This window comes from Melanerpes formicivorus, unplaced genomic scaffold (assembly GCF_026170545.1).
Source record: "Melanerpes formicivorus ecotype bairdi unplaced genomic scaffold, bMelFor1.0.p_v2 SCAF_95, whole genome shotgun sequence".
In the NCBI taxonomy this organism is placed as follows: Eukaryota; Metazoa; Chordata; class Aves; order Piciformes; family Picidae; genus Melanerpes; species Melanerpes formicivorus.
In genome coordinates, this window is record NW_027142447.1 from 1852393 (window position 1) to 1995867 (window position 143475).

The 143475-nt window shown below is 47.7% G+C and overlaps 2 protein-coding genes across 4 annotated transcripts; both read right to left on the reverse strand.

The window, feature by feature from the left end:
• Positions 1 to 10826: 10826 nt before the first annotated feature.
• On the reverse strand, positions 10827 to 28813 carry MAB21L3 (mab-21 like 3). Of its 2 annotated transcripts, XM_068166006.1 has the most exons (8): positions 28395 to 28813; positions 28058 to 28229; positions 25281 to 25421; positions 22276 to 22347; positions 19484 to 19775; positions 15650 to 15831; positions 14723 to 14917; positions 10827 to 12001 (listed from the first exon to the last, which is right to left on the reverse strand). In XM_068166006.1, exons 2-8 carry the CDS (start codon positions 28103 to 28105, stop codon positions 11768 to 11770), a joined length of 1164 nt encoding a protein of 387 aa, XP_068022107.1. In that variant the 5' UTR covers positions 28106 to 28229; positions 28395 to 28813; the 3' UTR covers positions 10827 to 11767. The 2 variants fall into 2 exon arrangements, with proteins under 2 accessions (XP_068022107.1, XP_068022108.1); XM_068166007.1 differs by lacking the exon at positions 22276 to 22347 and having other exon boundaries at positions 28058 to 28813.
• Positions 28814 to 53480: 24667 nt separating this feature from the next.
• Positions 53481 to 103756, reverse strand: SLC22A15 (solute carrier family 22 member 15). 2 transcript variants are annotated; one of them, XM_068165996.1, is made up of 12 exons: positions 103587 to 103756; positions 92859 to 93071; positions 84824 to 84956; positions 83324 to 83488; positions 82145 to 82274; positions 80885 to 81100; positions 79764 to 79904; positions 78887 to 78972; positions 74830 to 74950; positions 72582 to 72654; positions 68107 to 68295; positions 53481 to 63761 (listed from the first exon to the last, which is right to left on the reverse strand). In XM_068165996.1, exons 1-12 carry the CDS (start codon positions 103671 to 103673, stop codon positions 63675 to 63677), a joined length of 1641 nt encoding a protein of 546 aa, XP_068022097.1. In that variant the 5' UTR covers positions 103674 to 103756; the 3' UTR covers positions 53481 to 63674. The 2 variants fall into 2 exon arrangements, with proteins under 2 accessions (XP_068022097.1, XP_068022098.1); XM_068165997.1 differs by lacking the exon at positions 53481 to 63761 and having other exon boundaries at positions 68140 to 68291.
• Between the last annotated feature and the right edge of the window lie 39719 nt (positions 103757 to 143475).

Consider the following 143475-nt stretch of genomic DNA (forward strand, 5'->3'; position numbering starts at 1 on the left):
ACATCCAGTCCCCTCTTGAACACCTCCAGAGATGGGAACTCCATCACCTCCCTAGGCAGCACATTCCAATGGCTAACAACTCTCTCTGTGAAGAATTTTCTCCTCACCTCCAACCTAAACTTCCCCTGGCACAGCTTGAGACTGTGTCCTCATGTTCTGGTGCTGGTTGCCTGGGAGGAGAGACCAATCCCCTCCTGGCTACAACCTCCCTTCAGGGAGTTGGAGAGAGCCATAAGGTCTCCCCTGAGTCTCCTCTTCTCCAGGCTAAGCAACCCCAGCTCCCTCAGCCTCTCCTCACAGGGCTGTGCTTCAAACCCCTCTGCTCTGGTCACCTTCTATCATCTCAACATCTTTCTTAAACTGAGGGGCCCAGAACTGGACACAGGACTCAAGGTATGGCCTAACCAGTGCAGTTATGGGCAGAATGACCTCCCTGCTCCTGCTGGCCACACTATTCCTGATGCAGGCCAGGATGCCATTGGCCTTCTTGGCCACCTGGGCACCATGCTGGCTCATGTTCAGCTGCTGTCACCCACTACCTCCAGGTCCCTCTCTGCCTGGCTGCTCTCCAGCCACTCTGACCCCAGCCTGTAGCACTGCATGGGGTTGTTGTGGGTAGTGTGTAGAACCTGGCACTTAGATGTGTTACGTTTCATGCCCTTGGACTCTGCCCACACTGAGGGGCTCCTGCCTACTTTTGGAAGGTGCCTCAGAATCCTGAAGGACTCACAGGACACTGTGCTAAAGGTACTGGCATGGGAAGGAACTGGGGGAAAAAAGTTCATCTCAAGTGTTCTGGCCTCCAGCACAGAGATAATGAGAATTAAGTGGCTAGTGTCAAGGGCATCTCCCTCCCAGAAGCACCATGCTTCAGTGCACACACAGCTTTGGCTTCTGGCAGCATTTGAATCCCAGGAGTTTTCCTTCCACATGAAAGCCCTCAACTCAAGCCCTCATTTGGGAAGCAAAGCAGACCAAACCTGGGCTAGTAGCTGAAGAGCTGCCTCATTTGTCAAAGTGCTTGCTAAATCCCTTCCACTCAAAACTGAGCAAGGAGCCAGCGACAGAAATCTTCCCCAGCTTGAGCCGCCACAATTGCTTTACAGTCCCCTCAGCACCCCAAGTGGAGACAACTCTGCACTGTCAGACAAAATTAAAGTTGCTCTTTATTCTCCAGTCTAATCTCTCCTCCACAATATGATCCTGAGCCTTAATCTGGTTGTGATCCTTCATATCACACAGGAACAAATGGCCCCAGCTGCCAAGCCGAGCAGTTTAATGAGACTCTGTTGGCGACTGAATGAGAGGCAGAGGAGATACTGCAAACACAGGCAGTGCTGGGCCAATCCTCTCTCCTGGGCATGGTGCACAGGCTGCAAGGAAATGGTTCTGCAGGTAATGGTGGGGAGGGGAGGGGTTCAGTGAGGAGAGGAGAGGTTCAGAGAGGAGAGGTTCAGAGGGGAGAGGAGAGGTTCAGAGAGGAGAGGAGAGGAGAGGAGAGGAGAGGTTTGGAGAGGAGAGGTTCGGAGAGGTTCGGAGAGGAGAGGAGAGGTTCAGAGAGGAGAGTTTTAGAGAGGAGAGGTTCAGAGAGGTGAGGAGAGGAGAGGAGAGGTTTGGAGAGGAGAGGTTCGGAGAGGAGAGGTTCAGAGAGGAAAGGAGGAGAGGAAAGGAGGAGAGGTTCAGAGAGGAAAGGAGGAGAGGAAAGGAGGAGAGGTTCAGAGAGGAGAGGTTCAGAGAGGAGAGGAGAGGTTCAGAGAGGAGAGGAGAGGTTCAGAGAGGAGAGGTTCAGAGAGGAGAGGTTCGGAGAGGAGAGGTTCGGAGAGGAGAGGTTCAGAGAGGAAAGGAGGAGAGGTTCAGAGAGGAGAGGTTCAGAGAGGAGAGGAGAGGTTCAGAGAGGTTCAGAGAGGAGAGGTTCGGAGAGGAGAGGTTCGGAGAGGAGAGGTTCAGAGAGGTTCAGAGAGGAAAGGAGGAGAGGAAAGAAGGAGAGGTTCAGAGAGGAGAGGTTCAGAGAGGAGAGGAGAGGTTCAGAGAGGAGAGGAGAGGTTCAGAGAGGAGAGGAGAGGAGAGGTTCAGAGAGGAGAGTTTTAGAGAGGAGAGGTTCAGAGAGGTGAGGAGAGGAGAGGAGAGGTTTGGAGAGGAGAGGTTCGGAGAGGAGAGGTTCAGAGAGGAAAGGAGGAGAGGAAAGGAGGAGAGGTTCAGAGAGGAGAGGTTCAGAGAGGAGAGGAGAGGTTCAGAGAGGAGAGGAGAGGTTCAGAGAGGAGAGGTTCAGAGAGGAGAGGTTCGGAGAGGAGAGGTTCGGAGAGGAGAGGTTCAGAGAGGAAAGGAGGAGAGGTTCAGAGAGGAGAGGTTCAGAGAGGAGAGGAGAGGTTCAGAGAGGTTCAGAGAGGAGAGGTTCAGAGAGGAGAGGTTCGGAGAGGAGAGGTTCGGAGAGGAGAGGTTCAGAGAGGTTCAGAGAGGAAAGGAGGAGAGGAAAGAAGGAGAGGTTCAGAGAGGAGAGGTTCAGAGAGGAGAGGAGAGGTTCAGAGAGGAGAGGAGAGGTTCAGAGAGGAGAGGAGAGGAGAGGTTCAGAGAGGAGAGGTTCAGAGAGGTTTGGAGAGGTTTGGAGAGGAGAGGTTCGGAGAAGTTTGGAGAGGAGAGGAGAGGAAAGGAGGAGAGGGGAGGGGGAGAAGAGAGGGAGAGGGAGAAGAGAAGAAGCCAATCTGTCTGTCTGTAAGAGTTTTGGTGGTGAACTATGCTTTAGCAGGTACGGTGGAGGATGCTGGGTGACTGGCAAGCCTGAGACACAAACACAACATATGGGCTGTGGGGTTCTGCGTGCAAGATAGAGAGAACACAGTTTGCCTTTGGTTAGATATTATTACCTCTGATCTAAACCTAACAGCCTGAGATGTATCACATGGCAAATCAATATCACTGTTTGTTAATCCAAATGCAATCAGACTTTTATTGTATCCCCTTCCTGCCTAGAGAAACCCCCACTCTTCCCCCTCAGACCTGCAGCCATAACGTAATTCCCTCTCGGCAGCTAATGGCATTCATAAATTACTCTCAAGACCTATTGTTCATTTAATCCTTTTTGCTGCTATTAGCTCTGATCACTGATCTGTTGCCTCTCCACACTATGGTGTTTTAATGACACAGCTAGAAAAGAGCCAAACTCTTCAGCTTACTGGTCAAAAGCCAGGTTTCTGTTACAAGGAGGGATGGTGTCTACCACTGACTCGAGGAGAAGAAGTAGAGGAGAAATAAAGCCAAGAGACAGCTGTCAGCTTAGGAGGGGGGGGAAAGGATCAGGCTGAAACAGTCATTGATTCTGGCCTGAGCTTGGGTCTCACTGAGATGATGAATCTGTTGGCTCACAGCCTTGGGAATTCAGTTAACTTCCAAGACAATTGAACCATGGCAAGGCTTTCAACCGGTCTAACCTGGTTTGGCAAAGGAAATCATTGACGACAGTCACCCCTGCTTTGAAGCTGCAGTTGTTTTTCAAGGGAGCTTGACCCTTGGGTGTGCTTTCCTCTTCAGCACAGGGGACGTGCTGCATGGATTAGTGCTATCCATGGGACATGCTGTTACAGGAGGCACTGATCAGAGGACACAGTCTCAAGCTGTGCCAGGGGAAGTTTAGGCTGAAGGTGAGGAGAAAGATCTTCACAGAGAGAGTTGTTAGCCATTGGAATGTGCTGCCCAGGGAGGTGGTGGAGTCACCATCCCTGGAGGTGTTCAGGAGGGGATTGGACGTGGCACTTGGTGCCATGGTCTAGTAGTCATGAGGTGTTGGGTGACAGGTTGGACTTGATGATCTCTGAGGTCGCAGCTTGAGCCTCTGCCCTCTTGTTCTGGTGCTGGTTGCCTGGGAGAAGAGACCAACCCCCTCCTGGCTACAACCTCCCTTCAGGTAGCTGTAGACAGCAAGGTCTGCCCTGAGCCTCCTCCTCTCCAGGCTAAACAACCCCAGCTCCCTCAGTCTCTCCTCACAGGGCTATGCTCAAGGCCACTCCCCAGCTTCATTGCCCTTCTCTGGACACGTTCAAGAGTCTCAATGTCCTTAAACTGAGGGGCCCAGAACTGGACACAGGACTCAAGGTGTGGCCTAACCAGTGCTGAGTACAGGGCAGAATGACTTCCCTGCTCCTGCTGGCCACACTATTCCTGATGCAGGCCAGGATGCCATTGGCCCTCTTGGCCTCCTGGGCATACTGCTGACTCATGTTCAGCTGCTGCCAGTCAGTGCTCCCAGGTCCCTTTCTGCCTGGCTGCTCTCCAGCCACTCTGACCCCAGCCTGTAGCTCTGCATGGGGTTGTTGTGGCCAAAGTGCAGAACCTGGCACTTGGACTTGTTGAATGCCATCCTGTTGGACTGCACTCATCTGTCCAGTTGGTCGAGGTCCCTCTGCAGAGCTCTCCTACCCTCTAACAGATCAACACTTGCTCCCAACTTGGTGTCATCTGCAAACTTACTAATGGTGGACTCAATCCCCTCGTCCAGATCATCAGTAAAGATATTGAACAGGATGGTGCCCAGCACTGATCCCTGGGGGACCCCACTAGTGCCTGGCTGCCAGCTGGGTGTCTCTGGACCACGCTGTGTATCGAGTGGTGCTGAAGGAAGCTTCTGTGTGCTGTTGGCCAGCGTAGCTGCCTGATTCCAAGCCTGGCTTCTCTAAGAAAGGAAACAAGAAGATATTTAGCTCTTTTTTCTAATCCAGAAAACATGAAGTTGCACAGGCCACAGTTGTGCAGCTGGTATAATTACCACCACCCAGGGGAGCCTGAGAAGATGCCATTATTATTTTTCTTTTCCTAATTACTACCAAGCCCTTTCAATCTGATTAATTCTTTCCTTGATGCATTTCCTTGTAATTTCTCGTTGTGAGGATGGTAAGGGTAAATGAGAGAATCTTTCCTGTGCAAACTGCATTCTGTGCTCTCCACAGATTTGGCCCCTGGTAGCATTTGTGCATTCCTCATCACCCATCCAGGAGATGCTTTCGAAGCCAAGCTCTGATCCTGTCCTTTCTTTTAGACAGATGGTCTTGCCTGGAGCAGAACTAGCCAAATACCTCTGTCATGAGAAAAGGCATCTCCTGTGTGCTTGTGCTACAAGAGCTTGGGTCAGGACAGGCTAAAATACATTTGCTACCTGGAGCTGTTTAGTTTTCTTTGAGCCTGCACAACCTCCTTCAGTCAGAGAAGCCAGACCCCAAAGATGTCAAGAGCACCACTGTCTCAGTCCAGAGAGGGAAAGAGACTCAGGTCTTTTGAATATTCCTGTGTTATGAAATTAGAGGCACAAATGAGGCCAAAATATCAACAGCCAGGCTATTTATTACACAAAGTGGATGGATCAGAAGGGGGGAGAGAGAAAATAGGGAGAGAGAGAGAGAAGAGGGAGAGAGAAGGGGAAAGGAATTCTATTACCACACCCCTCACCCCCCAAGACAGTTTGAGGCTGTGGAGGAAAGGTGCTGCAGCTTTGGATGTAGAGGAGATGCTGGGGCTGTAGAAGAAGGGTGCTGCAGCTCTGGCTGTAGAAGAGATGTTGTCCTCTGAGCAGCCTCTTCAGCTCCATGAGTTGCAGCAGGTGGAACTTAGGGCACAGAGAGAGGGCTCCTCTTGGTCTGCTTCTTCCAGGCTCCATGGGGATGTCTCTGTCATTTTTCTCTCCTGGTATTCTCTCTGTTTTTCTTCAGAGCAGCATTGCCCAGGGCTTTTTCTTCTCTCCTGTTTTCCTTCTCAGCTGCATTGCCCTTCTCCTGTGTTTTTCTTCTCCCAGCCAGTACTTGCTCAGGTCTTTTATACAGGTTTTAGTCCTTAGGTATGTATCACAGTATCGCTAAGGTTGGAAGAGACCTCAAAGATCATCAAGTCCAACCTGTCACCACAGACCTCATGACTAGACCATGGCACCAAGTGCCACATCCAATCCCCTCTTGAACACCTCCAGGGATGGTGATTCCACCACCTCCCTGGGCAGCACATTCCAATGGCTAACAACTCTCTCAGTGAAGAACTTCTCCTCACCTCCAGTCTAAACCTCCCCTGGCACAGCTTGAAACTGTGTCTAGGTATTGTTTCCCAGGAATCTTCCTGTGTATTCCTGGATAGGGGTCTGGAGGAAGGGGGGGAAAGGGGGGGCTCTGCCTCCTCCTTCTCCATTTACCTGCCCACACAGCCAATACACATCAGGGGCCAGGTGGGGAATCCATTGTCTCACCATCCTCCCTTCCCAGGGTACCTGATGGGTGGAGATGATCTTGTTTTATGCATATTCCCAAAGGTATCAATGGCAGTGGCCTTGGTCCATTGTTGTCAGGCCAGCTGTAGTCCAGTGAGCAATCTTTTATCCTTGCACCTTCAAGTAGCTGTGCCCAATACCCATCAACTATTGTCTGGGCAAGCAGCAAAGGTGATTTTATCTTTGCTGAGTCACATCAGAAGAGACAAGATTTTAGTCTCTCACAAGCACATACCTCCTATGGTGATAGCACAGGTTGGCCTGGTGGGGTGAGCAGGGTCCCAAACATTGGTGGTGTGTCACTGTCTCATGTGACACTGCCTCAGATGACAGTCCTGAGGGTGTGGAAGTAACAAATATTTATACTGAAAGCCAACAAGCCTAGCATTGGTAGGGTGACCAGTTATTGAGTAGGAAGGCACAACTAGCACGTTATGTCACTGTCCATGTCCAATTTCATGTCCATGTCCCAGTGGAGGCCAGTGACAAGCAGAGTCCCTCAGGGATCAGTCCTGGGACCAGGCTTGTTCAACGCCTTTGTGGGTGCCATGGACAGTGGCATTGAGTGCACCCACAGCAAGTTTGCTGAGGCAGAAAGCTCTCCCATAGTCTCTGTACTCTCATTTTTGGCAATAGAATTTAACTTTAAATTGATCGAGTTCATTTGCCTCAGCTCAGTGATGACTAACGAGATGCTGATCTGAGGAGCAAGGGGGATCCTGGATCTACGAGAGACATTGCCCTCTAGTGACTTCAATGAAGACAGTGCCCGTGACTGAAACACTCTGAGGTTTTCAGATGGCAACAGAGCAACACACTTCAAGTTAAAATTTCTGATAAATGGAATGGAATGGAATGGAATGGAATGGAATGGAATGGAATGGAATGTAATAGAATAGAATAGAATAGAATAGAATAGAATAGAATAGAATAGAATAGAATAGAATAGAATAGAATAGAATAGAATAGAATAGAATAGAATAGAATGGAAATGGAATGGAATGGAAAGGAATTAACCAGGTTGGAAAAGACCTTAGAGATCATCGAGTCCAACCTATCACCCAACACCATCTAATCAACTAAACCATGGCACCAAGCACCCCATCCAGTCTCTTCCTAAACCTCTCCAGTGATGGTGACTCCACCACCTCCCTGGGCAGCACATTCCCATGGCCAATCTCTCTTTCTATGAAGAACTTCTTCCTAACATCCAGCCTAAACCTCTCCTGGCACAGCTTGAGACTGTGTCCTCTTGTTCTGGTGCTGGTTGTCTGGGAGAAGAGACCAACCCTCACCTGGCTACAACCTCCTTTCAGGTACTTGTAGACAGCAAGAAGGTCTCCCCTGAGCCTCCTCTTCTCCAGGCTAAGCAACCCCAGCTCCCTCAGCCTTTCCTCACAGGGCTGTGCTCCATTTCCTTCCCCAGCTTTGTTGCACTTCTCTGTGCACATTCCAGTGACTTTCTTTCCTAAACTTTCCTACCTCTTTCCTAAACTAAGGAGCCCAGAACTGGACACAGTAAAAGGGGCAGCAGTGTCTGTGGTGAGGACTGAGAATGCCTCATAGTTGTAAGGAGGTCCTTAGCACCCACATTAAGTCATCTCTTTGATACCACTGTGTTCTCTTTAGTAGCTTTATCAATGATCTGGATGAGGGGATTGAGGCACCCTCAGTAAGCTTGCAGATCACATAAAGCTGTGTGGAAGACACTAAGCTGGAGGCTAGAAAGCCTCTACCAAGGGACCTGGACAGGCTGGATCAATGGGCAGAGGCCAGCTGTATGAGATTCAACAAAGCAAGTGATGTGTCCTGCACCTTGGGTCATAACAACCCCATGAATGCAGGGTGGATGGAAAGCTGCTGACTAGAGAAAGACCTGGAAGTGTTGATCAACAGCTGGCTTAACATGAGCCAACACTGTGCTCAGGTAGCCAAAATGACCACCAGCATCCTGGCCTGTGTCAGGAACAGTGTGACGAGCAGGACAAGGGAAGGGATTGCTCCCCTGTACTCAGCACTGCTAAGGCCACAGCTTGAATACTGGGCTCAGTTTGGGGGCCTTGACTCCAAGAAAGACACTAAGGTGCTGGAGGGGGTCCAGAGAAAGACAATGAAGTTGGTGAAGAGTCTGGAGAACAGGTCTTGGGAGGAGCAGTTGAAGGATCTGGGATTGTTTTAGTCTGGAGAAAAGAAGGCTGAAGGGTGACCTTCCTCACTCTTTCCAACTCCCTGCAAGGAGGTTGTATGTGAGGTGGGTGTTGGTCCCTTTCACCTAGTAACATGTGATAGGATGAGAGGAAATGGCCTCAAGTTGCATCAAGGAAGGTTTAGATTGGATATTAGACGAAAATTCTTCACTGAAAGAGTTCTCAGACCCTGGAATGGGCTTCCTAGGGAGGTGGTTGAATCCCCATCCCTGGAGGTGTTTCAAAGACACAGAGATGTGGTGCTGAGGGGCATGGATTAGCACTTAGCAGAGGTAGATAATGGTTGGACTTGATGATCTTAAAGGTCTTTTCCAATAGAAATGATTCTGTGATTCTCTCTTCTCAGCACCCGTTGTCCCATTTAAGGCATGAAAGTTTAAGGCATACACACCTCTCCTTCCCAGCCAGGAGCTAGCAATAAGCCACCCTGAACTCTTTCAAATGCCTTGAAAAACACCCTCAGTTAGCACTGTTCAAGCCCCATCACCTTGTGCAAAGGCCACAAGAGCTCAGCCATGAGTAAGCCCAAGTTCTCTCAGAGCTTCAGTTTCACATGTCCTGAACAAAGGATGTGTAGATGCTCACTGCACCCCATGTCACAAACAGACATTTCAATGTCTCCCTCTTTTGCTCATGTGAATGCTTTGGGAATGTCTGATGTCCTTGAGTGCTCTGCATCACATCACAGCATCACAGAGTCAAAGAATCACAGAAGCACAGCATCTCAGAAGCACAGAAGCACAGGATCACAGAATGTTAGGGGCTGGAAAGGACCTTGAAAGATCATCCAGTCCAACCCCCCCTGCCAGAGCAGGATCAACTATACCAGGTCACACAGGAACACATCCAGGCAGGGCTTGAGTATCTCCACAGAGGGAGACTCCACAGCCCCCCTGGGCAGCCTGTTCCAGTCTTCTGTCAGCCTTGCAGGAAAAACATTTTTCCTCATGTTTCCATGGAACTTCCTATGCCCCAATTTCCACCCATGGCTCCTTGTCCTGTCATTGGGCATTGCTCCATCCTCTTGGCAATCACCCTTCACATACTAATAAACATTAATGAGGTCACCCCTCAGTCTCCTCTTCTCCAAGCTAAAGAGCCCCAGCTGCCTCAGTCTGTCCTTGTAAGGAAGATGTTCCATTCCCTTAATCATTTTTGTGGCTCTGCACTGGATTCTTTCAACAGTTCCCTGAGGTCCTTCTTGAACTGAGGGGCCCAGAACTGGACACAATATTCCAGATGCAGCCTCACCAGGGCAGAGTAAAGAGGGAGGAGAACCTCTCCTGGCCCGCTGAGCACACCCTTTCTAATCCACCCCAGAATGACATTGGCCTTCTTGGCCACAAGAGCACATTGCACATCTGTGCAGGAACACTTACCTTTTCACCAGTGTTTGCACCTTCTTGTTTTAAAGACAGTAATTCAGTGAAGGAGAGTAAGCAAAACAGAGAAGTAAGGAAAAAGTCCTAGAGAACCATAAAGGGATTATGAAAGCCAGGAATTCTTTCTTTCCCTGGTAGTGCCTTTGGGAGTCAGCAAATACTCACGAAAGCAATCAAAAAAGAGAGGGAATGAAGAGTCAACACATTCCTTTGAGATACTCTGAACCAAGGCAGAGCTTTGGATTAAATTCAATGTCCAGAGAAGGGCAACAAAGCTGGGGAGGGGTTTGGAGCACAAGCCCTATGAGGAGAGGCTGAGGGAGCTGGGGTTGCTTAGCCTGGAGAAGAGGAGGCTCAGGGCAGACCTTATTGCTGCCTACAACTCCCTGAAGGGAGGTTGTAGCCAGGTGGGGGTTGGTCTCTTTTCCCAGACAACCATCACCTGAACAAGAGGACACAGTCTTAAGCTGTGCCAGGGGAGGTTTAGGCTGGATGTTAGGAAGAAGTTCTTCATAGAAAGAGAGATTGGCCATGGGAATGTGCTGCCCAGGGAGGTGGTGGAGTCACCATCACTGGAGGTGTTTAGGAAGAGACTGGATGGGGTGCTTGGTGCCATGGGTTAGTTGATTAGATGGTGTTGGATGATAGGTTGGACTTGATGATCTCAAAGGTCCATTCCATTCCATTCCATTCCATTCCATTCCATTCCATTCCAGCTTCCATTCTGTAGTCTGTGTGCAGAACGAAGCCAGAAAGCAGAGGCTGTGCTAATGATGCATCATTAGACCACAACCTGACACAAGGGGGAGATCCTCTGCCACGGATGGTCATCTTGCAGGCCATCCACTCCAGCAGCTCCCTCGGGGATGGGCTGCAAATCCTCTTTGCCACCTCCCTTGGCAAAGGAGATACTTACTTTCCTGTGTAGGTATAAGGAATAAACCAACCCAACCCACTTTGGTTTGCTTTCAGTGATTTAATAACATTAAACTTGACATTCTCTATACTCACTGCAGAACTTTGTTCCTTTGAAACATCAGAACTGATTTTCACTTTGAGCATCTATCACATTAAAAGCAGTGGGGGTTCTGGAGCTAACAGGCTTTGAACAAAATATTCTCCTTCTGCACACCACTTGCTAACAACTAGGGAAAGACCTGCTCCACCTCCTGCCTGATGGATCAAGCTCAGGGTGGGAGTGAAATTCTGCTCTGGCAAAGCCCCAGGTTGTATGGCACTAACACAACTGGCAAAGGAAACATGAAGAAAACATATTTGAAGCAACTGGAAGAAAACTGGAAGTGGAGGAGAGAAAAATGAGGAGGAGGCACAAACCACTCTTCCCCCTCTTGTTTCCCTTGAGCTATTCAAGACTAGTAGCACGGTTATTGTCATACCGGAACAGCATTTGGAGATGGAGGCATCCAAGTGCCTCTGAGCAAGCTTCTAGTTACAGTGCACTTGTTCCTTTGCTTTTCCACAGAGCTGGCCTGTGAGGTAAGCAGGGAGTTAAACCCGCTGTCCTGGTGAGGAAGGGGGAGGCAACAACAATCCATGTGCTAGGTTACACAGCCAGGAGGCATCACAAAGAGACTTCTTCGCGCCGTCCTTCTGCTTAGGTGCCGCCAGACTAGAGACGGAGAGCAAGGCAGTTGCCTGCTCTGACTGACACAGGAGTTGGGTTTCACTGGCTGTGGCTTCCAGGCAGGCTGTCACTGTTGAAAGCAAATTACATCAGCTGGGCATCAAGCGATACCTCCCCACCAGTTTTCACCGCCCACTGCTGCCAGCTTGACGCTTCTCTTTCGCGCCGCATGTGCCAACCGCCTCACGACGCCAGCTGCAACCGCTACTGGAAGGACAGGAAGAACCACCGCGGGTCGGGGGGAGAGGAGGTAGGGGTTTGGCTCGGGGGCGGGGGGAGGAGACCTTTCCCTGCCTCAGTCCAGGCAGAAGACGGGGTTCTCCAAGAAGATGGCGAGCCTGCTGGCCACCAGGTCGAGGTCACTGGTGTTGGCGTATTTGAGCAGATTGGTGCTCTTGACAAAGTAGTGCTTGAGGAAGTGCTGGCTCACGCACTTGTGCAGCTTCTGCACCAGCCGCAGGAAGGCTTCGGGGAAGCAGCGCCAATCCTTGCTGCGTGGGTATTTTTCACACGTCCAGAATAGCACTGTCTGCAAGAAGCAGATGGGAGAGAAGAGGTGTTAGAGGGTCTGTTGAGGGCTCACACGGCTTACCAAGGCAGCTCGGCTGCTGGTAAATGGTTGACAGCCTTAGAAACCAGAGAGAATCGCGTCGCTGTCTCCTGGCCTTGACAGTTAGGTTGCAGGGAGGGAACACAACTAAGAATAGAATAGAATAGAATAGAATAGAATAGAATAGAATAGAATAGAATAGAGTAGAGTAGAGTAGAGTAGAGTAGAGTAGAGTAGAGTAGAGTAGAGTAGAGTAGAGTAGAGTAGAATAGAATAGAATAGAATAGAATAGACCAGACCAGACCAGACCAGACCAGGCTGGAAAAGACCTTCAAGATCATCAAGTCCAACCTATCACCCAACACCATCTAATCAACTAAACCATGGCACCAAGTGCCTCATCCTCCTCCTAAACACCTCCAGTGATGGTGACTCCACCACCTCCCTGGGCAGCACATTCCAATGGCCAATCTCTCTTTCTATGAAGAACTTCTTCCTAACATCCAGCCTAAACCTCCCCTGGCACAGCTTGAGTCTGTGTCCTCTTGTTCCGGTGCTGGTTGCCTGGGAGAAGAGACCAACCCCCCCCTGGCTACAGCCTCCCTTCAGGTAGTTGTAGACAGCAATAAGGTCTCCCCTGAGCCTCCTCTTCTCCAGGCTAAGCAACCCCAGCTCCCTCAGTCTCTCTTCACAGGGCTGTGCTCAAGGCCTCTCCCCGGCCTTGTTGCCCTTCTCTGGACACCTTCCAGCAACTCAACATCTTTCCTAAACTGAGGGGCCTGGAACTGGACTCAAGGTGTGGCCTAACCAGTGCTGAGTACAGGGGCACAATGACTTCCCTGCTCCTGCTGGCCACACTATTCCTGATGCAGGCCAGGATGCCATTGGCCTTCTTGGCCGCCGGGGCACACTGCTGGCTCATGTTCAGCCTAATATCAACCAGTACTCCCAGGACCCTTTCTGCCTGCCTGCTCCTACTTGGCCCTCTAAGGCTTTCAGAACTTCTGGGGTCAGGATTTCCTCTGTCCTAAAGAGCCTTTTTTTCATGTGGAGTCTTTTTAAATCACAATGGTTAGATACCTCTAACAGGGCAAACCTCGTAACGTGAAGAAACCCAACAGTGAGCCTCTGCTCAGCTGCTGGTTTATCCACTGACTGTTTCTCTCTCTTGTTTTCCTTTGCTTTTCCTTTATGCAAGCAATGTTGAAGCATTCCTTCTGCCTGGTAAACCAATCCTCTCTCGCAATAAAAGCCTGAAATACATTTCAAGATCTGAAGAGCTTTTTATCTTTATCAAGGGTCCACGCAACAGCACTTTCAGCTCCTCTTCTCTGTGAGCCAGGGAAAGAGATTGTTACTAATGGTTAAATGGTCTTCCACTTTCTCCTACCCATGACAGATTTGCCCACCAGGTGGTTCTAACAGGCAGCAGGAAGTTTTGCATTCTGCTAAGCTATAACCAGCCTTGTCAACTCCTTTTTCCCTCTATCATGACTTAGATTAGTCCCATAACTGTAACAGTATTTGATGGCCACAACCTTTTATGCAATCCTGGCATTGCATCTGTTTTGGCTACCAAAAATTTAGTAGCTTGAGGCTTCAAGGTGGGAGAAGAACAACCTTTCCCTGGAAGCTCCAAGAGGATGGAGGCCCAGAAGACAGAATTGTTCTGCTGTCTCATAAATGATGCTGCCTGTCAGATGTGGGGACAGTCATAGCAGAGCCTTCTGTCTCTTCTTCATGAATGTTATTTGAAGCCATCTTGAACTGTAAAGTATGTACAGGGAGGATCCTACCACCCCTTTACCTTTTTCTTCCCTTCCCATCTCAGGTGAAAAAATGCCAGAACTGCAGTCTGCACCTCATTCATAAATAGAATAGAATAGAATAGAATAGAATAGAATAGAATAGAATAGACCAGGTTGGAAAAGACCTTTGAGATCATCAAGTCCAACCTATCACTCAACACCATCTAATCAACTAAGCCAAGTGCCCCATCCAGTCTCTTCCTAAACATCTCCAGTTATGGTGACTCCACCACCTCCCCAGTCAGCACATTCCAATGGCCAATCAGAGGAGACCTTCTTGCTGTCTACAACTACCTGAAGGGAGGTTGTAGCCAGGTGGGGGTTGGTCTCTTCTCCCAGCCAACCAGCACCAGAACAAGAGGACACAGTCTCAAGCTGCACCAGGGGAGGGTTTTAGGCTGGAGGTTAGGAAGAAGTTCTTCCCAGAAAGAGAGACTGGCCATTGGAATGTGCTGCCCAGGGAGGTAGTGGAGTCACCATCACTGGAGGTGTTTAGGAGGAGACTGGATGGGGTGCTTTGTGCCATGGTTTAGTTGATTAGATGGTGTTGGGTGATAGGTTGGACTTGATGATCCCAAAGTGTCTTTTCCAACTTGGTTAATTCTATTCTATTCTATTCTATTCTATTCTATTCTATTCTATTCTATTCTATTCTATTCTATTCTATTCTATTCTATTCTATTCTATTCTACTCTACTCTACTCTACTCTACTCTACTCTACTCTATTCATTAACTGAACCTCTTGGCACTGTGAAGCAATGAAATGGTACTGCAGCTTTAACAGTCACCTTGGAATCCACGCAGGTGCTACAGTGATTTACACCGTGGTATTTTGACATTGGTGCATGGAAACTACTGCAACAGATACTGAGATTGCATGCTGAGGCCTACCTGAAGGTGATAAGATGTGATGACAGGCTTATTTCCAGCACACCAGACATCCTCCTTCATCTGCCTCATGACCCTGAAGCACTTCATGCGACAGCCACCATCCTCATCAAGACCTTCCATGAGGAGGTGCTCGGCGCGGGAGAAGCACAGCTGCCAGTGGTAATTGGAGCGGGCCAGAAGGTCAAACCCAAGAGACTGTGAACAAAAGGGGAAGTGTGACTTCAGTCCAGCAGAGAGATGTTACACAGTATAACAGTATCACCAAGGTTGGAAGAGACCTCAAAGATCATCGAGTCCAACCTGTCACCACAGACCTCATGACTAGACCATGGCACCAAGTGCCACATCCAATCCCCTCTTGAACACCTCCAGCACAGCCCTGTGAGGAGAGGCTGAGGGAGCTGGGGCTGTTTAGCCTGGAGAAGAGGAGGCTCAGGGCAGACCTTATTGCTGTCTGCAACTACCTGAAGGGGGATTGTAGCCAGGAGGGGGTTGGTCTCTTCTCCCAGGCAACCAGCACCAGAACAAGAGGACACAGTCTCAAGCTGTGCCAGGGGAGGTTTAGGCTGGATGTTAGGAAGAAATGTCTTCACAAAGTGATTTGCCATTGGGATGTGCTGCCCAGGGAGGTGGTGGAGTCACCATCCCTGGAGGTGTTCAAGAGGGGATTGGACGTGGCACTTGAAGCCATGGTTTAGTTAGTCCTGAGGTGCTGGGTGACAGGTTGGACTTGATGATCTCTGAGGTCTTTTCCAACCTTATTGATTCTACGATTCTATGAAATGTTGCTTCTTTAGAGAATGTACCTTCCAACCATGCTGCTGCCTGCCACCCCCATGCAGTCCTTCACTTGGGAAATCACTGTCAGACAGCTGTGAGGTAAATTCTGGCAGAGGGCTAATAAATAGTGCTTTGTAGACTGTTCACCTTGATGCAGTGCACTTTCTCCTGGGAAGGCCAGCGCTTAAGGCACCGAGGCCACCGGGCTTTCTCAGGCCAGCATGTTGGGATCTCCACAGCAGGGACGAGCTCCACCTCCACCTGGGATTCTGATGTTTCCACAGCCACCCGCACCACGGAGCTGAAGCTCTCCAGCACAGTCACTTTACCTGTGAAGAAAAAGCAAGGGAAGATAATAAAGAGGAGAAGGTCCTCTTCCACAAGCCAAGCAAGATGCTGTCTAGGGCCTTGCAGTTCTGTTCTTCTGTCTTAACAGTTTCTCTTCAGTGCCTTAAGCAGAATACAAGAAAACATCATCACCAAACCATAGACTACTTTGGGCTGGAAGGCACCTTTAGACATCACAGAATCACCAAGGTTGGAAGAGACCTCAAAGATCATCAAGTCCAACCTGTCACCCAGCACCTCAGGACTAAACCATGGCACCAAGTGCCACATCCAATCCCCTCCTGAACACCTCCAGGGATGGTGACTCCACCACCTCCCTGGGCAGCACACTCCAATGGCTAACAACTCTCTCTGGAAAGAACTTTCTCCTGACTTCCAGCCTAAACCTTCCCTTGTGCAGCTTGAGACTGTGTCCTCTTGTTCTGGTGCTGGTTGCCTGGGAGAAGAGACCAACCCCCTCCTGGCTACAACTTCCCTTCAGGTAGTTGTAGACAGCAATAAGGTCTCCCCTGAGTCTAGGTCATCTAGTCCAACCCCCCTGCAGTAAATAGGAACATCCCAAACTGGATTAGGTTGCTCACAGCATCCTCAAGCCTGACCCTGAATGTCTGCAGGGTTGGGGCCTCCACCATCTCCCTGGACAACCAGTTCCAGTGTTCCACCACACTCACAGTAAAGAATTTCTTCCTAATGGCCATCACCTTAATCTACTCTGGAGAATGAGAACAGGAAGCAGATGAAGGAACAACTAGCTTCTCCATTTTATACTCAGTTACCTTGCTTTTGTTTTCTTCATAGAATCATAGAATCACCAAGGCTGGAAAAGACCTCAAAGATCATCAAGTCCAACCTGTCACCCAACACCTCATGACTAGACCATGGCACCAAGTGCCATGTCCAATCCCTCTTGAACACCTCCAGGGATGGCGACTCCACCACCTCCCTGGGCAGCACATTCCATCCCATTCTTCTGTGGGTCCTCTTAAATCCTAGGACCAGCTTCTTAAAAATATATAGAGACCACTGATATTTCTATCAGTGCAACCTGATATTTCTAATGGCACAGTTCAGCAAGGAGACCACTGCAAATTAGAGGGGACCAGATGAACGTAGCTAAAGATCTCCTTGTTCCTCCAGAGAAGCTGTGATCAGACCAAATGGCTTCCCATTGCCAGTCATTCAGAATGTTATGTGGAATCTCCCTAAGTTGTATTTCTGGAGATGCACTTCCACAGTGCTGGAGTTTCTGGCCTGTTGTGTGAAGCAGACATCACAGAATCACAGAATCACCAAGGTTGGAAGAGACTTCAAAGATCATCAAGTCCAACCTGTCACGATAGACATACAGAAAGGGCTAACAGCTTGGGCTGTCAAAAAAGGGTAAGTCCCGTGGGGACTGCATAAAGGAAGTCTTCTCAGTGAAAGAAGAGTGGCCCATCTCAAGGAACAGCATGGTCTAAGAGTGCAGAAAGGAATGAAAGTTGCAACTAATGGACTCAGTGAGATGTTTCCTGCTTGGTCCAGCTGTGTTCATGGAAGGTGTTCCTGAACCCAGCTTTCTGTTGCTGTGGCAGGATCACTGTCCCTTCAACTTCACCAGATGGGCCAATTGCCTGATCAGGTTCTACCTCACTGCAGCGAAAGACAGAGCAGATTACTACAAGCATGTTAAATACCAGTGTGTTAACCCACTTCATTTTGAATGGCATGGGCTAAGCAGCAATTCCACAAGGAGCCCACACACCAGACTCGAAGGGACAGTGATGAATGTCTTCTGCCTTTACAGAGGAAATATCTGCCTACTCCCAAGGGCAGTTTAGCACTTCCTCCAGGAAGCACAGGGGTGAATTGCAGAATCACAGATCATCAGCCAGCAGTGTGCCCAGGTGGCCAAGAAGGCCAATGGCATCCTGGAATCAGGAACAGTGTGGCCAGCAGGAGCAGGGAGGTCATTGTGCCCTGTACTCAGCACTGGTTAGGCCACACCTTGAGTCCTGTGTCCAGCTCTGGGCCCCTCAATTTAAGAAGGACATTGAGACACTTGAACATGTCCAGAGAAGGGCAACACCTTGCAAGTAGTGGAGTACCTCCCAACCTGAACTTTATAACATTCAGTAAGATCTGCATGTTAGTCTGCTGCACCAGGCTTCACACCAAAGCAGGAACTGTGCTGCTCCCAAGCCCACAGCAGGCCTCCCAAGCAGCTCAAAAGCATTGGAGCAGCCACTGTGGCAGCATCTAAATACATTCACAGCAGTTCCAAAAGCATTGCTTTGGAATTGGGCTATCTGGTTTCTCACCAGTGCAAAGTGAGACACCTCAAAAACTCTGCTTTTGCTGGTGCTCAAAGAGTTGAACAACAGGGAAGGCAGGAAATCAGGGAAACTTTCCTGTAAGTTTAGTTGCACCATGTGATGAAGGAAGTTCATTCTTCACAGAAATGAACAAAAATGGTAATTACTTCTCCTGATTTCATCTTAGCTCATCTCCTCTGTGTCAGTCTCCTTCCAGCTGGCCTTACAAAAAAAGGCAGCTGAATCATCAGCCCAAACATCACTCCCTGGGTCCCTTGGTAGTGGCTCTACAACTTGATGTACTGCTGCTAGACACAACGGCAGCTTTTCAGTGCAGCACAATCTCTTTCACATAACTAAGCCCTCAGATGCAAGCCTACTCCATCTGGTCTTTACCATGAGCCTCAATGGCAAGATTTCATTCCCATCAATCTTTCTGTAATAAATATATTCTCTGGAAGACTGCAATGATGTAGTTGGGCTGGACTTCAGCATGCTTCCTTTATAACTAAAATGCAGAGTTCAACAAGATGAGCAGAAGTGGCTCCTATTTCTTTGGAATACAGAAGACCCATACCAGGCTGCTGCTGAGCAAAATCAGCCTGGACACATGCAATGAGAATCAGAGAATCAATAAGGTTGGAAAAGACCTCAAAGATCACCAAGTCCAACCTGTCACCCAACACCTCATGAGTAACTAAACCGTGGCACCAAGTGCCACGTCCAATCCCCTCTTGAACACCTCCAGGGATGGTGACTCCACCACCTCCCTGGGCAGCACATTCCAATAGCTAGCAACTCTCTCTGGGAAGAACTTTTTCCTCACCTCCAGCCTAAACTTCCCCTGGCACAGCTTGAGACTGTATCCTCTTGTTCTGATGCTGGTTGCCTAGGAGAAGAAACCAACTCCCACCTGGCTGCAACCTCCCTTCAGGTAGTTGTAGACAGCAAGAAGGTCTCCCCTGAGCCTCCACTAGGCTAAGCAACCCCAGCTCCCTCAGCCTCTCCTCACAGGGCTGTGCTCCAAGCCCCTCCCCAGCCTTATTGTCCTTCTCCGGACACCTTCCAGCAACTCAACATCTTTCCTAAACTGAAGGGCCCAGAACTGGACACAGGACTCAAGGTGTGGCCTAACCAGTGCCGAGTACATGGCACAATGACCTCCCTGCTCCTGCTGGCCACACTGTTAGTCATGAGGTGTTGGGTGACAGGTTGGACTTGATGATTTTTGAGGTCTTTCCCAACTTTATTGATTCTATTATATGATTCTATGATGGTTTCCCTCTATCAGTTGGAGAAGACAACCAGTTCCCCTTATATCTATCCCCACTAAACTCACTGGAGAGATTACAGGAGATAATTGACTTCTCCACCAGCTCCCGGAAGACGATAAGGACTTTGGCTGGAACCAGATCACCTTCGACGTTCACATCCTTTTCATGCCACTGCTGAAGGCTCTTTGAGAACTGCTCCACCTCTAGCCATTGATGCAATTCCTCAGGGTCTCGCACGGAGGAGAGGAGCTTGGCTCCATGCACGGTGTAATAACGCCAGTGCCGTACCTGGCACTCCCTGTACCCACTCAGGCCGCGCAGAGGGACTGTGATGAGGAACTGGCTGGGTGCTAAGACCTAGGAGAGTTCAGAGAGATTGAGAGAGGAGACAAGGGCAGATCCACCAGCCTGAAGTGAAGGAAAGAGGGCTAAGGAAGTACAGGTAAAACCATGGGCTTTGGAGGGAAGGAAAAGTCATGGTATGACTGGAACAACTGGATGCAGCCAGGAGCGGTTCCATGCCTGTCTGAGGGTTACTTTGAAGGTACACAGACTAAAAGAAAATTGTCTTAGGAGCCTGATGTGACAGCTGTGGCCCACAGAAGACAAGAAGCACACAAACTGATTTGCTACCACACCTGCCATGGTTTTCCCTATTCCTTGTTATTTCTAGTCTGCAACTGCACGAGATGCAACAACTAGCAGCTTCCAAGGACTGGGAGAGCATCAGAGAAGAAGTTTTGAAACCCACCAAAAGGGAGCAGAATAATAGGAGTTACTGCCTCAGATTAGGTGCTAGAGATAAGCCTAGAGCTCAACAGTAGAATCATAGAATTGATAAGGTTGGATAAGACCTCAAGGATCATCAAGTCCAACCTGTCACCCAACACCTCATGACTAACTAAACCATGGCACCAAGTGCCACGTCCAATCCCCTCTTGAACACCTAGTAGCAGTAACTATGGCAAAAAGTGCACTCTTCTGATCTCTCTCTCAAAGTCCACTACAGCTACCAGTAAAATAAGGCTATGGCCCACTCATTTTACAAGTGTTTCACTCCATATGGCTGCCTTTGAAAAGACAGAGGCATGAGGCAAGTGACATGCCTGAGCCTCCACAGGCAGTGGCACTCTCAGAAATAAACTCAGCTCTTGGCCAGCCCTACAGTGTGAAATGGCATCTCCTGCTGAGCAGAAGCCAGCAATAGTATGAGGATGGAAAAGGTAACTGATGGGTAACAAAGACACAAGCTGGTTTGTTTGCAAGGCAGTAATTTGCCTTGAGGATGAGGATGACTATTTTCATAGATCTTTAGGATCATCAAGTCCAACCATTATCTAACTCCACCAAGTCTGATGCTAAACCATGTGCCTTAGCCCCACTTCTCTGAATCTTTTAAACACCTGCAGGGATGGGGACTCAACCACCTCCCTGGGGAGCCTGTTCCAGTCTTTGAGAACCCTTTCAGTTGAGAGGTTTCTTCTAATGCCCAATAAAACTAGTGCTGAATCAGTATTTGCATAGAGTGAATAAGGTGTCACAAATACCATGAAACCTCCCTGCTGGCCCAAGGGGTAGCTAGGCACATCCAAACACTAGTTTGGAAGCATTTGGTGATGATGGCACTCAGAGAGAGTGTTCAAACTCTTTTCAGACTTCTACTGTGTTGACTCAGAAGCTTTTCAACTCCACTTGCTACTGAGCCTAACTGGCATTGGCATTAACAAGGAGAAGCTGCTGTGGGAGCTGGATGTGAAGTGACAGCTGTTGCTGCAAGGTGGATATACCCAAGGTGAATGGAACACACTTGTCACTCTCCTCAAATAATCCAACACATTCTCTCAGCCTTCCTGGTAGATTAGGTGATTTAATGTATTACTGCAGATGTGTCAGGGCCCTGAGGGCACTAACAGCCTTTAATGTCCCTAAGCAGCCTTTCTGGGGCTTCTACCTACACTTTTTGCCCATGGGCCTGGGACCTTCATTTCACTTCGTACAGAATTAGCCAGGTTGGAAAAGACCTTCAAGATCATCAAGTCCAACCTATCACCCAACACCATCTAATCAACTAAACCATGGCCCCAAGTGCCCCATCCAGTCTCTTCCTAAACACCTCCAGTGATGGTGACTCCACCACCTCCCTGGGCAGCACATTCCAATGGCCAATCTTGCTTTCTGGGAAGAACTTCTTCCTAACATCCAGCCTATGGTTTAGTTAGTCATGAGGTGTTGGGTGACAGGTTGGACTTGATGATCTCTGAGATCTTTTCCAACTTTATTGATTCTATGATTCTATGATCTTAAAGCTCCTTTCCAACCAAAATGATTCTATGGTTCCATAGTTCTATGTTACACCAGTGCCTTGAAATACAAGTCACAAGGCTGCTGCACTTGTGGCTTACCAGGAAACAGCAGAAATCACAAGGTTGGGGATGGCACTGTAAAGCTGAGCAGCTCTTGGTCAAAACAATCCCAGTCCCACACCTATGCTCTGTCACACAATCAACTTGCACATCACATGGAGGCCATGGACCCCAGCCAAGCATTCCTTTGAAGAAGATCATCAAAGTCTGGGGTGTGTAAATGACAGCCAATTCTGTTGCATTTAAAAACTGCCTGCAGTGTGCTGGACAAAGTAAACACAGCCTCATTCCTGTAGTTCTGCCCAGGGAGGCAGAGGCATTAAGTTAGGAGTGAAATATTTATGCTGTGAGCAAAAAAGCAAGTCCCTTGCAGAGGGAATGGAATAGTCACAAGAGGATCAGTTAGGTGGGTGAAGTGGTCTGAAGACGTAGGTGGGTGAGGAGGGAGCAGGCACACAGAGTGGCAGACACCAGGTGACAGGAAGGCTTTGTACCTGGATGGATGGGTGGAATGGGCGCTTCCCCCGAAGCATAGCTGACCACTTGGCCAGTAGAGCTGGCTGATCCTGAGAGAAGCAGAGAGGAAAACAAGAAGTACACAGAACAGAGAGAAAGCATGTGCCAGGTCACTCACTCATCAAAGAGCCAAGCTGCAAACTTCCTGTGAGCCTACCTGGTAGAGGAAAATCCCACCACCCCCACGACTGCAGAGCTGAAGACCTGGCAATGCTGTTGGGCTAGGAACTACTCTGGACACTAACCACCTTGTTGCACCTTACCAAAGCCTCCACAGCTTTTACACCAGCCCTGCACTGTTGAGAGGTGCACAACTACAACTAAAACAAAGGCTTAAAACTTCTAAAAAGGAAATATTCTGGGGTTTTCCCCCCCTTTTTTATTAGGTTTGTCCCCTGCCTTACACAGAAACATTGAACATCTAAAGACCTTTCTGATCTATTCCCCACCCAACCCTGCATATTTAGAAGGAGGCTTGTAGCTTCTCACCCAATCTAGATCCTTTGCTGGTTTAAATGGATTCCTCTTGAGCCAGGAGTTTTGAAAAGGCATTGGAAATTTAACTGACAGGACAAAAGATAGTATCATAGTATCAGTCAGGGTTGGAAGGGACCACAAGGATCATCTAGTTCCAACCCCCCTGCCATGGGCAGGGACACCCCACACTAGATCAGCCTGGCCACAGCCTCATCCAGCCTGCTCTTAAACACCTCCAGGGATGGGGCCTCAACCACCTCCCTGGACAACCCATTCCAGGGCTTCACCACTCTCATGGTGAAGAACCTCCTCCTCAAAAATACAAATACAAGCAAGATGCTGCAAAATGAGACACAAAAGAATGAAACCATTGGGTTTTGCCTTGACACGAGTCTCCCCTAGCTTGTGTCAGCAATGATAGTAAAGATTCTAAGTTTTTGGAGGCAGAGGAGTCCAAGGAGAAAAATTTTCTCATTCACCTACTCTTTGCTGCCCCATACCTACAAGAGCAAGTTAGTCAGAGCCTCCTGACTTCTTTATTACTTCAAAAGAAAAAAGGTGTAATTTTCCTAGCATTACACAGCTGTAGTGTTTCATGCTGGGGCTAAAATGTCAACTGTCTCCCTTTGGATCCCAGTTCTTGTTACTTCCCACAGAGAGCAGAGCAGTTGTGTGTTGGCACCTCCCAGTGCCATAGAGTTATGGCACTTCCACAGAGCTATGGCACTGGCTTCAGCTGGGCATGACCAGCAAAGCCACCACTCCTTCAGTAAATACATTTGAAGGGTTTCTTCTAAGCAGAAGTTCAGATCAGCCTACCCTAATATCAAATTACTGCTCAGAACAGATTGCCTTGGTTTTGTTCTGCTCTGTTTTCCAGAGCAGCAATTTAACCCTGACCCTGGGCCTGTCAGACCTCATTAGCCAAGCAGGTTTGCTCCAGCGTGAGAGGTGGATGGCAGACTGTGGGACTGAGGAACACGTGGGACCAAGATGTGGCTCCGTTTTACATCACTGTGGTCATTCCTATGGGCAAGACCACATGCCCTGGGATACATGAAATGCCAGGAGAAGATATACATCCAAGTGTGTGTCTTCCTGGAGCAGTAGCCACGTTTCAGACTAGGTGATTATATTCTGCCTCCACCTCCACAGCGTCCCAGCACCATGCTGCCTCATGCTGTGCTTTGCTCAATAACCAGCTCCACTCTAATGCAAAGGCTTGGCATGGTTTAAAGTATGCAAGCTGGTTCAGATGAACTAGTTCATTTGCATCTGCAGTTGCCACTGCTGTGATTATTTTCTGGTATGCTTACACAAGTTATTCTTGTGTGAAGGCAATCACAAGAAATAACCAGCCTCCTGTCACAGCTGGGACAGGATGTTGTTATTCTAATACACAGTGGCCTAAAATGGAAAGACATCAGATTTCTCCCACCACCAAGCACATTTCTTCTCAGCCACCAAGAAGTTCCAACCCATGAGCAAGAGAAACCCTTTTCCTGAGGGAACTTACTGAAGTTCACAGCGGAAGGAGGAGTTTTGACTCTTTCATTACTATTATTTTTAGTGAGCTGCCAGGTTTTCCACCTGTGAAAAACATGAGTCATAGCTTAGGAAGGCATGAGCATTGCTTGCTGCTGCTAAACAAGTTTCTCTTTCTGCCTCCCAAAGAGCTTTGGCTTCTGCTTGCAGATTGACAGCTCTGGTAAGAGATGCTCTGTGTAGAAGCAGCAGCTGTAAAAAGAGGCTCTGCCCAATTTGCCCAGCCCTCTCTGACCCTTCTCTAGTTGCAAGAGTTAAGTCCCTGTGATTCAGTCAGCCACTAGTTCTTTCACAGTGAAGTGTCAATGCATCACCTGTGGCGTTTTGGCTGAGGTACTTCTCCATACCTGTGGTAGTTTTAGGCTATGCCTTTAAAACTCAGCTGCAGATTTTGAGTAGAAAAATAGAACTCGATTACTATTGGATGTAAAAAGGAAAACAAAAGGTTGTTGTAAACAAACTCATTGGATGAAAGTCTGATAAGAGAAGCTGTATCATGACAATTCTTCACGTTTCACTTCCATTCCCATTCCTTTTCTCTTCCTGACCTTGGCTGTTTAGCTTTGCCCAGGAGATAAGGGTGCTTCTGACTGGCTAAACCACTGCTTCTCTCTCAGCTCCTCTCTTTTCTCTCTCTGCTGCATGGGGGTAGGGGAGGTTTGGGGGGACAGTGGAGAAGCTTCCCTAGTCTTTTGGACCAGAGGGACTTCCTTGTTATTTGCTCATTGTAAATACCTGTATAATACTGTAACTCCTGTACATTTTGTACACATTCATCGCATTCCACTGTAGAGTGTAGATTCTGCTCGTAAATACAGCTTCATTTGCTTCTCACTGAGTTGGTCTGGCTAAAGTTAATGCTGGGGGAATTTCAACCCCCCACAATACCACACTTGCACCATGGAGAAATCAGTGATTGCCTCCAAGCTGCCTGAGGGTTTATCAGAGCTCTTGGTCATACCTTAATGTTCTCATTATGAATGCCGGAGTTGGAGATAGCCTGGAATCGGGTGGCCTTGTAGCTGATTTCTGCAGTCAGCTGCTGGATGATTTTCTGCACCTCCTCTACTGCTTTGGAAACCAGACAATGTCGTGGTTCCACCTGTCAGCCCCAAGAAAGACACGTTATATTACAGGTAACTCCAGTCTTTGTCTGCATCAGCAAACAGACAAGCAGCTTAAAGCCTCCTGAAACATTTGTGCCTGTGCTGCCCTGGGGATAAAATTTCTTGTTCCCTGTGTGTTATGACCAACTCACCATGAGACAGAGATGGTAAACAACAAAGATTGCTAAGCATTAATTGGTATTTTCATGCCAGTACCATCAGATGGAAGGGAAAGATAAATTTATTAGCAGTCAGCTATGGTCTCATTCTTTATCCATTTGATGCAGAATTCCCAGTTATCCCCTTGTATGTATCACAGTATCGCCAAGGTTGGAAGAGACCTCAAAGATCATCAAGTCCAACCTGTCACCACAGACCTCATGACTAAACCATGGCACCAAGTGCCATGTCCAATCCCCTCTTGAACACCTCCAGGGATGGTGACTCCACCACCTCCCTGGGCAGCCTATTCCAAAGGCTAACAACTCTCTCAGTGAAGAACTTTCTCCTCTATGAATTACAGATAGTAATTCTGTGCACCAGTCAGGTTGCAGGTATGTGTGGCAGCATTTAGATGCCCACATTATAGGTTAAAAATATCCTTACTGCCCTCATACCTGAAGTACAGATGAGAGTCTACTCCCAGATGGTGAGAAAGTATCTCTCCAAAGCTGGTGCCCCTGGGGACTAGGGGTTTGTATGACTTAAAGGATAGTTCTTCAGTTCAAGAATCAGTAACATCAATATTTATTGAAGATTATTTCCATGCAAGGTTTGAGTCTTGGAAGGACTGAGGTGAAGGATGGACAACTACACTGTAAGAAGAGTCTGAATCTTCACTTATGGCTAAAAATGAATGGAGCATGAAAGGGATGGACAAAATCTGAACAAGGACTTTCAACAGGAGGAACATGAAGGAACCACTTTAATAAAGGACATTTAAATACTTCCCAGAGACCCTTACACATTTATCAGAGTGAGAAGATTTAGCTACTGTTAATAAAGGGCATTCAAATACTTCCCAAGGATCCTTACACATTCACCAGAGTGAGAAGATTTAGCTACTGTTAACAAAGGACATTTAAATACTTCCCAAAGATCTCTACACATTTACCAGAGTGAGAAGGAGATTTAGCTACTGTTAAGAAAGGACATTTAAATACTTCCCATAGATCCTCACACATTTACCAGAGTGAGAAGGAGATTTAGCTACTGTTAATAAAGGACATTTAAATACTTCCCAAAGATCCCTACACATTTACTAGAGGGAGAAGGAGATTTAGCTACTGTTAATAAAGGGCATTTAAATACTTCCCATAGATCCTCACACATTTACCAGAGTGAGAAGGAGATTTAGCTACTGTTAAGAAAGGACATTTAAATACTTCCCATAGATCCTCACACATTTACCAGAGTGAGAAGGAGATTTAGCTACTGTTAATAAAGGACATTTAAATACTTCCCAAAGATCCCTACACATTTACTAGAGGGAGAAGGAGATTTAGCTACTGTTAATAAAGGGCATTTAAATACTTCCCATAGATCCTCACACATTTACCAGAGTGAGAAGATTTAGCTACTGTTAATAAAGGACATTTAAACACTTCCCAAAGATCCTCACACATTTACCAGAGTGAGAAGGAGATTTAGCTACTGCTAACAAAGTTCATGAACGTATTCCTCATTGCCTGTTCATCCAGAATCACCTTTGCAGAGTGCACAAAACTACAGGGCTGAAAATGAAAGCTCTCACAGAATTATACCCACTTGCCACCAAAACATTTCCACAGAGAAAACAAACCTCTCTCACCATCCCTTTTATGGTACTGGGATATTTCATCCTTTGCAGGAAAGGAATCATTACTGCTTTCCACTTGGAAATTATGTCTCACTTTTGTGCCTTGCACTGCGTTGAGGAGAGCAGGCTATAAAATAGGAACTAGCTAAGCATTGTGATGAAATGTTTCAGCCTTAAGAAAACATTATGGCTCACTTAGAGTTACTTTTATTAAGACAGCATGTTTGTCATTCATGATTTTATTCTGATTTACTTCATATTATAATGGTGGGGGGGGGGGGGGGGGGAAAATGTGCTGGAATATCTCACAATATGGAAAACATAGTTCCAGCCTGCATGTGCTAATGAGATGTTATTTCAATCATGGCATATAGAGACAGCGAGGTGACAGACCCATGGGGAAGTCTAACAATATCTGTCTCTACTTCCACATGCATTTTCCTTAGAGGCAACCCCTGATGTGGTTTTGGGCCTGTTTCTAGCATGCTCAGACCACAGGGACGTGGAGAAAAGGCAAGGATCTCTCCTTAGATTAAACGCTGGCAATCACAGCTAGTCTCACATCTGGAACTCCAGATCAGGGGCAAAAAATCAGGGCATCTGAAGAAGAGGAGGATGAGCACATTGAAAGATCAGGCTACCAACTGGGATCCCTGATAACATTCTGCAACAGAAACCTAGGAATCTCATTAGAAATACAGTTCTCAGGAAACTTCACCCAATCTTGCCTCAGAGATGAAGACAGCAGGCGAGCAAACTAACTGTCAAGCTTGGCACCCTTCAGAATCAACACCTAGCGTGGGAGACAGAAAATCTGGACAGCTAGAGCCTTACCTTGCTCTGGATGTAGATTTCTACTTCTTCATCTGTGAATGGTTTCATGGCAAGATGGTCTTCGCCGCTCTCTGAAGTGCGAATTCGCTCTTCGCTCGTTCGCCTGCCCCTGGAAGCGGAGGGACGCTCGGTGAGCCTTCTTGCCCCGTGAAGCTCAGGTTGCCTAATTCCTCTGTGGATGAAGAAGAGGAGAGAGAAGCAAGGCAGTATGGCTATTGTTTGAATCACTGTTTTCTCCCCCTGGTCTGAGTGAGAAGGGTGATGAGCAGCCGCTTTGGAAGACCAGCTCCAGTTATTATTTTCCCGGTTCAAGCATTACTGTTATCCATCTCATTACTTTCAGATGGTGGGTCTTGCATGCAGGCACACCCCAAAATATCCCAGCTACTGCTCCGTCCCAGGGCAGATCTGGAAGTGCCTTTCAGGTTGCGCTGCAGCTTCAGGACGCTCATGCACAGCATTATTATTCTGTGTGCCACGAGTCCTTCCCTGCCTCATTAGCCCTCCACTAAACCATTTGTTAAGCTCTCTCAGCTATCCCTTGGTGACTTCCATGCACCCACTTTCCATCTGAAACCCTGTGGGTGTTTAATTTACACTCAGAGCATTCACTTGGGTTGCAGTTTGCAGCCTCTGCTCCCTTCTCCTCCTCTTGCCTTATATCCCCTCTCTCTCTCCGGCTGTATTGACAGTAAATATCCTGCAGCCTGTCCCCTCCTGTAGTTTGCTTTGCTTTCTTTACAGTAAACAGACAGAAAGCTGTCTCTCCTTTTCTGCCAGCAGCTCAGCTAACAACCCCATATGGATAATTCAGAGGGAAAAACAATTGATCAGGCCTCATTGATCCAGCGAGGGTTGGTGGCTTTTAGAAAACAAGGGTACATGGAAGGGAGGGAGAAAGGACAGAGAGGAGATCCCTTGCTGCTGAGTGTCCCTTGTTAAGTGAGGTATGCTCTGCTTTTGAGTGAAATCATTATTTCCCCCAGGAAATTGAACTTTGGCATCCCTTGACTGATTTATTACATCTCCAGCAGCTGGCAAAAGGCAGCACTTGGGTAGGCACTGGGTAGTTACCACAGGGCAGACACTGTTGTTGCTAATCATCCTTTGCAGAATCACAGAGTGGTAAGGGTTGGAGATCATCTAGACCTGTGGAGATCATCTAGTCCAACCTGTCTGCTAAAGCAGGATCCCTGAGAGCAGGTTGCACAGGAACACACCCAGGTGGCTTTTGAGAGTCTCCAGAGAAGGAGACTCCACAACCTCTCTGGGCAACCTGGTTCAGTGTTCCAGTGCTCCCCCAGGAAAGAAGTTTCTGCTTAAACTCAAGTGATACCTCCTGTGTTCCTATTTGTATCTGTTCCCTGTTGTCCTGTTGCTGAGCACCATGAAAAGAGCCCAGCCTCATTCTCACAACCTCCACCCTTTAGATATTCATAAGCATTGGTAAGATCCCCTCTCAGACTCCTGACTAAAGAGCCCCAGGTCTCTCAGCCTTTCCTCCTCACAGAGATGTTCCAGTCCCCTTAGCATCCTCATAGCCTTCACTGGACTCTCTCCAGTCCCTCTTGAACTGGGGAGCCCAGAAGTGGACACAATACTTCAAGTGCAGCCTCACCAGGGCAAAGTAGAGAGGAAGGAGAAGCTCCCTTGACCTGCTGGCCACACTCTTCTTCATGATGTTCCTTGACAGGGCTTGTATTGGAAAGTAAGATTACAAATGGAGAAAACCCAAGAGACACAGATCCAAAGGCTAATAAACAAGATATAGACATGCTGGAATGTGTCCAGTGAAGAGTCACGAGGATGATCAGAGGGCTGGAGCTCCTCCCCTATGAGGACAGACTGAAGGAGTTGGGGCTGTTCAGTCTGCAGAAGAGAAGGCTCAGAGGAGACCTTATTGTGGCCTTCCAGTATCTGAAGGGGGCCTACAGGAAAGCTGGGGAGGACTTTTTAGGGTGTTGGGTAGTGATAGGACTAAGGGGAATGGATCCAAGCTAGAAGAGGGGAGATTTAGATTAGACTTTAGGAAGAAGTTCTTCCCCATGAGGGTGGTGAGACCCTGGAACAGGTTGCCTAGGGAGGTGGTAGGAGCCTCATCCCTGAAAGTTTTTAAGGCCAGGCTGGATGTGGCTCTGGGCAACCTCATCTAGTGTGAGGTGTTTCTGCTCATGGCAGAGGGGTTGGAACTAAATGATGATTGAGGTCCCTTCCAACCCTGACAATTCTGTGAAACACCATCTCCTGAGAAAACATTTCCTCTGAGTCTGCAGCAATTTAATGCCCTAGGAACACCAACGAGAGGGAGTGGGAAAAGGCTAGTTTGTGTTCCCCACTCTTCACAGTATCACAGAATCACCAAGGTTGGAAGAGACCTCAAGGATCATCTAGTCCAACCTTTCACCACAGACTTCATGACTAGACCATGGCACCAAGTGCTACATCCAATCTCCTCTTGAACACCTCCAGGGACGGTGACTCCACCACCTCCCTGGGCAGCACATTCCAGTGACGAATGACTCACTTGGTGAAGAACTTTCTCCTCACCTCGAGTCTAAACCTCCCCTGGTGCAGCTTGAGACTGACTGTGTCCCCTTGTTCTGGTGCTGGTTGCCTGGGAGAAGAGACCAACCCCTTCCTGGCTACAACCACCTTTCAGGTAGTTGTAGAGGGCAATGAGGTCACCCCTGAGCCTCCTCTTCTCCAGAAGAAGCGTAGAAGGGAAGAGTCTCTCTCCTGTCATTTAGACACTTCCTTTCTCCAGGTCCAGGCATATTTTGTTCCTTGAAGGAGAACATTTGCTGCCTCACTTTTTTGAGCAGCTTACACAGTGCTGATGCTCTCTGAGTCACGACCTGCCACAGAAATGTGTCTCCACTGAGTACCAGCCAGGGCCATGTGCTCCCCTCCAGTGCTCCCAACTAGTGAACAAGTGTCAGCCTGACAGCCAAGCCATGGTCTGAACTGATGGAAATTTCACAACTGCTTCATGGAGATACAAAGCAACCCACTGAAGCCAGGCAATGACATGAAGGTGCAAAGAGGAAAGGCCTCTTTGGTTTGAATGATCTCATGATCCATTCAGGTATCCTGGATCTGAGCCCTGTAAAGAGCCTCTGAGCTTTGTCAACTAATAAAATTAAATTCCCCAAACATATTTGTGGCTAAAGTGATTCCTAACTGTGATGAGAATTGGCTGCTTTTCTGACATCTTTGATCCCTTGCCTTCTGATCCCTTCAGATTCGAAAGAGGCTTAAGCCCCCAGTGGGGTCTGGGGATATTTCTGAAAGGCAGGATCACCCTCACACAGTTCTTACTGAGGACACTGCAACCTTCCTTCCCTCTTTGGTGTCCCTCAGGAGGTCATCAGCATCACTTACAGAGCTGACAGACCACAGACAGTCCCCCAGACTCTGCTCATCTAGGCTCAAGGTGAGGAGAAAGTTCTTCACTGAGAGTTGTTAGCCATTGGAATGTGCTGCCCAGGGAGGTGGTGGAGTCACCATCCCTGGAGGTGTTCAGTGGGGAGAAAAAAGTGCTGGGTGCTGCACTTTGGCCGCAACAACCCCATGCAGAGCTACAGGCTGGGGTCAGAGTGGCTGGAGAGCAGCCAAGTAGAAAGGGACCCCAGGGGTACTGGTTGACAGTAGGCTGAACATGAGCCAGCAGTGTGCCCAGGTGGCCAAGAAGGCCAATGGCATCCTGGCCTGCATTAGGAATAGTGTGGTCAGCAGGAGCAGGGAAGTCATTGTGCCCCTGTACTCAGCACTGGTTAGGCCACACCTTGAGTCCTGTGCTCAGTTCTGGGCCTCTCAGCTTAAGAAGGACATTGAGACACTTGAACTTGTCCAGAGAAGGGCAACGAGGCTGGGGAGAGGCCTTGAGCACAGCCCTGTGAGGAGAGGCTGAGGGAGCTGGGGTTGCTTAGCCTGGAGAAGAGGAGGCTCAGGGGAGACCTTCTTGCTCGCTACAACTACCTGAAGGGAGGTTGTAGCCAGGTGGGGGTTGGTCTCTTCTCCCAGGCAACCAGCACCAGAACAAGAGGACATGGTCTCAAGCTGTGCCAGGGGAAGTTCAGGCTGGAGGTGAGGAGAAAGTTCATCATAGAAAGAGTAATTGGCCATTGGAATGTGCTGCCCAGGGAGGTGGTGGAGTCACCAACTTTGGAGGTGTTCAAGAGGGGATTGGATGTGGCACTTGGTGCCATGGTCTAGTAGGCATGAGGTGTTGGGTGACAGGTTGGACTCGATGATCTCTGAGGTCTTTTCCAACCTTATTGATTCTATGATTCCATGAATAGATGCCTTGAACAGAACTAGGCTGGCTCTGGAGCTGCCAGTTGCTACTGCTTCCCTTACCTGTCTGGCTTTGCTCTCGTCATGCTTCATTCTCGTCGACATGAGAAATGCATTTCAAACTCACAAACAAAAATATCCTGAACTGTGAACTGTCCAACAAGAAACCCGCAATAATCAGCACCATCACATCAATGAGAGCAGTGATCTTCACTGCCTGGGGAAGTCCAGCACTGTGGCTTTTTCTGTGGGGCAACTATTTAGGAAATCTACTGGCACGGAACAGTAAGCACGTGTTAAAGAGCCCCTGCTAAATCACACAAATGAGTCAGCCCAGTGTCCCACTTGTGACTCACAGATGATCTGCAGTGGCAACAAATAAGCCCTGTTGAAGATGCTGCCTTCCAGATGAAATACAACCCTTCATTTGCAGTTGCTAATGATGACCCATCACTTGCTCCAATTACCAGAGGCATTAAGTCTGTTGCATTAGCTGAAGCATGTACTTGGGTCAAGAGAGACTACCAAACCAAGTCATCCCAGTGGATTTAATCAACTCTGACAGTTCTCTTGCCTTCTTAAACTGTTGTCTCATTTCTCCCCATTAGTGGATTAAGTGACTGCACAAAATGAGTAATTGTAGCTTGGATCCCCTGTAACATTCATGCCACAACAGTCTTTAGGAGTGATGGTTCAGTACTGTCAGAACCTTCACTCAGAGGACACTAGCACAAGATAATCAGGCTTTTTAGGGGGCACAAGCTCTGTGAATGCCTTTGTGGTGCTTTTCACTTGATCTTTGAACAAGTGGATATGGGCAAAGGGGCTGCTTCAAATACAAAAGCCTGGGATGGACTGCAGGGAAAAGAAAGTGCTGCTAATTCGCTGTGACAGCACCAGAGTCACATATGGATGCTAAATTGAAATGCTTCTCCACTCATTCCCACCCCTCAACGATCAATACTTGGCAGGCTCAAACATGCTCCAAATGCCTGAGCTGTTTGTTCTCATTGCCACATGTTCTCACATTAGCCTTGGACCTGCACTTCATATCAATTAAGTTAAAGGTTCCTATCCTTTCCAAACTAAGCATAGCATTGGCTCATGCCCAGTGGTTTATCAACCTTGACAGCTTCTCTTCCATTTGTGTCCAGGGTAGCCTTTCCTAGGAGTGAGTTCTCGGAATTTGGGAAGAGTTTTAAGGCACAAAATTATTGACAGCCCGAATCTTTCCCAAGAAAGTGATCCTGGAGGATGCTGAGGACACAGGAACTTCTGAGAATTGCTGAGATTATGATACACTTACTCACCACTGACAGAATACAGAATTAACCAGGTTGGAAGAGACCTTTGAGATCATCAAGTCCAACCTATCACCCAACACCATCTAATCAACTAAACCATGGCACCAAGCACCCCATCCAGTCTCTTCCTAAACACCTCCAGGGATGGTGACTCCACCACCTCCCTGGGCAGCACATTCCAATGGCCAATCTCTCTTTCTGGGAAGAACCACCCTCAACTACTAAATTCACAAGAATGCAGTCAGCTTGTTGATAAGTAAGCCACCAGGCAGCAAGCATAAGAATGGAATGGAATGGAATGGAATGGAATGGAATGGAATGGAATGGAATGGAATGGAATGGAATGGAATGGAATGGAATGGAATGGAATGGAATGGAATGGAATGAACCAGGTTGGAAGAGACCTTTGAGATCATCGAGTCCAACCTATCACCCAACACCATCTAATCAACTAAACCATAGCACCAAGCACCCCATCCAGTCTCTTTTTAAACACCTCCAGTGATGGTTACTCCACCACCTCCCTGGGCAGAACATTCCAATGGCCAATCTCTCTCTCTATGAAGAACTTCTTCCTAACATCCAACCTAAACCTCCCCTGGCACAGCTTGAGACTGTGTCCTCTTCCACAGAGCAGGACTTGTTGCAACCAGTGGGGGAAGTTCTATTTCCAAGCACAAAATGGTCAGCTCAGATGGTGGTGGGCTGGGGCAGAAAGAGATAGACCTGGCAGCATCACCTCTGAAGCACCCAGGAATGCTGACTGAGATGCTGGGCTTGAAAACTGGCCCTTTGAGTTGTAAACCCATCTATCATCCCCTGGGAGTGGACCAAACCAGTACAGGCTCAGTGCATCATGATTTTGCTATAAAACATTCCTGAGCACCTGCAAAAGGTATTTTCCTCTCTACCACTATGTTTTATGCATCACTACCCTGCAATTTATGAGTTATTCTTTCAATCAGGGCTTCCCATCAGCTTGAAAAACTACCTGTGGCCAACAATCATGACAGCAGGAGGCTTTCAAGCACTTTTATTTATATGCATAGGTAAAGGGCCTCATTGCCAAAAGGAAATACCCAGTGATTCTCTAGGCCCTTCCCCAGCTCTGCTGCCCTTCTGTGCTCCCTCTCTAGCCTCTCAATATCCTTGAATCGAGGAACCCCTTCCAGAAAGTAGCAGCGAGGCTGGAGAGAAGTCTGGTTAGGTCACACCTTGAGTCCTGTGTCCAGTTCTGGGCCCCTCAGTTTAGGAAGGACATTGAGACACTTGAATGTGTCCAGAGAAGGGCAACAAGGCTGGGGAGAGGCCTCAAGCACAGCCCTGTGAGGAGAGGCTGAGGGAGCTGGGGTTGCTTAGCCTGGAGAAGAGAAGGCTCAGGGGAGACCTTATTGCTGTCTACAATTACCGGAAGGGAGGTTGTAGCCAGGAGGGGGTTGGTCTCTTCTCCCAGGCAACCAGCAGCAGAGCAAGAGGACACAGTCTCAAGCTGTGCCAGGGGAAAGTTTAGGCTGGAGGTGAGGAGAAAGTTCTTCCCAGAAAGAGTAATTGGCCATTGGAATGTGCTGCCCAGGGAGGTGGTGGAGTCACTATCCCTGGAGGTGCCCAAAAAAGGATTGGATGTGGCACTTGGAGCCATGGTTTAGTTGTCAGGAAGTGTCAGGTATTAGTTAATAGGTTGGAATTGATGATCTCTGAGGTCTTTTCCAGCCTGGCTGATTCTGTGATACCAAAAATCCCTCCCTGCTTTAACACACATGGTTAGAAGAACAGCATCTGGAGGAAACATGATGATTGGCAGAGCACAATACAACTGGAAAAACATTTAGCACTTGAATTCTTGGCAGGTGAATAAAAAGCTGCCTCACTTTTTATCTTACCATCACAGAATCACAAAATCACAGGATGGTTGGGGTTGGAAGGGACCTCTGGAGATCACCTAGTCCAACCTCAATGCTAACAGAGATTCACCTAGAAAAGGTTGCACAGCAATGCACCCAGGTGGGTTCTGAAAGTCTCCAGAGAAGGAGACTCCACAGCCTCTCTGTGCAGCCTGGTCCTGTGCTCCAGCACCCTCAAAGAATGGAAGCTTCCCCTTAAGTTCAAGTGAAACCTCCTGTGTTCTAGTTTGTAGCCATTGCCTCTTGTGCTGGGAACCACTGAAAAAAAGCCCATGCTCATCCTCATGACCTCCACTTTCTAGATATTGATAAGAATAGAATAGAATAGAATAGACCAGGTTGGAAGAGACCTTCGAGATCATCAAGTCCAACCTATCTTTCAACACCATCTAATAACTAAACCATGGCACCAAGCACCCCATCAAGTCTCCTCCTAAACACCTCCAATGTTGGTGACTCCACCACCTCCCTGGGCAGCACATTCCAATGGCCAATCTGTCTCTCTCTGTAGAATTTCTTCCTAACCTCCAGCCTAAACCTCCCCTGGCACAGCTTGAGACTGTGTCCTCTTGTTCTGGTGCTGCTTGCCTGGGAGAAGAGACCAACCCCCAACTGGCTACAACCTCCCTTCAGGGAGTTGTAGACAGCAATAAGGTCTCCCCTGAGCCTCCTCTTCTGCAGGCTAAGCAACCCCAGCTCCCTCAGCCTCTCCTCACAGGGTTGTGTTCCAAACCCCTCCCCAGCGTTGTTGCCCTTCTCTGCACACGTTCCAGGAAGTCAACCTCCTTCCTATACTGAAGAGCCCAGAACTGGACACAGGACTCAAGGTGTGGCCTAACCAGTGCAGTGTACAGGGGTAGATCCCCTCTCAGTCTTGTGCATGCTTAAAAGCCCCAGGTCTCTCAGCCTCTCCCCATAACAGAGGTGCTCCAGTCCCCTCAGTGTCTTCATGGCCCTCTGCTGGAATCTCTCCAGTAGCTGCCTGTCTCTCTTGAACTGGGGAGCCTAGAACCAGACACAATACTGGACACAAGCATCAGTTTTCTTGGGCTCTTGGTAGACTGATTATTTTCAGCTGAAAAGAAAAGGACTTTGAATCTAGAAGCACAATAACTCTGGGGCAGAGAGACCACAGCTGAGATTTACAAGGGCCAGCACACGCAGTATGCTCGCAACGATGCTTTGTCACTAGGAAAGGCTGAATCAGATGGGACCACAGCACTTCCAGGAGCTGGTGATTTTCTGTGGCTACCCTCCAGAGCACAACCAATGTTAGCTCCTATTATTTTTACACTTTGCTGTTGCATCCAAATTTAGGCAACTCAGAATTTATTGCTTGAACCTGTGGCAGTGTGAAGCGCACTGAATAAATCACCAGCGCTAAGCGAGAATAGTCACTCCAACACAAACTCACTTGGGAGGGAGAGGACTCAGACTGGCATCCTGTGGTGGGTTTGGAAGGATAAGGCTGAGAAGCCTCCTCCCTTCCCCCTTTGTAAAGTAAAAGGGAAAAAAATTGAAGGGAAAGGAAAAAAAACTCGCAAGCTGAATTAGCAAAGCAGTGGAGCTATATTTACAAAGCGATGTAGGGTTTGCAGGGAGATATTTACAAATTTACAATATCTACAATATATACAAAGATATACAACAGAGTAACACAGAAATGAGAGTGAACCCCTCTCGGCAGAGAGGGGGGTTCCCCACCTCCTCTTTCCCCTCTCTCCCCCCCCCTTTCCCCAGAGTGGGATAGAAAAGAGAGAGAGCGAAAGAAAGAAGTTAAAAGCAGTTTTGTGTTAATTGGAAAGGAGTTAATATACAGGCCTGGTATCTTATCGGCCTCAAGGCCGAAGCCTTGGCAGAAAGCCCAGGACAGAAAGCTGTTGCCTGAGGAAGAGGCGGAAGCAAGACTGACTGAGAAGTGCTGGAAATGTCCAGTATAGTCCCAGCTCAGAAGTGCTTCCTCCCACTCATCCAATGAAATTAGTTTAGACTATTCCTTCCGTTTACCAACTTCCGTCCACCATGTTCCCTTTCTTAAGGGGGCAACGTCAACCGGCCACAATCCACCCCTTCTAAACAATTTCATTGGCTGTTCACACTGTCCATCTAATCCAAAACGATATTTACAGTTCGTGAGTAAAGTTCATAGTCCATTCCGGCTATGCTCAGATGTAGATGATTCAAAAGTCCAAGAAAATCAGAAAATGAGAAAAATGGAAAACAGTTCATTTCTTCACCGATGAAGCGAAGAAAAGGGAAACAGGGAAATCTCAGGGTCTCTTAGTTGACTCAGGGCTCTCAGGGATCTCAGGGTTCGTGCACCGTAGACTCCTCGTTGATTCTTCCTTTGGACGCGATGTAGCTGTACAGCAGTTCAAAATTAACCTCTTTCAGCTAAAGTTAAATTTCTTTGTGGAATACACTGAATTTCACCATTCTCTTGCATTACCCAATAAGTGTGACCCGGACCTTCAGCTGAAACCACCCCTCGGACAGGTTTAGCCTCTCCTGAGGGTGAAAATACCCAAACAGTTTTACCTAACAGATTCTTTTCTCTAACAACAGGAACTCTATCACCTTCTACTTTTCGTAGCAAATCTGAATGTGCAGGTCCAGCTCTGTTCACTGAACCTCTACTATTTACCAGCCAGGTTGCTTGTGCTAAATGTTTTTCCCAGTTTTTCAAAGATCCACCTCCCATGGCTTTGAGAGTGGTCTTCAACAAACCGTTGTAGCGTTCAATCTTCCCTGAAGCTGGTGCATAGTAGGGAATGTGGAATATCCACTCAATACCGTGCTCTTTTGCCCAGTTCTTCACAAGGTTGTTCTTGAAATGAGTTCCGTTGTCTGACTCAATCCTCTCTGGAGTTCCGTGTCTCCATAGGATCTGTCTCTCCAGACCGAGAATGGTGTTGCGTGCAGTTGCATGTGGAACTGGATAAGTTTCCAACCATCCAGTGTTTGCCTCTACCATAGTAAGCACATATTGCTTACCAGAACGAGAACGTGGTAGAGTGATGTAGTCAATCTGCCAAGCTTCACCATACTTGTACTTGGACCATCTGTCACCATACCACAAGGGCTTAAGTCGTTTTGCCTGCTTAATAGCAGCACAAATGTCACAGTCATGGATGACTTGTGTGATAGCATCCATGGAAATGTCTATGGATCTGTCACGAGCCCATTGGTATGTTGCATCTCTGCCTTGATGTCCTGACGAATCGTGAGCCCACCGAGCTAAGAATATCTCACCTCGGTGTTTCCAGTCGAGATCAAGATTAGAGTCCATGTCTACTTGAGAAACTCTTGCAGCTAGATCTGCCTGATGGTTGTGTTGCTGTTCCTCAGTAGCTTTGCTCTTAGGAATGTGAGCATCGATGTGTCTCACTTTCACTGGAATTTTCTCGATTCGATCAGCAATGTCCTGCCATAGGTTGGCTGCCCAAATGGGTTTTCCTTTTCTCTGCCAACCACTCTTCTTCCAGTTCTTTAGCCAACCCCATAGAGCATTGGCTACCATCCATGAGTCGGTGTAGAGATAAAGCTTTGGCCATCTCTCACGTTCAGCTACGTCGAGAGCTAGCTGGACAGCTTTTACCTCTGCAAACTGACTGGATTCTCCTTCTCCATCTTTTGCTTCTGCAACTCGGCGTGTTGGACTCCACACAGCAGACTTCCACCTTCGCTTGTTTCCAACAAGACGACAGGAACCGTCTGTGAACAAAGCATATTTCTTTTCATCATCAGAAAGGTCGTTGTAAGGAGGAGCTTCCTCAGCACGAGTTACTTTCTCCTCTGGAGGTTTGGCACAGTTGGTACCTTCAAGCCAACTTGAGATCACCTCCACTAGACCAGGTCTTTCAAGATTTCCCATTCAAGCTCTCTGTGTTATCAGAGCCATCCACTTGGACCAGGTTGAGTCTGTGGCATGATGCGGTGTGGATCCTTTGCCTTTGAACATCCAATTCAAAACTGGTAATCTGGGAGCTAGAAGAAGTTGTGATTCAGTCCCAATCACTTCAGAAGATGCTTTTACTCCTTCATAGGCAGCTAAAATTTCTTTCTCTGTTGGAGTATAATTAGCCTCTGAACCTCTGTAACCTCGACTCCAGAAACCAAGAGGTCGTCCACGTGTCTCACCTGGAGCTTTTTGCCACAAGCACCAGGTTGGACCATTGTCACTTGCAGCCGTGTACAAAATGTTCTTAATGTCTGGACCATCTCGGACAGGTCCCAGACCCATTGCTTGAATTACCTCTTGCTTTATCTGGTCAAAGGCTGCTTGTTGTTCAGGTCCCCAGTGGAAATGGTTCCTCTTTCGAGTCACATCATACAGAGGTTTCACAATCTGACTGTATCCAGGAATGTGTAGTCTCCAAAATCCCACTATCCCCAAGAAACGTAGGGTCTCTTGCTTGTTTGTGGGACTTGCCATGGTAGAGACTCTATTTACCACATCCACTGGAATGTGTCGGCGTCCATCCTGCCATCGCACTCCCAGAAACTGAATCTCTGTGGTAGGTCCTTTCACCTTGTCTCGCTTGATGGCAAAACCTGCATTCAGAAGAATGTCAATGATTTTGTTACCTTTCTCGAAGACTTCCTCAGCAGTTTTACCCCAGACAATGATATCATCGATGAACTGGATGTGTTCTGGAGCACCGCCTTTCTCCAGAGCATCGTGGATCACTGCATGACAGATGCTTGAGCTGTGGATCCAGCCCATTGGCAATCTGTTGAAAGTGTACTGAATTCCTCTCCAGGTGAAAGCAAACTGAGGCCTGCATTCCTCTGCTATGGGAATAGAGAAAAATGCATTAGCAATGTCTATGGTAGCATACCATTTGGCCTCTTTGGATTCCAGCTCATACTGTAGCTCCATCATGTCTGGTACTGCTGCACTCATAGGTGGTGTCACTTCATTTAGGGCTCGGTAGTCTACCGTCAGACGCCAGTCTCCATTCTGCTTCCGCACAGGCCACACTGGACTGTTGAAAGGTGAATGAGTTTTGCTGACGACTTTCTGACTCTCCAACTGACGAATCAGATTCTGAATGGGCAACAAAGAGTCACGGTTGGTTCTGTATTGTCTGTGATGCACAGTCTGAGAAGCAACCGGCAATTTAATGTCCTGTATCTTATGTTGTCCCACAACTGCAGATTCATCAGAAAGTTCAGGTCTGGCAGATAGCTTCAATTTTTGTCCATCAATTTCTATTGAAGCTACTCCAAAAGCCCATTTGTAACCTCTAGGGTCTTTGAAACGCCCTTCTCTCAGAAAATCAATTCCCAAAATACAAGGTGCATCAGGTCCGGTCACAACTGTATGCTTCCTCCATTGTTTACCAGTTAAACTTATATTAACCTCTACCTTACTTAACTCTTGAGATCCACCAGTGACTCCCAGAATAGTTATAGACTCTGATCCCTGATAATTTGATGGTATTATGGTGCACTGAGCTCCTGTGTCAACCAAGGCCCTGTACTTCCGAAATTGCGAAGTGCCAGGCCACTGGATGTACACATCCCAATAGATTCTATTATCTCTGTTATCCCTCTCCTCCCCCTGGCGGGAGGCAGGGCACCCCTAGTTATGGGGAACATGCGCACATGTGCATTGCACATATTGTGCAGGGTTATAACTTTGCATGTTATGACTGGAGCCACTGTTGGAGCCATAAGAGTCGTTCTGGGGAACTGTGGAAGTAACAGCTACCCTTCTGGTATTGCTACCTCGGGTTCTGCCACTTTGCAATTCCCTCAGTCTCCTAAAAAGATTAGAAGTTGGTTGGCCATCCCAGCGGTTCATGTTCTCACCAAACTGATCACGCAGAGTTATCCAAATAGTTCTACGTGACTGCCTTGGTGGTCTGTTTTGGAATGACCTGTTTTGGAATGACCTGTTTTGGAATGACCTCCTTGGAGGACGTGTATTCCTCACAGATGAGACTTGTACCCACCTGGAGGAAGAATTGAAATTATCCCTTTGTGCCAATTGGGATATGGAATTTCTAAATTCATCTTTTAACTCTCTAATGCAATTCTGAATATCACCAGACATCGTTTTAATGGCCGAAACCAAAGAACCACGTGTCATGCTATCCTCCAATTGTCTCATTTGATCACTGAATTGGCCAACCGTGGGAGAAGCTCCACCATAACTTCTTGACACAATTCTGCTTGCCAGAATGTTTGCATAATTAGAAGGAGCAAGTTTGATGATCTTTTTAGCAAGACCAATACCCACAGGAACGTCATCAGGATTCAGAGTTTCATGTTCACCATAGAGTAGCTCTCTAACAGCAAATTCTCTCAAGCGCTTAATTCCCTCATCTATGGTAGTCCAGGGTTTAGGATTCCATGGAAGATCATCTCGGGAAGGGTATCTCAGGGCAACCGCTATTAAAAGGCGTATCCAAAGATTAACCTTACCGAGAGCTTCGCCTAGATGTCTATCTATTCCATTGTCCCTTGAGAGAGTTCCTAACTGAGCTGCTGACTTGTCTCCAACTGTTAGAGCTGAAGCACCTGTATCATAACACCTACTAAGCCAAGCTAGAACTGGCTCCTTATCTGCCCTGGTGAAATCTTTACGGACATTTCTCAATTCCTCCCGTGGTGACGAACAGTCTGTAATGTCATCTTCATCTTCATCTCCCTGAATTCTTTGCCCGTAAAATCCTGCTGTCATCCTCCTAAGGATCTCTTTAAGCTGAGAACCACCTTTGCCAGCTGCTTTCCTAGCTTCATCTCTATCCTGCTTTGATCTCACTAGGTTAGCTAGATCTTTAAAACAAACCTTCTCTTCCTCCTGAGCAGGATCTTTTAGAGTAGAGGGCCCCTCACCAGGATCAGTCTCCTCCTCTTCTTCTCCATCTTTGCCCTTTCCAGCTCTAGTCTTTAAAGGAGCCACCTTAACTGGAGCTGTGTTTGAATTTACAGCCACCTTAATGGAAGCTGACAGGTCCTGAGATAAATCAGCTGCTGGGGCAGTGACTTCCGGTCCCACTGAGGGAGTGGGTGGAAGTGACGTTGCTCCATTACTGGCCGACGGAGAAGAAGAAGAAGGAGAAGGAGTGGGAGAAGGAGTAGGTGCCATGTTGATACCAGCCGATGCCCTTGGCTGCTTGCCAGAATCAGCAAAGTCATTTAGAACTGCCTTACCAATTAACTTTTTAGCCTTCTTTTTAACTGACACGGGTTCTCCACAGTCCTCGTCACTAGATGACTCTGGGACTGATCGAGAGCCACGGCGTTTTCTTTTTGATCTAGTTTTAATAACAAAACAAGCTCTGGATATCTTTCTCTCTCGCCGCAGAGAGAACAGTAAATATGCAATTACCATCACCAGCAACAGATTTATATACATCACATAAATCACCTTTGGATCCCAGGCATCACCTAAAGTTACTGTCTCCTCAGGCGGAATCTTAAAACCCTTTATCTCAATTGGGAGAGTGGTGGAGGTAACATTCCTGTATCTCACTGGCCATAGGAAATTAATACATTTTCCATACCATAATTTAACTTTATACATAACCCACATATAAATTGTCCGCACCAAATATTTGCCCAGGTAATCCAGAATCAAACCCAAACAATACCTGTAAACCAGAGCCCCAAAAATTGAAAAGAACAATCGCTCCACAAACCACAATACCTTCATGTTTGCTAATTCAGCTGGAAAACACTAAATCAATCAAGTAATAAATTAAACTAATTATCTGCCCCACGTTGGGCGCCAATAAAAAAAATGTGGTGGGTTTGGAAGGATAAGGCTGAGAAGCCTCCTCCCTTCCCCCTTTGTAAAGTAAAAGGGAAAAAAATTGAAGGGAAAGGAAAAAAAACTCGCAAGCTGAATTAGCAAAGCAGTGGAGCTATATTTACAAAGCGATGTAGGGTTTGCAGGGAGATATTTACAAATTTACAATATCTACAATATATACAAAGATATACAACAGAGTAACACAGAAATGAGAGTGAACCCCTCTCGGCAGAGAGGGGGGTTCCCCACCTCCTCTTTCCCCTCTCTCCCCCCCCCTTTCCCCAGAGTGGGATAGAAAAGAGAGAGAGCGAAAGAAAGAAGTTAAAAGCAGTTTTGTGTTAATTGGAAAGGAGTTAATATACAGGCCTGGTATCTTATCGGCCTCAAGGCCGAAGCCTTGGCAGAAAGCCCAGGACAGAAAGCTGTTGCCTGAGGAAGAGGCGGAAGCAAGACTGACTGAGAAGTGCTGGAAATGTCCAGTATAGTCCCAGCTCAGAAGTGCTTCCTCCCACTCATCCAATGAAATTAGTTTAGACTATTCCTTCCGTTTACCAACTTCCGTCCACCATGTTCCCTTTCTTAAGGGGGCAACGTCAACCGGCCACACATCCCTTGTGCCATTGGATGTGCTTCATGCAGTGAATGACTAGTGAAAAAATGTACAAGTGCTTACAGGAGCCATGACTAGAAACAAGGTCTCATACCTGACAGGTCGATGACAGCTACATCCCCATGCAGAATTAACCAGGTTGGAAAAGAGCTTCAAGATCATGAAGTCCAACCTATCACCCAACACCATCTAATCAACTAAACCATGGCACCAAGTGCCACATCCAGTCTATTCCTAAACACCTCCAGTGATGGTGACTCCACCACCTCCCTGGGCAGCACATTCCAATGGCCAATCTCTCTTTCTGGGAAGAATTTCTTCCTAACATCCAGCCTAAACCTCCCCTGGTGCAGCTTGAGACTGTGTCCTCTTGTTCTGGTGCTGGTTGCCTGGGAGAATAGAATAGAATAGAATAGAATAGAATAGAATAGAATAGAATAGAATAGAATAGAATAGGAATAGAATAGAATAGGAATAGAATAGACCAGACCAGGTTGGAAGAGACCTTCAAGATCATTGCGTCCAACCCATCAACCAATCCAACCCACCTAAACAACTAACCCATGGCACCAAGTACCCCATCAAATCTCCTCCTGAACACCTCCAATGATGTTGACTTCGCCACCTCCACCAACCCCCACCTGGCTACAACCTCCCTTCAGGTAGTTGCTCTCTCTGGGAAAATGTAATTGCAGAACAAACAGTCCAAGTTCAGCAAGCACAGGAGAAGTCTTTCCAGACCCAAGCACCTTGGTTCATGGGAGCTGCTTCTGAGTGATGGGAGATGTATTTATATGGAAGGAGGGTGAGATAGGAGAAAACCCACATCAAAACAGTGAAGAGGGCTGGACAGATTCTGCAAGAGTTTGAACCATGTCAAAGCAACTGTATGAGCTTGGTTAGCAGTATGGTCAAGCTGCCTGATCAAACTTCTCAGCTTAGAATCATAGAACCAATAAGGTTGGAAAAGACCTGAGAGATCATCAAGTCCAACCTGTCACCCAATACCTCATGATTAACTAAACCATGGCTTCAAGTGCCACATCCAATCCCTTTCTGAACACCTCCAGGGTTGATAACTCCACTACCTCCCTGGGTAGCCCATTCCAAACAGAATCATATCTTGTGTCAACTCACACAAGAGGCAACAGCTATCAGACTTACAACTCACACATGACCCTTAGGATATGTCAACTTGGACACTGTGTTGTGTTCTGAGACTAACATGGCACTGAGGAGAGGGTGGGAAGGAGAAGTTGAAGGAGAAATCAGGATAAAGGAAGGCTTTGCAGAATGACTGAATTGTTTCAGTTGGAAAAGACCTTTAAGATCATCAAGTCCAACTGTCACTTTGACAAGTATGCCTGTAGAAGTATCTGAAGACAAACACAGGGAACAGGGAAGAGGCCAGATGACTGCATGCTTTGGGTGGGAAGAAAGGAGGGAAGTAATGCTTGAAACTCTACTGTGAGAGCCCCGAGGGGAACAATTGCCATGAAGGAGCAATTACTACACAGACAAGAATGAGAGCAGAAGTGAGAAAACAGACACTTAGAAGTATGAAGACACAGATCAAGAGATCCAGCAGCCAAACTAACAAGAACCAGCCTTGTCTGAGAGAAAAATCTCACCAGAGGCTTCAGTCAAGTCCTTTCAGAGACATTCTAGACAGGTCAGATCATGACCTTACATTGCTACACACTCAGGCTTCAGTCACTGGCAAATGAGCTAACAGCCTCCAGTCCAAGCTGTGTCTGGCTGTTCTTTCAGGAGGCAGCTTCTGAAAAACTTGCCATCACCAGGAAGAGGCAGCAGGAGAAAAGAGGAGGAATGCAGTTGCACTCTTCAAGCAAACACTTCCTCCTCTATCTCAGACCATAAAACTAAACAGCCCCCATCTAATCCCAGTAATCATCGGCCCAGCCCTTTCCACTTTATTGGCTGTTTTGTGCAGCCAGAGCCAAACTGCCACAGGGAGAGGGTCAATCATTTGTGCTGCATCTGCCCCAGGCAGTGATAGGACACAGGGTAGATATTTAGGGCTAGAACTAGTTAAATGCAGATTGAGGGCACTGAAAGCAGGCGTGAGGGAGGAAAACAATCCCGGAATAAAAGCACAATGGGGAACAAGTTGCTTGGCCAGGGGAGTGCAAGAGGAGTGAGCCAGCTCCTTGGGCTCTCACAGAAGTGGGAAAGGGCAGGCAGGTCTGTGTGTAGGAAAGGAAACAAGGTGAATAAAGCTACCAGTTGCCTGGCAGTAGAAGCTAGGACTGATTTTTCACCCTGTTGAGTTTGGGTCAGAAAGGAAGAGGAAATGGAACAGCATTCATAGGAGCACAGGGTCGTTCAGCCCACTGCCTGCTATGAGGGACAACAAAGATGTCATCTCAGTGAACTTTTACTCCATCCACTGCTCTCTAACAAGCCAAGCAGGCAAAAAGACCAAATGGCCATGACTGCATTCCAAAATGTTGGAGGAGATAATGGATAATGGGTTTGTTCAGCCAGATGGTTGTAGCCAGGAAGGGGTTGGTCTCTTCTCTCTAGCAACCAGCACCAGAACAAGGGGGGACAGTCTCAAGCTGCACCAGGGGAAGTTTAGACTCAAGGTGAGGAGAAAGTTCTTCACTGAGCGAGTCATTTGTCACTGGAATGTGCTGCCCAGGGAGGTGGTGGAGTCACCGTCCCTGGAGGTGTTCAAGAGGGGATTGGATGTGGCACTTGGTGCCATGGTTTAGTCATGAGGTCTGTGGTGACAGGTTGGACTTGATGATCTTTGAGGTCTCTTCCAACATTAGTGATACTGTGACCTCATAACCATGTACAAGTACATAAAGGGGGGGCTGTCATGAGGAGGGAGACCCTCTCTTTACAGGGTCACATGGCAAAACCCAGTGATAATGAAGACAAGTTGCTACTGGGGAGATTTGGACTGGATGACAGAAAAAAACCTTTCACCATTCAAACTATTAGCCACTGGAACAAACTCCCAAAGGAGGTGGTGGATTCCCCTACATTAGACAGTTGCAAGCTTGAGAGGGTGCTAGGCCATCTCATGTATACTATATTCTTACCCTGCCCAGGGAGGTGGTGGAGTCACTGTCTCTGGAGGTGTTCAAGAGGGGACTGGATGTGGCACTTGGTGCCATGGTTTAGTAGTCATGAGGTGTTGGGTGACAGGTTGGACTTGGTGATCTTTGAGGTCTTTTCCAACCTTATTGATTCTATGATGTCCCTTCCAACCTGGTATTCTATTCAATTCAAACAAACCCTGAGTAAAGGCCACTGAGCACTGCTTCCTCTTGCCCTTGTGTATACTGCTCCTGAAAGCCACCCCACCCCTAAAGCTCACCCTCCCTGTGTACAAGGATGATGCAAGGATCAAAGCTTTGACAAACTAATTTGCTCAAGATTTTCAGTTTCTCTCTGACATCCTCAAGCTGAATTTAACAGAGGAACCCTTGCCCAGCATCACCAGTATGAACACCAACTGGGCATAACCCAGGATCTGGCAAATTCACCCTGGCTCCATTTTATAGACAGGAGTAGGGTGGAGGGCTCAACAAAGCAACAAACTTGGGGGAGAAAAAAAAGAGACTTAGCCACAGCTGGTGTCACTTTCAGTTGTAGTATACAAAGGTTCTGTCCTGATCACTGCACTGGCAGTGTATTTGTTGACAGGGCTTGGGAAGATTTTTTTCTCCACTTCCTTTAGTGTGCTGTTAATTAAACATCTCAAGGGCTCCCCAGGGAGCTCGTTGAATCCCCATCCCTGGAGATATTTTAAAGAGGCAAAGATGAGGTGCTGAGGGACATGGCTGAGCATTACACTTTGTAGAGTTAGATAATGCCTGCATCAGGAATAGTGTGGCCAGCAGGAACAGGGAAGTCATTGTGCCTCTGTGCTCAGCACTGGTTAGGCCACACCTTGAATCCTGTGTCCAGTTCTGGGCCCCTCAGTTTAAGAAGGACATTGAGACACTTGAACGTGTCCAGGGAAGGGCAATGAGGCTGGGGAGGGGTTTGGAGCACAGGCCTGTGAGGAGAGGCTGAGGGAGCTGGGGTTGTTTAGCCTGGAGAAGAAGAGGCTCAGGGGAGACCTCATTGCCCTCTACAACTACCTGAAGGGAGGTTGTAGCCAGGTGGGGGTTGTTCTCTTCTCCCAGGCAACCAGCAGCAGAACAAGAGGACACAGTCTCAAGCTGTACCAGGTGAAGTTTAGGCTGGAGGTGAGGAGAAAGTTCTTCACAGAGAGAGTTGTTAGGCATTGGAATGTGTTGCCCAGGGAGATGGTGGAGTCACCATCCCTGGAGGTGTTCAAGAGGGGATTGGATGTGGCACTTGGTGCCATGGTTTAGTCATGAGGTCTGTGGTGACAGGTTGGACTCGATGATCTTTGAGGTCTTTTCCAACCTTGATGATTCTGTGGGAAGTCAGCCTTCCCCCTCAACAAGTCCCCATGACACTCCCCATTGTAGTTTTGCCAAGGTACCACATGGATTACACGAAGTGCAGAGAAAGGAACAAAGTCGCCCGCTTTGAGCTGCAGAACAGATTGCAGGACTGTCATATCTTAGCTACCTCTCAGTAGCAGAAGTGTGGAAGGGAAAATCAGATTAAAAGGAAGGCTGCAACTTCTGTGGTGCCTACTACCTCATGCAGTTGTCACTGGCCCACTTCTCAAGCCTGTCAAGATCCTTCTGGACAGCGTTCCATCCCTGAAGTGAGTCCACCACACCACGCAGCTTGGTGTCATCATCAAACTTGCTGAGGGTGTGCTCACCTCCTCCCTCCCCAAGATGGAGACAACTTTGTCATCTTTACTAGGAAAGGAAATGGCAAGAATAAATCACTCAGGAGCCACTTTTCCAACTCTGACATTGTATTACCTGCTCTTCCCAAGCCTCATCGATAAGCTGAGGTTCCCCACTGCTCCCTGTGCCAGAAAGAGCCATTGGAATGTGCTGCCCAGGGAGGTGGTGGAATTACCATCACTGGAAATGTTTAACAAGAGACTGGATAAGGCACTTAGTGCCATGGTTTAGTTGATTAGATGGTGTTGGATGATAGGTTGGACTCGATGATCTCAAAGGTCTTTTCCAACCGGGTTAACTCTGTATTCTATTCTGTATTCTGTTCACTGAAGGTGCTCTTAAGGAAGTAATAGATGAGGATTAGAGACCTTTATTCACCAAGACTGAGAGAATTTGACCACAAGTATTTGTCTTGTCTCTGGGTGACCAACAAGATGCAAGATAGAATCATAGAATCAATAAGGTTGGAAAAGACCTCAGAGATCATCAAGTCCAACCTGTCACCCAACACCTCATGACTAACTAAACCATGGCTTCAAGTGCCACATCCAATCCCCTCTTGAACACCTCCAGGGATGGTGACTCCACCACCTCCCTAGGCAGCACATTCCAATGCCTACCAATTCTGTCTGGGAAGAACTTTCTCCTCACCTCAAGGCAAAGATGACAATGATGGAAAAGGCAAAGCTGAGTCTTCAGTTTAACTTCTGTTGAACATCTTTATTGATGACCTTGATGAAGACACAGAGTGTGTCATCAGTGAGTACACAGATGACACCAAGTTAGGTGGGAGTATTGATCTGCATGAGGGTAGGGAGGCTCTACAGAGGGATTTGGAGAGATTGGATTGATGGGCCAGGGTTAATGGGTCAAGCTTCAACAAGGCCAAATGCCAGGTCCTGCACTTGGGTCACAACATCCCCAAGCAATGCTACAGGCTTGGGGCAGTGTGGATGGAAAGCTGTCTAGCAGAAAGGGACTAGGGGTTCTAATTGACAAGCAGCTGAACATGAGCAAGCAGTGTGCCCAGGTGGCCAAGAAAGCCAGTGGCATACTGGCTTGTATAAGAAGTGCTGTGTCCAGCAGAAGTAGGGAGGTGATTGTTCCCCTTGTACTCAGCTCTGGTGAGGCCACACCTTGAGCATTGTGTCCAGTTTTGGGGCACCTCAATACAAGAGAGATGTGGAGGTGCTGGAGCCAGGGCAGAGGAGGGCAATAAAGCCTCCTCTTCTCCAGACTAAGCAAGCCCAGCTCCCTCAGCCTCTCCTCACAGGGAGGTGGTGGAGTCACCATCACTGGAGGTGTTTAGCAAGAGACTGGATGAGGCACTCGGTGCCATGGTTTAGTTGATTAGATGGTGTTGGGTGATAGGTTGGACTCGATGATCTCAAAGGTCTTTTCCAACCTGGTTAATTCTATTCTATCCTGTTGCTCACCAGGAGTCTCAGGTCTTTTTCCCCACAGGGCACAGGCAGGACAGACAACCTATTTATTGCCTCATTTCCAGCGGGTCATTCCCCAACCTGTACTGATACATTGGGTTATTCCTCCCTGGGTGCAGTACCCTACACTTACCCTTGTTGAATTTCACAAGGTCACTCCCTGCCCAACTCTCCAGCCTGTCTAGATCATGCTGGTTGGTGGCACAACAAAAGATGACCTTTGTCTGGCAACTTGAGCTCAGGAGATGACTATTACAAGTGGCTGTGGATACTTCATCTATTCCAATTACTCCTTCTAGAAAGACTGCTGATGAAAACACTTGGGAATTCAAGAGGCTTCATGAAAACACCTTGTTGAAAGCTTCAGGAGATTCTAGAAAGCAAGTGATATATTAATCAGAAAAGACACTTAGGATGGCTGCTTTTTCCTTCTCCAGGAAACAATACAAGAACAAAGGATGACCTTTGCAGTACTCTGTACCCAGGAAGTGCAAATAGGGAGCCTGGCTGGGCTATTGTTCTTACCTCCATGCTGAGGGAGAATAAAATCCAACACAAGATCAGAGACTCATAAGTGAGTAGTGGGAAAGGACCTCCAGAGATTGAGTCTGACCCCCCTGACAAAGCAGACCACCCAAGGCAGCCACACAGGAACACCTCCAGAGCCATCCCTGGAGGTGTTCAAGGAGGGACAGGATGTGGCACTTGGTGTCATGGTTTAGTTAGTCATGAGGCATTGGGTGACAGGTTGGACTTGATGATCTTTGAGGTCTTTTCCATCCTTATTGATTCTATGATTCTATGTGCAGGTTGGCTTTGGAATTCAGCCTCCAGAGGAGAAGACTCTACAGCCTCCCCGGGCAGCCTGTTCCAGTGCTCCATCACCCTCAGTGTAAAGTTCCTCCTCGTGTTGAGGTGGAACTTCCTGTGTTCTGGTAACACTGTCTATCATGTGGACCAGCTACCTTCCTTAGTAGGTACACTTCAAAAGCCCACAGTCATTCCTTCCCCCCTCCTCCCCACCCTCATTCAGACAGAGAATCAATTAGGTTGGAAAAGACCTCAAAGATCATCAAGTCCAACCTGTCACCCAACACCTCATGGCTAACTAAACCATGGCACCAAGTGCCACGTCCAATCCCCTCTTGAACACCTCCAGGGATGGTGACTCCACCACCTCCCTGGGCAGCACATTCCAATGGCCAATCTCTCTTTCTGTGAAGAAATTTCTTCCCAACATCCAGCCTAGACCTCCCCTGGCACAGTTGGAGACTGTGTGCTCTTGTTCTGGTGCTGGTTGCCTGACAGATGAGACCAACCCCCACCTGGCTACAACCTCCCTTCAGATAGTTGTAGAGAGCAAGAATGTCTCCCCTGAGCCTCCTCCAGGCTAAGCAACCCCAGCTCCCTCAGCCTCTCCTCACAGGGCTGTGCTCCAAACCCCTCCCCAGCCTTGTTGCCATTCTCCGGTCACATTCAAGAGTCTCAATGTCCTTCTTAAATTGAGAGGCCCAGAACTGGACACAGGACTCAAGGTGTGGCCTAACCTGTGCAGTGTACAGGGGCAGAATGATCTCCCTGCTCCTGCTGGCCACACTGTTCCTGATGCAGGCCAGGATGTCATTGGTCTTCTTGGCCACCTGGGCACACTGCTGGCTCATGTTCAGCCTACTATCAAACCAGTACCCCCATGTCCCTTTCTGCCTGGCTGCTCTCACTTCACTGACCCCAGCCTGGACAGGGCACAGGCAGGAGGGACAACCTATTTATTGCCTCATTTCCAGGTAATGAAGACAAACATTCCAGTTCTACCATTCCCTGCCAAGCTGTTTCTGCAGAAGCCTTGAGGACAGTGACTATGTTCTTGTGTATTTGCACAGCACTTTAAAGAGGGGGGGTGGGGGTGGCAAGTGCCAGCTCATGCTGGTGGGAACTCCCTCAGCACAAGTGTTACCAACACCACCACCACATACATTTTGCTGCGCTAAACCCCTCGGAGTCTTTCACCAGCAATCAGCACAACCGAAGCCAGTAGTAAATTGATTCTCACATTCCACTGGTGCTGCTGTTTGTTAGAAATGATTTGTGATAGATAGGGTGGAATATATTGATCAGTACTGACAGTCCCAGTTTCCCAGGCGCTTTGGAGCGCTGCCACTCCAAAATGACCTGCTTTCCACCTTGTCAATTTGCTTCGGCAGAGCCCCGTCAGGGAAGAGCTGTTCTATTCTGAGAGCTTCAGCCCCCTCCAGATAACAAAACAAAAGGGTCAGGCAAGTTAAAAACCACAAATAAAACCAAAAAGAAAAGACATCAGGCCAATGAAACAGGTTTGCAGTGCTGCAAAAGAGCTTGTTTTTATTGTGTCAGGGGAAGAAAAAGGCACAAAACAAGTTACAAAGACATTGTAGGAAGTGTAGGAGTCAGAGGCAGTATCAGAGCTGTTACAAATCACCTAAGAGTTGGCTTACTCACACAGGTAAGCTCTTAAAAGAGCACAAAAAACACATATTTCAAAGGATCAAGAATGTTTCAGAATTAAGTGAGAATGTGAAGACCACCAACATGAACTAAATTCGCCCAGGCTTACCACCACCCCCCTCTCTCAGAAGTCAGATGTCACTGGGACACAGGTAGCACTACAGAATTACCTGAAAAATCCATTCCCATCTTATACATTAAAGAACCTTTTGTATCATAGTATCAGTCAGGGTTGGAAGGGACCACAAGGAGCATCTAGTTCCAACCCCCCTGCCATAGCCAGGGACACCCCACACTACATCAGCCTGGCCACAGCCTCAGCCAGCCTGGGCTTAAACACCTCCAGGGATAAGGCCTCAACCACCTCCCTGGACAACCCATTCCAGGGCTTCACCACTCTCATGGGGAAGAACCTCCTCCTCACATCCAGCCTGAATCTCCCCACCTCCAGCTTCATTCCATTCCTCCTAGTCCTATCACTACCTGAGATCCTGAGCAGTCCCTCCCCAGCCTTCCTGTAGCCCCCTTCAGATACTGGAAGGCCACAATGAGGTCACCTCGGAGCCTTCTCTTCTGCAGACTGAACAGCCCCAACTCCTTCAGTCTGTCCTCACAGGAGAGGTGCTCCAGCCCTCTGATCATCCTCGTGGCCCTTCTCTGGACACCTTCCAGCACCTCCACATCCCTCTTGTGCTAGGGGCTCCAGAACTGGAGGCAGGACTCCAGGTGGGGTCTCAGCAGAGCTGAGTAGAGGGGGAGAATCACCTCCCTTGACCTGCTGGCCACACTTCTCCTGATGCAGCCCAGGATCTGATTGGCTTTGCAGGCTGCAAGTGCACACTGAGAGCTCCTGTTGAGCTTCTCCTCCCCCAGCACCCCCAAGTCTCTCTCCTCAGGGCTGCTTTCCAGCCAGTCCCTGCCCAGCCTGGATTTGTGCCTGGGATTGCCTTGACCCAGATGCAGGACCCTGCACTTGGTCTTGTTGAAGCTCATGAGGTTGGCTTGTGCCCACCTCTCCAGCCTGTCCAGGTCCCTCTGGATGGCCTCCCTTCCCTCCAGCCTGTCTGCTGCACCACACAGCTTGGTGTTATCAGCAAACTTGCTGAGGGTGCGCTCAATGCACTCAGTGTTGAACAAGCCTGGTCCCAGGACTGATCCCTGAGTGACTCAGGGATCCTCGAGTGAAGTAGAAGCACATACAGGTAAGGCAGCAAGCAGGAGGAAATACAGGAGGAAAACAGAACAGGTTAAGTGCAATTATTCAGAACAGGTCAACATTTGTTACGGGCCCCTCCCCCCCCACCTATGGCAAAGAACATCTTTAAAAGATGGATCCAACAGCTGTTCACAGAACATATGAATATACCACCAGAAAAGGTCTACTGCAGAACAGCTTATGCTGCCTTCAGCTCTGACTTCTCAGATCAAGTGCTCTGAAAGCAGGCTTTTCAGCAAGCACAGCTCCCAAGTTCACAGCAGCACAGGAATGCAGCTCCAGAAGAGAAAAGTACTGAAATGTATCAAGTCCTCATTTTAACACAGGAAGGCTCATGACACTCAGGATTCAAGCAATCCAAAGGAAACACTGAAAAATCCACACACAAATTGCTTTGCTTGAAACAGTGAATCTGTTCTCCCTCCTTCCTCATTTCCCACTTGCCTGTTACTCAGCTCTCCTCTGGCAAGGGCTTCTGTTTGTTGCTTCAAATTAAACTGGCATAAGGAAACAACACAGAAGTCTACAGGACACAGAGGCTACACAAAGAGCTGTTTTTGTGATGAAGGCTTGAGCAGCATTGAAGTAGTTTACCCCTTTGGCTGCTCCTGTGGTCAAGTGGAGATCTAAGTTGTGTCTTCTGAAATCAGCAGGGATGCAAATGTAACCAGACACAGAACTCAGCTGTAAGTGTCTGATCATATCCTTAGGAGTTTCATTTACTTGACCCAAGACAACAGCACCACAGAGAAGGAACATGGGACCAACCACCACTAACAACAGCTGTCAGCATGGACTCTAAGGGCTTGATTTGCAAGCAAACCCTGTACAGCTTAACTGTCAGGGTTTTGGGAGTGAGGGGGGCTGTAGGGTGTCTTCTGTGGGAAGAGGGCAGAGACAGCTCTGTGCTGGCCCCAGCCGGTTCAGCAACAGGCAGCACAGAAATCACTGAATAGCTGAGGTGGGAATGAACCCCTGGAGGTCATCTGCTCCAATGCCCTGGTTCATAGAACGTTAGAAGTGGGAAGGAATCTCCAGAGGTCAAGTCCAACCCCCCTGCCAAAGCAGGATCACCTAGGGCAGTCCACACAGCAATGCATCCAGGTGGGTTTTAAAAGTCTCCAGAGGAGGAGACTCCACAACCTCCCTGGGCAGCCTGCTCCAGTGCTGTCACCCCCACTGTAAAGAGGTTTCTCCTGATGTCAAGGTGAAACTATGTTCAAGTCTGTAGCCACTGAAAAGAGATTGCCCCCCTCCACTTTTGTTGTTTGAGCAGGGCCACCTGCTTAGGCTGCCTAAGACTACATCCAGATAACTCTTCAGTATTTCCACAGATGGAGACTCCACCATGTCTACAAGGAACCTGTGCTAGTGCTGAATCACCCTCACAGTTCCCTGTGTTCAGGTGTATTTCACTGTCCACTGTGGATTTCACTGTCCACTGCCTCTGGAGCATAGTGTGGGCACTGACCTGCTGCACTCCAACACTACCTGAACTTTCTGGCACCTCTGCAAAAGCATGCTGAAGAAAAGGCAGTAAATGCCAAGAAAAAGAGATTACAATGCTATAGTTGGGGGTGGGGGAGAGGGCAAGACCATGCCAGCACAAGAGGAGCTGAGAGACAGCTGAATAGGAGGATGCCAAAGGAAATTCATAGCCTGAGAGTAGACTCAGGAGGAGCTGCAACTCTAAAAGGTGCTGTGGCTGGTGAAGAAACCCACATATGAGCAGCTGAGTAAGAAACAAGGAGAGTGAAACAACAGCAAAACACCACAGAGTGATCCCAATCTCCTGTGCTGCCTTGCTGAAGGGACCAAGCATAACATACAGGCAAGGAACTGGAGACCACTGTGGGATGGAGAATGGCATGGAGGGGACAAAGGGAAGAAAGAAGCTTTGTTTTCCCTAAGTGTTTGGTTTAGTTCCTTTTAATACCAAACCCAGTAACTAAAAGCTCTTTAACTGGCAATAAATTAAATGGATTAAAACCTCCCCAACTCACAACTGGGGAAGTCACCTCCTCAACCCCTCAAGGGCTTCTGGCCCTTCTAAAAGCAAAGCAGTGCATCCAAGAGAACCCATGGTCTAAGTGTGCAATTATTCTCCTCCTTCAAAAGCTTCAGTTCACTAACCTTAAAAAGGCTTACAAGAAAAGCTTGATAAAGAAGTGGTCTTTAAGTCATGGATTCCTCTATCAACAAAAGGAAACATTTTTCAGTTTCTTCAAGAAAAAGAATCAGTTTAATACCAAAGTGATAAAAATCTCAACATAAAGAGGCAGCTGGAAAAAATAATCCAAGTATGAGACTTGGAGTAGTGCAATAAACAGATCCATATGAAGATCATACTTCAAATTCCTTCCTAAATGACTTAGCCAAATGTTAACAAGAACTAAATAAAATTTAGAATAGAATAGAGTTAACCAGGTTGGAAAAGACCTCAGAGATCATTGAGTCCAACCTGTCACCCAACATCATCTCATCAACTAAACCATGGCACCAAGCGCCCCATCCAGTCTCTTCCTAAACACCTCCAGGGATGGTGATTCCACCACCTCCCTGGGCAGCACATTCCAATAGTCAATCTCTCTGCCTATGAAGAATTTCTTCCTAACCTCCAGCTTAAACCTCCCCTGGTGCAGCTTGAGACTGTGTCCTCTTGTTGTGGTGCTGCTTGCCTGGGAGAAGAGACCAACCCCCACCTGGCTACAACCTCCCTTTAGGTAGTCGTAGACAGCAAGAAGGTCTCCCCTGAGCCTCCTCTTCTCCAGGCTAAGCAACCCCAGCTCCCTCAGCCTCTCCTCACAGGGCTGTGCTCCAAACCCCTCCCCAGCTTTGTTGCCCTTCTCTGGACACATTTCAGCATCTCAACATCTTCCCTAAACTGAGGGGCCCAGAACTGGACACAGGACTCAAGGTGTGGCCTAACCAGTGTTGAGTACAGGCACACAATGATCTCCCTGCTCCTGCTGGCCACACTATTCCTGATCCAGGCCAGGATGCCATTGGCCCTCTTGGCCACACTGCTGCCCCATGTTATCTTTAAGTAAATAGAACGATCAATACTGGCAAGGTTTTTCTTACTGCAATACTTTCTGCCTGCCTCCTGATGCAGTAGGTGTAAAGAAGGACCTCAGAGATGTTGGTGGGAAGCAGTAACATGTGTGCTGAAGACCTTTTTCTGCTACAAACCTTTTGTAAATGAGGGTTGGAAAGTACTTTATTTAAACATACTCCACTCTGTGAGGTTGCTATATACAAGAGGACCCAGACACTCCAAGTCCCATTTCATTCTCCATGCCTGCTTGGAGAAAGATGATTTCTTCTCAGAAGTCCTTTTAAACCATTCTTCTGAGGGCAGCCAGCTCTTGCTGCACAAGCTTTTAGCCACCTGCCTATTCCCCAGCAAACAAGCAGCTCTGAGAGCACTGACTTGCAGTGAGCTTTAGCTGTAATGGGGATTTAAACTCTAGACATTGTTATTGAGCAATGCCTCAGACTCTGCATTTCAGAGATACATGCCAGATGCCATGAAGCTGCAAGGCAAGCTGTTGGTAGCAGTGCCAATTTGTAAGGCTGATGAATGAACTGAAATTCCAACATGGGGGTTTTTAGCCAGGTTTTATCAGTCAGAGTAAGCTTTGGGATCTGCAACTCAGAGGCAAACAAGCCCTTCATAGTGTCATAGTATCAGTCAGGGTGGGAAGGGACCACAAGGATCATCTAGTTCCAACCCCCCCTGCCATGGGCAGGGACATCCTACACTAGATCAGGCTGCCCAGAGCCTCATCCAGCCTGGGCTTAAACACCTCCAGGGATGGGGCTTCAACCACCTCCCTGGACAACCCATTCCAGGGCTTCACCACTCTCATGGGGAAGAACTTCCTCCTCACCTCCAGCTTCATTCCATTCCCCCTAGTCCTATCACTACCTGAGATCCTGAGAAGTCCCTCCTCAGCCTTCCTGTAGGCCCCCTTCAGATACTGGAAGGCCACAATGAGGTCACCTCAGAGCCTTCTCTTCTCCAGACTGAACAGCCCTCCACAATGGCTCCACAGTGTTCTTCCTGTGTGTTCTACAAAACCTGCCCTTCATATTAAACCTCTCCTTTAAACTTCTTCAGTTTCTCATGGACAAAGGCTACTTAAGTGAACTGAGCAGTGAAAGACAAGCAAAGGTAACCCTTTCTGCTCCCTAAAGCTCTGGAGATGCTTGTAAATACCAGTTTTAGCAGGTTGCATGGAAGAACTCCAAATGAATGCAGCTAGAACTAGTTTTGGACTACTGCTTTCCAGCAAAAACTGTCTTTGGCACTTACATAACCCAATTTTATGATGGCACTTTACACACAGTCCCCTGTCACACTGACTGAGGACATTAAAAGACTACACTTTCACAAAGAGCAGGCACTTCAAATTCAGACAGAAAAAAATTGCTCCCCACTGGGCAACCCAGGAGCTTTCCATTTCCCCTGCCCTGGAATGACAGAAACAGCAAGTAGCACCAAAAACAACAGGGGAAATGTCAGCAGACTCAGACTGTCATGGTCAACACTAGACTCAGCTCTGTTAAGACCTCAGTGACAACAATACCTGGAAAATCTGAAGGTTACAACAGACATGCACAAGGCATGGAGAAAGTTCTCCACTGAGAGAGTTGTTAGCCATTGGAATGTGCTGCCCAGGGAGGTGGTGGAGTCACCATCCCTGGAGGTGTTCAAGAGGGGACTGGATGTGGCACTTGGTGCTGTGGTTTAGCCATGAGGTCTGTGGTGACAGGTTGGACTTGATGATCTTTGAGGTCTCTTCCAACCTTGCTGATTCTGTGCAATTTAGATCCATCCCAGAGGTTTTCTTAGGTAGGTGTCTTTCTTCCACTGAGTACTTCTTGTATTACAATATAAGCAATGAGACTCAACATACAGCTATAACCCAAGTCTCTCGTTTGGTAAACAGCTGAATATAGACATTTTTGACACAGGCATGAAGTGTGGCAGGCCAGACTCACTTCTACCATCAAATGACAGCACTGCTGTTGGGCTTTTCTGACATCTTTACTGCAAGGCTCACAACTTGCATACACAGATGTCTAGAATGAGCTGTGTCAAAGAGTATCATCAGAGAAGCCTTAACAGACTGGGGGAAAGCACCTCTAGTGCAGCATCCCTCAGCTAAAACAAAACAACACTGACCAAATCTGCAGGCAGAGATTATGCAGAAGACTGGAGAACAAAAGACTTATCCCAAATGCTTCCAAGAGGACACAGGCTCAAGCTGCACCAGGGGAGGTTTAGGTTGGATGTTAGGAAGAAGTTCTTCATAGAGAGAGAGATTGGCCATTGGAATGTGCTGCCCAGGGAGGTGGTGGAGTCACCATCACTGGAGGTGTTCAGGAATAGACTGGATGAGGCGCTTGGTGCCATGGTTTAGTTGATTTGATGGTGTTGGGTGATAGGTTGGACTTGATGATCTCCAAGGTCTTTTTCAATCTGATTAATTCTATTCTATTACCACACTCCATGGGAAGTAAGACTGTGCCTCAAATTCCCCCTTTCCTCACTCCAACAAAAACTGCTTTCATCTGCTTTGGTGAAATAGGCAGGTAAGCACCTAGCTTCACTGTATGCCCCACAGCTCTGCAAAGGCTCTCCTGCCATCATCAGCTCACCCATATGGACTGGAAACTCTGGCATGGAATGTGCACTGTGAGCAGAGAAGCATGTAGCTGCAATCCCCAGAGCCTTGACTGTAACAAAGGTGGCAACTAGTTACAACCTGCTCCATGTTAATTAGGTTCTCTGGAGAGGTGTGGACAAGTTCCTCACTTGGCACCCTGACCTGAACAGGGAGTCACCTGTGGCCTTCATTTTAACACAGAGATTCTAAGTTTCTGGTATGCTGGGGAGTGTCTGCACAGCACATTCCCAATCCCTAAATGGAAAGCACTCTCTTTGCTTTTAAAGCAGTTTAAAAAGCCCCAAACTTGTAAAGTGACTTCCCTAGTCTATATTAAAATTATCCAGGTAGTAGAGTCCTTGTAGAAGTGAGGCTGAAGTTCATAGAATCACCAAGGTTGGAAAAGACCTCAGAGATCACCAAGTCCAACCTGTCACCCAATACCTCATGACTACTAAACCATGGCACCAAGTGCCACATCCAGTCCCCTCTTGAACACCTTCAGGGATGATGACTCCACCACCTCCCTGGGCAGCACATTCCAAGGGCTAATCAAACTTTCTGTGAAGAGCTTCTTCCTAACATCCAGCCTAAACCTCCCCTGGTGCAGCTTGAGACTGTGTCCTCTTGCTCTGATGCTGGCTGCCTGGGAGAAGAGACCAACCCTCTCCTGGCTACAACCTCCCTTCAGGTAGTCATAGAGACCATAGAGCCTCCTCTTCTCCAGGCTAAGCAACCCCAGCTCCCTCAGCCTCTCCTCACAGGGCTGTGCTCCAAACCCCTCCCCAGCTTTGTTGCCCTTCTCTGGACACCTTCCAGCAACTCAACATCTTTCCTAAATTGGGGGGCCCAGAACTGGACACAGGACTCAAGGCATGGCCTAACCAGTTCTGAATACAGGGACAGAATGACCTCCCTGCTCCTGCTGGCCACACTGTTCCAGATACACTGGCTTCTGAGTAAGCAAGCTTGATTTATTTACAAGCCAGCAGCAAAAAGTCATTTTTCAGCTGTCCCTAAACACAAAATGTGACTCTCATGCAAAGAAAAATAAATTACTTGAACAAATAGATTCAACCTTTCCAAATACTTCCAAGTGCCTTTTTGGGAGCAATTTTCTTGCATACAAAGAGCCTAATAAAGCAGAAAGCGTGTCCACCTGGGTGCAAAGGTGTCCTGCCATATCTACAACTATTCAACAGCTTGGGAAAAAAACCAAAGCCAAGACTGCAGGCTGGAATTCTTCCAGTGAAGATCACAACACAGGCAAAACCACAGCCCTGACACATGGTCCACAGGGACTGAAGTTCCCAGCTTTGCTCTCAGTCAGTGCCTGGATCACATCCAGGCCAAGTGGGAGCACTGCATGAGTAAACCCACAAAGTCTGAGCTGCCCTGCATGAGTAAACCCTCAAAGTCTGAGCTGCCCTCAGCACCAAGCAGGGTAGCTGTACTTTGTTCAGTGTTAAGAGTTCCCAGTGAACAAAGTTCAAGCAGCTAAGCTGCAAATTTCAGAGGCTCTCTAGTTTCACTTACATTCAGTGTAAGAGAATAGACTGGACTAGACTAGACTAAACCAGGTTGGAAGAGACCTTTGAGATCCTCATGTCCAACCTATCATCCAACCCACCTAATCAACTAAACCATGCAACCAAGCACCCTATCAAGTCTCCTCCTAAGCACTTCCAGGGATGGGGACTCCACCACCTCCCTGGGCAGCACATTGCAAAGGCCAATCTCTCCTTCTGTGAAGAGCTTCTTCCTAACATTCAGCCTAAATCTCCCCTGGTGCAGCTTGAGACTGTGTCCTCTTGTTCTGGTGCTGGTTGCCTGGGAGAAGAGATCAACCCCCTCCTGGCTACAACCTCCCTCCAGGTAGTCGTAGACAGCAAGAAGTGCTCCTCTGAGCCTCCTCTTCTCCAGGCTAAACAACCCCAGCTCCCTCAGCCTCTCCTCACAGGGCTGTGTTCCAAACCCCTCCCCAGCTTTGTTGCCCTTCTCTGGACACCTTCCAGCAACTCAACATCTTTCCTAAACTGAGGGGCCCAGAACTGGACACAGGACTCAAGGTGTGGCCTAACCAGTGCAGTGTACAGGGGCAGAATGCCCTCCCTGCTCCTGCTTTCTAATTTAACCAGAAAATATTTTGTAGTCAGCATTTTGATTTCTTGAAATGCCTTTATTCCCTCCCAGTCTAATATCCACACTGGCCACTGGAATGTGCTGCCAAGGGAGGTGGTGGAGTTACCATCCCTGGAGGTGTTCAAGAGAGAGTTGGATGTGGCACTTGAAGCCATGGTTTAGTTAGTCATGAGGTGTTGGGTGACAGGTTGGACTTGATGATCTCTTAGGTCTTTTCCAACCTTATTGATTCTATGATTCTATGTCTCTACTGAGTGAAAAGCTTTACTGTTGCTTACAGATGGCCCAGGGAGCATAAAGTTACTTTTACAAAGCTCACTGACCAGTCAACTTCAGCCTTGCTTGGTTAAGCAAGTATGAGTGTTTGAGAGTTGTCTGGTCCAGAAAGCACTGAGAAAGTTACAGATATCACTCAGTAAAAAACACACATCAGCAGTACTATGGTGATCCTCATTAGTGGAGAGAGGGCTGTCTTTTCCAGCCTTATTGATCCTGTGACTCTACAAAATGGCTAGCAAGCCTGACAGTGTTGTGTGGCACCTTGCTATGAACTCCAAGTATAAAACCTAGCACAAGTTTCATGGAAATCAATCTTAATACAGAAAGCCACAGCTCAGAGGATGAAGGTGAGAGTGTAATGAAGACAACTGAATCCTTGCCAGGCCTCATATCTTTGTAGCTGGAACATTTCATTATGTTCATGTTTCTTATTGCAAGATTCCATACCCTTCTAATGAAGCACTCACACAAAGTTCAGTGTAAACAGGAGACTGAAATTGTCTTCCTTAAGGTCAAGTAACTAAGTGCTTGAGCAAGCAGCTGTGTAAGAAACATCAAGTAACTAAAGCCAAAGAGGTTTGGCACCACCCTCTTTTTTTTTCCCCCCTCCTTTAATAAATAAGAACTTTATCTACACACAGGATTTAAAAATAAATACTAGCAGCTTTCTGGCAATAATCCTCAAAATGGAACAGCAACTCCTAGCTCCTCTTAACCCCTTGAGAGTTCAGTCTCTTCCAGCAGTAAGACAGGTCGACAGAAACGAGCCATATTTTCTACCACATACCTCAGACACACAGTGCGTGATAAATACCTCCCTTATGTCTCACCCCTGAAATTATATCCTTCACAGAACCCTTTCCTTCATAGAGGAGTTGCTGAGCTTTGACATTTATGGCCAAGTGAGGACAAGGAAAAAGCAGGCAAAGCTATAAACAGCAGCGCTGAGATGTGGGGAGCACGTGGCAAAGACAGCCCAAGCCGACACTTGGGTGGTGGATCAAAAGTAGTAAGAAAAAGAAGTCAACTCATTTCTTTTACATCTGCAGGCTTCATGGGTGCTCTTATCTGCAGTTTTTTCTCTTGGCCTTCCATTACCATTATGTTAGTCCCCAGCTCATGACTGACCAGCTGCACCCTGTAACTCTCTACCAGGTGTCCCTGTGCAGAGACAGAAACCTTCAGTTCACAGTGGCCTCTCCCCTAATTCAATATGCATACAATGGAGCAGCACACAACAGCACATCCTGTGACCACTTCCAGTCTACAGAAAACAAGCAGTGGAGTGTTGTTTTTTCTCCCCCCCCCCAAGTTTATCAATTTATGCTGAATCAAAATTGAGCACCTGGAAAACAGAATACAAAGACGTGCACTGATGAGCTGTCCATGTCTGCCTAAGTCTAAAGTGATGTCCTAGGATTCAGAGCCACATCATTCCACCCTTGCTGCCTCACCTGCTTCCAGGCATGGTCACTCTGAACCACAAGAATTTGAACAGTTGTCTTGTATGGAGAGCATCAGTGGTGTGATCAGTCCAAACAGTACTCAAACCTCTCTCCCCTAGTCAGGAAAAACACAGGCACTTGCCCAGCTACATTCCCTGACATGTGAAGTCCACAGTGCTCATCTTACAGCTGGACTGGCTGGACAAGTAATAAAAGGCATAAAACAGGCCAGTGTTTCTTCTTTTCATTACTTGATCATATGAGTCTCTTCATCAGCATCATAAAACTCTTCATCTTCACTTCCACTCCCTGCAGAACTGTCTTTGTCTCCAGCCTTGAAACGAAAATCAAACTGGTTAGTGCAGAAGCCACTAGAGCAATCCCAAATACATCAGCATGAACACCTCATATAAAGGTTGAGGGTGGGTGGGAAAGAGAGACAGGGTGAGTGACTATTGAAACTCAGAGAGAGACATTAATCACAGATTCATGGATTGCATCAGGTTGGAAGGGACCCTCAAAGGTCAGCTTGTCCAACCCCCCCTGCAGTAAGCAGGGACACCTCCAATTAGATCAGGCTGCCCAGGGCCACACTGAGGCTGATTTTAAAGGCCTTCAGGGATGGGGCCTCAACTTCATCCCTGGGTAACCTGTTCCAGTATTTTGCCACTCTCATTGTACAAAGCCTCTTCCTTATGTCCAACTGAAATCTACCATGCTCCAGTTTCCAACCATTGCCCCTCATCCTATCATTACAAGCCCTCCAGAACAGCCCTTCCCCAGCCTTCCTGCAGGTCCCCTTTAGCTACTGGAATGGAGTTGTAAGGTCTCCCCAGAGTTTGATACTTCAATCAAGCACAAAGAGTCTGACTTGATGTGGGGATTTCTGTTGTTCTTTTGAGGAGTGATTTGTGTGTGTGTGTCTCCTTGGTCCATCAATATCTCTTTAAAATGGATGGGCTTTCTCTGCTTCATCAGTACAGTAGAGAATATGTGCAGGAGGGAGACTGGCTAGAATGGTTCTGAAGGGATAATCTACTCAGCCTTCTTAAGTCTGAGCTCCCTGCTCTGTGCTGAGGTACTAGAAAGAGAGACTTAGAACACACAGATTAGGCATGAACTTTTCCATCCCCAATTATTACTCTAATTGAACTTGTGGAGAAAAATGCCCATGCTACACATTAATAAGAGTCCCCTCCACTACTAACTAAAGGTCTAATGGAAAAGGGAAAAAGCATCAGCACTTCATGCATTCTGAAGGAAAATTCCAGCCACAGTCCTTTCAATAATAGAATAGGTTGGAAAAGACCTTTATGATCATTGTCCAAGAGTCTCAATATCCTTCTTAAATTGAGTGGCCCAGAACTGGACACAGGACTCAAGGTGTGGCCTAACCAGAGCTGAGTACAGGGCACAATGCTCCTGCTGGCCACACTGTTCCTGATGCAGGCCAGGATGCCATTGGCCTTCTTGGCCACCTGGGCACACTGCTGGATCATGTTCAGCCTACCATCAACCAGCACCCCCAGGTTCCTTTCTGCCTGGCTGCTCTCCAGCCACTCTGACCCCAGCCTGTAGCTCTGCATGGGGTTGCTGTGGCCAATGTGCAGCACCTGGACTTGTTGAATGCCATCCTGTTGGACTCTGCCCATCTGCCCAGTCTGTCAAGGTCCCTCTCGAGAGCTCTTCCACCCTCTAAAAAACAGATCAACTCCTGCCCCCAGCTTGCTGTCATCTGCACTTTTACTGATGATGGACTCAATGCCCTCATCCAGATCATCAGTGAAGATACTGAACAGGATGGGGCCCAGAACTGATCCCTGGGGCACACCACTGGTGCCTGGCTGCCAGCTGGATGTGGCACCATTCACCACCACTCTCTGGGCTCAGCCTCCAGCCAGTTCCTAACCCAGCTCAGAGTGGTGCTGTCCAAGCCAGGGGCTGACAGCTTGGCCATGAGTTTGCTGTGGGGAGCAGTGTCAAAGGCCTTGCTGAAGTCCAGGCAGACTACATCCACAGCCTGCCCCACATCCACCAGGCTGTCACCTGATCATAGGAGGAGATCAGGTTGGTCAGGCAGAAAGTAGGCCTTCTGTCACATACCCAAACTAAACTCAGCTCTTACAGCAAACTGATTTTTGCCTGGCCAGTGTAGCATTTTTCCACAGAACTAATACAAATGATATCAGTCACAAAAATTCCCTTGCTAGTATAAACTCCACCTAGCTAAAAGATTCACAATTTCCCCCCACTCCCAGTATGCTTGCAGGCACCCTAAGACTTCTGCCTGCCTAGTCATATGCAATGAAGGGTGAGAGAGAGGGTGAAAAAGAGAAATGATAATCATGATCCTGACTGGCAGTACCATGCAAGGAAAATCTGTAGCTTTAGATCTGTCTCCAGAGAAGCTTTGCTACAGCAGTGTGCGTTGACTGCAAAGGACTTGCAAGCAGTTTGAGCACCCAGACCTGTCAGAAGCTATAAAGGGAATCATGTTAAGCCCTTTTTTCCTAGATTTCTAAAGTTATTTGAGGGAAGTCAGGCTAGCATTGGATGCTGTCCAACTTGAATATCATATTCTTCTATGTTAACAGGGACAAAACCTCCATTCTGGGCAACCAGAACACAAGTTATCTGCAAAGTGGGACCAAAGGACAATGGATTTCACAGGTGGAATTCAGGCTATGCCACATAGATTTTATGTTTCTCTTGCAGAAGCTTCATAAGACCTCCCCATGGCCTTGTCAAATAGGGGTAATGTTTATCAGCTTCCTGTTTCATCAGGGCTTTCTTGGTGAGCTGTGAAAGAAATCCACAATGTGTCACAGACATTCTGGATGCAACCTCACTGAAGTTACATGACTACTTCAGGCTTGAACAAAAAACTGTGTCCAGTTCTGGGCCCCTCAATTTAAGAAGGACATTGAGACTCTTGAACATGTCCAGAGAAGGGCAACAAGGCTGGGGAGAGGCCTTGAGCACAGCCCTTTGAGGAGAGGCTGAGGGAGCTGGGGTTGCTTAGCCTGGAGAAGAGGAGGCTCAGGGGAGACCTTATTGCTCTCTACAACTCCCTAAAGGGAGGTTGTAGCCAGGAGGGGGTTGGTCTCTTCTCCCAGGCAACCAGCACCAGAACAAGAGGACACAGCCTGAAGCTGTGCCAGGGGAGGTTTAGGCTGGAGGTGAGGAGAAAGTTCTTCCCAGAAAGAGTAATTGGCCATTGGAATGTGCTGCCCAGGGAGGTGGAGGAGTCACCATCCCTGGAGGTGTTCAAGAGGAGATTGGATGTGGCACTTGAAGCCATGGTTTAGTTAGTCCTGAGGTGTTGGGTGACAGGTTGGGCTTGATGATCTCTGAGGTCTTTTCCAACCTTATTGATTCTATGATTCTATTCTATGAAAGTAAAAGATGTTAACAGGATCCCATCTCATCTCAGCCCAATGGGACAACTAGCACTTTCTCCTGAGCAGCCCTCCAAGTCTTCTGATCATTCACTCCATTTCTATTAGTCCATCAATAACTTCAAGTGTGGGGCTTTAAACCTAACACCAAAAGTCACACACTCTCCTCCAGCTCCTTACTTGCTTCTCTCTAAATCCCACCCTGCTCACAGAGGAGCAGACAAAAAACCCCACCCCTACACAGCAACAGAATAGAACAGAATAGAACAGAATAGAACAGAATAGAACAGAATAGAACAGGTTGGAAGAGACCTCAAGAGGTGTTCACTAGGTTGGCAAAATGAAGTGAAAACTGGCTGTTTAGTCTTGAGAAGACTGAGAGGGGATCTGATCACTGTGTATCAGTATCTGAGGGATGGGTATCAAGTGGAGGGGGACAAGCTCTTTTCAGTGGTGCACAGTAATGAGACAAGGAACAATGGGTTCAAACTTTAACACAGAAGGTTTCACCTCAACATGAGGAGAAACTTCTTTACAGTGAGGGTGATGGAGCACTGGAGCAGGCTGCCCAGGGAGGTTGTGGAGTCTCCTTCTCTGGAGACTTTCACAAGGCACCTGGATGCATTCCTGTGTAGATTACCCTAAGTGATCCTGCTTTGGCAGGGGGGTTGGAGCCAATGATCTCTTCAGGCCCCTTCCAACCTCTAATATACTGTGAAAAACCTCCTGCCACGGCACTTATGGCTATGCCTGGGAATTTTGTGGTTCCAATGTTTCCAACAAATCTCATTTCACAGAATCAGGGGGACAGATCCCAGAGGTTGGCCTAGCTTTAACCCATTTAAAGGCTGAGATAGACTTGACATTGCAGGATAGAAAGTGCAGGAGCACAGTGCCCTTGAGAGCAGCCTTTCACAAAGAGCCTTCTGTTTTCTTTAGCATCTAAGGCTTCTCAGACTCTGCTTTGCATCAAGCATGCTGTGGCAATCTGTCTCACAGATTACAGAGGCACAGACACTATCAAGTCCTCAATCCCAAAGGAAAAGACTACAAGCTTTTGGCCTTGAAGGGATGAATTAACCTAGCTATATTTCAGCCTGCATTTAGAGACAACGTTTCAGACATGATGGTAAGGTTACTAAACCATCTTCTGTATCTCCTTAGGGCCCATCCTCCACAAGCCAAGAATCACTACCCTGATCTGCTTAGAGTGGCATATTTAAACTGACAGCTGAAATAAACACAACAGAAGAGTACTAGGAAAAAAGACAAAGAATATACCTGTGAGCCATCTAGGGCTTGCAGTGACATGGCTTCATCACCCAGCCTCCAGTATGAGCATACCTGCAGGTCTGAAATGGTTTCTAGCAAAGGGCTGTTTAAGGTCTCTGGTAACAACAAACTTAAGAGGCCAGACAGAAGACCTGTTGCTCCAAACACAATGTAAGGCAGAGACCACTGGACAGCTTTCTAGAGGAAAAAAAACAAACAAAGAACAAAGAACAGAGAGAGTTAGGTTAAACTGCAGCTCATACTGCAGATTAAAACACTTAACCTTCCCAACCATTCTCACCTGGCAAGTGTTTGTATTCATATTCAGCATGAAAGTTACCAAGCCTACTGTTTGGGGGAGTTTTTTGGTAACCAATATGGTCAATTGTGTCTCATCAATATTGTGCTACCCACACAAGTTTTAGTATGGACTTCAAAAGAATGTGTGACTGCTGAATTTATACTCTGTTCTTGTCCATAGCATCTGTACTTGGTGATAAGCAGCACTCTGTAGTAAGGAAGAGATCAGAGAATCCCAGACATTGTGGTTGGAAGGGATCTCTTAGGGTCATCTAGGCCAACCACCTACTCTAAGCATGACTACAGCCAGCATTAGACCAGGTCAGTAATAGCTTTGTGTAACCAAGCATTGAAAAAAAAACCTAAGGATGTAGATTCTTCCTCTAACTTGACTGTTCCAGAGCTGCATTAAAGCCTCCCAGATCTTTCAGAACCTTTATTTAATCCCCATCCCACTTGCAGCCATTGAGCCCCTGCTGAAATGTTCCACGCTGCAGGGAAGATCAAAGGTGCAATATTCACACAAACTGTCATCCCAGGCCAGGTGTTCCAGGCTCCTGACCATCTTGGTTACCCTCTAATAGGCTCTTCCCATATTTTTCAACATCCCTTTGGAACTGGGAGGGAACTCCATCTTCAGGCCACATACTGAGTTGAGACTGATGTAGCTCAGTGCGACCTTTGCCTGTTTGGGACAAGAGAGCATCGCTAGGTCCCTTTTGATTTGTCATCCATTGTTGTACCCAGGGATTTGCCAGCAAGGTTGCTCCTCAGCCAGTTGGTTCCCAGCCTGTACTGACCACACCAGAATTTATGTTTTCCCTGATGGCCTTCTTCAGATTGTTATTGGCTCAAAAGGTTTCACTGGAGTCAAGAGCTACGACTTCCTACGTCAGTCACTCCTTATTTGGCATCCTCTAAAAGCAAGAGGATGCCTTCTGTCTTATCTTCCACTTGTCACCAGCCATCAAATACCAAGCCTGTCACTATCTTGGTGGTACATGCAGCATTCAAGCCTAGTACTCCTTTCACCCAGGACTCAGCTCCTCAGCTTCTGAACATAAATGCTGTGGGACAGTGTCAAAAGCCATACAAAACCCTTCCTTGCCCTCCTCCCTTTCTTCATCCATGTTGCCCTCTGTGATGAAATGACCAATAATCAAACTGGCTGAGAATGAATTGTCATTAGCAAAGCCAAGTTCAGTGACCTTGATTACCCTCTTGGCCTCCACAGATTCTAAGAGGTAAGGCCCCTGACTTTCCCAGAGACTGAGTTCAGAGTATCAATAAAGTTGGAAGAGACCTCAAGGATCATTGAGTCCAACCTATCACCACAGACCTCAGGACTAGACCATGGCACCAAGTGCCACATCCAATCTCCTCTTGAACACCTCCAGGGATGGTGAGTCCACCACCTCCCTGGGCAGCACATTCCAATGGCTAACAACTCTCTCTGGGAAGAACTTTCTCCACACCTCCAGCCTAAATGTCCCCTGGCACAGCTTGAGACTATGTCCTCTTGTTCTGGTACTGGTTGCCTGGGAGGAGAGACCAACCCCCACCTGGCTGCAACCTCCCTTCAGGTAGTTGTAGAGAGCAAGAGGTCTCCTCTGAGCCTCCTCCTCTCCAGGCTAAACAATCCCAGCTCCCTCAGCCTCACCTTGTTGCCCTTCTCTGGACATGTTCAAGCGTCTCAATGTCCTTCTTAAACTGAGGGGCCCAGAACTGGACACAGGACTCAAGGTGTGGCCTAACCAATGCAGAGTACAGGGGCACAATGACTTTCCTGCTCCTGCTGGCCACACAAGAGGCTGAGTTTGAGATACTGGATCCATTTTCTGATCTTAAAGATGCACACAGCATTAACTTCTTTCTTTTTTCACCCCCGCTGTTATCAGCAACCTTTCTTTACAGCAGTGGTTTACCACAGATGATGGACACTTGCCTCACTATCACAGCCAGGTCTTTCACCATCTCTTAGGGACTCTTATCCCATGGAATGGAAAGCTTTCAACCTGAACCTGTTGCTCCTCCACTGTTTGCTGGCCCTCTGCTTCCTCAAGTGTGCTGATATGCACAGAGTCTTTGGGTCAGGCTTTGCCCATGAAGACTAAAGCAAAAGTACTATGAATTTCAGCTCATGCCATCTCATCCACCAACAGAATGTCCATCCCAATCAACAACAGGATGATCATCCCAATCAACAACAGGCTAAACATTTCCCTCTACATTTCTTTACCTGGTGGAATTCCTATTTATGCTACTTGCTCTCTACTCCTCCTTTGATACTGTCTCTGTTCTCACATGGCTTCTTGCAAGCCACACTACACTGGGGAAAGGTGTGTGCACAAATGACCAGAGAAGTAGGCTCATTAAAAGCAAACAAGGCATGAGTTTGGCTGTTTGTTTCAAAACCTCACTTTGCACAGCAAAGAGCAATTCTAAATTGAGAAAATAAAGGGCTGTGATCAAATACAGGAGCAACATTTCATGCCTCACCTCAGCAATGAACTTTTTCCATCCCCCTCTTTTTTTGTAAGATCCCCAGACAAAAAGCACACTGAGAATGCACTGAAATAGGCAAGCCAATTTCAAACCACAATTTCAATCCCTTAATTTGTTCCTCAACCCAGCATCACTTGTTACCTAAAGAGAGCTATTTTCACTTTCATGGGACCCCTTCAAACTTGATTATCCAAGATTTGTCTCCTGCAGCGCCAAACCCCTGCTAGACAGACTACAGTGGATGTCCCAACTGTTAGCTAAAAGCTGCCTATTAAATCTACCTGGGAGACCTGCACCACTCTTGGCTTTGCCTGCTGTAACCTAGAGATGCTCAAGCTCTCACTACCCAGTGTTTCATTCTGCAGAGTGAAAGGCTTGCTGTGCTTATCTGCCTTTTTGCTAGCCTTCTGCCTCAGATAACAAGATGGCAAGTGGCAGAGAGGGGAGGTTATTCCAGATGAAATCTGTCACATTAAAGACACAGTCACTTGAACTCAGCAAGCAGTTTGTGTGGAAAAACTGGCACACTCCTTCACCTGCATACACAGAAGACTATGAGCACAGAAGAAAAACCACTATCAGCCTCACATTTTGCTCTTCAGAATTTTTCTCTGCTGTGACATACTGCTGGGAAGTGTGTGCTTAAAAACCTTGCCAGTATATCAGGCCTCTGTGCCCAGGCGGCCAAGAGGGCCAATAGCATCCTGGCCTGTATCAGGAACAGTGTGGCCTGCAGGAGCAGGGAAGTCATTCTGCCCCTGTACACTGCACTGGTTAAGCCTTGTCTACTGGCTGGTCTTGTGTCTAGTTCTGGGCCCCTCAGTTTAGGAAGGATGTTGAGTTGCTGGAAGGTGTCCAGAGAAGGGCAACAAAGCTGGGGAGGGGTTTGGAGCACAGCCCTGTGAGGAGAGGCTGAGGGAGCTGGGGTTGCTTAGCCTGGAGAAGAGGAGGCTCAGGGGAGACCTTCTTGCTCTCTACAGCTACCTGAAGGGAGGTTGTAGCCAGGTGGGGCTTGGTCTCTTCTCCCAGGCAACCAGCACCAGAACAAGAGGGCACAGTCTCAATCTGTGACAGGGGAGGTTTAGGCTGGATGTTAGGAAGAAGTTCTTCCCAGAAAGAGAGATTGGCCATTGGAATGTGCTGCCCAGGGAGGTGGTGGAGTCACCATCACTGGAGGTGTTTAGGAAGAAATTGGATGGGGTGCTTGGTGCCATGGTTTAGTTGATTAGATGGTGTTGGATGATAGGTTGGACTCGATCTGAAAGGTGTTTTCCACCCTGGTTAATTCTATTCTATTCTGTTGGTGGGAGAAGAGACCAACCTGGCCACAACCACCCTTCAGGTAGTTGTAGATGGCAAAATTGCTTACTTAGGGTTTGAAATGGAGTATTCACCATCTTGGTATTCTGAAATCAGTATATTGCTGAAGGCCACTAGCCACATCTTAAAGTTCTCACAGGGCTAAGACATTTTCTGAACTAAATAACATTGAGGGTTTGTCTCATCGCACCGACTGTATCACAATGCCTTTTGCTTACCCAATACTGCTGAAGACATGCAACCTACACATCTCAGTTAGTACACATCATTTCTCCAAAATATTCCCACCTCTCTAAGCCTCTGATACATCAGAGTCACACAAACAAAACTATACATAACAGTGAGAAGTTCAGACAAACCAACGAGGGGACGAAAGGAGCAATGATTCCACCAACACGGGAAAACATGGAGCAGGCACCCATTCCAACATTTCTACAAAGAAAACAAAAGCCATCCATCAGTGACATTTGCATAGAAGAAATTATGACTCCTGAGAAGTGCCATAGAAGGAGGAAAAACAGCCTCAGCCATGACTCTAACAAAGAAGAGTGTAACTGAATGCATCCCGAGATAGGGATTGAAACATGCTCTGTGCTTAAGGAGGAGCAAATGTCCCCTGCATGTTCAGCACATACATAGAGGGGAGAGGCAAGAAGAGTGTGATTTTACTTAATGCATCTTGTTCCTGACCTAAACTTTAGCTAAATTCCTTCATCCAAATGTTATTTTACCAGCAGACTTTGCCCATCCATGCAAAACACCACAGTACATTTTCACTGGTGGATGACCATCAATAATAACACCTGGCTAAAATACCCATGAAAAACTGCATCACTATGAGAGATGCTTTTGTCTGCTCTGTCAGCAAAAACACAGGGTACTTCTGCCAGCAGTACTTGGGTACTTGAGCCAGCAGTGTGCCCAGGTGGCCAAGAAGGCCAATGGCATCCTGGCCTGCATCAGGAACAGTGTGGCCAGCAGGAGCAGGGAAGTCATTGTGCCCTGTGCTCAGCAGTGGTTAGGCCACAACTTAAGTCCTGTGTCCAGTTCTGGGCCCCTCAGTTTAGGAAAGATGTTAAGACACTTGAATATATCCAGAGAAGGGCAACGAGGCTGGGGAGAGGTCTGGAGCACAGCCCTGTGAGGAGAGGCTGAGGGAGCTGGGGTTGTTTATTAGCCTGGAGAAGAGGAGGCTCAGGGGAGACCTTATTGCTCTCTACAACTACCTGAAGGGAGGTTGTAGCCAGGTGGGGATTGGTCTCTTCTCCCAGGCAAGCAGCACCAGAACAAGAGGACACAGTCTCAAGCTGTGCCAGGGGAGGTTTAGGCTGGAGGTGAGGAGAAAGTTCTTCCCAGAAAGAGTAATTGGCCATTGGAATGTGCTGTCCAGGGAGGTGGTGGAGTCACCATCCCTGGAGATGTTCAAGAGGGGACTGGATGTAGCACTTGGTGTCGTGGTTTAGTTAGTCATGAGGTGCTGGGTGACAGGTTGGACTTGATGATGTCTGAGGTCTTTTCCAACCTTCTTGATTCTATGTCTCTACTGAGTGAAAAACTTTACTGTTGCTTACAGATGGCCCATGGAGCATTAAGTTACTTTTACAAAGCTCACTGACCAGTCAACTTCAGCCTTGCTTGGTTAAGCAAGTATGAGAGTTTGAGAGTTGTCTGGTCCAGAAAGCACTGAAAAAGTTACAGGTATCACTCAGTAAAAAAAAATATCAGCAGTACTATGGTGATCCTCATTAGTGGAGAGAGGGCTGTGGCCATAAGAAGCAGCTCTTTTACCTCTTATATACTTAACATGGACTCTTTTACCTCTTATATACATAATATGGTTAGTCTAAAGAGACCACTGCAAATTTCAGGGAAGAAGTAGTGAAAAGGGGACAACAGGACAAATTTAGCATATAAAACTAGACACAATCACTGTATGCAACTGAAAAAAATCTCAAACAAGAAGTGCAGTTAATAGGAAAAATAGTAATACAGAAATTAAAAGTGATCAGGTGTGGTGGTTTGAGCCTTAACTGGGACTTAAGAGCTCAGATAGGGGAAAGGCTGGGAATCCCTTCCCCACTGCCCCCTCCTCCCTCCCAACAGAGAGGAAAAAGAAAGGGAAGGAGCAAATCCACCAAGAAATAATGTGGAGTTGGCTTAGAAGTAGAGAGGTAAAGGGTTTTCTTTAAACTATATATATATAAAGCAGTAACAGGTAAGGTTCACAAGGGCAAAGAACAAGGATGAATGGGGGTCAAAAAAAACCCAGAATACAAAACCAGACTCTCTCTGAAGAGGTGCAGAGGCAGCAGGGATAAGGATCAGGCCTGACCATGTGGCAGACAAAGCAGGAAGGCAGCTGCAGTAGCTCTCATCCAGCAAAGGCAGGAGCCAAGAAGCAGCTAATGGCTGCGGTGTCCTCCCTTTTATACCCTAGCTGGGCAGGGAGGGGGAGTGGAACAGACTCAGTTTCCCAGGGGGAAAATGCCCTGCAGGGCGGGCAAAGCACTTGCAAGCCTTCCCCTCCTGCTTCCAGGATGGGCATTAACCCATCACATCAGGCAACAGAACCAGGAAAACGAAGAGCTTAACATTAACTTGTGTTACCTGATGACTGTGGGGTACAGCTCTGATGTGTAGATGTAGACAATGTTAAAGGCAGCACTGATTGTCAGTTTCCCCAGCAGAGACAGGGAGCGACTGTTCACCACCGCAAACACTCCAGTATCTGACAGAGAAAACATGACCCTTGTAAGGCTGTGGAGCACTCAAATCCATCTCTGCAAATCAGTTCAATCCCAAACCAGTATGGAGTGACATAAAAAAAAAACAACACTATAAAAATCAATCTACTGCAGAATTTGCTATGACAGCCAAGTGTTTTTCTGCCACAGGAAACAAGATGTACCTGCAGGAGAGCTCTCAAAACTCAAGAGAGTTTAAGGAGCTTTCTTTTAGGCAGCCAGGGCATAAATCATCCAACTTAATCGATATCCTTTTGTGTACAAACTTATTAACTTCACCTGTGTAATGACATTTGTACAAGGAGGTAAACTCACCCTTCATATAAATGGTGAGAAGAATAACTGGGGGAGGAAAAAGGGGATTTAAATTTTGTGGCAGACTTGCTACTAGCCCCAAATCATTTCTGTTCTATGAAATAAAAGCCAATATTAGAAGACTGGATTACACGACTGAATAGTCCCAAAGAGTACAGAATGGAAAGATGTTGAGTTGCTGGAAGGTGTCCAGAGAAGGGCAACAAAGCTGGGGAGGGGCTTGGAGCATAAGCCCTAGGAAGAGAGGCTGAGGGAGCTGGGGTTGCTTAGCCTGGAGGCTCAGGGGAGACCTTATTGCTCTCTACAACTACCTGAAAGGAGACTGTAGCCAGGTGGGGGTTGGTCTCTTCTCCCAGGCAACCAGCACCAGAACAAGAGGACACAGTCTCAAGCTGCACCAGGGGAGGTTTAGGCTGGAGGTGAGGAAGAAATTTTTCACAGACAGAGAGATTGGCCATTGGAATGTATCTAAAGGGGGCCTACAGGAAGGCTGGGGAGGGACTGCTCAGGATCTCAGGTAGTGATAGGACTAGGGGGAATGGAATGAAGCTGGAGGTGGGGAGATTCAGGCTGGAGGTGAGGAGGAGGTTCTTCACCATGAGAATGGTGAAACCCTGGAATGGGCTGTCCAGGGAGGTAGTTGGGGCCCCATCCCTGGAGGTGTTTGAGAACAGGCTGGATGAGGCTCTGGCCAGGCTGATTTAGTGTAGGGTGTCCTTGCCCATGGCAGGGGGAGTTGGAACTAGATGATCCTTGTGGTCCCTTCCAACCCTGACTGATACTATGATACTATGAATGTGCTGCCCAGGGAGGTGGTGGAGTCACCATCCCTGGAGGTGTTTAGGAAGAGCCTGGATGAGGCACTTGGTGCCATGGTTTAGTTGATTAGATGGTGTTGGGTGACAGGTTGGAGTCGATCTCAAAGGTCTCTTCCAACCTGGTTAATTCTATTCTATTCTATTCTATTCTACTCTACTACTCAGTAACTGAAAAAAGGGAATCTGAGTTTTCCTCTCCTTGTCCTCAGTGTTAGAATAGGTGACATATTTAAAGCACTGCAATCCTGCATCAAGGCTCTACTAGAACACCAAATTTCACAGGTGTAAGGTAAAAAGAATCCTACAAACATAGGCAAAGCAGAAACTACAATTCAATACTTTGAGTCTACCACTCATGAAGTGCTAATGCTACTCTGACAGTAAGTTGAAGAAAAGAACAATGGATAGATTTTTCAAAAGTGAACAAGATTTCTAGTAACACAAGTCCTATTCAGTGCCAGTTCCACAGCATAATAATATGCTTCTAACCCTATCACTCTGTAAGGAAAACAAAAGATAGGAAGATCATAAAATGGTTTAGGTTGGAAGGGACCTTAAAGATCACCTTGTTCTATCCACCCTGCCATGGGCAGGGACACCTTCCACCAGTCCAGCTTGTTCAAGGCCTTGTCCCACCTGTCCTTGAACACCTCCAGGAAGGGGCATCCACAACTAGAAATGGATAGAATAAACCAGGTTGGAAGAGACCTTCAAGATCATCGTGTCCAACCCATCAGCCAATCCAACCCACCCAAACAGCTAACCCATGGCACCAAGCACCCCATCAAGTCTCCTCCTGAACACCTCCAGTGATGGTTACTCCATCACCTCCCCAGGCAGCCCATTCCAATGGGCAATCACCCTCTCTGTATAGAACTTCTTCCTAACATCCAACCTAAACCTCCCTGGGCAACCTGTTCCAGACTCTCACTACCCTCACTTTAAAGAATTTCTTTCCAATATCCAGTCTAAATCTCCCCTCCTCAAGGTTCAGTCCATTCCCTCTCATCCTTTTACAAGGGCTTGTTGTGATAAGTCCCTTCCCAGCTTTCTCATAGGCCCCCTTCAGGTACTAGAAAGCCAATATGATGCCTTTCCAGAACCTTCTCCAAGCTGAACACCCCAACCCTTCCAGCCTGTCCCTATAGAGAAAGTGCTCCAGTGCTCCGATCATACTTTTGGCCCTCCTCTGGACCCACTCCAGTAGTTTGTGTCCTCCTTGGGCTGGCAGGCACCTGAGGCCCCGTCCCTGGAGGTGTTTAAGCCCAGGCTGGATGAGGCTCTGGCCAGGCTGATCTAGTGTGGGGTGTCCCTGCCCATGGCAGGGGCGTTGGAACTAGATGATCCTTGTGGGCCCTTCCAACCCTGACTGATACTATGATAACTGGATGCAGCACTCCATGTGGGGGTCACACAAGACCAGAGTAGAATGGAAGAGTCACTTCACTGATTCTGCTGGTCATGCTTCTTTTGATCCAGCCCAAGACACTGTTGCCTTGTGGGCTGCAAGCACACATTTCCAGCTCATGGTGAGTTTTTTGCCAATGGAGATCCCCACAAATCCTTCTCCTCAAGGCCGCTCTCAAGCCACTCCTTGTCCTATATTTGTGCTTGAGATTGCCCTGACCCAGGTGTAGGACCTTGCACTTGGCCTTGCTGAACTTCATGAGGCTGGCTTGGGCCCATCTCTCAAGCCTGTTCAAGTCCTTCTGGACAGCATCCCATCCCCACAGCATGTCAGCCAGACCACACAGCTTGGTGCCACCAGGAAACTTACTGAGGGTGCACTCAATTCCACTGTAAAGAACCACACCATATAACAGTATCACAGAACCACCAAGGTTGGAAGAGACCTCAAAGATCATCAAGTCCAACCTGTCACCACAGACCTCATGACTAGATCATGGCACCAAGTGCCACATCCAATTCCCTCTTGAACACCTCCAGGGATGGGGACTCCACCACCTCCCTTGGCAGCACATTCCAATGGTGAACAACTCTCTCTGTGAAGAACTTTCTCCTCACCTCGAGCCTAAACTTCCCCTGGTGCAGCTTGAGACTGTGTCCTCTTGTTCAGGTGCTCGGTGCTTGAGAGAAGAGACCAACCCCCTCCTGGCTACAACCTCCCTTCAGGTAGTTGTAGACAGCAATGAGGTCTCCCTGAGCCTCCCCTTCTCCAGGTTAAGCAGCCCCAGGTCCCTCAGCCTCTCCTCACAGGGCTGTGCTCAAGGCCTCTCCCCAGCCTCGTTGCCCTTCTCTGGACACATTCAAGTGTCTCAATGTCCTTCTTAAACTGAGGGGCCCAGCTTGATTCTGTTAGAACAGCCACAGCTCATTTGCTTATACCAAGCACATCAGGACACACCTACATGCCTACTAAGGAAGGCTACAGCATAAGGCAGATCGAGCTCAGTAGAGACAGGTGCTTACCTCTGGCCAGTTAGCTCTTCCATACATTGGTAGTTCAGCATACAGCTGATTCCCAGGGCCTTGCAGTTCTATCCTCTCCAACAAAGAAATCTCTCTTGTCACATACTATACTTGGACTGACATGCAAAAACCAACTGATGACTGGTACCAGCTGAAGTGAGTATCCAGACCCTAGCATCTGCAACACTTCTGGAAACTTGAGTTGGAGTGGAGGAGGAAAAAGTGCTTTACCTATTGGATTCATTGCCATCTAGAGCTACTTATGCACCCTCTCAGCATGTTCAATCTTCCTGAATCGTGCTTCAAATGCTTGAAGCATTTTGTCTCCTTACTACAGAGGGAAAAGGAAATATTTACCTTTCTTTTTAGGAAGAAACATGACAATGAGGCAAGCCAATCCTCCCAGGAACAGAAACGCACTCAGCGTTCGCTTCCGACCAAACCTGAGGCACAAGGATAACGAAAGCTTTATTCTGCATTAGATCTGTAGCTCAGAGCAATGAGTCCTCCACAGTTAGGTTTTTTTTCCTCTTTGCAGCTGGAAATTCTGAATGTCATCTCCCACAAACACTTCCTCTCACACTGGTTTTTGATCAAGCTTCTGCTACGCTCCCAACAAAAGGAGCACCAAGGAGGCTTTGTGCAGTGGCTGACAGTTTCTGGGACCTATGGCTTCCCCCTGCCTGTGCAGGTTTGTAAAGCTCCTCAGGAGATGAGCAGAGAAGAAATTTGAGAGGTGAATTCCACAAAAAGAGAGAGAGAGAGATTGCACAGAGTATTTCGACTAGGAAAAGGTTAAATATCTGAATCAACGGCCCTGCTCACATGCTAGGGCACACAGCAGCTCCGACACCAAACGCCACGTCAGCTGCGGCTGAGTTCAGTTGCAATGGCTTTGACGCAACAGAGATAAGAAGACGACAGAGGTGGGATGACTGCCATCTCGTGTTAGCACACAGTCAGCACACCTCGGTTCGACCGAGCTAGGGCATCAGCCTCACCTTCAAGCCAAACTGAGACAGCTCATTAAGACGTCAGCTAGAGAGCGCTGGTCAAACTTACTAGAAACACAGCTGCACCAACAGCGCTTGCAAAACGAAACGAGAACCCCCACAGAGCAGATATAAGCTAGGAGAGGCAATGCACATGCAGTCTATCTTTGAGGAAAAATTGAAACCAAAACCCCCTGGAAGAGGGTGAATAATCACAGAATCACCCATAATGTCATACTCACCATTTTTGGTTGATCAAGTAAATACAGATTGGGTATGCTGGGATTTCTATCAACCCCGAAAGGGCTAAATTGGCATAAATACTTCCACCCAAGTCACCCACATTAAGGGTAAGACCATAGTAAACCAAGCTGCACACAAACCTGCAAAAGACAGAAAAAGGAACATCAGAACTGTCACTTTGCCTGTCAATTCACAATGTCACAGTATCACTGAGGTTGGAAGAGACCTCAAAGATCATCGAGTCCGACCTGTCACCACAGACCTCATGACTAAACCACGGCACCAAGTGCCACGTCCAATCCCCTCTTGAACACTTCCAGGGATGGTGACTCCACCACCTCCCTGGGCAGCACATTCCAATGGCTAACAACTCTCTCAGTGAAGAACTTTCTCCTCACCTCCAGCCTAAACTTCCCTTGGCACAGCTTGAGACTGTGTCCTCTTGTTCTGGTGCTGGTTGCCTGGGAGAAGAGACCAACACCTTCCAGGCTACAAATTCAAAGCACTGGTCTAGCACAAAACACTGTAAACTCTATGTAGGTTTTAGCAGGTAGCTCTAAAATGTTTCTCTATAAATGTATGACGCTTTTCAGATAAAGCAAACATTGTGTCTGAAAAATTCTTAACTTATAGAATAGAATTAACCAGGGTGGAAAACACCTTTGAGATCATCCAGTCCAACCTATCACCCAACACCATCTAATCAACTAAACCATGGCACCAAGCACCCCATCCAGTCTCTTCCTACACACCTCCAATGATGGTGACTCCACCACCTCCCTGGGTAGCACATTCCAATGGCCAATCTCTCTCTCTATGAAGAATTTCTTCCTAACATCCATCCTAAACCTCCCCTGCTGCAGCTTGAGACTGTGTCCTCTTGTTCTGGTGCTGCTTGCCTGGGAGAAGAGACCAACCCCCACCTGGCTACAACCTCCCTTCAGGTAGTTGTAGAGAGCAAGAAGGTCTCCCCTGAGCCTCCTCTTCTCCAGGCTAAACAACCCCAGCTCCCTCAGCCTCTCCTCATAGGGCTTGTGCTTGAGGCCTCCCAGCAGTGCGTTCTCTCAAAGACCTGAAGAAACAGCAGGAGCTCATCCCGCGTACAAAGTGTTTCAAGTACCAGGTAAACATCATGATCAAGGTGCGTCCCAGGAGAATCCTGTATCGGAACAGATCCAAGAAGCTGCCAGCCTCTCTGGAGCTCCTCTCTGCTGGGAGCTTTAAGGAAAAAGTGCACTTCTGCTTGCGGTTCCTCTTGGCGATGAGGTAGAGAGCATCTTCGGCTTCGTTCAGCCGGCCTTGCGAATAGAGCCAGCGCGGAGACTCTGGAATGAATCTCAAACACACACACACAGCTTCAGGGCTTTGCTTTTCTACAAGGCTAGACCTCTCTATAGAAATAAGGCCGAACTACATTTCAGTATAACAACAGATTTTTCTAACAACCCTGAAGGTATAAACCCCACTATTTGTAACAGAGACAAAGCATGTGGTAGCACCCGGCTACAACCTTCCTTCAGGGAGTTGTAGACAGCAATAAGGTCTCCCCTGAGCCTCCTCTTCTCCAGGCTAAGCAACCCCAGCTCCCTCAGCCTCTCCTCACAGGGCTGTGCTCCAAACCCCTCCCCAGCTTTGTTGCCCTTCTCTGGACACCTTCCAGCAACTCAACATCTTTCCTAAACTGAGGGGCCCAGAACTGGACACAGGACTCAAGGCGTGGCCCAACCAGTGCTGAGTACAGGGGCACAATGACTTCTCTGGCCCTGCTGGCCACACAACTCCTGATCCAGGTCAGGGTGCCATTGGTCTTCTTGGCCACCTGGGCACACTGCTGGATCATGTTCAGCCTACTCTCAACCAGTACCTCCAGGTCCCTCTCTGCCTGGCTGCTCTCCAGCCATTCTGACCCCAGCCTGTACCTCTGCATGGGGTTGTTGTGGCTGAAGTGCAGCACCTGCCACTTGGACTTTTTGAATGCCATCCTGTTGGACTCCGCCCATCTGCCCAGCCTGTCCAGGTGCCTCTGCAGAACCCTTCCACCCTCTAACAGATCAACATCTGCCCCCAACTTGGTATTCTCTGCAAATATACTGATGATGGACTCAATCCCCTCATCCAGATCGTCAGTGAAGATATTGAACAGCATGGGGCCCAGCACTGATCCCTGGGGGACACCACTAGCGATTGGCTGAAAGCTGGATGTGGCACCATACTTCATATTATCCTAGAAAGGAACCTTGGCTTAACTGTTTGGTTTGTTCTTTGGGTTTGAGTGTTGGCTTTTTTGTTGTTTTGGTTTCTTTGTTGCTGGAAGGTTTTTTTGGTTGCTGTTATTTATTGACATCTTTCTTGATGAAAATCAGTTTGCAAAATAACTTACAGAGAGAGGAGGAAGACAACTGTTCCTTCCAGGTTAACCACAACAGCCAGAGTCCTCCAGGAACGAATGAAGTATCCTAACAAAGCATACTGGGCGATTCCCACAGCAAAGAACAAGCCACCAATAGATCCTAATACACAATTAAAAAGACAAAACAAAACATGATGACTCCCTTAAAGGAAACATCAACAACTCTCAACACACAGGACCAGACAGAAGCTAACATTTCATTGCAACAAACTCACTCAGCAATGCAGGCAAAGCCACAGCTATTTACCTGATGAATGGTTTCATCCTTCACACGTGTAGAAGCATTACATCTAATTGCAAAGACAAATACAAGTACAAAAAGCTCTCTTCTACATCCTTCTCATCCAATAAACTCCCACAACTAAGTCTTGTAATAACCTATGTTTCCACTATCCATGTGTAGTTCTTCACCACGAGAGTAGTGAAGCCCTGGAATGGGTTGTCCAGGGAGGTGGTTGAGGCCCCATCCCTGGAGGTGTTTAAGCCCAGGCTGGATGAGGCTCTGGCCAGGCTGATCTAGTGTGGGGTGTCCCTGCCCATGGCAGGGGGGTTGGAACTAGATGCTCCTTGTGGTCCCTTCCAACCCTGACTGATACTATGATACTATGATCTTTAGTTTACATTGAGCATATAAACACTAAGCTCATTTTGGCAGAGTCCACAATTATGAGGGATTGAGCTCAGCCCTCATGAAGATTGGATGCACATTCAGCTGTGTAACATTTGGGGGGGGATGCTTCAGCTGGGCCTTTGCCAACTTCAGCAAAGCAGGAATCAGAATGGCCCCAAGTCATATACTGTGCTTGTCTAAGGGTTGTATTAGAAGTGAATAGAATAGAATAGACCAGACCAGGTTGGAAGAGACCTTCAAGATCATCGTGTCCAACCTATCAACTAATCCAACCCACCTAATCAACTAAACCATGGCACCAAGCACCCCATCAAGTCTCCTCCTGAACACCTCCAATGATGGTGACTTCACCACCTCCTCGGGCAGCCCATTAGATAAAGCAGGGCTCAGGACTGTGGTCACACAGACGCTCAAGTGGAGCTACATTTGCCACCGCTATGATGTTAGCATTTCAAACGGTGTGCAAGACTGGAAGCTGGAAGCTGTATCAAATAAAGACATTGGCACCCACACTGTACCTGCTAATGCCCAGTAGGCAGTACCCACACACTCATTCAGCAGAACAAAGGCCACCAGCGACATCCCACCATTCATCATTCCTACCAAGAAGCGAGAGGTGGCGAAGAACTCATAGGAGGGTGAGAATCCATTTGCAATGGCAAACAAGATGTCAAGAGCAAAACCTGGAAGAGAAGGCCAAAGGTTTAATTTCAAGAGAGTACCTAAAGCAAAACAGAAGCACTTATCAGCATCTTTTCTTGATGTTCAGTGGCACCTGTCCCAAGCAATCAGTCAACAATAGCACCATTACAGGTAGAAATTTAAGTACCTAAGGTCACCATCATGAAAGGAGGGAAAGACAGGAGGAGGAGGATGTAGTTTCTGATACAAAAACATCAGTATCATAAAAGGAGGGGAGGATGGGACAAAAAGCAGTGGTTCCTGATGCATAATCTGCAGCACTAAACCTTCCAATTGAGTTCATGGCAAACCATTTTTTCCGTATACTCAGAACTACTTCCCAGCTCCAGTTAAGATAGGTTGACATTTATCCCCATAGAGAAACCACAGATTAAATACACAATCATGGATCTCCCCCCATCCTCAGAAAGTAGCGCTCACAAACTAGAGAAGGGAAATGTCACCATGGGACACTAGGTGGGGAGTGTGCACTGGATAGCAGGTTGACCTTTATTTACTTGGAGTGAAGTTATAGAATAGAATAAACCAGGTTGGAAGAGACCTTCAAGATCATTGTGTCCAACCTATCATATAACACCACCTAATCAACTAACCCATGGCACCAAGCACCCCATCCAGTTTCCTCCTAAACACCTCCAATGATGGTGACCCCACCACCTCCCCAGGCAGCACATTCCTATGGTCAATCTCTCTCTCTATGAAGAATTTTTTCCTAACATCCAGTCTAAACCTCCCCTGGTGCAGCTTGAGACTGTGTCCTCTTGTTCTGGTGCTGGTTGCCTGGGAGAAGAGACCAACCCCCTCCTGGGTACACTATTCCTGATGCAGGCCAGGATGCCATTGGCCTTCTTGGCCACCTGGGCACACCGCTGGCTCATGTTCAGCCTACTGTCAACCAGTACCCCCAGATCCCTTTCTGCCTGGCTGCTCTCCAGCCACTCTGACCCCAGCCTGTAGCACTGCATGGGGTTGTTGTGGCCAAAGTGCAGCACCTGGCACTTGGACTTGTTGAATGCCATCTGCCCATCGGCCCAGCCTGTCAAGGTCCCTCTCAACATCCCTTCTACTCTCTAACAGATGAACACCTGCTCCCCACTTGGTGTCATCTGCAAATTTACTGATGATGGACTCAATCCCCTCATCCAGATCATCAATGAAGATACCGAACAGGATGGTGGGACTTGACGATTTAAAAGTCTCTTCCAACCAAAATGATTCTAGGAAATCAAGCTCTCAGCAGAAGCTGAGCTCTTGCCACCAACCTTCAGATACACAGCCCCTCCAGTCCATTCATTTTGCTAGGTGGCAGTGGTTACCTGTGAGATAAACTTTCTTCCTCCCAAAGCGATCTGAGAACTGGCCGAAGGAGATCGCTCCAACAAAGACACCGCTGAAGTAGAAAGAACTGGCAGCGCTGACTTTGTACGACGTGTTACCAATTAAAAACCACTGGATGGAGGAGAAGAAGAAAAAGAACAGCATGCAAATTAACCAGAAGGCAAGCAATCCAGCAGTACTCTAAAAGCTAACAGCTGGGAGAAGAGTGGCATGTAATTTAGGGAAGATCCAACTGCATCACATTCAGTGTGTTACCAGTCGCCACAAGACAAGAGCTATCTACCAGACTCACCAGGTGGAACTAACCAGTTGCACGGTTCCCCCAAATCACATGCAGTGCTTGATTCTGAAATCCAAGGACAGATCCCTCAGAACATTGTAATTTTTGTTAACCTCCTCCCACTCTCCCTTTTCATTGTGTTTTGCCACATAAATCTATTAGCTTATGAGGAGAGGCTGAGGGAGCTGGGATTGCTTAGCCTGGAGAAGAGAAGGCTCAGGGGAGACCTTATTGCCCTCTACAACTACCTGAAGGGTGGTTGTAGCCAGGAAGGAATTGTCCCTTCTCTCAAGCAACCAGCACCAGAACAAGAGGACACAGTCTCAAGCTGCAGCAGGGGAAGTATAGGCTGGAGGTGAGGAGAAAGTTCTTCACTGAGAGAGTCATTCGCCATTGGAATGTGCTGCCCAGGGAGGTGGTGGAGTCACCATCCCTGGAGGTGTTCAAGAGGGGACTGGATGTGGCACTTGCTGCCATGGTTTAGTAATCATGAGGTCTGTGGTGACAGGTTGGACTTCATGACATTTGAGGTCTCTTCCAGCTTTGGTGATACAGTGTCTTAGCCCTACCTCTTGATGTAAGCTCCTGCAGCCTGCAGGCACACTATGCTGCGACAGTTTTAGGCTGTGCCTTTAAGAAAAAGACAGCTACAGAACACTCTAGCTCAATGTTTTGGTGTAAAGAGGAAAACAAAGACAATTCTAAACAAATTTCATTGGTAGATCAGTATGAATGTAACTTTAAGGTTTTACTCTGAGCTCAGTCTGTTATAGAATAGAATCGACCAGACCAGGTTGGAAGAGACCTTCAAGATCGTCGCATCCAACCTATCAACTAATCCAACCCCCCTAATCAACTAAACCATAGCACCAAGCACCCTATCAAGTCGCCTCCTGAACACCTCCAATAATGGTGACTCTACCACCTCCCTGGGCAGCACATCCCAATGGGCAATCACTCTCTCTCTGTAGAACTTCTTCCTAACATCCAGCCTAAACCTCCCCTGCTGCAGCTTGAGACTGTGTCCTCTTGTTCTGGTGCTGGCTGCCTGGGAGAAGAGACCAACCTCTGCCTGTCTACAACCTCCCTTCAGGTAGTTGTAGACAGCAACAAGGTCTCCCCTGAGCCTCCTCTTCTCCAGGCTAAGCAACCCCAGCTCCCTCAGCCTCCCCTCATAGGGCTGTGCTCCAAATCCCTCCCCAGCTTTGTTGCCCTTCTCTGGACATCTTCCAGCAACTCAACATCCTTCCTAAACTGAGGGGCCCAGAACTGGACACAGGACTCAAGGTGTGGCCTAACCAGTGCAGCATATAGGGGGAGAATCACCTCCCTGCTCCTGCTGGCCACACTGTTCCTGATGCAGGCCAGGATGCCAGTGGCCCTCTTGGCTGCCTGGGCACACTGCAGGCTCATGCTCAGCCTCCCATCAACCACGTTCAGTCAGTCTCGATATCTGTCCTTTCTGTTCTGTTCCACTGACCCTGGACTAATGAGACAACAAAACTCACTTTTTTCCCCCCTTAACAGCTCTTTGAACTAACAATCTCCCTTAATATCCATTTCCTCCCTAATCCTTTTTGGGAAAAAATGAGGAAGGGGGAAGAAGGGTTTGGGGGGGGGGGAAGAAGGGTTTGGGGGAGGGGGGAAGAAGGGTTTGGGGGAGGGGGGAAGAAGGGTTTGGGGGAGGGGGGAAGAAGGGTTTGGGGGAGAGGGGAAGAAGGGTTTGGGGGGGAACCCTCCTCCATCAGAAGGGAGTTTTCTGTGTCACATTCTTTCCTGTGTATTTTTGCATATACTGTAACCACTGTATATTGTGTATATATATTCCTTGCATCTCATTTTACTTGTAAAATGATAGCCTTTCCATTTGCTTCTCCAACTGAGTTAGCTGTGGTTTGGGTGTGTGTGGCGGGGGGAGAACTGAACTTTCCTCACTACCACATATGCAACAACAAAACCCATGGTTTCTGTCTAGAGAGAAATCCTGCTTATGCCCCTCCTTATGAATAGCCTTGTCACTGAGAAACACTTTTGACAGGCTGTCTGGTATTAAAAGCACCTTTTCCCACTGTGTCATTTACTTTGTGTCATTTCCAGTTCTTCTCACTTCCAAATGCAACCCAAATCTTCCAAATGGTTGATTCTCACAGACTTAATGTCTCAGGTTAAACCTGAGAGGAAATTCTTTCCCCCACAAAACTGAGAATGAAACTGTGCCATGCTCTTGCTGTCTAGAAGTCATTTCCTTTTCTATTCTAAAAACTCTGCAGATTGTGTGCTTTTCTTTTCCTATTCCTCTTGCATTTCAGCTAATGTTTCCTTTTAGTGCCACCCAACTTTTCTTCCTGTGGTGGTAAGCTGGTGATTATGTCATTATCCCTGCAATAACACACTAATCTTCTCCTCATAATCTTCTTCCTCTACCAGAATCCCATTAGATATCCTTTCTAGCACAGCTTATATTATTCCAAAGCTCAGTTATAAACTAGCTCACCAGGAGAACAGAGCCATACAATTAAACCTCACCAAGATTAGGGAGCTAACAAAACAAAATCATTCAGAAGCCCCAAGAAAATAACTTCCTTGCTGCCAATATATGCTTCACTTCGAACTGTCACCTTAATGATGAGGTGCTCACTGATAGGATAGGTAATGTGCCCACAAAGCAGCAAGACTGGCAAAACTCAGTTATAAAACTAACCATGTGACCACAATTCAGCTTTTGAAGCCTCTTGAGATTTTCTAAAGGAAATCCCAGAAAATCACATTTGGAATAGAATAGACCAGGTTGGAAAAGACCCTCAAGATTGAGTCCAACCTATCATCCAACACCATCTAATCAACTAAACCATGGCACCAAGCACCCTATCAAGTCTCCTCCTAAACACCTCCAGTGACGGTGACTCCACCACCCCCCCGGGCAGCACATTCCAATGGGCAATCTCTCTGTCTGTGTAGAATTTCCTCCTAACATCCAGTCTGAACCTCCCCTGGCACAGCTTGAAACTGTGTCCTCTTGTTCTGGTGCTGGTTGCCTGGGAGAAGAGACCAACCCCCTCCTGGCTACAACCTCCCTTCAGGTAGTTGTAGACAGCAAGAAGGTCTCCTCTGAGCCTCCTCTTCTCCAGGCTAAGCAACCCCAGCTCCCTCAGCCTCTCCTCACAGGGCTGTGCTCCAAACCCCTCCCCAGCTTTGTTGCCCTTCTCTGGACACCTTCCAGCATCTCAACATCTTTCCTAAACTGAGGGGCCCAGAACTGGACACAGGACTCAAGCTGTGGCCTAACCAGTGCAGTGTACAGGGGCAGAATGACCTCCCTGCTCCGGCTGGCCACACTGTTCCTGATCCAGGCCAGGATGCCAGTGGCCCTCTTGGCTGCCTGGGCACACTGCTGACTCATGTTCATCCTACCATCGACCAGTACCTCCAGGTCCCTCTCTGCCTGGCTGCTCTCAGCCACTCTGACCCCAGCCTGTAGCACTGCATGGGGTTGTTGTAGCCAATGTGCAGAACCTGGCACTTGGATGTGTTCAATCTCATGCCCTTGGACTCTGCCCATCTGTCCAGCCTGGCAAGGTCCCTCTGCAGAGCCTCCAGCTCTACCCTCCAGCAGATCAACATCTGCCCCCAGCTTGGTGTCATCTGCATATTTACTGATGATGGACTCAATGTCCTCATCCAGATCATCAATAAACATGTTAAAGAGCTTAGGGCCCAGCACTGAACCTTGGGGTACTCCACTAGTGCCTGGCCACCAACTTTTGTATAATAATAGCACATGAGATTAATTCTATCTTGAAATAACATGGTCAGCTTGTTTTGGAAGAGCTACAGAAATCACAGAATGATAGGGGTTGGAAGGGACACTTGGAGATCCAACCCTGCTGCCAAAGCAGGATCACCTAGAGCAGGTCACACCACAAAGCATCCAAATGGGTTTTGAAAGTCCCTAGAGAACATGACAACTCCCCAGCCTCCCTGGGCAGCCTGTTCTGGTGCTCTGGCACCCTCACAGGTGCAGAGCAGAACTTTCTGTGCTCCAGTTTGCATCCATTGCTGCTTGTCGTATCACTGAGCACCACTGAAAAGAGACTGGCACCACCTTCTTGATGTCCATCCTTCAGATACTCCAAGCATTAATAAAATGTCCTCTCAGGCTTCTCTTTTCCAGACTAAATAGGCCCCAGACTCTCTCTCATCCTTTCCTCATAAGAGATGCTCAAACAGAATGCAACCAGCACCAGAATAAGAGGACACAGTCTCAAGCTGTGCCAGGGGAAGTTTGGGCTCGAGGTGAGGAGAAAGTTCTTCCCAGAAAGAGTAATTGGCCATTGGAATGTGCTGCCCAGGGAGGTGGTGGAGTCACCATCCCTGAAGATGTGCAAGAGGGGATTGGATGTGGCACTTGGAGCCATGGTTTAGCTAGTCATGAGGTGTTGGGTGACAGGTTGGACTTGATGATCTCTGAGGTCTCTTCCAACCTTATTGATTCTATGAGTTGTCCTTGTATCACTCCTTTGCACACTCCCCAGTACCTACCTGTCCCTCCGGAACTGGGAAGCCTGGAAGTGGACACCATCATGCCAAAATTATTGGTATATCTAATAATTAAAACAACAAATCATGCCCTAGCTTGTGGTATAAAAATTTCAAAAGCTGCCTGCACTGCAACTCAGTGACATTAAATGCTTTCTGAATCACTGAGGGATTAAGGGATAATTTGGTTGCAAAGCAAAACTTGGTTTGCAATTTAATCCCAAAAGCTAAGAAGCCCTTTAAAGGGCTCAAGAACTCTCTCTTTTATGCATGTGTACCTGGTATTTATACACCCAGCTCTTTACATCAGAATATGTTTTGTACATTTGCTGTGATCATCTTATTAGAAAGGGATGCCAGGAGACAAGCATGAAAAACATCCATCTCAAAGGGAGAAAAAGCTTCTTCATACATCAGTAATGAAAGTAGACATCCCCCAAATAAGTGTGTTGAAACTAAAACCTCTGGATTTAGTACATCACTCAACTTCCAAATAGAGAATCGTAGAATAGAATAAACCAGGTTGGAAGAGACCTTCAAGATCATCCTGTCCAACCCATCAACCAACACCACCTAATCAACTGAACCATGCAACCAAGCACCCCATCAAGTCTCCTCCCAAACACCTCCAGTGATGGTGACTCCACCACCTCCTCAGGCAGCCCATTCCAATGGGCAATCAATTAGGTTTGAAAAGACCTCAAGGATCATCAAGTCCAACCTGTCACCCAACATCTCAGGACTAACTAAAACATGGCACCAAGTGCCACGTCCAAACCCCTCTTGAACACCTCCAGGGATGGTGACTCCACCACCTCCCTGGGCAGCACATTCCAATGGCTACCAACTCTCTCTGGGAAGAACTTTCTCCTCACCTCCAGCCTAAACCTCCCCTGGTGCAGCTTGAGACTATGTCCTCTTGTTCTGGTGCCATGGTTTAGTTGATTAGATGGTGTTGGGTGATAGGTTGGACTCCATGACCTCAAAGGTCTTTTCTACTCTGTAAGAGATTCTCATATCAACTTAAAATAATGAAAGAAAAAAATCCACCATCCTTTAGGACTTTAATTTAGATAGTGGCATAAGTATTCATATCCTCTTTATTACCAGAGAAAGAAGCAATGCCTGGTGTACACAAGTGCTTGGTACTATTCCAAAGCTGGCAGTTTTAATTAATATGCTCATATCCAATAAAGTTAAGTGTTTTACAGGACTAATTCAGACAGCATTAGTGCCTCTGGACAACAGCCATGAATTATCAAGTCATACTATACTTGACTCAGCTGTACAGCTCTAAAAGCAGGTCTTGTAAAAGATGCACTCAGGTAGGGTTTTCATAGAATCAGTAAGACTGGAAAAGACCTCAAAGATCATCAAGTCCAACCTGTCATCTAATACCTCATGACCACTAAACCATGGTACCAAGTGCCATGACCAATCCCCTCTTGAACACCTTCAGGAATGGTGACTCCACCACCTCCCTGGGCAGCACATTCCAATGGCTACCAATGGCAATCACTCTCTCTGTGAAGAGCTTTCTCCTCACCTCCAGCCTGAACTTCCCCTGGTGCAGCTTGAGACTGTGTCCTCTTGTTCTGGTGCTGGTTGCCTGGGAGAAGAGAACAACCCCCTCCTGGCTACAACCACCCTTTAGCTGGTTGTAGAGAGCAACAAGGCCTCCCCTGAGCCTCCTCTTCTCCAGGCTAAGCAGCCCCAGCTCCCTCAGTCTCTCCTCATAGGGCTTGTGTTTTTGCACAGAGGATTTTGACATTAATAGATACTGAAGTCTCCAGGAAGGATGAGTGTTGCACATGTCAGTGCAGAGTCTGGAATAATTTCTGTAGGGACTGCAGCTAGATCTTGGAAGAACACACTCAGAAAACACAGAGGCCACATCAATAAAGCTAATAATTGTTTTGGGACAGAATGGGAGGGAATTGCATTGTTCACTGGGTGACCTTAATGCTGTCTACAACTACCTGAAGGGAGGTTGCAGACAGGCAGAGGTTGGTCTCTTCTCCCAGGCAGCCAGCACCAGAACAAGAGGACACAGTCTCAGGCTGCACCAGGGGAGGTTCAGGCTGGAGGTTAGGAGGAAGTTTTACACAGAGAGTGATTGCCCATTGGAATGGGCTGTCCGGGGAGGTGGTGGAATTGCCATCACTAGAGGTGTTCAGGAGGAGACTTGACAGGGTGCTTGGTGCCATGGGTTAGTTGATTAGGTGGTGTTAGGTGATAGGTTGGACTCAATGATCTTGAAGGTCTCTTCCTACCTGGCTTATTCTATTCTATTCTCACTACCCACTTCTTCCCTCCTATTTAGAGCTGCAAGAACACAGAAGCCACTTCCTCTCCAGTTCTTTCCCTGCTTGCTAACTGCATCAGGAACACCCTACATGCATTTGACCTTAAGGGAATCACATGAGGTATCCAGAAAGAGCTCAGGGTCCATGACTGATTATGAGCACGCTAGTAAAACAAGTGGCATAATTCCATCTCAATTGTAGAACCAGGTTATATGACCCAATAAATAACTTCCACATGGAAAAATAGGAAAGTTTTTGAGCAGAACTTTGGTCAAGGTAGAATAGAATAAACCAGGTTGGAAGAGACGTTCAAGATCAAGTCCAACCTATCATCCAACACCACCTAATCAACTAAACCATGGCACCAAGTGCCCCATCAAGTCTCCTCCTAAAACACCTCCAGTGATGGTAACTCCACCACCTCCCTGGATAGCACATTCCAATGGCCAATCACTCTTTCTGGGAAGAATTTCTTCCCAACACCCAGCCTAAACTTCCCCTGGTGCAGCTTGAGACTGTGTCCTCTTGTTCTGGTGCTGGTTGCCTGGGAGAAGAGACTAACCCCCTCCTGTCTACAACCTCACTTCAGGTAGTTGTAGACAGCAATAAGGTCTCCCCTGAGCCTCCTCCTCTCCAGGCTAAGTAACCCCAGTTCCCTCAGCCTCTCCTCACAGGGCTTGTGCTCCAAACCCCTCACTAGCAGTACAAGAAAGCTAGTTCTTCTTGCCACTGAAGATGCAAGTAGATTACCTGTTCTCTACCTGGGGGTAGTGCTTGTTTCATTTGCTAATCAAAACATGCATTAGTAAGGAAGAAAGATGCTGCCCCCCACAACTGACCCACTAAGCTTTACCGCTCACACAAAGGCAGCAAAACACATTCCAGTCTTACCTCAGAGACGATTGATGTGAAACTGCTGCTGAAGTGTACGTGCTTGTGCACCTCGCTGCCATTGGCAGTCAGAAGCCATTCCCCAAAAGCCCTCTGTTCACTCACTGACTGGTTGCTATGGCTCTGATTAGCTGAGAGCTCTTGGAGATCCCAGTGGTAGGGAGGAGTTGCACCCACCAGCGCGATGAGGATGGCTTCAGTGGCCACATAGAGCTGCCATGAAAGACAAAAACAACAACATCAAAGATGCTAAACTTATCCAAGCAATGTCTCCTCTGTAGCTGGATCAAATCATGATAAAAATAACATTCCTACTTTATATTCTCCTTCTACCACTCTAAGATGCCATGTACAGCCCCTGTCTGCTAATATCATGGGCTAAATCACAACTCCAACACAGTGGTTCTTGCACCTTGTCAATTACTTGTCAGAAAAGGAATTCCTCTCCTGACACACTTCCCTTAGTCAGAAGACTGCCCAACTTCCACATACAGCATACACCTCAGGGATCCAAGCACATTCCAATGGCTAACAACTCTCTCTGGGAAGAACTTTCTCCTCACCTCCAGCCTAAACTTCCCCTGGTGCAGCTTGAGACTGTGTCCTCTTGCTCTGGTGCTGGTTGCCTGGGAGAAGAGACCAACCCCCTCCTGGCTACAACCTCCCTTCAGGGAGTTGTAGACAGCAATGAGGTCTCCCCTGAGCCTCTTCTTCTCCAGGCTAAACTACCGCAGCTCCCTCAGCCTCTCCTCACAGGGCTGTGCTCAAGGCCTCTCCCCAGCCTCATTGCCCTTCTCTGGACACATTCAAGTGTCTCAATGTCCTTCTTAAATTGAGAGGCCCAGAACTGGACACAGGACTCAAGGTGCAGCCTAACCAATGCAGAGTACAGGGCACAATGACTTCCCTGCTCCTGCTGGCCACACTATTCCTGGTGCAGGCCAGGATGCCATTGGCCTTCTTGGCTGCCTGGGCACACTGCTGGCTCATGTTCATCCAGCTGTCAATCAGCACCCCCAGGTCCCTCTCTGTTTGGGAGCTCTCCAGCCACTCTGACCCCAGCCTGTAGCTCTGCATGGGGTTGCTGTGGCCACACTCAGCACTTGGACTTGTTGAATGCCATCCTGTTGGACTCTGCCCATCTGTCCAGTCGGTCGAGGTCCCTCTGCAGAGCCTTTCCACCCTCTAACTGACCAACATCTGCCCCTAACTTGGTGTCATCTGCAAATTTGCTCACGACTGACTCAATCTCCTCATCCAGATCATCAATGAAGATGTTGAAGAGGACAGGGCCCAGCACTGATCCCTGGGGGACGCCACAGGTGCCTGGCTGCCAGCTGGATGTGGCACCATTCACCACCACTCTCTGGGCTCGGCCCTCCAGCCAGTTCCTAACCCAGCACAGAGTGTCAGGAGGTCAGAAAATGAATTCCTCAAGGCATTTGGTTTAGAGAGAGAAAGCAAAGCATTTTCAATTGCTCTAGGTGGAACTACAGGAAGCCAAACTGGAAACTCAGTGATTGCAGGCACATAAAAGCAGCACTACAGATCTCTCCACAGGAAGAAAAAGAAAATGATATATATATATAAATTCAGCTTTAATCATCCCAGTGGCTGCAGCAAGCCAGGAGAGAAAATATGTATCAATATAAACACTTCCAATTGATCTGTTGAATCAGGAAAGTGTATGAAAACTGAAGCATTCTGTTGTTATCACATAGGATTGTTTTGCATTCAAGTTTGCTGTAGTCACTGCTGAGACAAGACTGTTTCTCCATCTGTCTTGTTGTTCTTTGGTTTACAGGTATGGTAAATCCTCTTCATTTAGTTGCAACAAAACAAAACCAAAACAGAATGCAAACACACCCACCCCAAAACCCATTTGTGATTCTGGAGACCAGAAACATCTTTCTAGAAGGGCTCTTAAGTTAGGACAAAGCAAACTCACAAGCTCTATGAGGAGAGGCTGAGGGAGCTGGGATTGCTTAGCCTGGAGATGAGAAGGCTCAGGGGAGACCTTGTTGCTGTCTACAACTATCTGAAGGGAGGTTGTAGCCAGGTGGGGGTTGGTCTCTTCTCCCAGGCAACCAGCACCAGAACAAGAGGACACAGTCTCAAGCTGTGCCAGGGGAGGTTTAGGCTGGATGTTAGGAAGAAGTTCTTCATAGAAAGAGAGATTGGCCATTGGAATGTGCTGCCCAGGGAGGTGGTGGAGTCACCATCACTGGAGGTGTTTAGAAAGAGACTGGATGGGGTGCTTGGTGCCATGGTTTAGTTGATTAGATGGTGTTGGGTGATAGGTTGGACTTGAAGACCTCGAAGGTCTTTTCCAACCTGGATAATTCTATTCTATTCCTGATGCAAAATTATCATCCTCTGCTGGCAAGCTTCTACCAAATTATCTTACCCCTCTCTTTCCCCTCTTGGTAGGGCAGGAAGAGAGAACACCTTAATGACAGAAGGGAAGGCTGCTGTAGTTAAAGCAAACAATCACCATTTGCAGCACACATTGTAATCTCTCAAACACTTAATCCCAAACCCATTCTGACAAGCAGTGTTACTCTCCGTGAACAACAGCACCATTGTTATTACCTGTGCCAAATCTGCTGACACAGAGCTCTCTACAGGAACCTGAAGTCCTTTCATTTGTAGATAAACTAAGAAAACCTACCCCATTTAGTTTTTCAGCCTTAAAATGCAGGCCTTCAGAACCCCCAGGAAAAAAGTCCAAAGTCTGTCCAAACTTGTGCATAACTTTACTCTAGAAATTATTTAACATCCACATCAAAATGGGAGTTATTAAGATTGAAAAAGACTTCCAGAGGCATCAAGTCCAAACATCAACCCAATACCACCATGCCCACTAAATCATAGAATCAGTAAGGTTGGAAAAGACCTCAAGGCTCATTAAGTCCAACTTGTCACCCAACACCTCATGACTAACTAACTCATGGCTTCAAGTGCTACGTCCAATCCCTTTTTGAACAACTCCAGGGACAGTGACTCCACCACCTCCCTGGGCAGCACATTCCAATGGATAACAACTCTCTCTGTGAAGAACTTTCTCCTCATTTCCAGCCTAAACCTCCCCTGGCACAGCTTGAGACTGTGTCCTCTTGTTCTGGTGCTGGTTGCCTGGGAGAAGAGACCTGCTCCCACCTGGCTACAACCTCCCTTCTGGTAGCTGTAGAGAGCAATGAGGTCTCCCCTGAGCCTCCTCTTCTCCAGGCTAAACAACCCCAGCTCCCTCAGCCTCTCCCTTCAGCTTTCCTTACCTGAGGATCACAAAAGCTTCACTGCAAAAATGTAATTAAGAAACCCAAAGTTGTCTTAAATTTACTGTACAGGGATTGAACATCTTCAGTGGGAAGTCTGCAGAGGATCTGCAAACTGAAAGAGACTGAAGAGCCCTGGTCTTTTTCCTAGATATTTAAGACAGTAAGTGAACAGCATACCACCACCATCAAAACTGGAACAAGCAACACACAACTCCCTTCAGCCTTGCTTAGTTTCCACAATCATAGAATCAATAAGGTTGGAAAAGACCTCAGAGATCATCAAGTCCAACCTATCACCCAACACCTCATGACAATTAAACCATGGCTCCAAGTGCCACATCCAATCCTTTTTTGAACACCTCCAGGGATGGTGATTCCACCACCTCCCTGGGCAGCACATCCCAATGGCTAACAACTCTTCCAGTGAAGAACTTTCTTCTCACCTCCAGCCTAAACCTCCCCTGACACAGCTTGAGACTGTGTCCTCTTGTTCTGGTGCTGGTTGCCTGGGAGAAGAGACCAACCCCCACCTGGCTACAACCTCCCTTCAGGGAGTTGTAGATGGGGATCATAAAAGCTTCACTGCACTCTCCAAGGCAAATTCTTAACACCCTTTCCCCCCATAAGCTCACCAGCATGAGGAATTTGACCAGGTGATCACAGATCTAATGTTTAACCAGGTTAAGGTCCACACCTTTCTTCAGAGATCATATTGTAAACACAAGACTGAGAAAGCAGATGCTGCTGCTCCAGAAGGACTCCAGTCCCACTGGGCTGGTACTAGCAGAAAGCAAGCAGAGGCTTTGCCTAATGCAAACACCACACATGAAAGCACTACATTAGCTATAAATAGAAGTAATTGTATTAACTACTCCCACCTAAAAAGAAAAAAGGCATTTGAGAGCACAAAACTTGATTTGGGTCAAAAGGAAAGAGCAACAATGATGTGCAGGTTGGAAACAATTATTCAGGATTAAATTACACATCTATTAGTACTTTTACCCTAGAGAAAAGTAGAGGCCCTGACTGAACATGGAAGAAGTGGCAGCAAGGAGAGCCTTGATCATGTGGCTCGCCAGTGGAAAAACACTGGCAATTTACTGCCTGCAACACAGGAGAAGTGAGACTGTGTGTACACACATGGGCAGGGAAGAATGGAGGCAATGTGTCAGAGAGCAAATATTTATAACCCATAGTCTTTGGTATACAGTAGAATTATGCCTGTTACCTCCCAGGGTCATCTGGGAGCAACAAAGCTGGTGAGAGGTCTCAAGCACAAGGCCAATGAGGAAATGCTGAGGGAGCTGGGGTTGCTTAGCCTGGAGAAGAGGAGGCTCAGGGGAGACCTTATTGCTCTCTACAACTACCTGAAGGGAGGTTGTAGCCAGGTGGGGGCTGGTCTCTTCTGCCAGGCAACCAGCACCAGAACAAGAGGACACAGTCTCAAGCTGCACCAGGGGAAGTTTAGGCTGGGTGTTAGGAAGAAATTCTTCACAGAAAGAGAGATTGGCCATTGGAATGTGCTGCCCAGGGAGGTGGTGGAGTCACCATCCCTGGAGGTGTTTAGGAAGAGACTGGATGAAGCGCTTGGTGCCATGGTTTAGTTGATTAGATGGTGCTGGGTGAGAGGTTGGACTTGATGATCTCGAAGGTCTTTTCCAACCTGGTTAACTCTATTTTTCGGTTGTTGATTTGCTTGGGCTAGGGATTTTCTGTTGGGCTGTGGTTTGGTTTGGTTGTTTTATTGTTGGTGGTTTGAGAGGGGAGGGGTTGTAGTTTTTAATTGTTTTTAAATAGGCAGAACAATCTGCTTCTCTCTGTTGCTAGGCTTTCAGATATTCGATGATCTTTGAGGTCTTTTCCAACCTTGGTGATGCTGTGATATTTACTCCTCAGTGCTTCTCTCAAAACTCATGTTTCTTGCCCAAGAGTGATAAGGTCTTTACAAGAGCACATTGAACAGGCCTCTTCCAGGATTGAACTGCATAGAAGCTGAAGCCACCCTTGGAAGTTAAACTGCAGAAACTGCTGAGATGTGTTTATATGGTCACATAGAACATGTGGCTTCAGTGTCTGTGAACGTGGTCATCATTAGAAGAGCAAGACCTGGTAATTGTGAAGGCAACTTAAAACTACCTAAATGTGAGCTCAATTACATGGAAGATCTCAAAGATGCAGCAAATGTTTCTTCCCTACCCGAAGTTTTCTCTGCCTGTAGTTTTTTCCCTTGCATACAAACTTCTGCACTTAGTATCTGAGTCCAGGACCCCACTGCTAATGCAGAGTGTCACACCTCACAGCTCTCATTTCAGGTTTTCTGCAGAACACAGCCCAGTATCTGCACCAGCTGCATTCATGTTGTTAAGGTTGTAGTATCAGAAAAGGTTAAGTGGCACTTGGTGCCATGGTTTAGTCATGGGGTCTGTAGTGACAGGTTGGACTTGATGATCTTTGAGGTCTCTTCCAACCTTGGTGATTCTGTGATTGTTTCTTTTAAGGGACAGTTAAGAATCTGAAAGAAGTTAACCACAGAAAGACAGCCCACACTGACTGCATTCCTGACTCTGGCAGCTATTTTTTATCTACAGAAGGGCACTAAAGGACCAAGAAGTCTTGGCTAACATCTAAATCACTGAAATGAAACGTAACATGACCAAAGAAAGTTCCCCCCCCATCCAATGGGAGCAACTGATAGGATTGGTGTTAGAATTCCCACCAACTTTCAGTGAGAAGTGTTTTCCACTAAATGAGCAGCAGCATATCTTGCTGTGTGATTAGTTTACATACTCACACCCATCCAGTTAATTTCCCTTCCTACGCAGGAATAAGCTGGATCACAACAAGGAATTATGTTCAGTGATTCAACTACTCTAAAAGTCTTCATCACTTCAAGGAAAGCTAAACTATCCCTTAGATTAAGTGTGTTCTGAGCAACATACAATGCACTAAAATGATGTGGGAAATAAAACCTTGGGCCTCTACACTGTAGGTTTGTGTTCACCTCTGCAAACACAACTTCCCTTTTAAACTCTAACATGTTGTAAAAGGCCTTTTAATTGAGATATAATAGGAACACACTTCCAATATCAGATTTCTGCAGGTTCAGTTTGGACTTGGGCAATCCTGTAGCTCATGTCCACTGGCAAGGACAAAATCCTTTCAACCATGTATGTTGAGTCATGAGAGACCAAGAAAAGTTTTGTCTAAGCACCATTCTTTATTAATGCTTCCATATAATGTCTTCCAAAGACAGTGAGTACCTTTAACAATCAATAGGTGTCAAGCAATTACTTTTAGTTCAAAGTCCTAAGTACTTTAAGAGTTATCAGCTCCCTTTAAGTTCATTACTATGAGGGTGGCAAGACAAAGGTTGCCCTGAAGTGTTTAAGACCAGACCGGATGACACTTTGAGCAGCCTGGACACAGGACTCAAGTCCAGAGTACAGGGGCAGAATGACTTCCCTGCTCCTGCTGGCCACATTGTTCCTGATGCAGGCCAGGATGCCATTGGCCCTCTTGGCTGCCTGGGCACACTGCTGACTCATGTTCAGCCTACCATCGACCAGTACCCCCAGGTCCCTCTCTGCCTGGCTGCTCTCAGCCACTCTGACCCCAGCCTGTAGCACTGCATGGGTTTGCTGTGGCCAATGTGCAGAACCTGGCACTTAGATGTGTTCAATCTCACGCCCTTGGACTCTGCCTATCTGTCCAGCCTGGCAAGATCCCTCTGCAAAGCCTCTCTACCCTACAGCAGATCAACTCCTGCCCCCAGCTTGGTGTCATCTGCAAATGTACTGATGGACTCAATGCCCTCATCCAGATCATCAATAAAGATGTTAAAGAGCATGGGGCCCAGCACTGATCCCTGGGGCACACCACTGGTGCCTGGCTGCCAGCTGGCTGTGGCACCATTCACCACCACTCTCTGGGCTCAGCCTCCAGCCAGTTCCTAACCCAACACTGTGTGCCCCTGTCCAAGCCAGGGGCTGATAGCTTGGCCAGGAGTTTGCTGTGGGGAACAGTGTAGAAATATGTATGAGAAGAGAAATACTAAGGTGAGGGGAAAACACCTACAAAGCATGGAACTCAAGAGATTAGAAACATGCAGAGATTAAAAAGCACAAAAGCCTGTAAGCAAAGGAAGAACATCTGCTAGGAATCTTCTGGGGCAGGGAAAGCAGAGAGTTTAAGAACAGCATAAGACACAGAGGCACTTAACACAGGCAAAAAGTTTTCATCCACATGGTATTCTCAAGAACTTGGACATATTTTTGATGCAAATAGGTCCATGTGAAAATACAAGTCAACTGAGGGAGCATGTGGGAAGCAACAATGAAACAAGCAATAAAATGGAATCATCAGTCCATACCAAATCTGGTGCCACAGACTAACAGGGGTTCTCATTCTGTAGCCAGATGCTGCACATAATTGACTGAAGGAGCCCATGAATACCTAAATCTACTTCACACATACCAGATACATTACTTACCTCTGGATCCATCCTCCCAAGAGTGACAATAAACCAAACAAAAGACTAACACTGGTCATGGAACCTGCCTTCAGTCTTGCTCTTGCATCCCAGTGACACGTTATGTAACTTGGCACCAATAAAGGAACACAGAAAGCAATCAACCACCCAAGCAGGAGCCAGTTGTCTAAGTCCAAATCTATTCATGGACTGAAAGACAACAAGCTTCACCTCTAAATCCCTTACAAACTCCTGCATCCAGCACAATCTGAAGCACAGAAAACCCATCAGTCAGGGGATGATCCTCATTGGTGAAGTTCAAGAACTACAGATAACACGAGAAGAAAACCAAACCACCCAGGAACAGACCTGCAAAACTGCTACCTTTTTTTTTCTCCCCCTCTTTAGCTATTCTGAATTAGCTCCAGGATTTGCAAAGATCCCCCTGTTTCCTTCTCCCATGAGAAATGCCAAGTTAATCCATTAAAAAGTAAGAGAAACAAGAGCATTACAGAACAGCTGACCCATACTTCTCAGAACTCTGGGAATACAGAGCACTTGCTGTAGCTGCAGTTCATTCCAGAACATGACTACAACTGGTAAGAAAAGTAACTATTCATAGTATCATAGTATCATTCAGGGTTGGAAGGGACCACAAGGATCATCTAGTTCCAACCCCCCTGCCATGGGCAGGGACACCCTACGCTAGATCAGCCTGGCCAGAGCCTCATCCAGCCTGGGCTTAAACACCTCCAGGGACAGGGCCCCAACCACCTCCCTGGACAACCCATTCCAGGGCTTCACCACTCTCATGGGGAAGAACTTCCTCCTCACTTCCAGCCTGAATCTCCCCACCTCCAGCTTCATTCCATTCCCCCTAGTCCTATCACTCCCTGAGATCCTGAGCAGTCCTTCCCCAGCCTTCCTGTAGCCCCCTTCAGATACTGGAAGGCCACAATTAGGTCACCTCAGAGCCTTCTCTTCTCCAGACTGAACAGCCCCAACTCCTTCAGTCTGTCCTCACAGGAGAGGTGCTCCAGCCCTCTGATCATCCTCGTGGCCCTTCTCTGGACACCTTCCAGCACCTCCACATCCCTCTTGGAATAGGGGCTCCAGAACTGGAGGCAGTACTCCAGGTGGGGTCTCAGCAGGGCTGAGTAGAAGGGGAGAATCACCTCCCTTGCCCTGCTGGCCACACTTCTCCTCATGCAGCCCAGGATCTGATTGGCTTTGTGGGCTGCAAGTGCACACTGAGAGCTCCTCTTGAGCTTCTCCTCCACCAGCACCCCCAAGTCTCTCTCCTCAAGGCTGCTTTCCAGCCAGTCACTGCCCAGCCTGGAATTGTGCCTGGGATTGCCTCCATCCAGATGCAGGACCCTGCACTTGGTCTTATTGAACTTCATGAGTTTGGCTTGTGCCCACCTCTCCAGCCTGTCAAGGTCCCTCTGGATGGCCTCCCTTCCCTCCAGCCTGTCTGCTGCACCACACAGCTTGCTGTCATCAGCAAACCTGCTGAGGGTGCACTCAATGCCACTGTCCATGTCACCCACAAAGATGTTGAACAAGAATATTGCTTACTCAATCCCTAACCTTTAGTGAATTTCCATTCTTCCAGCCATCAGCTGGCAGAACAAGCTATAAACAACAGCTAGTTTTAAAGGATCAACCAGATAAATCACTTTTTAATAAAAAGAGAGCAATAGTGCAAGAAAACAAACATACACAGCCTTTGCTGCTCATGATCACAGCTTTGCAACCAAGAAAAGCTGACAAGACTGAGTACCTGAATATTCTCTGCTCATCTCAAAGCTTCTTAACATTTCTCCGTCCCCTAGCTGCCAAGAGAAGGCATCTTCACACTCGCAGTCCATGACTGGAAGTTCTTGATTACTACCAAGCACTGGGCAGCAGAGGTGGGGTACCACTTAATTTCCTTTCTTCCCTCCTGTATCTGGTAAGAGATCACAATGGCAGTATCCACCACGTGTCAACCTAGCTGAATTCACTGTAATTAGGTTTTTGAAGAGTTAACATGGAGTAGACTAAAATTCTATCAGATTCAAACTATACTTTATGCCTAGGCCTGACTGTGAAGGTGCATATAGTATCCTTATCTACCCTCCCCACCACCACTGGAATGAGCACAAAGATGATGCAGAGGGGGAAGTAATGACAAACCTGGTTGCAGAGCACATCAGTTGGCCACACAGTCTCTGAATGACGTTACAGCACTCCACTATTACTTTGGACTCCACTTCTATTACAAATCTTAATAGGTTTCCAGTTTTTTATTTCACACTTGATTTACCCAAAATGCAGAGCCTCATGCAAACACCTAATGCAGTCACTGCACCTACATTCCAGGAATCAAGTCAAGGCAAGTCAAAGCACTGTAAATGGTCATAGCCTATCAGCTGGTGAGATAAGAGCTTCTGCACACAGAAGTATCAGTGACCACTCGTAGCTTCTCAAACATTTCCACCACAAACAAGCTATGTGCAACGTAGAAATCACTACCCCAGCCCATTAACAGCAGGGTTCCCAGCACAGTCTCCAACAGAAGTTGCTGTCTTCCAGTCCAGCTCCTGGAAACGTTTGATTTCACTTCACCAGCCCTTCACCTGGCAAACAGCATGCTCTCAATCTGCTCCCCCAGTCACCCAGCCAAGGCAGCACAGGCAGCACCAGCCATGTGCCCCAAATTCATTCTGTAGAATCCCACTGCCTTTGGACAGGGGTCACTTTTGCACCGGGTGCACAGCAAGTTACTGCTGCTAAACCTAAAGCAAAAGGCCACTTACTGCCACCACAAACCTTCACACCCCACTGTGCTCACCACAGGCACATCCAGCCAAGCGCTTGAGAGGACAGCTACCCACAGCGCCCACACTGCGTGCGTGGGGACATCCCCCGCTCAGCTCAGCCTCCCCCACGGGCGCTCCCGCCCTCGGGAGAGGGGCTGGAGGGGAGGCGGCCTCTCACCTGGAGGAACACAGCCAGCAGCACGCAAAGGTACACCTGGTAGGGCCCCATCTGCCCCACCAGCGGGAACGCCTCCTCCACCTCCATCCCGCGCCCCGCCAGCCACGCAGCTCCTACGAGCGGCCGCCGAGCAGCGCATCCCCGAGCCCGGGGCGGAGCGGGAGCGACGGCCGGGCCCTCGCCGAGGAGGAGGAAAAGGAGGAGGAGGAAGAGAAGGAGGAGGAGGAGGAGGAGGAGGAGGAGGAGGAAAGGGCGGGAGATGCGAGGCGGCTGTCATGCGCAGCGCCGGGGAGAGCAGCTGGCGAGCAGCCCGCCCGGGGAAGCGGAAACGCCGCGGCTCCCGTATCACGGGCGGAGGCGCTAGCGCAGGCGCACCCTCCTCATTGAAATGGAAAAGGGGGGAACAGGGAGGGGAAATCAGTGGGAGGGGTGTGGGAGGGGTCTGCGCCGGGGTGTGCGACGGCACTGGGGGTGGGGTGGGGGGGGGTGGTGTCAGGTGGGGTACGTGAGGTGGAATGTGAGAGACTTGGTGGCTGTGTGTGAGGAGTGTGGGGACGTGGGTCTGAAGGGGTATGTGAGGTGGGACGTGAGGGTCGCGAGTGGGTTTTATAAGGGGTGTAAAAGGTCTGCAATGGGTGTGAGAGAGGTATGAAGGGGTATAGGATGTGGGGTGAGAAGCCTAAGCAGTGTGTGAGGGTCGTGAGAGGACTTGGGGTTTCTGAAGAGAAGGCAGCAGGGCAGCACAGAGATGGCTTGAGCAACTGGGTTGCTTGCTGCAAGTGGGTTCAGTGCTGCAGAGGTGAGTGCTGGCCATGGTGTTCTTCATGCAGCAGCTCTGGTCGTAGGTGTTTAGAAGGGGAGGGGGCAAGAGGCTTTACCCCTGGACCCTTGGTCAGACCAACGGATCACGCTGGCCCTGTAACCTTGGCAAGAAGACTGCTCTGTGTCCATGCTAGTGAGGTAGCAGCATAGCTCTGGTTCCATTTCATCACAAAAGAGCAGCTAAGTTATAGAATCATAGAACCAATAAGGTCGGAAAAGACCTCGAGGATCATCAAGTCCAACCTGTCACCCAACACCTCATGACTAACCATGGCACCAAGTGCCACGTCCAGACCCCTCTTGAACACCTCCAGGGATGGTGACTCCACCACCTCCTAGGGCAGCACATTCCAACAGCTAACAACAACCTCTGTGAAGAACTTTCTCCTCACCTCGAGCCTCAACTTCCCCTGGTGCTGCCTGAGACTCTGTCCTCTTGTTCTGGTGCTGATTGCCTGGGATACACTGTGGGTTTGCACCTACATTGAACAGTGTTATCCCACTGGATTGAAGCTGTACCTGCATAGTGCACACTGAATAAGATTTGTAAATTCGTGCAGGACCCCTAAACGTTAACATACTTCAACTGTGTGATCTTCTGTAATTATACTCTGTAGTGCACCTGCTTGTAGTTGAGAAAGAAACAAACTTGGTGTGAGACTGTTATGTAGGTGCTGCTAGAATTCAGTTCTGGACTAGCACAAATCTTGCTGTTGCTCATTTCATGCCTAGTGAGGACATGCCTTTCTCTTACAGCAGTCTTCATGCATTGTAATGTATTTTATGCAAAGCATTTGCTTGCTCTTTCACAGTATCACAGTATCACTTAGGTTGGGAAGGACCTCGAGGATCATCGAGTCCAACCTATCAACACAGACCCCATGACTAGACCATGGCACCAAGTGCCACGTCCAATCTCCCCTTGAACGCCTCCAGGGTCGATGACTCAACCACCTCCCCGGGCAACCCGTTCCAACGCCGAATGACTCGCTCAGTGAAGAACTTCCTCCTCACCTCGAGTCTAAACCTCCCCTGGCGCAGCTTGAGACTGTGTCCCCTTGTTCTGGTGCTGGTTGCCTGGGAGAAGAGGAGAGCCTTCATTGTGAACATGGGGTACAATTGTCACTTAGAAGTAATGGGGCTAGTTTGTGAAGGAATGTGAACTCTACTGCGAGTAGGAAGGGAGATAAACACACACGTGAAATTGTGGCAGTTTTAGGCTGTGCCTTTAAGAAGGGTCAGCTACTGAAACACTCTGGCTGCATGTTTTGGTGTAAAAAGGAAAAGCAAAGATAATTCTAAACTAATTTCATTGGTAGATTGGTAGCAATGTCACTTTAAGGCTCTCTAGTTTTAGTTCAGTTCGTGTCTCAGGCTGTTTCAGTCTGCCTGGACAGCTGTTTCTCTCTCTGTGCTTGGCATTGACCTCTCTCACCACCACAGAAATAATCATGTGAAATGACAATGAGTTTTCCCCTGTCTTATTTTCATTCCACCTTTACAATAAAGCTCCAAGACCGTGAAACAACTTACACTGCTGAGATGTTTTATTATTAGTACTATTTTTGACTTGGTGGTACCCAAAAGCTGCAGCACCTTTATGCTGGTGGCTTTTACAACTGGAGGGAAAGGAAGAGAATTGGGTCACAAGATGTGACCTTTAGGACCGTGCCAGGAGCCTGGGAAATACTAGCATTTCCTTGCTGTAAAAATGTTGGCAAATTGACAAGCATCAAAGCAATTTACTCTTAATATGAAATTCACCTTTGCCCTAAGCACTTCTTTTCACATTTGAGGCTTAGTACGGATTGATTAAAGGCAAAACAGCAAAGGATTTCTGAAATGTCAGGACCTTTCTGGTGCTCACCCAACTGCACTTGTCTCATTTTATTACTCAGCTAAGATGCAGAGGTGGTGTCCCGCTGCTCAGGACACTCCATGTTCCTCTCCCCTCTATCGTTCCCACTCTTCCAGTCAGTTCAGTCACTCTCTGTAGCAACCACAGCTCCTTTCTGGCTTTTCCAGCATTAGGGTGGGCTGTTGGCTTTGTCATCAGCTCTCAGATGAGTGTTGATACCTTCTCCAAGTAACAAGAGATAGGACACAAGGAAGTGGCCTCAAGTTGCACCAGGGGAGGTTTAGAATAAACCATTTATTTAGAATAAACCAAACCAGGTTGGAAGAGACCTTCAAGATCATCGTGTCCAACCCATCAACCAATCCAACCCACCCAAACAGCTAACCCATGGCACCAAGCACTCCATCAAGTCTCCCACCAAAAGGGTTGTCAAGTGTTGGAACAGACTGTCCAGGGAAGTGGGGCTGGATTCAATGATCTTCATGGGGTTTTGCCAACCTAAATGATTCCAATGGCTCTGCAATCAAGGTAAGCAGAGTTAGGGTAAAGTGATGGTGCTTTGCTCCTTGTCAGGAGGGTACTGCCTCACAAATTATGGTTCCCATTTCAACCCCTAAAGCTCTTCTCCTCCACTCCCTCTTAACATGGGACTCCAGCTTGGGAGTTTTGCTGCCTATTATTCCCTGCTTCCTTACAGCCACTGATGCTGCAAACTGCCAGCTGCATGGGAAGCAATTAGAACTGGCAGCTTTCTGCTGTACTCACCTCTGTGTGATGTTGCCTTCCTGACCATGCTCTTGCTCTTCTCCTGCCATGGCTCCACTGAGATAATGCCTCTGACTTGCCCAACCTCCAGTCCTGACTACCAAAGTTACCAGATTGGATTTAGGTATGTCCACACCACACAGCAATGCCCTATGCCAGTGGAAAACAGCAACTGTGGAGCTGCTCATCTTCTGCAGGTAGTTTCCAAAACAGAGTCCAGCAGAGGTCCATAAAGATGATGAAGGGACTGGAACATTGACAGGATGCCAGGACTGGTCAGCCTGGAGAAAAGAAGGCTCGGGGAAGAGCTTCCCAATGCAAATAAATACTTGTTGGGTGGGAAGGAAGAGGAGGAGCACAGGCTGTTTTCAGTGGTTCCTGGTAACAGGACAAAAGGCAATAGGCACAAGTTAAAAACCAACCAAACAAAAAATGCACACACACATAAAAAGCACACAAAGCACCCACAAAAAAGTCAACCTGAATACAATAACCTTATCTATCTATTACTGTGGAAGCAGTCAAACACCGGAACACATTGCCTAGACATGTTATGGAGTGTCAATCTGTGGAGGCATTCAACGTCTCAATGCGGTCCTGGTCAACCTGCTCTAGCTGAAATTAAGTAGAGATGTGGACTAGATCTCAAGATGTCCCTTCCAACCTCAGCTATTTTATGATTCTGTAGTTTGCATGCCTCCTCTATGACTGAGAATAGAATAGAATAGAATAGAATAGAATAGAATAGAATAGAATAGAATAGAATAGAATAGAATAGAATAGAATAGAATAGAATAGAATAGAATAGAATAGAATAGAATTAACCAGGTTGGAAAAGACCTTTGAGATCATCGAGTCCAACCTATCAGCCAACACCACCTAATCAACTAAACCATGGCACCAAGCACCCCATCCAGTCTCTTCCTAAACACCTCCAGGGATGATAACTCCACCACCTCCCTGGGCAGCACATTCCAATGGCCAGTCTCTCTTTCTGTGAAGAATTTCTTCCTAATATCCAGCCTAAAGCTCCCCTGGCACAGCTTAAGACTGTGTCCTCTTGTTCTGGTGCTGGTTGCCTGGGAGAAGAGACCTGCTCCAACCTGGCTACAACCTCCCTTCAGGTAGCTGTAGACAGCAATAACGTCTCCCCTGAGCCTCCTCTTCTCCAGGCTAAGTAACCCCAGCTCCCTCATTGCCTTCTCCCAGGCATTCAGCACCAGAACAAGAGGACACAGTCTCAAGCTGTGCCAGGGGAGGTTTAGGCTGGAGGTGAGGAGAAAGTTCTTCACAGAGAGAGTTGTTAGCCATTGGAATGTCCTGCCCAGGGAGGTGGTGGAGTCACCATCCCTGGAGGTGTTCAAGAGGGGATTGGACTTGGTGCCATGGTTTAGTCATGAGGTGTTGGATGACAGGTTGGACTTGATGATCCTTGATGTCTTTTCCGACCTCACTGATTCTACTATTCTATGATTCTATGACATTGACCAGAGGTACTGAAGGAAGGAACAGAAGTGGAGGTAGGGGAAGGAGAGGAAGATAAAATATCCATTAACTCTAAACTCCAAACATACCTGTGGGTGACCTCATGTTACATTCTATAATGACCATCTGGGGATTTTAGAGGAAAACAGGCTTTTTCTTCTTCCTCCTTGTCACTGACAGCGAAAGGGGTCTACCCAATGAAGCTGGTGGAAAGGACTAGATGCAGTGTTCGAGGACTTCATTGTTCTGTTGACATAATGGTAGCACTGCATTACATTTGATCAACGATCTCTGCCTACTAGAACCCTCACATCTTCCCAGAGAGTTATTGTCTTTGAAGTTCATTAATGTGCAATTTGTTCCCTCCTCCTCCTCCTCATTAATAACCGTGTCAAATAAGAATAGTCTTAACAATCCTGTCTGTGGGGGATTTTTCTTTTAATGAGAGTGATTCAGGCTTCTCACTCAGTCATAAATATGGTATTCCCTAGGTTTCCCCACATGGTTCCCACCTCCCACTCTGTCACTGCTGCTTCATGGTGCTTTGTTGCTCTTCAGAGGCTTGCAAGTCAAATTGACATGGGCACCCCAAAACTGAGGCAGCTGCATGGCTTCTCTTTCAGCTTCTCTGGCATAATAATTCCTTAGATGTTCAGCCCTTTTTTGTCCATATCTAAGGATGAACCTAGAGCATTCAAAGAACTAGATATGTGTGAATGCAGAAGGATCACCCTAAGCTAAGTTTTAATCTTTCCCTCTCCAAATCAGTTATCTTAGAGCTACAAATTCATTCTGGTGTTTCTGGCTTTTTGGCATTCATTTGTAGTAGATCCTGACAAGGCTGTTAATTTTGCCTTGGAAGCAGCCAATAACAGTTTGAAAAGAGACCTTCAAGGAATTATTCATGTCTCCCACCTTCTAGGTGGGAATTTCCCACACTTGGCACCGCTGAGATCTAAAGAAGTCCTGTTCCTGGCGGAGGAAGTTTCAGCTTGTCCCGTCAGTGGATGTGGTGACTAAGACATGAAACTCCTCAGCCCCACAGGCTGCCATGGATGCCAGAAGATTAAGTGCATTCAAGAGAAGGCTCAACAAGTGCACAGAAGGAAAGCCCACTGAGGTTTATCTAATGCAAAAAAGAAACACCTCTGGATCTGGAAAGTCCCCAAGAGTCAAATTGTTTAAGGCTGGTATCTGAAATGCTTGCTTACTCTCTCTTTTACTCCTGCCTAGGCATCAGCTTTTGGCCACAGCAGGAGATGGGATTTGGAGCAAAAAGGACATTTTCTCTCTTGCTGCACAGCCACTTTTGTGATCTCACACTTCATCAGGTTCTCATCCCCTCCTGACCTCCATCCCCTTAACTCACAGGAGGTTTCCAACACATCAGCTGAGCTGAATGTCTGAGCTCTGACTGAGGCAATGAGAATGGCAGCTGCAGGAAGAGGTGGTGGAAACCTCTTCCATAAGAACGTGAAAGGTACTGTTCATGAAAACAAGTACTATTAAACAAGCCTAGCCAGGACAAAAGTAAAGCAGAGGTTCTCTTGCTCTCTAAGCTCCATCAGATCCACTCAAGGTGACAGGAGCAGTCAGAGGGGTCGATGGTACCTGCCAGAATGCTTGCCTTTGCTGGCCTCCTGTTACGGGGAAAGATTTTTCCAAGCAGACTCATCAGCTGCACGTTGCAGCTGGCTTACTCCATAATACTATGCAGAACTAGCATATGGCTCATTACAATGTACCCTGACTGAGTGTTCAGCCAAACAATCCACCAAGGCATTCCTGCTCCTCTGAAGTGCCGTTTGCACTTTTTGCAAACAAAGCAACAAACAATTCCTTTGGAAGCACTTTTCCATTTTAGATGAGGCTTGGGGATTCCTGGCTGCACTGTGAATGCTGCTACAAGCTGATTCCCTACCTTTCTGCTAGATAGACAGTTGTCTTGCAAACCAGCTCCAGTTCAGTTTCCAAAGAGACCTGAACTTCCTCAAATCATCTCTCTCTGTCAGTGGATATTTGCTCTCAAGCTGTCTCCCCTGTTCCTGTCCCAAGGTGCACATCTGCATCCAATATCCTTCTTGGCATCTTTAACTATCGCCCTGATCCTGTTTGGTTTCCTGTCCCTTAGACATTACCTGCAGTGTCCACCCTGGGGTGGGAGCTCTGGTTTTACCTGTCATGGGTTTGAGAGGAAGGCCCAGCCTTCTCCCCCCCACAAAGAGAGGAAAAAAATTGACCACAGCTAGCCACAGCTGGAGGAGCAAAGGAATGCTGTATTTACAAGCAGTATTAGAGAATGCAGGGTATCAGGGTATCAGAGTATCACAGTATAACTTAGGTTGGAAAGGACCTCGAGGATCATCGAGTCCAACCTATCAACACAGACCCCATGACTAGACCATGGCACCTGTGGCAATGCCAGCGACGAGCAGTGTGAGCAATCTGGCAGTGCAGGCCTAGAGCCTGAATGGTGGTAGGCCATAAATGCAGAGATAGCTAGCAGTGTAGCAAAACAGTGCTGTGCCTGCAGCATATAACTAAAACAAGACACTGGTAGCTATAAACATGGACAGTTATCTTGGGACAACAGGATATGCACCTGCATCAACAACCTCGTTGTGTCATTAGTAGTTGGACCAATAATCTGTAATAGTGCAATGTGTGGTCACTCATAGGGAACCAATGGAGCTGTGCCAACGAGGCACTCCGAGTTTATGTAAGTCATAGCAGTTGCCTTGCTACGCACTTCTTCTTCTGCCTTTCCTGTCTCCTGTTTCTTCTATACTTTACAGTGCTATACTTGCACTACAGGCCTGCTCCATAGGCCTGCACCTCAGGCCTGCACCACAGGCCTGCACCACTGGAACAATAAAGGAACAATACTCTATCATATTGGTCAGCCGTATTGATTCCCAATCTCCGTCGTCTACAGGCACCAAGTGCCACGTCCAATCTCCTCTTGAATGCCTCCAGGGATGGTGACTCAACCACCTCCCTGGGCAACCCATTCCAATGATGAATGACTCGCTTGGTGAAGAACTTCCTCCTCACCTCAAGTCTAGAACTTCCTCCTCACCTCGAGTCTAAACCTCCCCTGGCGCAGCTTGAGACTGTGTCCCCTTGTTCTGGTGCTGGTTGCCTGGGAGAAGAGACCAACGCCTTCCCAGCCACAACCACCCCTCAGGTAGTTGTAGAGGGCAATGAGGTCACCCCTGAGCCTCCTCTTCTCCAGGCTAAACAATCCCAGCTCCCTCAGCCTCTCCTCCAATTGTGTATATATACACAATTTACAGTATTGTAGTGCTTTGAGCCTTAACTGAGAGTTAAAAGCTCAAATGGGGAAAAGGCTGAGAATCTCTTCCCCACTCCCCCCGCCTCCTCCCTCCAAACAGGGAGAGGAAAAAAAAAGGGTAAGGAGCAAATCCACTAAACAACAATCTAGAGTGAGCTTGGAAGTAGAGAGGCAAATATTTTTTTTCTTCAAATTATATATATAACAATAACAGGGGAAAAAAAGGTTCACGAGGGCAAGGAACAAGAATGGATGGGAGGGGGACAGAAAAGAATAATACAAAACCAGTCTTTCTCTGAGGAGGTGCAGAGGCAGCAGGGAGAAGGATCAGGTCCGGCCACGTGGCTGAGGAGCAGGAGGGCAGCTGCAGTAGCTCTCATCCAGCAAAGGCAGGAGCCAAAAAGGAGATCCAACAGCTATGATGTCCTGCTTTTTATACCCTAGCTGGGCAGGGAGGGGGGAGTGGAACAGACTCAGCTTTCCCAGGGGGGAAACGCCCCTCAGGGAGTGTAAAGTACCCACAAGCCCTCCACCCTGTTTTGTTCTTTTGTTTTCAGAAAAAGGCGTTAACCCACCACAAGTATTTACAATATATACACAGAAATATACAGCAAAGTAATACAGGGTTTCAGGCTGAGCAGAGGACCTTTAGAATAAACCTTTAGAATAAACCAAACCAGGTTGGAAGAGACCTTCAAGATCATCGTGTCCAACCCATCAACCAATCCAACCCACCTAAACAGCTAACCCATGGCACCAAGCACCCCATCAAGTCTCCTCCTGAACACCTCCAATGACGGCGACTCCACCACCTCCCTGGGCAGCACATTCCAATGGGCAATCACTCTCTCTGTGTAGAACTTCTTCCTAATATCCAACCTGAACCTCCCCTGGTGCAGCCTGAGACTGTGTCCTCTTGTTCTGGTACTGGCTGCCTGGGAGAAGAGACCAACCTCTGCCTGTCTACAACCTCCCTTCAGGTAGTTGTAGAGAGTGATAAGATCACCCCTGAGTCTCCTCTTCTCTGGGCTGAGCAACCCCAGCTCCCTCAGTCTTTCCTCACAGGGCTTGTGTTCCAAACCCCTCACCAACTTTGTTGCTCTTCTCTGGACTCGTTCCAGCAAGTCAACATCGTTCCCAAACTGAGGGGCCCAGAACTGGACACAGGACTCAAGGTGTGGCCTAACCAGTGCTGAGTACAGGGGCACAATGACCTCCCGCTCCTGCTGGCCACACTGTTCCTGATGCAGGCCAGGATGCCATTGGCCTTCTTGGCTGCCTGGGCACACTGCAGGCTCATGTTCAGCCTGCCATCGACCAGTACCCCCAGGTCCCTCTTTGCCTGGCTGCTCTCCAGCCACTCTGACCCCAGCCTGTAGCACTGCACAGGTTTGCTGTGGCCAATGTGCAGAACCTGGCACTTGGATGTGTTAAATCTCCTGCCCTTGGACTCTGCCCATCTGTCCAGCCTGTCGAGGTCCCTCTGCAGAGCCTCTCTACCCTCCAGCAGATCAACTCCTGCCCCCAGCTTGGTACCATCAGCAAATTTACTTCACAAACCATGTTTGCACCTAAACATATTAAAAACTTAAGACAATAAAATAAAAGACAGTGGAATGTAGTTCTGAGAGGTAGGATTAGCCATTGTGGTCTCCCAGCAAATGACTGAGATAGAGATGGCAAAGTTGAACATGAAGGTGCCTGTATCTTCATAGGCTGTTTTCTTCTCAAGCAGTCATCATTTGGCCATAGTACTGCTTGTCACCTTGACATTTATGCCCTTCAGCCTCTGGCTTATCACCAGCATACAGAAGACTTGTTTGGAGCATGTCTCTTGCTCTGGAGACTGCCAAAGATTCCACAGAAGTAGACAGAAACAACAATATTCAGAGGCAGAGATGACACTTTGCAGGTGATAAATCCTCCTCATAATGCCTTCAGAATGCAAAAAACCTTTAACAAGGACAACCCAATGGATTTCAGCAGCTATTCCTACCCTAGGTGTGCCATGGAGTACAGCACTGGGGTTCTGCTCAGTGTCTTTTACCTTCCATTACATGTCTTAATCATTACTGCTGTAGGTTGTCACAGGAGCAACTCGTCCTTCAACAGCAACTCCATACTGCAAAACAAGGCTTTTGGTCCTGACCTGCCCTTGAAAAACTAGAGCGATAGCTTAGGAAAACCCCTTAGAGGTGAAGGTGTAAAGACAGCCAGACATCAAACAGGTGCTTCTGAAGGTCACATACAAGATCACAGTCAAAATTAGCAAAGTCTGGGGTTCTGAGGGCACTGTGGCAGCAACATGGAAAGTCTCAAGAGGCCCTACATGTCTGGCCTGATAAGTTGGCCCAAACTGTGCTATATTGTGCCCCTCAATTTAGGAAGATGCTGAGTTGCTGGAACATGTCCAGAGAAGGGCAACAAGGCTGGGGAGGGGTTTAGAGCACAGCCCTGTGAAGAGAGGCTGAGGGAGCTGGGGTTGCTTAGCCTGGAGAAGAGGAGGCTCAGAGGAGACCTTATTGCTGTCTACAACTACCTGAAGGGAGGTTGTAGCCAGGCAGAGGCTGGTCTCTTCTCCCAGGCAACCAGCAGCAGAACAAGAGGACACAGTCTCAAGCTGTGCCAGGGAAGGTTTAGGCTTGAGGCGAGAAGAAAGTTCTTCATAGAAAGAGAGATTGGCCATGGGAATGTGCTGCCCAGGGAGGTGGTGGAGTCCCCATCACTGGAGGTGTTTAGGAAGAGACTGGATGGGGTGTTTGTTGACATGGTTTAGTTGATTAGATAGTGCTGGATGGTAGGCTGGGTTTGATGATCTCAAAGTTCTTTTCCAACCTGGTCTATTCTATTCTATTCTATTCTATTCTATTCTATTCTATTCTATTCTATTCTATTCTATTCTATTCTATTCTATTCTATTCTATTCTATTCTATTCTATTCTAATTGCCAGGCACTGTCTGGCACCAGTTTAAGGTTATCTTAAGTATGGTCTACTGAACTGTGTAGACAGACCTTGGGTTTCTGCACAAAAAGAGAAAGCATCCCTGAGTGATGGGATTCTACATTTTTAGCTCCAGACACAGAGGTAGGGGCTACTGATTGCCAACCAGGATGCCACAGGGAGGTTTTTCTACAGGTTGTGGTATGCCAGCAAACAGATTGGCACTTTGTGGCAGTTCTAAGACACAAAGATCTGGTGGACTGGGTTTCTCCAAAGAGCTGTAGCTCTCAATGTCATCTTGGGATCCTGTAAGAGCCAAAATCTTGCAAGACCATCTACAAAGACATCTGCAAGAGAAGACTGTCACTCAATAACACCAGGAAGGAGCTGGTATATACAATAAGGGTTTTGCAGCAAAGAACACTTCCAAAGCTTGTGCTGCATGGCAGTGAAAAAGGAGACTTTCATGTGCTTCCCATTATCTGAGGAACCAGGAGGTTTCAAGTTATCTTTACATTCAGACATTCCACTTGATATGTGGAAGAAAGAATGAATACCTGAGTTATCTGGATGTAGAAAACATGGAGACAACGGGTTTTGCCACTGAGGTAAATGACACAATACAAATGAGATACACATGCTAGCACCTAACTGCCCATTACAGCTAATATGTGCTGGCAGATTTCCACAGGCACTCATGTAGAAGGAGGCCCCAAGGAAGGCTTTCCAATGGAGTGGATTTGGAATATATGATATGGGGTTTCTCCAGCAGAGGCGATGGCAGGGGACTTTACATATCCTGGATGTGAAAGTGCAGACTGTGACAGCTGATAGCACAGTGCCCTGACAGCAGCAAAGATGCTTGACCACCTATATGCTAAGGACCTCAGGAAGCTTGCTGTTCTCATCTGGGACTTTCCCATACATTTGGTTCAGGATAACGCACAAACCAAGGCAACATGACTGTCTCCCCTCCATACTCAGAACTGGTGAGGCCACACCTTGACTACTGTGTTCAGATTTGGGGCCCTCATTACAAGACATTGAAGTGCCGGGGCAGGTCCTGAGAAGAGCAGCAAAGCTGGTGAAGGGTCTGGAGTACAGGTCTCGTGAGGAGCAGCTGAGGAGATTGGGGTTGTTTAGTCTGGGGAAAAGGAAGCTGAGGGGAGACCTTCTCACTCTCTCCAACTCCCTGAAAGAAGGCTGTAATGAGAAGGGCATTGGTCTCTTCCCCCTAGTAACAACTGAGAGGATGACAGGAAATAGCCTCAAGTTGCACCAGGGGAAGTTTAATTTGGCTCTCAGAAGAAACTTCACTGAGAGGGTTCTGGAATAGGCTGCCCAGGGAGGTGGAGCTCTGGAGATGTTTACAAGACACAGAGATGCGGTGTTGAGGGAAATGATTTACTACCAGACTTGGTACAGTTAGATAATGATTGGACTTGATGATCATAAAGGTCATTTTCAACTGAAACGATTCTGTGATTCTATGACATCCATCTGGGAGCGAAACACTCAGCTGTACAGAGAAACAACGTGGCTACATCTGAATTTTGGAGAAGGTCAGATCTGTGCCAAGGGTGGCTGCTCCTCTACTCACAACCTGAACATTAATAGCTGTTTGGTGATTCCAGAAAGTGGCTTCTGGATTCAAAACACTTCAGTCTCTCCCCTTTTTGACTACACAATTACAGCCAGCTTTAACACAAGTCTAAATCACCCAGACACCGAAGTAGTTCATAAGATAGAATCAGAGTATGACAGAATCTTTTGGGGTGGAAAAGACTTTTATGAGTCCAACCCTTATCTAACTCTGCCAAGTCTGGTGCTAAACCCCAAGAACAGGGCCTTGCAACCCAGCTGGACAGTTTCTCATGTTCCTACTCATCAGCCTCAGAACTTGGTGCTTCTGGAAAGGGCAGGGGGGGAAGGAAAGCCAAGAGGGGCTCGCTGGGGTGAGGCTCCCTCTGAGCCCCACGCAGCGAGGGAAGAGAAGGGCGGCGCAGGGAAACCGAGAAGGTGCGGAAACGCTTTTCAGGAAGGGGAAACAAACAAACAAACAAACAAAACCCCACCAAACAAACCCCAAAACACCCAGATCATAAATCTACAGCAGAGCGCGGCTCCCTCTGCGCTGGGAACAAAGACTGCCTGCGGCGCCGGCCGGGGCCAGCAGGGAGCGACCGAGCGCTGCCGCGCCCGCAGGGGCCGGCGCCGGGCCCTCGCCGCCGGGCGCTGAGCTGAGTTCTGCCCGCGGCAGTGGCAGCGCCGCCGGGCACTGAGCTGGCGCCGTGCCACCTGGGCCGCCGGTCCCAGCGCTGGGGTGGGCAAAAGGATGGTTGTAAATGTCGCCCCAGGGCCGTGTCAGGTTTTCTCTCTCACCCAGCACCTTTTCTGCATGCGCTGGAGTTAAGCCCTGAACCGAGGGAAATGTGGGGGCTGAATGCTGCAGCCGGGTTTAATCTTCGTCAGGATATGAAGGCAGTCTCATCAGGTGTTCCTGGCAAAAGAGTGGCAAATTTGCTATTTTACCATCACTCACTGTGCCCATTACTGTACCACACTACACAGGCATGGAGCTATAATACACAATGAAAGCCAAAGAACATTTTTCTATCAGAACTGAGAGAAGAATAGAAAGAATAGAATAGAATAGAATAGAATAGAATAGAATAGAATAGAATAGAATAGAATAGAATAGAATAGAATAGAATAGACCAGACCAGACCAGACCAGACCAGGTTGGAAGAGACCTTCAAGATCATCACGTCCAACCTATCATCCAACACCACCTAATCAACTAACCCATGGCACCAAGCACCCTGTCAAGTCTCCTGAACACCTCCAGCAACGGCAACTCCACCACCTCCCCAGGCAGCCCATTCCAATGGGCAATCACTCTCTCTGTGTAAAACTTCCTCCTGACCTCCAGCCTGAACCAACACCTTCCCAGCTACAACCACCTTTCAGGTAGTTGTAGAGGGCAATGAGGTCACCCCTGAGCCTCCTCTTCTCCAGGCTAAACTCTCCTTCTCCAGGCTTCCACTCCTGCTGCTCAGTGCCCAAGGCCTCCTTTTGTAGACTGGGTTCATTCTTCATCGCTTAGCTCCTCGCTGACCCAAACTGCCAAAGAGGACATCTGGTAGCAAAGGGAGCTGGTGCTTTTTCTGAGGCAGAAAGGCAGTATCTTTATTAGCAGCTGTGTTTTAGACCTCTAACTAATTTCATCTAGGCCACTGAACAGTTGGAGGATGACAGCAACTCCACTGAGTTTTGAGGGTACAAGTGTACCTAAAGGCTTCAGCTGTATTAACATGTTTGGCTACTGCGTGACAGATCTGCCGCTGGGTATGAATTCAGGGATGGCACTCTAAGAGGAGCTGGCATTTTTGATCGGTTCGCTGGTCACGACACCTGAGGCAGGAGTTTGCATAAGTCTCAGACCCTATTTCCAACGCCTTTAATGATTGCAGTCACTGAAGTGAGTCGTGTTGAGGGGGCAAAGGCTCCGTTAGGAGGGCTAAAGGAAGCGCAAGTGTGAACAGCTGCGTTACTCTTCGCTGGGGCTGGGATATCAGTCCTGACCCCAGGGTGGGTAAGAGAAAGGGCTCCAAGAAAGGGCTCTCAGCATAGATTAACTTCCTCACTGCTTCATGGTTTGTTTTGAAAAATGGTGTGTGTGGGTATTGGGAACTGAATCCCACCCTGGGTTACCAGTTCTTCCAAGGGGTGGAATGGGAGCAAGAATTGCTCAGAGTGGCTGCAGAGTGGCCAGGCAGAGGGACCTGGGGGTACTGGTTGATGGTAGGCTGAACATGAGCCAGCAGTGTGCTCAGGTGGCCAAGAGGGCCAATGGCATCGTGGCCTGCATCAGGAATAGTGTGGCCAGCAGGAGCAGGGAGGTCATTCTGCCCCTGTATACTGCACTGGTTAGGCCACACCTTGAGTCCTGTGTCCAGTTCTGGACCCCTCAGTTTAGGAAGGATGTTGAGTTGCTGGAAGGTGTCCAGAGAAGGGCAGCAAAGCTGGGGAGGGGTTTGGAACACAAGCCCTGTGAGGAGAGGCTGAGGGAGCTGGGGTTGCTTAGCCTGGAGAGGAGGAGGCTCAGGGGTGACCTTATTGCTCTCTACAACTACCTGAAGGGAGGTTGTAGCCAGGTGGGGGTTGGTCTCTTCTCCCAGGCAACCAGCACCAGAACAAGAGGACACAGTCTCAAGCTGCACCAGAGGAGGTTTAGGCTGGATGTTAGGAAGAAATTCTACACAGAGAGAGTGATTGCCCATTGGAATGGGCTGCCCAGGAAGGTGGTGGAGTCACCACCATTGGAGGTGTTCAGGAGGAGATTTGATAAGGTGCTTGGTTGCATGGTTTAGTTGATTAGGTGGTGTTGGATGATAGGTTGGACACGATGATCTTGAAAGTCTCTTCCAATGTGGTTTTGTCTTTTCTTTTCTTTTCTTTTCTTTTCTTTTCTTTTCTTTTCTTTTCTTTTCTTTTCTTTTCTTTTCTTTTCTTTTCTTTTCTTTTCTTTTCTTTTCTTTTCTTTTCTTTTCTTTTCTTTTCTTTTCTTTTCTTTTTTCTTTTCTTTTCTTTTCTTTTCTTTTCTTTTTTCTTTTCTTTTCTTTTCTTTTCTTTTCTTTTCTTTTCTTTTCTTTTCTTTTCCTTTTCTTTTCTTTTCTTTTCCTTTCCTTTCCTTTCCTTTCCTTTCCTTTCCTTTCCTTTTCTTTTCTTTTCTTTTCTTTTCTTTTCTTTTCTTTTCTTTTCTTTTCTTTTCTTTTCTTTTCTTTTCTTTTCTTTTCTTTTCTTTTCTTTTCTTTTCTTTTCTTTTCTTTTCTTTTCTTTTCTTTTCTTTTCTTTTCTTTTCTTTTCTTTTCTTTTCCATTCCATTCCATTCCATTCCATTCCATTCCATTCCATTCCATTCCGAACTGAATCCCACCCTAGGTTACCAGTTCTTCCAAGGGGTGAAGTGGGAGCCAGAATTCAGAAATCAGTGTTGGAGGCTTCAGGAAATGGATGTCATGAGCTTAATTGATTTAGTAAGCTTCTGAGATGCGCAGGGAGTCAGCAACAGTCCTGGAAGATGTTAAGAGACATTTTTCCATATGTCCACACACATGTAGACTGCTACTATCCCTGGTCTTGTTGCAAACTGAGAGAGTGAACAAAGAAAGGACCAGAGCACAGCATGCTCTGAGCTGGCAATCTTCCAGCAGGGAAGGGGCAAAAGGTAGGAAACTCACAATAAGGGCAGACACAGTAGGACAACAGGGATCTAGGGGGATAAAATAATGTCTCTACAGGGATTTAGATTTTAAATAATGTATGAGATGCACAGGAAGCCAGAAGGGTTTTTAACAGGGATTTCAGGGACAAATTCATTGCTCAAGCAAAGAGAGTCCAGACCTAGGTGATGCCGCATGTTTTTATACTGAGTGGAAAAAGGAACCTGACTTCTTGGACCTGATTTGCTTTGTTTCCTCTGTAATGTGTTTCTGAGGATCAGTTTGTGGAGCTGAAACAGATGCATGAGACATGGTGCTGTGATCTTAACAAACCTCAACATTTTTAGTATCCTGAATCAAGTATCTCTGTGTGGGCCGAACAGCTTGTTAGTAACCAAGCTTACAACTCTCAACCTTGATATCCACTTGTATAGCAGACTCAGCCAGTTTGGACTTGCTGAGAAGGTCTGGCTTTTTACTTCTTCACTGGACATTTTTCTGTAGTGAGAAACTACCTGTCACTTCAACCCTGTTCTGTTCAAGTTACAGAATCACAGAATCGTGAAGGATGGTTCGAGTCCAACCATTGACCTAACACCACCCTGCCCATTAACGTGTCCCAAAGTGCCATGCCTACACATTCTTTTAAATGCCTCTAGGGGTGGTGACTCCACCACTTCCCTGGGCAGCCTGTTCTGATGCCTGACCACTCTCTAAGTAAAGACAATTCCCCTAATATCCAATCTAACACATACCCACCCCCAGCACAACTTGAGGCCATTTCCTCTTGTCCTTTTGCTACTTGAATGGAATGGAATGGAATGGAATAGGATGGGATGGGATGGGATGGGATAGGATAGGATAGGATAGGATAGACCAGACCAGGTTGGAAAAGACCTTCAAGATCATCAAGTCCAACCTATCACCCAACACCATCTAATCAACTAAACCATGGCACCAAGTGCCTCATCCAGTCTCTACTTAAACACCTCCAGTGATGGTGACTCCACCACCTCCCTGGGCAGCACATTCCAATGACCAATCTCTCTTTCTGTGAAGAACTTCTTCCTAAATGACCAACCCCCACCTCACCACAACCTCCTTCCAGGTAGTTGTAGAGGGCAAGAAGGTCTCCCCTCAGCCTCCTCTTCTCCAGATTAAACATTCCTTCACCCATTCCCCATAAGACTTGTTCTCCAGGCCCTTCAGCAGTAGTGGGAGAGGGAAAGCTACCAATGTTTGCTTTCTGTACCAAGAACAACAATGTTGGAAGCACTAATGAAGAGTAGGAAGGGTGTTTTCATAGAAAACATGTTTCATCTGAGAATGCAAAAAAAGAAGAAAACACCTGTGGTTGCCAGCTCTAAACTTGAGAGGTTGCTGCCAAAACAGAAGCACTGCCAATAAAAGCAAGGAAAGATTTGTTCAGAATGCAGGCAGAGCTGCCTTTGCTCCTCATGAGTGGAGAGTACTTGGGAAGTGGTTAGTCCACAGTGCCACTCGAAACAGCTTTATCCTCTGTGTCGCACGGACTGCAATCCTAACTCCTCTACAGTTTAATATTCTCTAATGAAGAAAGAAGCAGAAGTTAATTGAACAAGAAGTTGCATGTATGTCTATGTAGACTGAAAGGGGGAAGAGTGAAAATGGAAATGGAGAGTCTTTGTTTGGCAGGGATGCACTGCTAGACTTAACAAGCAAACAGTCAAGAAGTGGGATCCCCGGATTTGAATATGAGGAGGAGAGAAGAGCTAGCAACCAGCCAGCATGGGTGCTGCAGCTTCGGGGAAAGGGAATGCAGCGCTCAAGGCAGACCTGAACAGCCCCTTCTCCAAAACCCACTGTGATTGTACTGCTGTGAGCTGTGTCCTCTGTTCCCCTCTGGCAAGTTCTGGCCCATCTGTCTCCGTCCAGTGAGGGAAAGAGACTCAGTTCCTTTGAATATTCCTGTGTTATGAAATGAGAGGCACAAAGGAGGGCAAAGTATCAACAGCCAGGCTATTTATTAACAGAATAACAAAAGGAGGAAGAGAGAGAGAGGGAAGAAATGGAAACAGGGAGAAGAGGGAGACAGCAGCAAAGGAATTATATTACCACACCCCTCACCCCCCAAGACAGTTTGAGTCTGTGGAGGAAGGCTGCTGCAGCAGCTTTGGAAGGGAGGAGATGTTGGGTCTGTGTTGTCCTCTGAGCAGCCTCTTCAGCTCCATGAGTCACAGCAGGTGGAACTTAGGACATAGAGAGAGTGTTCCTTTTGGTCTGCTTCTTCCAGGCTACATGGTGATGTTTCTGTCATTTTTTTCTCCTGGTATTCTCTCTGGTTTTCTTCAGAGCAGGATTGTCCAGGTCTTTCCTTTCTGTGTTTTCCTTCTCCTGTGTTTTCCTTCTCAGTGGCATTATTCAGGTTTTTTCCTTCTGTGTTTTCCTTCTATTGAGCCAGTAGTTGCTCAGATCTTTTATACAGGTTTTAGGTCGTTGGCCTCTGCCCATTTCCAGAGCAGCTACAGTCTCGTGAGCAATCCTTATCTTTATTTAGAATAAACCAAACCAGGTTGGAAGAGACCTTCAACATTATCGTGTCCAACCCATCAACCAATCCAACCCACCCAAACAGCTAACCCATGGCACCAAGCACCCCATCAAGTCTCCTCCTGAACACCTCCAATGACAGCGACTCCACCACCTCCCCGGGCAGCCCATTCCAATGGGCAATCACTCTTTCTGTATAGAACTTCTTCCTAACATCCAACCTGAACCTCCCCTGGTGCAGCCTGAGACTGTGTCCTCTTGTTCTGGTGCTGGCTGCCTGGGAGAAGAGACCAACATCCGCCTGTCTACAATCTCCCTTCAGGTAGTTGTAGAGAGTGATAAGTTATCTAAGCACCTTCCATGTTCCAGTGGCTTGGCCCAGAACACATCAGCTATTGTCTGGGCAAGCAGCAAAGGTGATTTTATCTTTGTTGAGTCACATCAGGAGGGACAAGGTTTAGTCTCTCACACATGCTAACGTCATGCTCACTGCATGACAGGAAGGGGTTGGCTGGGGTTTATGGGACTTGAAGTATATTCTTCAGCTTGCAAAGGTTCCTGTTCCAGGGGTTATGTGGCCATTTCCCCAGCTTCTGGGCAGGGGTGCATCCATTTTTTTCTGGTTTCAGTTCTCCTGCTGCTGCTTACACCTGTATTTCTGCTTGTTTTTGTGTGATCTAATAACCCTGCAATGGAGAGGTACACTGTCCTTATCTCAAATAACATCTCTGCCTCCCAGGTCCTTTTCCTCCTTGCTCACCTGGAGTGGGGAGGAGAGGAAAATCCTTCTGTCAAGAACCTCCAAGAAAGCTGGTGAAGGACTTTTTAGGGTGTTGGGTAGTGATAGGACTAAGGGGAATGCATCCAAGCTAGAGGAGGGTAGACTTAGATTAGATGTTAGGAAGAAGTTCTTCACCATAAGGGTGGTGAGACACTGGCACAGGTTGCCCAGAGAGGTGGCAGAAGCTTCATCCCTGGAGATTTTTGAGGTGAGGCTGGATGTGGTTCTGAGCAACCTGATATAGTGTGAGGTGTCCCTGCCCATGGCAGGGGGATTGGAACTGGATGATCAATGAGGTCCCCTCCAACCCCAACAATTCTATGATTCAAAAACAATTTTGCAGTTTAGGCTGGGTGTTAGGAAGAAATTCTTCCCAGAGAGAGAGATTGGCCATTGGAATGTGCTGCCCAGGGAGGTGGTGGAGTCACCATCCCTGGAAGTGTTTTAAATGGTGTTGGGTGATATGTTGGAGGACTTGATGATCTTGAAGGTCTTTTCCAACCTGGTTAATTCTGTGATTCTGTGAAAATCCCTCTGTCAAGAACCTCCAAGACAGCTGGTGAAGGACTTTTTAGGGTGTTGGGTAGTGATAGGACTAAGGGGAATGGATCCAAGCTAGAGGAGGGTAGATTTAGATTAGATGCTAGGAAGAAGTTCTTCACCATAAGGGTGGTGAGACACTGGCACAGGTTGCCCAGAGAGGTGGCAGAAGCTTCATCCCTGGAGGTTTTTGAGGTGAGGCTGGATGTGGTTCTGAGCAACCTGATATAGTGTGAGGTGTCCCTGCCCATGGCAGGGGGATTGGAACTGGATAATCCTTGAGGTCCCTTCCAACCCATACAGTTCTGTGGTTCTGTCCTGAGTGGATTTGCCAGAGCTCAGCTGCCAGCTGAGTTAAAAACAGGGCAAAGCTATTTTGATTTCATGTGCCAGAAAGGACCTGCTGCCATCCCATCCATCCATCATTATTGCCTCTGAGTGGGACTTTTAAAGTATACACTCATTAATTGTTGATTTCCTTTGAATTCCAGTTGGGCTCACTGATTTAGTTTATATTCCATTCCCAATTATCTGTAAATAAAACATAGCAGCTACACAGACACCAGAGGGGAAGGCAGGCAGAAATAGAAGAGAGAGTAGTCAAGGGAGCCATTTGGATTCAATTAAAAGAAGTTTGTCCTTAATTCGTGCTGTACCAAATCCATATGAGGCTTTGGGGTGTTTCTGGATGGAAAAGGTTCTTGAAGTGGTTTGAATTTGCACTTTGAAATTTAGCCCATTTCACATCAACTAAACAGCATAGAATCATAGACTCATAGGATCAACAGGGTTGGAAAAGACCTCAAAGATCATCAAGTCCAACCTGTTACCAACACCTCATGACTAGACCATGGCACCAAGTGCCACATCCAATCCCTCTTGAACACTGCCAGGGATGGTGACTCCACCACTTCCCTGGGCAGCACATTCCAATGGCTAACAACTCTCTGTGAAGAACTTTCTCTTCACCTTGAGCCTAAACCTACCCTGGCACAGCTTGAGACTGTGTCCCCTTGTTCTGGTGCTGGTTGCCTGGGAGAAGAGACCAAACCCCACCTGGCTACTCCCAGCCTTCAGGTAGTTGTAGACAGCAATAAGGTCTCCCCTGAGCCTCCTCTTCTCCAAGCTAAACAACCCCAGCTCCCTCAGCCTCTCCTCACAGGGCTGTGCTCCAGACCTCTCCCCAGCCCTTCTCTGGACACATTCAAGACTCTCAATGTCCTTCTTAAATTGAGGAGCCCAGAACTGGACACAGGACTCAAGGTGTTGCCTAACCAGTGCTGAGTACAGGGGCACAATGACTTCCCTGCTCCTGCTGGCCACACTATTCCTGATCCAGGCCAGGATACCATTGGCCTTCTTGGCCACCTGGGCACACTGCTGGCTCATGTTCAGCCAGATGTTAATCAGCACCCCTAGGTCCCTTTCTGCCTGGCTGCTCTCCAGCCACTCTGACCCCAGCCTGTAGCTCTGCATGGGGTTGTTGTGGCCAAAGTGCAGCACCCAGCACTTGAACTTGTTAAATGTCATCATGTTGGACACTGCCCATCTCTCCAGCCAGTCAAGGTCCCTGTGGAGGGCCCTTCTACCTCTAACTGATCAACATCTGCTCCCAACTTGGTGTCACCTGCAAATTTACTGATGATGGATTCAATGCCCTCATCCAGATTGTCAGTGAAGATATTGAACAGCATGGGGCCTAGCACTGATCCCTGGGGCACACCACTAGTGCCTGGCTGCCAGCTGGCTGTGGCACCATTCACCACCACTCTCTGGGCTCAGCCTTCAGCCAGTTCCTAACCCAGCTCAGAGTGCTGCTGTCCAAGCCAGGGGCTGACAGCTTGGCCAGGAGTTTGCTGTGGGGGACAGTGTCAAAGGCCTTGCTGAAGTCCAGGTAGACCACATCCACAGGCCTCCCCACATCCACAAGGCTGTCACCTGATCATAGAAGGAGATCAGATTGGTCAGGCAGGATCTGCCCTTCCTCAATCCATGTTGGCTGGACCTGACCCCTGGCCATCCTTGCACCATGGTCAGTACTTCCTGAAACACTTAGCGTCAATCTTGGAATTATCCAAGCAGCCCCAGACAGAGTTTCACCTCTGTGCCTCCATTCAGCTCCATGCCCTCACAAAGGAAGCAGAATACCCTTCTCACCTACAGGATAGGATTTTCCAGAGCCTGCCTGTTTCCTTATTTTGGCATTGCTCCAAAAGCTACTTAAGGTCAGTGCAAAGATTTCAACTGATTTCCCTAGGCTTCGCCTTAGTTAATAAATATGGTCTGAAGTCTTTGGACAAATAGCACTGAAGAAAGGCACTGTTAGCACTAGCACATCTTACACCCTTCAGTCCATTCTTTGGCTGGCACTATTCCCACTGAAGACAGAGTGAGTGAAAAGCAAGTGGCAAGCTCCAGATTCCACCCAGTGTCTTCTAAAACAACTGACTTGTAATGCAGATTGTTTTGCTTCGTTAGGAATCAAGTCTAGTGACTTACCAGAAGTATTTATTCCTGGGGACATTCCTTGCTTGGCAAGATGCTTCACATCCAGGTGGGGAAAGCTATCTTTTTGTTACATCCTAAGCAGAGCAAGCCCAAGGAAACCTTTCCAAGTAGGGAAGCAGAAGCAAATGACAAGCCAAGCTCCTGGCAGACAACAGAAAACCTTCCATTAGCCTCAGAAGTGCCCAGAGCTATGTAATGAATCAGGAACATGGACAAGGATCTGACCCAAACCTCACTGAGCAATGGTGGTTTTGCAGACTAGCCCAATGACTGCCCCTTCCTTTAGTGTTGTCTAAACTACTTGCATTCATCCAGCTTAGTTGATGTATGGCTGCCAGCTTTCATAGAATCATTGAATCAATAAGGTTGGAAAAGACCTCAGAGATCATCAAGTCCAACCTATCACCCAACACCTCATGACCATGGCACCAAGTGCCACGTCCAATCCCCTCTTGAACACCTCCAGGGATGGTGACTCCACCACCTCTCTGGGTAGCACATTCCAATGGCTAACAACCCTCTCTGGGAAGAACTTTCTCTGCACCTCCCCTGGTGCAGCTTGAGACTGTGTCCTCTTGTTCTGGTGCTGGTTGCCTGGGAGAAGAGGCCAACTCCCACCTGTCTACAACCTCCTTTCAGTCAAATGGTTAAGCAGGGAAAGTTCATCATGCTGCTTCTCACCAGCTGCTTCCTGAGGCTGGGCAAGAGGGGCAGCATTTATGGTCAGGTAGAAGTCAGGAATCAGTAGTTTTCAGGGCACATTTTGATGATTTGCTAATAATCACTCAGGAGACATGTAGACAGAAAAGTTAGAGCTACTGCTTTCATATCTCACTGGAGGAAATGGTTAAGTAGTGAGCAAGATAAATATATTGTGGGTAAACACCCCCATACCTACATTTCAGGCTGGGCAGATGGGCAGAGTCCAAGGGCATGAGATTTAACATCTAAGTGCTGGGTTCTACACATTGGCCACAACAACCCCATGCAGTGCTACAGGCTGGGGTCAGTACAAGTTTTGAGCACAAGCCCTATGAGAAGAGACTGAGGGAGTTGGGGTTGCTTAGCCTGGAGAAGAGAAAGCTCAGGGGAGACCTTATTTCTCTCTACAACTACCTGAAGGGAGGTTGTAGACAGGTGGGGGTTGGTCTCTTCTCCCAGGCAGCCAGCAGCAGAACAAGAGGACACAGTCTCAAGCTGTGCCAGGGGAGGTTTAGGCTGGATGTTAGGAAGAAATTCTTCATAGAGAGAGTGATTTGCCATTGGAATGTGCTGCCCAGGGAGCTGGTGGAGTCACCATCCCTGGGGGTGTTTAGGAGGAGACTGGATGGGGTGCTTGGTGTCATGGTTTAGTTGATTAGATGGAGCTGGATGATAGGTTGGACGCGATGATCTCGAAGGTCTTTTCCAACCTGGTTAATTCTATTCTATTCTATTCTATTCTATTCTATTCTATTCTATTCTATTCTATTCTATTCTATTCTATTCTATTCTATTCTATTCTATCTCTGTAGTGTGAGGGAGATTCACACATGCAAGGCACATCTCTGAAGACTGTCATTCAGCTACCATTGTAGTAACTCTGCTCTAAGATCAATGACCAATTTGATTCCTGCCAGACTGCAGACCCAGCTGCCATGTAACACCAACAGAAATGATAAGCAGAGAAATGAGCTGGGAGAAATACATCTGTGTGGTGATGACAGGCACTGGCCACTGCAGGGAAAATGAAATTTATAGTGGGAAATGCATTACTCTGTACAAGAAATGGCAATGTGTTACGTGCTTGAAACAGTTAAACACATCCTGCTCTCAGGAAAGATTCAGTGGAAACCACAACCATGCCTCAGAAAAGCCAGGAGCAAAACCACAACACTGGGAAGGATTTCAGTATTGATGTGTGCAAGGCTGTCTGCTGGCCTTGACTATCAGGGTTGTACACCTTACAAGAGGACACAGTCTCAAGCTGTGCCAGGGGAGGTTCAGGCTGGAGGTCAGGAAGAAGTTCTTCCCAGAAAGAGAGATTGGCCATGGGGATGTGCTGCCCAGGGAGGTGGTGGAGTCACCATCACTGGAGGTGTTTAGGAAGAGACTGGATGGGGTGCTTGGTGCCATGGTTTAGTTGATCAGATGGTGTTGGGTGATAGGTTGGACTCGGTGATCTCTGAGGTCTTTTCCAGCCTGGTTAATTCTATTCTATTCTATTTTATCTGGTTATGGGTGTGATGATTTCCTTTTCTCTCTGGATCTACTGCAGCAACATTGGCCCTTTTCTCCTGACAAGAACAAAAAAGCTAACTGCTGTTCATTGGCATGGAGTGGACTGAACAGGACATGCCTGACAGTACCCAAATGACACCTGTACAGGAGCAGCAAGATAAGGACTACTCTCTGGGAGGGACTGGGGGAGGGAGAACAGACTGCAAGGTGAAGGTGACCTCAACACAGTCAAGGCAGAACCTTCACCAACAGAGTCTCACAGTACCTGAGCAGGGCAGAGTGGTGATGGTCCACTAACTGTCCCAGACAAGGCAAAGTGATTTGTCATGTCAGGAAGCCTGATCAGGAGCAGTAGGAGGCAGAGTCAGATTAGGACTTGGAACAAAGCTGCATAAACCACAGGTCAGCCAGCCAGCCTTGAAAACCAGCCAGTAAGGCAGAATGAGGCAGAAACACATCCAGGGCACAGCTCAGGGTAGATGTAGGCACCTCTGCCCTGAGTTTATATAGAGTCCTTGGGCCTGGGGGCAGAGGTTATTGCCCAGACCTTATTGCTCTCTACAACTACCTGAAGGGCGGTCGTAGCCAGGTGGGGGTTGGTCTCTTCTCCCAGGCAATCGCCAACAGAACAAGAGGACACAGACTCAAGCTGTGCCAGGGGAAGTTTAGGCTGGAGGTGGGGAGGAAGTTCTTCACAGAGAGAGTTGTTAGCCATTGGAATGAGCTGCCCAGGGAGGTGGTGGAGTCACCATCCCTGGAGGTGTTCAAGAGGGGATTGGATGTGGCACTTAGTGCCATGGTCTAGTTATTCATGAGGTGTTGGGTGACAGGTTGGACTTGATGATCTCTGAGGTCTTTTCCAACCTTATTGATTCTATGATTCTGTGTGTGATCTGAGTGATGAGTAGCAGCTAGTCACAGACAGAGACTCTATGTGAGCTTTAAAAACCCAACCCATCTCTAGAAAGTGCCAGAGGGGCTGTTCAGAGACAGGATCATGAAAAGTTACTCAAGCAAGGACTGTGATCAGGAAGTTGACAGTGAGTTTGCAAGGGCTGACATACCAGACCCCCCTTCACCCACACAACAGATCAGAGGGCACTGCAAGACATGACTAATTAGCACTAATTGGAAACCTTTGCTCCAGACACTGTCCCTTCTGAGCACAGCAATCCCTGCAAACGTAGAGGCACTAGTGGAGGCAGCCAAGTAACAGATGACAAAGGCAAAAGGAGCAGAAAGGGAGGCATGCCAGGCCAGACCATCACAGGACAACCTCTCCATGTAACAGAATTGTCCAGTGTAAAGACCTGGCCAGAAGAGCAACATTTCTTCACCTGAGAGGTAGTCATAGAATCATAGAATCAATAAGGTTGAAAAAGACCTCAGAGATCATCAAGTCCAACCTGTCACCCAGCACCTCATGACCACTAAATCATGGCACCAAGTGCCACGTCCAGTCCCTTTTTGGACACCTCCAGGGATGGTGACTCCACCACCTCCCTGGGCAGCACATTCCAATGGCCAATCTCTCTTTCTGGGAAGAACTTTCTCCTCACCTACAGCCTAAACTTCCCCTGATGCAGCTTGAGACTGTGTCCTCTTGTTCTGGTGCTGGGTGACTGGGAGAATAAACCAACCCCCACCTGGCTGCAACCTCCCTTCAGGTAGTTGTAGAGAGCAATAAGGTCTCCCCTGAGCCTCCTCTTCTCCAGGCTAAGCAACCCCAACTCTCTCAGCCTGTTCTTGCAGGGCTTTTGCTCAAGACCTCTACCCAGCCTCCTGCAGCCATGGAAGAAATGATGTGTGGGCTGCAGAGCTGTTGAAAGGGCTATCAAGATAGGCAGGCCATCATTACTGCAAAGCATAGGTCTACTTCAGCTATAAAGCAGTCACATAAAAGGTGTGTGGCAGGCAACAGTTTGAGCTGCAGTGAGATGAAGTGCTGAGGTAGCTGCAGTCACAGGACAGAGGAGTAAACATCACCAAAGGCAATGGAAAAGCAGCAGCAGACATCACATCCAAAGAACCAAGAGTCATGTCCAGAAATGAGCACTGGTAAGTAGCCTCTGCTGTCAGCTTGCCTCATAGAGGAGAGTTGGGAAGGAAAAGCTGTGGAAGCAGCGAGAAGGATCAACAAAATAGATAGAGAGTTGGGAAAGAAAAGCTGTGGAAGCAGCAAGATGGATCAGCAAAATAGAAGGAAATTGTGCCCTTGAGAACAGCAACCATTGGAACAGTGGGGAGGAGAGGGATTCAAAGTCTGGTAAACTTGAAAGGCAAATGCCCTTTCTAAATGGGGCTGTACAGTGGCTACTGCAGGGTATGGCAACTCAGCAAACAAACCAGAGAGCAACAAAACCAGTTCAGATGGAGGCAACAGCAAAGAGAATGGGCCATGGAGCAGCAAGGGAAGGTTTGGAGGAGGCTGGAGTTTGGAAGGCACCCTAAGAAGTCTGTCCAGCCTGGAGAAGAGGCTGAGAGGAAACCTTATTGCTGTCTACAACTACCTGAAGGGAGGCTGTAGCCAGGTGGGGGTTGGTCTCTTCTCCCAGGCAACCAGCACCAGAACCAGAGGACACAGTCTCAAGCTGTGCCAGGGGAAGTTTAGGCTGGAGGTGAGGAGAAGGATCTTCACTGAGAGAGCTGTTAGCCATTGGAATGTGCTGCCCAGGGAGCTGGTGGAGTCACCATCCCTGGAGGTGTTCAAGAGGGGATTGGATGTGGCACTTGGTGCCATGGTTTAGTAGTCCTGAGGTGCTGGGTGACAGGTTGGACTTGATGATCTCTGAGGTCTTTTCCAACCTTATTGATTCTATGATTCTATGCCTGCTGCAGCTGCAATGACTCTGAAACAGCTGAAGCAGAGATTTAGTCTTAGAAACATTCTCTCCTCCTTGCTGCATATAGAATAGAATAGAATAGAATAGAATAGAATAGAATAGAATAGAATAGAATAGAATAGAATAGAATAGAATAGAATAGAATAGAATAGAATAGAATAGAATAGAATAGACCAGGTTGGAAGAGACCTTCAAGATCATCATGTCCAACCTATCATCCAACACTACCTAATCAACTAACCCATGTAACCAAGCACCCTGTCAAGTCTCCTCCTGAACGCCTCCAGTGACTCATCTCAAAAGCTGTGCTCCAGGATAAATTCACTGCCAGTGGCCCCGGAGGGATTTGAGGTCCTCCTCCAGCCTCAGACTGCATCAGCCCCAGGACAGGTGGGGATTCTAGAAGAAGAATCTCAGGTCCAAACCACACCAGGACCTTGGATTTTCCAATTGAGTTGGATTTTGGTCTGCTCAGGGTGAACAAAGCCTTGCAGTAAGACACACTGGGACGCCTGACCCAAAGCCCCTGTCTCCAGTTCTTTCAAAACAAATAGCATGCAAAAAAAAAAGGAGCAGGTTTTAACTAGCCTTGGTCTGCAGCCAACATGGGCACATGGTTAGCTTTAGCAGGACTGGACAGCATATGGCACAGCGACCTGGCTTGTTGTGAATAATGGAGTAGAATAAAACCTGTCAAACTGCTATTGGCAGCTTTGGGTGAGGAAAAACTCTCCATGCACAGACAGTTTGAGAAAACCCACTTGTCACTGCCATGCCAAATTCTTTGTGGCAGTAAATACACCTTCATAAAGTGCCTAAAGTGTTTTAGTCTCACTTCCTGGATTTCTACAGGAAGCCTGCATTGCTGTGGGGGTGGGGGAGTGGGGAATGCTCACAGCTGGGAGGAACAAAAAGCAGGTGCATGGGGGAGCAGAGGAGATGGAAAGGAGCCAAGGAGCAGGTCCAGAAGCAAGAACAGCGGGAAGAGCTAGGGGAGGTAGTAGGATAGAGGAGAGTCATGACCACCAGCAGGTGTGTTGGCTGAGGAGCACATGAGGGGACTGCCTGGTGGCCAGGATGGAAGATGAGGCAACGGTGTGCCCTCAGCCAGGCAAAGGGAGGAAGAAGCAGCATCTTGTTGGAGTGAGCCAGCACTGGCTGGCTCAGTCATGAGGAGGACCCTCATGAGCGATGGGAGGGCTGCATTCTGAGCGTTGAAGCTTGAAGGCAGAGAGTCAGCAGAGGAGTTCCTTTGTAATCCATCCTCACAGCCAGTTCCAGAAGGGAAATGTGGGATGGGGAAAGTGCAGCTCTTTACCTGTGGAAGTCCACCCAGTGCCTGGTTTCTGCAAGGTCTCAGCAGAGCACGTGGGGCCATGGGCTGTGCTTGCAAGTGCAACTCTGGCTGACATGCAGGGGACTCCAAGTTCGAGTTCCACTCTCAGGCTGAGAGGGCTGAACAGAGCTCTGCCAGAGCAAGAGAGGTCAGAATTAGCCTCGAATTTTCATGTCTTGAGTCATCAGCCTGAGCTTTGACTTTGGGCTGCATTTCTGGACAAAAGCATGTTCTGCACATCTCAATGGCAGCTCATCCTAGGCTTGTTTGTGCCCAGCAATGTTCTTCTCCTGCTGGCCTGGGATTTGGATGGTTTCTATATCACAATATCACCAAGGTTGGAAGAGACCTCAAAGATCATCGAGTCCAACCTGTAGTTGTCCTGCTCCCCAGGAGCACAACAGGGAAGCAGAGGCACCCCTTAGTCATTGCATCCTGCCATTTCAAGCATGGGGGGGTGAGGTTGTTTGTTTCTTTGGGGCTTGTTTGTTTGTTTGCTTTAAAGAAAGCACTGCAAGCACCTCTCTTGCATCCTCAAATGCCTTAAATCGTTGCTATCACTGCTTGGGGTAGCTGGTTTGAAATTTCAATGGCCCTGCCTTAGCTGTGCTAAAGGCACTTACAGGGGAGCAATAGCCACAATCTGGAATCCAGAAAGTCTACAAACAGGCAGCCCCGTTTTAATTAGTCGAGTACAGAGACTAATTAATATGCAAATGAGGAGCTTACCAATATTAATCATCTGTTTTACTAGGCTGCCTTACTAAAGAGTTTCTAATGCATTTTGCAGATGAAGTTTCCATGACATTAAAAATCAGCTAAACACCTATCTGTGAGCTACTCCCTACTTAACGCGAGGGAAAGAGAGAAAGGCAGAGTGGGGCTTTGTTGTTTGGGAAGGAAAACAGCAGTGACTGAAACTAATTTTGTCTTTGGCAAGTCTCACATAGGCTGGCTGAACCAATCTTTTCCCAACCCTAATTGAAAGCGTTTTGGCAAGCTGGAGACAAAAAAAAGCCCTTGGACTGGTGGCCGCGCACGCAGGTCCCTGTGCGTGCAGATCTGCTTGTGAGGCAGGACAACTGACTGGAAAATTAGAGTAGAATAGAGTAGAGTAGAAAGGATAGGATAGGATAGGATAGGATAGGATAGGATAGGATAGGATAGGATAGGATAGAATAGAATAGAATAGAATAGAATTAACCAGGTTGGAAAACACCTTCAAGATCATCGAGTCCAACCTATCACCCAACACCATCTAATCAACTAAACCATGGCACCAAGCACCCCGTCCAGTCTCTTCCTAAACACCTCCAGTGATGGTGACTCCACCACCTCCCCAAGCAGCACATTCCAATGGCCTATTACTCTTTCTGGGAAGAACTTCTTCCTAACCTCCAGCCTAAACCTCCCCTGGCACAGCTTGAGACTGTGTCCTCTTGTTCTGGTGCTGGTTGCCTGGGAGAAGAGACCAACCCCCACCTGGCTACAACCTCCCTTCAGGGAGTTATAGAGAGCAAGAAGGTCTCCCCTGAGCCTCCTCTTCTCCAGGCTAAGCAACCCCAGCTCCCTCAGCCTCTCCTCACAGGGCTGTGCTCCAAACCCCTCCCCAGCTTTGTTGCCCTTCTCTGGACACCTTCCAGCAACTCAACATCTTTCCTAAACTGAGGGGCCCAGAACTGGACACAGGACTCAAGGTGTGGCCTAACCAGTGCAGTGTACAGGGGCAGAATGACCTCCCTGCTCCTGCTGGCCACACTATTCCTGATGCAGTCCAGGATGCCATTGGCCTTCTCGGCCACCTGGGCACACTGCTGGCTCATGTTCATCCTACTATCAACCACTACCCCCAGGTCCCTTTCTGCCTGGCTGCTCTCCAGCCACTCTGTCCCCATCCTGTAGCACTGCACGGGGTTGTTGTGGGGTTGCATGACTGACTAGCACATTGCTCTCCACCTTTGACATATAGCAATAGCTACCCACTCTGGGGAATGTAACCCCCTAAGTAGCATCACTCTGGGGTGTGTCTTCTGCATTTTCCTGTTGCTATTCCTCTTTCTAATGCCTTAAGAGACAGTAACTGCAGTCCTGCCCCTGAGCTACACCGCTCATTACTCTTCTAGGTTTACATTTTGCACTTCACTGAGCTTCTAGGTGAGTTTGGTGGAGCTCCTTGTCAAACTCACTCTCTGATTCTCATACATTACTTCAATGCAATTGCATATGGAGCCCCCTTGCTGCCCCAGGGACACAGAAATCAAATAAAGAATGTTTTCATTTCTAACAAATCCACCAAAGTATTTCTGTACCCTCCCCCCACCCCAATTTCCTTTTCATAGCCCCTTAGGCCCAGGTTCCCCGCTATTAAAAGCAGAGCATAAATTCTTGGTGTGTGCCTTTAAGTCACTGGAAGAAAAAAAAAGTGAGGAGGAGATTTGGAAATCTGTTCTTGAATCACAGGTGGGACCAAAAAAAAAACACAACTCACCAGCAGGATACTGCAAGAAATTAAAGACAGCCTTAAAAAATGAACCCGAGCCCACCGGCTCATCCTCAGTGTCAGTGTGGGGAGCTCGGTGGGTGATTTGGATTAAAGAGGTCCCTGAGGTTGCAGAACTGGAAAATGGAAATAGCTCAGCAGCACCTGCCATCACTCCTGAGATAGGCTTCTCCCTCCCAGCTGACCACGTGGATGATACACATTTCATTTATTCAGGGAAAAAAAATAGATCTGGGCTGAGGCTGCCCTCGCTCCTCATTCACCTGCACTCAAGTGTCTGCCAGGGCATGTTTTCCTCCTGCCTTGGGGATAGATGAGCTCCGTGCTCGCTCCCAACACCACTTGAAAAGATGGAAAACCCTGCTGCTGCGAGCTGGTAGCCATCTTTTCCGTAGCTGCCTGCAACGTGGGGAATTGCTTTAGTTTTAGGGTTTGCATTTAATGCTGGGGCGTTGCCCGTTCTTCCTCCCAGCCTCGGCTTTTCTCATCACTTTTTCCATGATGCTTTCAGCTCCTGGCCTCAGGACTTCTTGAAGTGTGGTAGTGCCAGGGGAGGGACAGGGACAGGGGTCACACTGACGTGCTTCCAGGACATTGCTAGGTACAGAGGAAGTACAAAGGAGAAAGGACAGGCTGTGGGTGCCTGTCTGGAAGATCTTGGTGCGCCTGAGAGTAAAGAAGGGAAGCAAAGGTGAGGAAGAGAAGAGTGGGAGATGTCACATTAGTGTGAGAGGGTCTCCAGGCTTTGAATCCACCTGGGGAGGAGGGTTTACTGCTGCCTGCACCACTGTTTTGAGTGTGTAGCTAGCCCAAATCCAGTCTTCAAAGGAAGAGCTGAAGTGTGCTCTTGAGCCCAGGGTGCTCCTCTGGGTATTCCAGCTCTTTCGGTGGGACTGGGTTATTAGGCACATGTGGAGTCACTTCCTCCATACTCCATGCAGTACCAAGGCTTTGCTTTCTTCTCTTGCTTCTTTCACAGTGCTTCCAGGTAAGGCTTCCCTTGTTTGCTTATGTCTCAACATCACTTGCGGAAGACCCTCTTCCTAATGGCAGGAGTGTGCTGGAGAGATTGTGCCCCTCTCCCTCCTCAACCTGCTGTGTCTCACTTTACATGATGCTTCCCCCCTCAGTCTAGGCTTTTCCTACCCACTTGTCACACACTGCACTCTATCCCCATGCCCCACACCTCCCAGATGCCTGAATAGAACGGAACAGAATGGAACGGAATGGAATAGAATATAAGTGAATTGAACTGGTTGCCTCGGAGAAGAGACCAACTCCCAGCTGGCTACTTCAGCATCATCTTTAGGAAGTAAAAGTTACTGAACAGGTATCTTGTAAGCAGGAGAGATACAACAGTCAAAAAGGGATGGAATAATTGGATATTTCAGTTTGAAGGCCAGCTGCAGTAGGTTACTTTCTTGTCAGGAAAATCAGCCTTGTTTTCCTTTCACTTAGCTCTGTACAGACACGTTTCCCCAGGACAGGTGATGTCTTGTTTGGAACAAAAGAGGCCATTTGTCCATATCACGGCAACCACAACTGCACAGTGTCAGCTCACTGTCTCCTCCAGTAAATTGAGTTTGTCAGTGCTCAGCCACACATCTGAGTGGAGTACAGCATGATGTCTCCCCTCTCCTGGGAGAAGGAAGTTGGCATAAGCCATATAGTAATGGGATCCAGAAACATAGAAGCGTGAATGAAGTGCTAATTGCATTCATAAAGACATTAACAAAGGCATTAAAATGGCAGAGGCTTCTTTTCCCCCTCAAGATTCATACAGACAACCAAAAATATATAAATAATCACCAAGGTTTACACTCTTTTGGAGGCATTATACAGAGATAGGAACACCAGGGCTTGGAGAGACCATTTGGATGGCCTTCCTTATTGAATTCTGTATCAGAGATGAGAGACTTTACTGCTTCTATTTATCCAGATTCACTCTTTTCTTTATGTCTCTTCTCCTGTCCTTGGGATCCATTCAAAGAATGAGGATGTTGCTCCTCATTTTCCCCTGAAACTTTTAACATGGGGTAAAAATAAGGAAGCTGTATTAAAAGATCACAGAATCACAGAATCACCAAGGTTGGAAGAGACCTCAAAGATCATTAAGTCCAACCTGTCACCCAAGACTTCATGACTACTAAACCATGACACCAAGGGCCACATCCAATCCCCTCTTGAACACCTCCAGGGATGGTGACTCCACCACCTCCCTGGGCAGCACATTCCAATGGCTAACAACTCTCTCTGAGAAGAACTTTCTCCTCACCTCCAGCCTAAACCTCCCCTGGTGCAGCTTGAGACTGTGTCCTCTTGTTCTGGTGCTGATTGCTTGAGAGAAGCAACCAACTCCCTCCTGGCTACAACCTCCCTTCAGGTAGTTGAAGAGACATTGAGACTCTTGAACATGTCCAGAGAAGGGCAACAAGGCTGGGGAGAGGCCTTGAGCACAGCCCTGTGAGGAGAGGCTGAGGGAGCTGGGGTTGCTTAGCCTGGAGAAGAGGAGGCTCAGGGGAGACCTTCTTGCTCTCTACAACTACTTGAAGGGAGGTTGTAGCCAGGAGGGGGTTTGGTCTCTTCTCCCAGGCAACCAGCACCAGAACAAGAGGACACAGTCTCAAGCTGCCAGGGGAGGTTTAGGCTCGAGGTGAGGAGCAAGTTCTTCATTGAGAGAGTTGTTAGCCATTGGGAGTAGAAATCTCTCTTCTGTGAGGGTGACAGAGCACTGGAACAGGCTGCCCAGAGGGGTTGTGGAGTCTCCTTCTCTGGAGAATTTCAAAACCCACCTGGATGTGTTCATGTGTGGCCTGCTCTGTGTGATCCTGCTTTGGCAGGAGGGTTGGACTGGGTGACCTCTGGAGATCCCTTCCAACCCCTAACATTCCATGATTCTAGGACTTTATCATTTTCTTGTTAAAAATCTCTCCTACCAGTGGGCTCCTCTTCCCCCTATCAGAACATTAATACTATCTTTAAGCTTAGAAAGAGCTTGTTTCACAGCTCCTCAGTTTTGAGGCTACTTTAACTTGCTGCTGTCAGGGAAATGCTGTAGCTCTTTGCTTCGCAGACGACTTGGCTGTATTTACCTCGCCTCCCTGCCTCTTGTGCTTGCCTTCTCTCTGCCTGCTGATGTGGGTGTTGTGCTAGTGACAGCTACAGCTAAAGCCAGATAAACATTTTTGTTCCTTTTGCCAATTTTCAGTCACTCATAACTTCCTAAAATGTTCATTCTGGGGGCTGCAAACTGCCGGTTCCTTGTGACCGCTCAAAGCATTGAGAAAGATGAACCCAAGCTATTCAGCGGTTCTGAAGCTGATATTCTATCACCTTGGTGACCAGGTGGCTGGAAGACATCCTTTAGGGAGCTGAGGAGCAAAGAGATTGGCAGCCTCCTGTCTCTCAGCTTGCTCCATCCTCAAGCTGCAGTTCAGGCCATAGTGGGTACCAGGATAGGTGTTTCTAGTTCCACAGACAGAAGGTAGGACAAACTGGGGAGATGAGATGTGCCACAGGTACATGAAGAGATGACACTCATATCTTTGACCTTATTGCTGTCTACAACTACCTGAAGGGAGGTTGTAGCCAGGTGGGGGTTGGTCTCTTCTCCCAGGCAACCAGCACCAGAACAAGAGGACACAGTCTCAAGCTGTGCCAGGGAAGTTTTAGGCTGGATGTTAGGAATACGTTCTTCATACAAAGAGAGATTGGCCATTGGAATGTGCTGCCCAGGGAGGTGGTGGAGTCACCATCTCTGGAGATGTTTAGGAAGAGACTGGATGGGATGCTGAGTGTCATGGTTTAGTTGGTGATAGTCATGGTGTCATGGTGTTGGGTGATAGTCTGGATTTGATGATCTCAAAGGTCTCTTCCAACCTGGTCTATTATATTCTATTCTTCTATTCTTCTATTCTATTCTATTCTATTCTATTCTATTCTATTCTATTCTATTCTATTCTATTCTATTCTATTCTATTCTATTCTATTCTATTCTATTCTATTCTATTCTATTCTATTCTATTCTATCATGTCCTGTCCTGTCCTGTCCTGTCCTGTCCTGTCCTGTCCTGTCCTGTCCTTGTAATGCTAGTAGTCTCTGCAATCCTAAACCTGGGATGGGTTTGGCCCCTCTGGTTTTTTCCTTTCTGCTCCAAATGTCTTTGTCATGAGCTGAGTGCCACAAGCTGCACAGCTGAAAAAGCCAAGCCTCTACGTTACTGGAGGCTTGAGCTCACTGAGGGCCTAATCCTGACCTCATGGTCCATTGCTGTTGACTAGGAAGAAGCTCAGTGAGGTAAGTGTGTCTGCAGTGGTTTAAAACTGAAGTCAGAAGGAGCTCAAGCCCATCAGTCTGGGAGCACAGCTTTTCAGCACTACACGGACATTTACAGATGCAGGGACTGTAAGCGTCAGGTGTGTGAGCACTGCAGCACCCCTGGGCAGCAATGAGCCTAGGTGTTTCTAGATATCCCACCAGATACCAATTCACACCTAAATACTTTAGGAAATCCAGTTCTGAACGTCTCCCTGGTGAGGAGCCAAGCAGCAGCCTTGCTTCAGGAGTGTGCTAACTGTGCACAGGCAGGAAATCCCGGAGAGAGCTGAGCCCGCTGAAGCCCAGCAATGCTCCCAGCTGCAAGGTGATGAGGCTTCTGCCACCTTCATCAAGGCAGAGAAGGGAGGTGGATGCAGTTTACCCACAGGACTGATTCTTTAAAATTGCTACAAATACTCCATGAAGGGTCAAGCCTTCTCTCCCCAGACAGCAGGGTGAGGGCAGTGAAGCTGTAAGCTGTTTCCCTTGCCAAAAACTACTGGCAAGAGGGAAAAGCTGTTCTACGCTGCTGAAGATCCATACTCCCTCTTTTTATTCTGATCTTATGCACTCTGACTTCCCCAGTGCATCCTGGCACACAAAGCACATCACCAGACACTGAAGTCCAGACACTCCCTGTGGGCTCCAGATCTCCTCTTGCACTGCCCCCACATCCCCAAGGAGCCCACTGCCAGGTAAAGAGGATCATTGTTTCCATCACGAAACAGAAGGGAGGGGGGGGAAAACTGGGGGGGGGGCTAAAAGCCCACGGAAAAGAGACAGGAATTCTTTATCACTTATTAAATGTGCAAGTCAAAACCTGGTGAATAGGGAGATGAAAAAGCTCCTGCTGAGAAATGGAGAGAGAAATTGCATTTTGGCCTGGGGGAAACCTGTGCCTATGATATTAAAAGATGCACAAATAAATAAATGGAGGCCCCGGCTAGATTTACGTGCCTAATATCCTTGCACGCTGTGATCAATGTCGAGATTTTACTTTTTTATGAGGCCCTCCAAAAATCTATGGCCCTTCCTTTTATTAATTGCAGGGCCTCATTGCAAAGGTCTTTTCGCTTGTCTCCAGCAACTAGGTCTGAGCTGTCAACTCCATTAGATTCTATTATAATATGGCATGATTGAATGCTCCAGTGGGATTGGCCAGCCAGCCTGTATTAATATATTATGGAGCACGCAGAGGCAGGCACCAGCACCTTGCTGCTTTCACAAAGATGCTGTTGTGTTTACTTTTTTTGTGTGTGTGTGTCTGTGTCCCTCTCCATGCCCATGCCTGCTCTTTCAGTGGAAATTATCCCTCACCAAAAAAAAAACAAGACCAAGGGAGCTTTCCCCGAGATGTGGAAGCCGGCGATCTTCCCTGGAGTGAGCGGATTCTCATCCTCTGCCTGGGATGTGTTTGTACGACTTTAATTAGTTTTTGTTTGTACAGTAGGAAAATCTAGGAGGCTCATGGTATTTAGCATGAGGGAATATTGAAAAGCAGAGGATTTTCCCACCCTGCTGGCTAGGAGCAGGGATGTTATGCTGGTGGGAGGGAGCAGAGTCAGAATTCAAAGAGGTGGGATCGTGGATTTTTATTTCTTGCTATTATTTTAAGTAGGATACACTGAAATATCACTCCTGGCCACCTACAAAGGAGGACACATTTCCAGCCAAGACAGCTTTTGCTGGGGTGAAGAGAGGCTGTGTGACATGTTTCTCAAAGATTGGAGAGAGGACTTTTATGGCGTTGTAGTGGTTTGAGCCTTATCTGGGAGTTAAGACCTGAGATGGGGGCAAGGCTAAGAATCTCTTCCCTGCTCCCCCCTCCTCCCTCCCAACACAGAGGGGAAAAAAAAGGGAAGGGAAGGAGCAAACCCACCAAGCAATAATTTGGAGTCGGCCTGGAAGTAGAGAGGTAAAGAGTTTTCTTTAAATAATATATATATTTAACAATAACAGGTAAGGTTCACAAGGGCAAGGACCAAGGATGGATGGGAGGGGGGAAAAAAAACAAGAATACAAAACCAGTCTCTCTCTGAAGAGGCACAGAGGCAGCAGGGAGAAAGATCAGGCCCAACCACGTGGCAGAAGAGCAGGAAGGCAGCTGCAGTAGCTCTCATCCAGCAAAGGCAGGAGCCAAAAGGAGGCCTAATGACTGCAATGTCCTGCTTTTTATACCCTAGCTGGGCAGGGAGGGGAGAGTGGAACAGACTCAGTTTCCCAGGGGGAAAATGGCCTGCAGGGAGGGCAAAGCACTTGCAAGCCCTCCACCCTGGTTTGTTGCTTTTCAGAATGGGCCTTAACCCACCACAGGTATAAACACCACATCCTTCCACACCAAAAGCTCCATTTGCTGTCCTGATGGGACAAAGAAGTACATGATACAGCTACAAAGCCCATATCTGAACAATTGCTTTCTTCCCTCAGAGCCTAAGCAGGCAGACAGTTCAAATCTCTGAGCTGGTGTGAGCTGAAAAAGCCTTCTGAAAGATGCTGCCCTGGGTGAGGAGAGTCCCTGACATGCCACCCTGCCACCTCCTCTGCCCCACCACATTTCCTGATTCATCATTTCATACCCAGCCTCACTTTTCCTTGCAGGTGTGGATGTGGCTGAATCTTTGCTCCTCTTGGATATGTGCACCAATTCAGGCTGATTTGGTTGGGACCCAGCTGCATGCACGTCTACTGGTTTTTTAAACCCCGTGTGGTAGTTTTAGGCTGTGCCTAGAAGGTTTTCCACAGATCTTGAACAGAAAGTGATAGAATGCAAATAAATTACCACTGGGTGTATAAAGGAAAATGATTATAAGGTCTAAATTATCCCATTGGACAGGTACCTAACATAAGGTTAGTAATCTAAATAATCCCATTGAACAGATATCCAACATAAGATTAGTAACATACACTAACTTTCTCTTTTCAACTCCTTTGCTCTAGCAGATGCTGGCTCCTGGCTTCTGCTGGCTTTGCTGACCTTGGCTGTATTGCTTTGTTGTGGCTAAGTACTAACAAACAACTCTCTGCTTTCCTCCTTTCTTCATTTGTCCAGTGTACAAGGGGGAGGGAAGGGAGCAAGGAGGGGGAAGCTATTGGTAGCCCCCTGGTTGTGCCTAGGGGGGTTCTTGTGCTGTTTTATAAATCATGAGTACCTGTAAATATTGTGTGTTTTGTACATATTCATTGCATTCCATATTTCTAGATTGTGGTTTTGCTTGTAAATGTAGCTGCATTTGCTTTCAACCAGGCTGGTCTGGCAGTCTCGTGTTGGGGGCAATTTCAACCCACCACATCCTGTTAGCATAAAAAGGAGTTTGGAAGATCATAGAACAGAATAGAACAGAACAGAACAGAACAGAACAGAATAGAATAGAATAGAATAGAATAGAATAGAATTAACCAGGCTGGAAAAGACCTTTGAGATCATCGCGTCCAACCTATCACCCAACACCATCTACTCAACTAAACCATGGCACAAAGCACCCCATCCAGTCTATTCCTAAACACCTCCAGGGATGGTGACTCCACCACCTCCCTGGGCAGCACATTCCAAAGGCCAATCTCACTGTCTATGAAGAACTTCTTCCTAACATCCAGCCTAAACCTCCCCTGGCACAGCTTGAGACTGTGTCCTCTTGTTCTGGTGCTGGTTCCCTGGGAGAAGAGACCAACCCACTCCTGGCTACAATCTCCCTTCAGGCAGTTGTACCCCTGAGCCTCCTCCTCTCCAGGCTAAGCAACCCCAGCTCCCTCAGCCTCTCCTCACAGGGCTGTGCTCCAAACCCCTCCCCAGCTTTGTTGCCCTTCTCTGGACACCTTCCAGCAACTCAATCCTAAACTGAGGGACCCAGAATTGGACACAGGACTCAAGGTGTGGCCTAACCAGTGGTATAATGGAAGAGCTGTGCCTTTTGGGGGCAGGGCA

Bases quoted from the DNA above. Each gene is read 5' to 3' on its own strand.
- MAB21L3 (XM_068166006.1), bottom strand. From the start codon at position 28,105: ATGAAACCATTCACAGATGAAGAAGTAGAAATCTACATCCAGAGCAAG. The intron at 22,348-25,280 runs GTATGACCAAGA...TGCTTCTCTCAG, and splicing joins TTCATAATGAGAACATTAAG to GATCAGCCAGCTCTACTGGC. The intron at 15,832-19,483 runs GTGAGTTTAGTG...TTTTCTTCACAG, and splicing joins TATCTCCTGTAATCTCTCCA to GTAAAGTGACTGTGCTGGAG.
- SLC22A15 (XM_068165996.1), bottom strand. From the start codon at position 103,673: ATGGAGGTGGAGGAGGCGTTCCCGCTGGTGGGGCAGATGGGGCCCTAC. The intron at 93,072-103,586 runs GTGAGAGGCCGC...CTTTCATGGCAG, and splicing joins TGCTGGCTGTGTTCCTCCAG to CTCTATGTGGCCACTGAAGC. The intron at 68,296-72,581 runs GTTTGTCTGAAC...TTTTTCCTCTAG, and splicing joins CTCCTTTCGTCCCCTCGTTG to AAAGCTGTCCAGTGGTCTCT.